Source organism: Rhinatrema bivittatum, chromosome 8 (assembly GCF_901001135.1).
Source record: "Rhinatrema bivittatum chromosome 8, aRhiBiv1.1, whole genome shotgun sequence".
In the NCBI taxonomy this organism is placed as follows: Eukaryota; Metazoa; Chordata; class Amphibia; order Gymnophiona; family Rhinatrematidae; genus Rhinatrema; species Rhinatrema bivittatum.
Genome location: NC_042622.1, coordinates 161,198,487 through 161,305,743, shown reverse-complemented (window position 1 = coordinate 161,305,743; position 107,257 = coordinate 161,198,487). Strand labels below are relative to the sequence as shown.

General features: G+C 46.5%; 1 protein-coding gene across 2 annotated transcripts; it reads left to right on the top strand.

The window, feature by feature from the left end:
- The first annotated feature begins 28,857 nt into the window (after window positions 1–28,857).
- Window positions 28,858–102,879, top strand: SLC43A2 (solute carrier family 43 member 2). Of its 2 annotated transcripts, none has more exons than XM_029611678.1 (14): window positions 28,858–28,986; window positions 33,238–33,418; window positions 37,159–37,363; window positions 37,459–37,514; window positions 37,674–37,750; window positions 44,176–44,268; window positions 45,529–45,662; window positions 46,472–46,674; window positions 52,171–52,317; window positions 80,148–80,286; window positions 98,455–98,584; window positions 98,674–98,747; window positions 99,536–99,659; window positions 100,222–102,879. In XM_029611678.1, the coding sequence occupies exons 2-14, from the start codon at window positions 33,259–33,261 to the stop codon at window positions 100,381–100,383; spliced, it is 1,704 nt and encodes a 567-aa protein (XP_029467538.1). In that variant the 5' UTR covers window positions 28,858–28,986; window positions 33,238–33,258; the 3' UTR covers window positions 100,384–102,879. The 2 variants fall into 2 exon arrangements, with proteins under 2 accessions (XP_029467538.1, XP_029467539.1); XM_029611679.1 differs by lacking the exon at window positions 28,858–28,986 and adding an exon at window positions 30,940–31,086.
- The last annotated feature ends 4,378 nt before the right edge of the window (window positions 102,880–107,257 follow it).

Sequence of the window (107,257 nt, the reverse complement as noted above, 5' to 3'; positions counted from 1 at the left end):
ATTTCATTATCTCTTTATTGGTTTCAACATATCAATACATAAAAATTTCAGTAACAGCAAACCAACAGAGCGAAACCAAAGCAGTTTTACAAGTTTACAATTTCATCCCCCCCAACCTAGATGTCTCGAGTCACTATCACTCACAGGTAGTAGAACTACCATACATGTCATTACAGGTAAGTTTGAGAGGTTAACCATGACAGGGTTGCACAGCCTGGTAGCTCAGTGTATTTGGATTTTCTGAAGGTATTTGACAAAGTCCCCCATGAGAAAAATAAAAAGTCACAGGATAGGAGGCAATGTCCTATCATGGATTACAAACTTGTTAAAAGATAGGAAACAGAGAGTAGCAATAAATGGTCAATTTTTTCAGTGGAAGCCTCAGTGGTCTGTACTGGGACCAGTGCTTTTTAATATATTTATAAATGATCTGGAAAAGCGAACGATGAGTGAGGTGATCAAATTTGCAGATGGCAATAAATCACAAGCAGATTGTGAAAAAATGCAGGAAGACCTTGTGAGGCTGAGCTTCCAAATGGCAGATGATATTTAATGTGGATAAGTGCAAGGTGTTGCATATAGGGAAAAATAACCCACACTGTAGTTACAATATGTTATGTTCCATATTAGGAGTTACCACCCAAAAAAAGGATCTGGGCATCATTATGAACAATACTTTGAAATCCTTGGCTCAGTGTGCTGCAGCAGTCAAAAAAGCAAACAGAATGTTGGGAATTATTAGGAAGGGAATAGTGAATAAAACAAAGAATGTCATAATGCTTCTGTATTACCCCATATTGAGACTGCACCTACAGTACAGTATTCAACTCTGGTTGCCGCATCTCAAAAAAGATATTAATGCATTGGAGAAAGTATAGAGAAGGATGATCAAAATGAAAGACTAAAGAGGTTAGGGCTGTTCAGCTTGAAGAAGAGAAGGCTGAGGGGATATGATAGAAGTCTATAAAATCCTGAGTGGAATTGAACAGGTAAATGTGAATTGGTTATTTACTCTTTCAAATAATACAAAATAGGGGACACTTCATGAAGTTAGTAAGCAGCACATTTAAAACAAATTAGAGAAAATTATTGTTCATTGAATGCACAATTAAGCTCTGGAATTCATTGCTAGAAGACGTGGTAAGGGTAGCTAGCATAGACATATTTAAAAAAGGTTTGGTGGCGACAGCGGCCTAGCTCCCTCCTCCACGCCACCGACCTGACCTCCGGCGATGGCCCGCAACAGCGACCCTCCTCTTTTCTGCCACCGCCAACCTGGGTCAGCAGCCATGGCAGGGGCAGGCAGGATGAGGCGGACGCCTCAGTGGCTTTCTGAGAGGGGCATTTTTTGCCGCCTCAAAATTCTGCCGCCTGAAGCGGCCGCCTCACCCTGCCTCATTATAGAACTGCCCCAATAGTTGCCATCTTGGTATGGCGAAGGGGCAGCTTCTCCTTGTCTTTTTCCTTCTCTTTAGTGGCTCGCACTGAGCGTGTCGACATTCCAATCTGGCACAACACAACCTGCGAGAAATAGCACACGTAGATGCCAAAGTGAGATCCAAAATAAAAAAAAAAAAAAGTAGGAGATACGAAAAATCAGGAGGCCCTCACGGAACTCACTTCACCAGTGACTTCTCAGATAGCCAGAATAACCAGAAGTCCCAGGCTCTTTTAGGTTAAAAACTGTAATCCATTTTTTGGTGATATTAGCAACTGACTTTTGCAATTCACTTTATCTAGGACTTCTGCAAAATTCCATGTGAGCACTGCAATGTATCCAGAATTCTGCAGTCAGAATTATTGAGTGAATTCCTATCCAACAGCACATCGTGCCCTGCTTAATAAAATATCATTGGTTACCTATTACCTGGAGGGTGAAGTTTAAGATATTGACTTTAGTTTACAAAGGAATTAAAGGCATTGCTCTGCTCAGCGTGAATGCTGCTTTAAAATTATATTGTCTTGGGCAAAATTTACGCTCAGCATCACAGATTCTCCTAGATATTCCTTCGTTTAAGCATGTTCATTTAGATGAATCAAGAGATCGTTTGCTTTATATAAAGGGATCAACCCTTTGGAATGCACTTCCGCAACAAGAAAAAGTGAAACAGGGTTAACAATTTTTAGGAAAATGTTGAAGGCATTCTTGTTCGAGCAGCCTTTCAGTGCCCACTTTCAAAGTCTGTTGTAAAGCAGGCCTTTTGGAAATTTCAGCAAGATTTTCTGAGAGCTGGTTGGAACAGCAGTTTTTATATTTTATATCTTAATGATTTACGTATCAGTCATTAGACCGTGTTATGATGACGGCCATGTTTATGATGAATAGTAGCGATACATACATTTTTCTAATAAATAAGCAAAATAAATAAATAAAATGAGGCAGAGACAAAGTTTCAGGCAAAGGCTAAATGGAAAAAAAAATCTTTTTAGCAGGAACTTAAATGTTTTAGAGCAGATGGTCAGATGCAATCAGGCAGATTATGTGTTCCAGAAACCTGGAGTGGCTATCGAGAATGCTCTCGCGTGTCTCTGTCAGACATGCCCAACGTATAGAGGGAACATCCAGTAACCTCCATGGATTGACCATAATGCGGAAGATGGATTATTCGAGTGAAGCTTGTCATTAGCCCAAGGTAATGAATCAAATGAAATCAACTTGTGAACTAAAATGGCAATCTTCTGTTTTACACGATATGCACCGGGTAGCCAAGGAAGGCCTGCCAGTATTGGAGACGTGCTCCCGAATGTTACTCCCAGGGATTAGTCTAGCGGCGGCATTATGGAGGATTTGTAGAGACTTTAACATGAAATCTGGCAGGCAAATAAATAAAGAATTATAGTAATCCAATAAAGGTAGGATAAAAGCCTACACCACTGTGCGGAAATCTGATGGTTGTAAAAGTGGTTTAAGACTCTGTAGAACTCTTAATTGAAAAAACCCACTGCACACAATAGCCTTGATTTGTGGTTGAAAAGATAATTTAGAATCATTGAACACTCCCAAATTTTTCACACATTGAGCTATGAGGAGTAAAGTGTTGGCCACAGGAATTGAGAAAGGGTATGAAATAGTGGGTTTTCTAGTTAGCATAATTAATTTGGTTTTAGACACACTGAGTGCCAACGTGTTATGAAACATTCAGGCTTTAATAGTGTTGCAAATGGAAACTGATTCACAAGATTCGGCCCAAGATGAAGATAATTTAATAAAAAGCTGGATGTCGTCAGCATGCAGTCTATACCTATCACAAATGCCAGATAACAATTTGCAAATGGGTGCTAAATAAATATTGAATAACAAGGCTGACAATGCAGATCCTTGCAGCACTCCAGAGGTGACATCATGCAAATGTGAGCATTAGCAGGCCAATACAGTACAGTGCGCTCCGACAGACACGCGTTTTCCCTTACCCCTTATTCAGTAAGGGGCGGAAAACGCGCGTCCAATCCGCCGAGCCTAATAGCGCCCTCAACATGCAAGGGCGCTATTAGGCTCGGCGAGCAAAATTGAGCGTCGGCTGTCAAACCCGCTGACAGCCGCCGCTCCTGTCAAAAAGGAGGTGCTAGGGACGCGCTAGTATCCCTAGCGCCTCCTTTTGTCTGTTTTTACCGCCGAGCCTAATTTAAATACTGAATCGCGTGCACCGGCGAGTGGCAAATGCATGTTGATGGCCCTATTAGGTATGCCCGCGCGATTCACTAAGTAAAATGTGCAGCCAAGCTGCACATTTTACTTTAAGAAATTAGCGCCTACCCAAAGGTAGGCGCTAATTTCTTCGGGCACTGGAAAAGTGCACAGAAAAGCAGTAAAAACTTATTTTCTGTGCACCCTCCGACTTAATATCATGGCGATATTAAGTCGGAGGTCCCGAAAGTTTCGAAAAGTAATAAATAAATAAATAAATTTGAATTCGGCCTGCGGCTGTCGGGTCAAAAACCGGACGCTCAATTTTGTCGGCGTCCGGTTTCTGAGCCCGTGGCTGTCAGCGAGCTCGAGAACCGATGCCAGCAAAATTGAGCATCGGCTGTCAAACCCGCTGACAGCTCCGCCGCTCCTGTCAAAAAGGAGGTGCTAGGGACGCGCTAGTATCCCTAGCGCCTCCTTTTGTCTGTTTTTACCGCCGAGCCTAATTTAAATACTGAATCGCGTGCACCGGCGAGTGGCCGGTGCGCTCTCCCGCGGACTTTACTATATCGGCCTGTAAGTTTGTAAACAGACTTGCTGAGATCTTCCAGAAAGGTAAGATCTAAACCAATCGAGAACAGACCCAGAAATCCCTGCTTCCCTAAGTCGAAATTAAAAGACCTGGTGATCGATGGTATCGAAGGCTGCAGTAATATCGAGCAGCACCAAAACATATTCATGTCCACAGTCAAGACCTCTCTATCCAAGGTAGAGAGTAAAAGAAGCTCAGTACTGAGTGATTTCCGGAATCCAAACTGGAAGGAATCTAGCACTTGGTGCACTTCAATGAAGTCATTAAGCTATGATAGTGCCAAAACTTCTACTATCTTTGCCACAAAATTGAAAGTAGGGATAGGTCTGTAATTATAACCTCTAGAGGATCCAATCCAGGTATTTAAAGCAAAGGATGGACTGAGGCCTACTTTAGGCTGGTGGCATATATCCCTCCTCAAAAGAAAAATTAGCTAGAGGTGTGATAAAAGGTGCAGTAGAGTCTTTGGAAGACTGTAGTAAGTATGCACTGCAGATATTAAACTTGCAAAAGGAAGGGTTCAAGGAAGAAATGATCTTGGAAATCTCAGTGCTGGTTACCGGATCAAAATAAGACCATTTATCAGGGGTGTTCTCCAATGAGGTGGTAGCCTAAGAAGGCATTAATGAAAAAGCAGCAGAAATTTTGGCAATTTTGCTACTAAATGATCCAAAAAAGTATGACTGTCTAGATTCATAGCGCGCAGTGAGTTGTCAAAAGATGGATCATTAGTCAGCACTTGTACAGTTTTAAAAAGGATATGAGGATTATGATAAACTTTGCAAAGTGGGAGAGGGAGAGAGAGAGAGAGACTCCTCATAAGGCTCTCATCATATTAGTCAACTATTTATACCGCTGAAGGAGGGTCAACTAGTAACTCGAGGTGAGGTTTTGGTGGTGGTCTAGGGTTGGGGGGTAGTTTTACATGCACAGTCAAAGGTATGAATAGCACAGTACACATCAGTGAACATCTGATGTGATTTGGAATGAGGAAAGGGACACAAAGATGAGATTTTTACAATATTCTCTCACCCTAGCTTCACTGATGTGTACTGTGCTGTTCATACCTCTGACTGTGCATGTAAAACTGCCCCCCCCCCAACCTTCCTAGACCAGCAACCTCACCTCGAGTTACTAGTTGACCCTCTTACAGTGGTATAAATAATTGACTACTATGTGTGCCACCCCAGAGGTTTTCTCTCTCTCTACTTCACTCCACTCCACTCCTCCCCCCTCCCCTAACTCCCCTCCTGCCCGAAATGAGATTTGCAATAAATATCGCAAATCCCATTTTGGGTATATCGCACAGCATAACGTCAGGAAAAAAGGTGTAGATATTTCCAGCGTTAAAACACGCTATCGCACACAATACTAAACACCCCTTATTTTCATAGTCTCTTCTCTTTTGACGAAAATTTAAAAATTTGCATACGCATCTCACGATGTGATAAATAATGCCCTAACGTGATTTGAAAAATGACCCTGTTAGAGGGAAATATAGTCCACATCTTATTTTGTACAAAATAAAGGTATTATGCTCCTGGTATTAAAGCTGATAGGCTCTAACACCCAGATTTTAAAAGCCCTGCGTACATAAAATCTGGGCTTTATGCATGTGGCCGGGCCTTGTGCACACTGAGCGAATTTTCGAAGGAGCCCAGCCACGCGTGTTAAGGCTGGTATGCGCACAAGTGTTTTTGTCTTCACCACTTCCATTGGGAGACTATTCCACACATCCACTCCCCTCTCTGTAAAGAAATATTTCCTAATATTACTCCTGAGTCTATCCCCTTTCACTCTCATCTCATGACCCCTCATTCTAGAGCCTCCTTTCCATTGAAAAAGGCTCACGTCTAGTGCTTGGAAACCTTTGAGATATTTGAATATCTCTATCATATCTTCTCTATCTTACCTTTTCTCTAGGGTGTACATGTTTAAATCTTTAACTCTATCCCTATATGCTTTAGAATGAAGACCACTGATCAACTTAGTAGCCACCCTCTAAGAACATAAGCCTCAGGGATCTGTATTGGGACCCTTACTTTTCAATATATTTATAAATGATCTGGAAAGAAATACGACGAGTGAGATAATCAAATTTGCAGATGACACAAAATTGTTCAGAGTAGTTAAATCACAAGCAGATTGTGATAAATTGCAGGAAGACCTTGTGAGACTGGAAAATTGGGCATCCAAATGGCAGATTAAATTTAATGTGGATAAGTGCAAGGTGATGCATATAGGGAAAAATAACCCATGCTATAATTACACAATGTTGGGTTCCATATTAGGTGCTACAACCCAAAAAAGAGATCTAGGTGTCATAGTGGATAACACATTGAAATCGTCGGTTCAGTGTGCTGCGGCAGTCAAAAAAGCAAACAGAATGTTGGGAATTATTAGAAAGGGAATGGTGAATAAAACGGAAAATGTTATAATGCCTCTGTAACGCTCCATGGTGAGACCGCACCTTGAATACTGTGTACAATTCTGGTCGCCGCATCTCAAAAAAGATATAATTGCGATGGAGAAAGTACAGAGAAGGGCTACCAAAATGATAAGGGGAATGGAACAACTCCCCTATGAAGAAAGACTAAAGAGGTTAGGACTTTTCAGCTTGGAGAAGAGACGGCTGAGGGGGGATATGATAGAGATGTTTAAAATCATGAGAGGTCTAGAACGGATAGATGTGAATCGGTCATTTACTCTTTCGGGTAATAGACTAGGAAGCACTCCATGAAGTTAGCATGGGGCACATTTAAAACTAATCGGAGAAAGTTCTTTTTTACTCAACGCACAATTAAACTCTGCAATTTGTTGCCAGAGGATGTGGTTAGTGCAGTTACTATAGCTGTGTTTAAAAAAGGATTGGATAAGTTCTTGGAGGAGACATCCATTACCTGCTATTAAGTTCACTTAGAGAATAGCAACTGCCATTAGCAATGGTAACATGGAATAGACTTAGTTTTTGAGGACTTGCCAGGTTCTTATGGCCTGGATTGGCCACTTTTGGAAACAGGATGCTGGGCTTGATGGACCCTTGGTCTGACCCAGTATGGCATTTTCTTATGTTCTTATGTTCCTTATCAGCACAGCTATTGGTGAACATGTAACTCCAGTACTTAAATTAAATCACTGGCTCTTGTTACATAGGTGTGCAAAATATAAGCTTGCCACCACAATACATAACCTACTATTCAATGTGGCATCTCCCTGGGAAAATCCGCTTCTTAAAGTATATACCCCATCGTGGGCTCTTAGGTCCTCGAATTCTGGACTTCTCGATATTCCTTTCATAAAGACTGCCCTTGCCCACCTCTGTGAAACTAAAGAAAGGGCATTCTCGACTGCAGGCCTGGTTTTCTGGAATTCCTTGCCCATCTGCATACATAATATTTGTGAGCAGAGAGCTTTTAAGAGAGCCCTAAAAATGTGCTTGTTTAAGTATGAGTTTGACTCCCCAACATAAATTTTGACTAGATCTCTGTTACATACAGGCACTTACAACAATGAAAAGAGATTTGTGTTCTCTTTGGGGTGGATTTTAAGAGCCCTGCTCGCGTAAATCTGCCCGGATTTACGCGAGCAGGGCCCTGCGCGCCGGTGCGCCTATTTTACAAAGGCCTACCGGCGAGCGCAGAGCCCCGGGACTCACATAAGTCCCGGGGTTTTCCCAGGGGGCGTGTCGGGGGCGGGCCCGATCCGCGCAGCGTTTTCGGGGCGGGATGTAGTGTTTTGGGGGCGGGTCCGGGGGCGTGGTTACGGCCCGGGGCGGTCCGGGGGCGTGGCCGCGCCCTCCGGACCTGCCCCCAGGTCGCGTCCCGGCGCGCTAGCGGCCCGCTGGCGCGCGGGGATTTACGGCTCCCTCCGGGAGGCGGAAATCCCCCGACAAAGGTAAGGGGGGGGGTTTAGGGAGGGGAAGGGAGGGGAAGGCAAAAGAAAGTTCCCTCCGAGGGAATGGAGATAGGCTGCGCGGCTCGGCGCGCGCCGGCTATACGGAATCGGTAGCCTTGCGCGCGCCGATCCAGGATTTTAGCAGATACGCGCGTATCTACTAAAATCCAGCGTACTTTTGTTTGCGCCTGATGCGCCAACAAAAGTACGCCAAATCGCGCTTTTTGAAAATCTACCCCTTTGTCTCTATATTTTTATGTTGTTATTTTTATAATTTTATATCTTGATGTATTAGAGTGTTTTAATTATGTGAATTGTACCCCACTCTGATCTATGGACGGGTGGGTAATAAATACATTAAATAAATAGTTTTCATCTTTTTCCTCTCTCTCTCACCCTTAGCCATCTTTTTGTCGTTATCCTCCTGGCTCTGTTCCACCTCTTGAAATGATGGGTATGGCAAAACCCCACCAGCTTTGATCATTTTCCCATGTGGCAAATGGGGCCTGAAGGATCCTGCTACCAGGGCCGGTGCACGAATATTTGGCATCCTAGGCAAACCATCAGTCATTCAACCCCACTCTCCAACTACTGGCAGCAGCGCCAGCCCAGTGCTCTCTCCTACTGATGGCAATGGCTCCAGCATAGTGTGCCCTTCTTTGCTGGTATTGGTTCTGGTACAGCACCCCTCTGGAGCTCATGCTGGCAGGATTTTGCTGTCCACAAAATCTTGGCGTTCTAGGCAACGACCTAGTTTGTCTAATGGAAGCCCCAGCCCTGCTTTCTACCTCTGCTCTACAGGGAATCCTCTTCAGCTGATGGGATCTGAAGAATCTTGCCCACCATGTGACTTCTCCTCTTCGGCTGGACAAAGTATGCTCTAGTGCCCACTAGTGTACAGTGGACCGCATTGCAGTTAATGCCTGCGTGGTTCCAACTGGTTATGGCCGCAGCTGTGCTATGGTGAATGGGAACAGAGTGAAACAGGAACTTGAATTCAAGTCAGAGCTAAAATTAAATATGTGGTCAGAGCATAACTGTTGGCATATATCAAAGAAAGATTGTTAGTGTGCTGCCTCAGCTGCTGAAGATTGGAAAAATGGAAACAAATTAAATATTTTGTTGTTGTTTTTTAAATACGAAAACTGTGTTTTGTCACCTACCTTCACCAGTAGGGCAGATCGTATCCTAGAAGCCTTTTCTGCTACATTCATAAAGATCTGCAAAGTACTCCGCTTTCAAGAAAGTTAGATGAAAACAAGAATTGCACACTTGCAAGTAGCTGCAGATAGAAAGTAACTAGATACATCTGCATTTTGTCACATTATATTCTCAGAGGCTCAAGAGCTAAAAGGAGAGATTGTTGCAATTTTTTGCATCTCTAGCACTTGCTAAATTCTTGAAAACTTCTCAGTGGCAATTTCTTTGAAATCTTGCTTTATGGCTAATTTACCTTTAGAAATGTTTTATTTTGTTTTAACTTGATTATGTATGTTTTTATCTCTCTTGTACTGTGTGATGTGTGCGGACAACAAATGTTTTAAAATAAAACATAAATATTTTCTCAACCTGGAAGCTAAAAAGCCTCACGGAAGGGGCCAAAGTCAAGGGTTCTTGAATAATGTTAGCAAGAAAGTGAAGATATTCTCTTTTCTATTGGCATATTAACTATTCTGTAATGTTTTATAGGTGCTGGACAAGATTCATCACTCAGACATGGGCCATCACGTACCGCCAGAGCTCTGCAACTCTTACTTCCTCAGAGATCTTCTCTGGAATAAAAGAGGGGAACACAGAGCTGTCCTGTATGCATTGTGATCTGCACTGTTAAGCTTCCTGCTGTACTTCCTGCTGGGTGAAAGAGGGTAGACCTGTATCCTAGCCATAAGAGAGGGGGCTGAGTTTCTCAGCTGGTTCTATACTTCCTCTAAATGTTCTTATTGCTTTTTTAAATTGTTTCTTGTGTATTTTACAAAACATCATACAAGACTTGCCTCCACTTGTGAAATCTGGGTAAACTCACTGAGAATAAGGGGTGCAACAGCAACTTTCTATTTGAGTTTGGCTTGCTGGAGCAGGGTACCTCCGCACATACAGTCTACATGCAGGCTTCTTTCTTCGGGATGTTTGTGACTGTGGTCAGTGAGGCACAGAGACGCACACAGGATCGTGCCTTACCATAGGGCAGGACATGGGATGCACCTCCCTGAAATCAGCGGTGGGCACAATTGCACATGTCATGCAAAGCTCCTTGTGACAGCACAAAGGCTCCCGCAGAGGATTGTGCAATATCTGTAATCAGCAGGTTTCTGTTTATCCAGCTAACATATGCTATTTGTTCGGATATAGTCTGGTAATTGGATGCACTTACACAGATAAACTCTAGTTATTTTGACAAGTATTTCCAGCTATTATTCAGAGAAATTCTGGCGGTTATAATTAGCTAACTAGAATTTGTCTGGACAAACAGCAGCTGTTAGCCAAATAAGTATATCTGCTTAATTTAGCTGACTTAACTTTCCTTCATCTGAATTATCTGGCTGCATTGCTGGCTGGCTAACTACTTAGCCGGATAACTTGGACTTTTGAAACTCTGGGGTTTGCTTGGCTAAGTGCTGAGTTAGGCAGACAAGTCCCTTTCAACGTTTCCAAAACTCTACTTAAGTCAGAACTGCTGGGCCTTAGAGCTCTTGCTGTGCAAGGCATATCTGATGCAAATTCTAATCTGCTCTCCCCAGAGTCTCCCCATGGGGCATCTTTCCTCTTCCCAGGGAGGTCCATATTTATTAAGCTGGAGAGTGGACATGTTATCTGGCTAACTTTTGCCAGATAACTCATCATGGATATTCAGCAGGACATTCTCCTGCAAATTGTTACCTGGGTCATTTCTAAACCTAACCAGCTATCTTTGAATATAACTGTTAGGCTTAAAGATATCTCAGTACTACATGTACCAAGATAACTTTTACTGTATTCAAATTACAACCAGTTACATAGCAAAAAAAAAAAAATCCATTCAAGCCAGCAGATCTGATCCCTCACCTCTGTACATTTATATTTTACATTTATTAATCGTTTATCACAAAAGGCCTAGGTGATGGATAAAGTAACATACATAAAATCACTGCCCCCAAACCTCTCAAGGGAAGAAAAATACATTGCAGGCCATATTGGCACATGGAACCATTCCCCTCTCCCTTCTCCAATTCACAGAAATCATGCAGGCTCCAGGCCTCTCTTAGCCATTACCCTCCTGTCTCCCACTGCAACCCCAACCTGAACCTCCCCCAAAGTTTCTCGGCCTCCAGGAGTGTGGTACATTTCTTTGACAGGGAAGGATGAGAATGTCCTGGGGCTTGTGAGGGATTCTGGGTAGGGCTGGACTCAGGTTTGGGTTTGGGTTGCAGGTGGGAGAGGAGTGTAGGGGTTAGGAGGGGATGCTGGGAGGCTCCTAGGGCTGACATGGTTTGCAATATATTTTCCTTCACTTAGGGGACATGTGAGTGCGTGCGTGTGTGAGGGGAGGGGGAGTTGGGCATTATGCCCCAAATCATAATATCAAATTTAGTGATTTTGCGGGGTAGGGGATAGAGTCCGTTGGTCTGGATGGATTTATCTTTATTTTATGCTGCTTAACTGGCTATATGTTGAATATAGTTGGTTAAGATGAAAGTTATCCGGGTGCTTGTATCTGGATAACTTTAAGACTGCTCTCGGGCCCATCCAGGTAACTTAGCCAGCTAACTCAGATAAAATGCATCAGGTTAGGGAAATGTTTACTTGATATCCTTGATCTAAGATATGCTAGATTAGTCAAGGCCAATGAAAGGATGTTTGCTACAATAGCTTCTTCTTTTTGGATTCGGTTACCAGAAGTGCTTAGAAAAGACCTTTAGAAAGCAGCCGAAACCAGTCCTGTGTGAGCAAGCATTTGGTCTGACCTAAATTTTTTTCTGTCTCACTGAAGCTTTTTTGGTTCAGTGTTGTACGATTTGTCTGATACAGATTATGTATGTTTCCAGTTCCGTTTTTATTTTTCAGCTGTAGGTTAATGTTTTGTCTGCCTTTTATTGTGAGTGTGTTAGCTGGTTTGGACTTTGGATAAATGTGGCACATAAAGTATTTTAAAATAAGTAAATAATAGAGGGACCAGAAATGTATTTATTTAAATAATGTATGTGCCGCATACCCGGTAGAATTTACATCAACAGTGGTTTACATATTCAGCATAATAATAACATCCAACATAAAGCCAGTTACCAACAATACAAAATTGCATATTTGGACCAACTAGCCCAATCACCCCTACTAAGAAGATAGCACTCTGCCGACTGCCACCCCACCCCCTGCAAGAACCCAGGACCTAATCCCAAGCTTCCACTGCATCAAAAACCAAGCTAAGCAACCCCCTCCTCTCAGATCTGAAGAAGAAACCAATGAGCCTTCAATAATTTACATTTCATTTCTAATCAGCACTGGCAGAGGGGCTGCTGCAGTGAAGGCATCCATCCATCCACATGAGAAATCCAGGTGTGCTCCAGAGCTGCTCTAAGATCTCGTCCCTCAGGGTCTGTCCTCAAATGTTACCCAAGCAAACCCCTTTAAACACAGAATGTGAGTCCTCTGGAGGCAGTACCGAAACGTCACCCGCTTTGAAGTGGCTGACCAGTTACGAAAGGCCGAATAGAAATGAATATGGACCTCGGGGTCTTCAGGCAGAGTTTGTGTTACTGTGTTGATGCGTGTGCGCAGAAAGCAGATTAGGAATCCGCAGGCAATTCTCTGTCCGCATTCCTCTTCCAGAAATCAAAGGAGCCAGGGACCAGCAGGAAAAGGGGAGTGAGGAGGTGGATGCTGTTCTTCGTTCCGCTAAGCAGGAATGAGGAGCGGTGAACGGGCAGTGGGTCACTGGTCCCTCAGCACTAGCCACCTTCTCATCGTTCTTGCAAAGTCTTACTGAGGCCTGGAGGCTGGGTGGCTTGGGGCTCCCCAATCAGAAAAGCTGAGGTTCATAGTAATACAGGAACAATAGCAAAACCCAAAAATGGCCCATCAATCTGCCCAGCAAGGTATTTTGGGTTGTAACTGCTGCTCTGGGCTCGTAATCCCTGTACAGTAAAGTTAACTCGGTGACCCTAGTGCTTCACAGCAATCCTTTGGCACAAGGGATCCTACGTGTTTATGCCACACCCTTTTGAATTGTGTCACTGCATCAGTCTTCGCCCCCTCCTCAGGGAGGGCATTCCAGGTACCTACCATCCTTTCTGTGAAAAAACCCCCCCAAAAACCAAACATTTCACCATGATGTTCTTATCATCCTGGAGCTTCATATCATGAGTCCTAATTCTACAGCTTCCTCACCACTGGAAAAGCTTTTTTTCTTGGGCATTTTTAAAACCATTCAGGTGTTGAAAAGTCCATATCTCCTGCCTCTCTCTCCTCCATGGGATACATGTTCAGGACCTGCAGTCTCATCTCATATGGCTTTCGATGCAGACCCTCCACCATTTCAAATCTCACTTCTTTTACTGACCCTCTTTGTTATCTTGGGCAAGTCTCGTCATCCTGCATTGCCCCAAGTACAAATGAGGCAAGTCTATTTACTAAGCTATGAATGTTACGTTTGTAAACCGTTGTGATCTTTACATGGAACGACGGTATATAAAATAAATAAATAAATAAATAAATAAATAAGCAGAGTACTGCCTGTCAAACATCGGGACATGATCATGTGACTTTTTATTAGCTCTGTTTTGCCCTCTCAGACTCAGCTTTTAAACGCTAATTAGCACATTGGTTTCCCCTGATGTGTCACTGTTATGGTTTGCTCTGAAATGCTGGATGTGATAATAACTGGATGTACACAGAACCCTTAAAAAAATGTAAAAAGAAAAATTGCCGTGCTTTTGTTACATCCGGTCCACATATTTATACTGAACTGCTCTGCTCTTTACATCTGTACATTGCTAAATTTGGGATTGTTGGTCCCTCCTGATGCAGTTGTTGTAAATTTATCAGAAACCTGCAATATCTTTGATACATCTGTGCAATTACAAATAAGTATTTCTTAAAGATAAAGACATTGGACAATCTGAGATTTCACTGCCCCATCGTTTTGTTGTTTTTGAGTCACTAAGCTAACATTCTTAACTTCACTTCCCTCATAATGGCAGTCCTGTGCCAAATTACGTCTCCTTCCACAGTTAAAGCATGTGGAAGAGACTGCAGCTGGGGGCCTGGGAACAGAAGACAAGCTGTCTGCCTCTGAGGGTCATTGCTCTTGTCCTCCATTTTCAGTGGTCCGCCAGGGAGGCTGTGCAGGCTGTCTTTCTAGCCTCTATACCATGTCAGGCATTAATTGTGCCTGATGGAAAGCATCCATCACTTCTAGTGCTTTTTTCAATGTGAGTCCTGGGTGTCAGCAGACCCAATTCCACATAGACTGATCAAGCCCATCTAGGAATTCTTCTGGAAGCACTTGTTTGGCTACCTCGAGGCCAGTCTTTGCCTCCAGCTGCAGCCACTTCCAGCCGGCATCTTTCAGATGATGAAACATGTTTTGGATGGTTTCCCCAAGCTGTAGGATGCCCTGCTGGAACTGCTACCAGTATACCCAGCTCTTTCTAGGATGGCAGTCTTGACTTCCGCATAGGTGGTCCTACCATCTGGGTTGGTTGCTTGAAAGGTTGCTTGGCTTTTGCCTGTAAGCAAACTTGCCAGGTATGTGTTCCAGTTGGCTTCTGGCCTACCTGACAGGTGGGTGGTCCTTTCAACGTTTTTCAGGAAGAACTCCAAGTCATCCCCCTGCTTTTGTCTTAAACAGGATGTGAGGTAATGGAGTCACCTGGGTTGTAGCAGCTTGCATGGCTTGAGCAATTTGCACCACAATCCCCTGTTGCTGGGTGAACTGATCATGTAAAGTTTGCACAACTTTCTGTACATGTTCTGGCAGAGGGCCAGCAGCAAGTGTTGTGGTCTTGGTCGCAAGTCTCGCGACCGAGCCCTTACCTTCACCGCTGGGGCTCCGACTGCAGGGTCCGGGGCTCGGGCTCTCTCCCTCTGTCCCAGAACACCGATGGTGGGGTCCGCTGCTGTTTGGGCCTGCTCTGTCTGCCTTGCGGCGGCGTCTCCACAAGGGAGACACCGCCGAGCCTCAGAACTTGGCCCCTCCCCTCCTAGGCATGCGAGTGTGCAAGGAGGAGCAATTTAAAGGGCTTTTCCCACCAGACCGTGGGCCGCCCCCTGGAGTGACGTCAGACGCCGGTAAGTTTTTAAGGCCGGCGTCTGACTGATTCAAATTGCCTTGCAAAGAGGTTCCCTGCTGGGTGTTAGTTGTAACGTTCTGACTTTTCCTTGCTTGGATCTTCTGCTGGTTCCCGTTCCTGGTTTCGTTCTGTTCCAGTCCCAGATCTTCAGCTTCAGTTCCAGTCCTGATCTTCAGCTTCAGTTCCGGATCTTCTACTTCAGTTCCTGGTCTTGCTTCAGTTCTAGTTCCTATCTTCAGTTCCAGTTCCGGATCTTCTGCTTCCGTTCCATTCCTTCCTCGACTTGCTTCTCTGGTTTCTGACTCCTGCCTGCCTCTGACTCTCCGTGTCTGCCGCCTGCCTCGACCTTGGTCTGTCTTATCCACCTTTCTCTGCCTTCGCCTAAGTCCCAGCGGTCCGGGTCCTCATGGGCTCCTCCCGGGGGGATCTCGGGCTTCCAGGGTGAAGACATCTCCTTCTCTTCAGTCCTCTCCGTCACCTAAGTCCCAGCGACTTGGGGCCTCATGGGCTCCTCCTGGGGGGTCCTTGGGCTTCCAGGGTAAAGACTTCAGCTCTACGTCCAGTTTGTCACCGCCTCCCGGCCTACCTCTTCACAGCGGAGTACTCTTCCTCTTCTACCACCTCACTCTGCTAGGCCGGCCCAAGGGTCCACCGCTATGCTCGCAACAGTTTGCAAGGTCATGGACTCGGCGGACTTATCTGGCCTCCAGGCTATCCCCGGAATGGCTCAACACTTGCAGCAGCAGCAACATTGCCTGGATGTACTTGCGGCTACTGTGGAATGTTTGGCGAATTGATTGGATGCCACGCCTCCAGAACCTCCTCTGGTTTCTCTACCCGCTTCAGTGGTGAGTGTCAGTATGCCTACTCAGCTGCCTGCACCTTCTCGCTACTCCGGGGAGGCCAAGACTTGCCGTGGTTTCTTGAACCAATGTTACATCAGGTTCTCCCATCTACCCAATCAGTTTCCCACCGATTCCGTGAAGGTAGCATACATCCTGTCCCTGCTTGATGGAAAGGCGTTGACTTGGGCTTCACCCATGTGGGAACGAAATGATCCTTTGCTGAACAGCCTGCCACAGTTCGTGACCAGTTTTAAACAGGCCTTTGATGAACCCGCACGCTTATCTACAGCCACCTCGGAGCTGCTGCAACTAAGACAAGGGCCCGCTCTTTAGCAGATTATGCTATTGAGTTCCGTACCCTCGCCCTTGAAGTTGGGTGGCGGGAGGATAGTCTTCGAGGTGTGTTTCTAGAAGGCCTGTCGGTGCATATTAAGCATGAATTGGCAGCCCACGACATCCCGGATGACATCAATGGACTCATAGACTTGGCTGGGCAAATAGATCACCACTTGCAACAGAAAGCTAAGGAGGGTTGTTCAATTCGGCGCGCCGTGCCGCTAGCACCTGTGTTCTCTAGACCTATGACCCCGGCATCTAGCCAAGGAACAGCGTGCTCAGAGGGGTCCGTGGAGGAGACCATGCAGTTGGGGTGCACCCCACTGTCTGCGGAGGAGAGACGGCGATGCCGAACCTTGGGCTTATGTCTCTATTGCGGCACTAAGGGCCACATTTTAGCCCAATGTAAGGAGCGCCCGGAAAACGCCAGAGCCTAGGATGTCTTGGGGAGCTGCTCCTAGGCTGTGTCAACTCTGCTCCTCAATGTATGTTACCTATTACTTTAGAATACCCTGGAGGTTCTTTTGAGACTCTCGCCTTCATTGCCTCTGGGGCAGGTGGGAACTTTATTCTGGCAGACCTTGTTCAACAGCTACGAAATCCCATCCTCCCACGAGAGCCTCCTTTATGTATTACCTCCATCCGAGGAACACTTCTCCCAGGAAGTATCTCCGCCTCCACGGTTCCTCTCACTCTACGCACCGGAGTCCTGCATTCGGAAGAGATTTCTTTGTTGATCTTGGAGAAAGCTGTTCATCCCGTGGTACTGGGATTACCATGGTTACAGCAGCATTCTCCAGTCATCCACTGGGACACTTTACAGATTGCAGAGTGGAGTCCCTCTTGTTTTACCAATTGCCTCAAGGTCCCATGCGCACCTTGCATATCCCTTTCACATACTTCCATTGCACCTCCGGCGCCCTACGTGGACTTTGCGGATGTATTTTCCAAGAAAAAGGCGGAGATTCTACCACAACATCATCCATTTGACTGTGCCATCAAACTATTACCTGGAACACGCCACCTCATGAGAGGGTGTATCCTTTATCCCTGCCTCAGACACGAGCCATGTCAGAGTACATTGCTGAAAACCTAGCCAGAGGATTCATCAGACCCTCCAAGTCGCCTGCAGGGGCGGGTTTCTTCTTTGTGGGGTAAAAGGATGGATCTCTGAGGCCGTGCATTGACTATAGAGGCCTTAATGCAATCACTAAGCAGAATCGCTACCCCCTTCCATTGATTCCTGAACTCCTAGACAGGTTGCTGGGAGCCAGGATCTTCACCAAGTTAGATTTGTGGGGTGCTTATAACTTGGTCCGGATTCGTCTTGGTGATGAGTGGAAGACTGCCTTTAACACCAGGGATGGGCATTATGAATACCTCGTCATGCCGTTTGGATTGTGCAACGCTCCAGCAGTCTTCCAGCATCTAATGAATGAAGTTCTTTGTGATCTGTTACATTCGTCAGTCATCATATATTTGGATGACGTATTAATTTACTCCCAGGATCTGGAGTCGCATTGCCAGCATGTAAGACAAGTTTTGCAGATCCTCAGAGACAACCATTTGTATGCAAAACTGGAGAAATGCATGTTTGAGCAAGAGACTCTTCCCTTTCTGGGTTATATTGTGTCAGCAACTGGATTTCAGATGGATCCCGAGAAAGTGGCAGCTATTAGATAGAGATTGGCTTTGCCCTAGAGGGTTAAAAGCCTTGCAGCGTTTTCTCAGCTTTGCGAACTTTTACAGACACTTCATTCCGCACTACTCTCTCATAGTGGTGCCACTCACTGCACTCATGAGAAAAGGGGCCGATGCTGTGGAATGGCCAGAGGCGGCCTGTCTGGCCTTCGAAGATCTCAAGAAGGCCTTCTTACTGGATATCTGCCTATGTCACCCAGATCCCCTTCGCCCATTTATAGTGGAGGTGGACGCTTCCAACATAGCTGTAGGGGCCGTACTTAGCCAAAGCACCAGTTCAGGAGGACTATTACCATGCTCATACTTCTCTAAGAAATTCTCTGCAGCTGAATGTAATTACAGCATTGGAGATAAAGAACTCCTAGCAATCAAGCTGGCTTTTGAAGAATGGAGACAATGGCTGGAGGGGGCGGCGCACCCTATCACTGTCTACACAGACCACAAGAACTTGGAGTTCTTATGTCAAGCACAACGCCTGAACCCCACTGTCTGCGGAGGATCCACGGCCTCCCGCAAGATATAGTATCTGATCGGGGACCCCAGTTCACTGCCCCCTACTGGAGGGCATTGTGTAAAAAGTTTGATGTACAACTTAATTTGTCCACGGCCTTTCATCCCCAAAGTAATGGGCAGACAGAACGCACCAATCATTCCCTGAAGACGTTTCTCCGCACATTCACCAATGAAAAACAAGATAATTGGGTGAGACTGCTCCCATGGGCTGAATTCTCCTACAATAATCATACCCATTCGGTTACGGGGAGGTCACCCTTTCTTACAGTATCCGGCAAGCAACTCAAGCCACCACTGCCTTTGCCCATGCATAGTTTCTCTCCAGCTGTTCAACTCTCTGCACAACAGCTGCATGATCTCTGGGTCTCTATCCAAAATAAGCTCTCCAGAGCAGCCAGCACAGCCAAGAAGTGGGCAGACCGACACCGCCAGCCGGCCCCGGTCTTTCTTCCCAGCGATCGAGTCTGGCTCAGTACCAAGAATATTCATCTTCGGGTTCCATCTTGAAGATTAGCTCCAAAATACTGTGGTCCATTTCGTGTGGCAGGGAGAGTGGTCTTGGTGTCTTACCGTCTACGTCTTCCATCCTCCATGCGCATTCATAATGTGTTCCACATCTCTTTGCTAAACCTCTTACTCTCTCCAGGTATCATCACAAAGTTCCAGAATCTATGGACACGCCTGTCCAAGCTGATCCCATCTATCAGGTCCGGGAAGTTCTTGATGCCATTTTCACCATCGGCGATGGGAGTACCTGTTGGCTTGGGAGGGGTGTGATCCCGAGGAGAACACGTGGGAGCCAGCTCGCCATATCTTGGATAAGTCTCTGCTTCATCAATTTCATCTCAGTCACCCCGGTAAACCTGGTCCTTCTAGGAGGGGGCATAAAAGGGGGGTACTGTTGCGGTCTCGGTCGCAAGTCTCGCGAATGAGCCCTTACCTTCACCACCGGGGCTCCGACTGCGGGGTCCGGGGCTCGGGCTTTCTCCCTCTGTCCCAGCACACCAACGGCAGGGTCTGCTGCTGTTTGGGCCTGCTCTGTCTGCCTCGCGGCGGCGTCTCCATGAGGGAGACGCCGCCGAGCCTTGGAACTTGGCCCCTCCCCTCCTAGGTGCACGTGCACGCAAGGAGGGGAAATTTAAAGGGCTTTTCCCGCCAGACCGCGGGCCGCCCCCTGGAGTGACGTCAGACGCCGGTAAGTATTTAGGGCCGGCGTCTGACTGATTCAAATTGCCTTGCAAAGAGGTTCCCTGCTAGGTGTTAGTTGCAGCGTTCTGACTTTTCCTTGCTTGGATTTCTGCTGGTTCCCGTTCCTGGTTTTGTTCAGTTCCAGTCCCGGATCTTCAGCTTCTGTTCTAGTCCTGGATCTTCAGCTTCAGTTCCGAATCTTCTATTTCAGTTCCTGGTCTTGCTTCAGTTCTAGTTCCTATCTTCAGTTCCAGTTCCTGGTCTCGCTTCAGTTCCAGCTCCGGATCTTCTGCTTCCGTTCCATTCCTTCCTCGACTTGCTTCTCTGGTTCCTGACTCCTGCCTGCCTCTGACTCGCCGTGTCTGCCGCCTGCCTCGACCTTGGTCTGTCTTATCCACCTTCCTCTGCCTTCGTCTAAGTCCCAGCGGTCCGGGTCCTCACAGGCTCCTCCCGGGGGGATCTTGGACTTCCAGGGTGAAGATGTCTCCTCTTCAGTCTTTTCCGTCACCTAAGTCCCAGTGGCTCGGAACCTCACGAGCTCCTCCCGGGGGGTCCTCGGGCTTCCAGGGTGAAGACTTCAGCTCTACGTCCAGTTTGTCACCGCCTCCTGGCCTACCTCTTCGCAGCAGAGTACTCTTCCTCTTCTACTACCTCACTCCGCTAGGCCGTCCCAAGGGTCCACCGCTACGCTCGCAACAGCAAGCTTATGCAAGCCGCAAGCATGGTGATTATCCAGGAAAGGAGAGTTACAGAAAAACAAAAAAAACCTTTTCTGGCCTGTTCAGTCCTTACTAACTGGTTGTTGCTCTAGCTACTTCAGATGGGGCTAACCCTCTTGGCATGATATAACAAAGTCCCATGCTATCCCTGCTGTCAGGCCCCAGAAATTGATTTTTTCTCTGTTTCTGTGTTATCCATTTAAAACAGGGATCCCATTTCTGTCACCATATGTAGTTGCTCAGGAGCGGCCACAAGTTGGGAAACAGCCTTGAGTACAAATAATGTTGTGATTGGTGGTCCGCAGTCCCGTCCCCCAGATCACCACTCTTACCTCCAGCCCTGACCTGGGTGCGGGCTCCTCCAATGCCACGGCAGGCCTTCCTACAGCCCACTTGGCTGTCCTCCGCAGCTGACTGAGCCCCGATGCACACCGATGCCACTGACTCCAGCAGGGGTTGTCCCTAGACAAACGCGTGCCCGATCAGCCCCAATTCAAAGGGTCCATGGAGGGAAATTTTTCACAGCACTCCGTGATGATGTCTGGAGCACAGGCCTATTTAAGTCTCTTCTACAGCACCTTCATTGCCTCTGCAATAGGTCAACTCCTCCTGGAGAAGTGCATTGTCTGCATTCCTGTTCCTGCATCCTGGTTCCTGTCTCTACTGTGGTGTTCCTGTGTCCGGTCTTCCATTCCCTGGCAGTCTGGTTTTCTGGAGCTTCTCGTCTATGGTCATTCTTCCTCTCATCTGCCTTCAGCATCTCCTTGTGTTCCTGTGATCCCTAATCTTCTTCCTCTTTGACATTGATTGGATTGATTGGATTGATCTTCTGGCTTTGATCCTGGACTGGACCCTGACACTGCTTGAGCTCGGCCTGCCACTGACCATAGCCTGTACCTCTTCTTCGAATGAACTCCGCCTGCCACTGATCATAGCCTGGAAGCTATCACTGCTACAAACAATTGTGAGTTACCATCGCTCTCTCAAAGCTTTCCTGGAACCAGGTACTCGCTGCTCAAGAGCCTAAACCTTTCCAGCTCCTGAGCTTCCTTGAGACCTTATGTGAGTTTTGTCATCTAGTTCTGTTCATGAACTCTGCCTACTCACTTTCTACAGTTTCTCAACAGCTCAGTCATCCTGGATGACTGAGGGACTACAGCCCTGCCGGGCATATCAGCTCACTACTGCCACCTATGGTGGTTTCAAAAACTGTTTAATAAAAAAACTAATGTGTGTCTGTCTCCATACTCAAGACTAGCTGGTGGTCCCTCTCGGGGTATCCTCCCGGGGGCGTGATCATCTGCCACCGGCCCAGGGATCCACCCACTACTATATCAGATTCATTACAGATTGCTACTCCTTAGCAAGACGATATCTGAGACACAGATTGCTAGCTCCTCCCTCCTTCAGGAGCCCACAACCCCGATTCTAACAAGGTTGCTAACTCTGCAGTCCAAATAACAACAGATATAACAGATTGCTAACTCTAGTGGATCCGGCTTAAATATGAGATGCTGCTAACTCCAGTGGATCCAGCTTAAAAATATGGGATGTTGTTAACTCCAGTGAATTCAGCTTATACCTTGGGATGTTGTTGACTCCATGGATCTGGCACATCTCTCTGCCTTGCAGGCTATACCGGGCCTGGCCCAATGCATCTCAGAGCAGTAAGAAACTTTGGAGACACTTACTGCAGCATTTCATCTGCTACACACACAGAGGATACAAGGGATAGCTTCCAACCAAGAAGGTCAGTCACCGGAGGTAACTTTGAAGAATGCTGTACCACTGGCGGCTCCTATCCGCTTTTCCGGAGAAATCCAGAAGACCCGGGACTTTCTCAACCAGTGCTGCATGTACTTCACCTTACAGCCAACTTTATTTCCCACGGATCTCTCTAAGACCACCTACATCCTGTCATACTTGGATGGGAGAGCCCTGTCATGGGCATCTACCTTGTGGGAACGCAAGGACCCTATTTTGCAGGACATAGAAGGATTTATGGACTTGTTTAAATCCGTCTTTGATGACCCTGCTTGTATTTCTGTTGCCGGTTTTGCTTTGTTGGACTTGAAGCAAGGCAACAGATCACTGGCTGAATTCGCCATAGAATTCAAAACTCTTGCAGCGGAACTTCGCTGGGACTCCAAATGTCTCAAGACTCTCTTCTGCAGAGGCCTGGATACCCATTTAAAGGACGAGCTGGCTGCTCCCCAGACTGGAAAAAATCGGATTACATGGCCTAACATTAAATTGGTTTAGTTCATATCTAAAAAACAGGTTTTTCCAAGTTCAGATCAACAACACATTATCAGAAAAAATTAATCTCAAAACAGGAGTTCCACAAGGATCAGCCCTATCTGTGACCCTTTTTAACATATACATGCTGCCATTATGCCACTTACTTGCAGGACTAGGAATTATACACTACATTTACGCCGACGACATTCAACTAATTCTACCCATAGAGGACACTTTAGAAAAAACATTAAACCTAGCCAACATGTACCTAAGCATCATAAAACAACTACTGACACAAATGGAACTTGTAATAAATATTGATAAAACAGAATTTCTACACTTAGAATGAAAAAATTCTGAAATCAGTCAAACCTCAATAATACTCAAAGACAACCAGAAAATTGAACTAGCTGGAAAAGTACGTAACCTGGGAATAATTATAGACCCTGAAATCAATCTGAAACAACACATATCACTAAAAGTAAAGGAAGGTTATGCAAAGCTCATGGTACTCAGAAAACTTAAACCACTACTAACTCAAAATGACTTCCGAACAATACTACAGGCACTAATTTTCTCCAGCATGACTACTGCAATGCCCTTATGCTAGGACTACCTAATACGACATTAAGACCACTGCAAATACTTCAGAACACAGCAGCTAGAATACTAACCGGAAAAAGAAGGAGGGACCATATAACTGAAACCCTAGCAGAGTTACATTGGCTACCAATTGAACACAGAATTAAATACAAAACCCTATGTATCATTCACAAACTAATTTATGATGAGAAATCAGATTGGTTAAACACAGCATTACGGGTACACACTCCACACAGGAACCTCCGATCAGCAAATAAAGCACTCCGAACCATTCCATCAGTTAAAACAGCAAGACTGACCCAAGTGAGAGAAAGAGCCCTATCACCAGCAGGACCCATAATCTGGAACACAATGCCTCCAGAGATCAGACTACAAAGTGATCTCAAGGCATTCAAGAAAAGTTTAAAAACATGGCTTTTTAAACAAGCATTTTACAAAGAGATGAGAGAATAGAGAGAAATTATTCAGGAAGCCAGAAAGGCACCGACACACAGTACTTAGGACTTTACAGTAGATTAGTATATGAACTCTACACAATAAGCATAACTATAATACTATGTGTGATAAAACTACCTGTGTACGTATCTTGGTACAATTGGTCTTGAACTACTTCGCTAAATGACTATGTCTAATGATTTATTGTAACCGAACCTTTGACAGCACCTGTTAGAATGTACTATAGTACACTTTCACCTACATTAATTATGTGCCTACATGTAAACCGTTGCGATGGTATTTAACTTAGCAACGGTATAGAAAAGTTTTTTAAATAAATAAACACCTGACTCGCTGGACAAATTAATAGCCTTGGCCACTTGGATTGATCACCGGCTCCGAGACAAGGTTAAGGAACTCCGGCCTAAGGTGTTACCAGGGTTGAAACAGGCTAGTACTACCACTGTACCTCGGATGGTTCCAGTAACTTCTGCTCCTGATAAAGGTGAACCGATGCAACTTGGTCGTGGACACTTGACTTCCAAGGAGAGAATATTTCGGAAGAAATGTGGCTTGTGCATGTACTGTGGTCAGCCCGGCCATGATGTCACTACATGCCCCAGTCGTCCAGGAAACGTACGGGCCTAAGTCCCGCGGGAGGACTGTTCTTGGGCCATACTGCGTTTTCTCCTTCGCCTTCTCTTCCAGTTTCCGTGATCTGCGAACCAGCTACGGTTCAGACCCCCCTGAGATGACGTCATCTGCTTCCAATATTTAAAGGTCTCTGTTATCGCTAACAAACTGAGTTAGCAAGGATAAGGATTCGCTTTGGCTATCCAAGCTACTCTGCCTCCTCGGACTTCCAGAGGTACCCGCTCCTCGGGGGCCTCGCTCTCTTTCTTTATTTCAGATTACAGATAGGAACCGGTACTCGCTCCTCGAGGGCCCATGTTCCTGGACACTCTGAAGATTCTCTTCTGCCTGGAAGCTATCGCTGCTACAAACAATTGTGAGTTACCATCGCTCTCTCAGAGCTTTCCCTGGAACCAGGTACTCGTTCCTCAAGGGCCTAAGCCTTTCCAGCTCCTGAGCTTCCTTGAGACCTTATGTGAGTTTTATCATCTAGTTCTGTTCATGAACTCTGCCTACTCTGCCTATTCACTTTCTACAGTTTATCAACAGCTCAGTCATCCTGGATCGCTGTTCCAGTACCTGAGGGACTACAGCCCTGCCGGGCATATCAGCTCACTACTGCCACCTCCGGTGGTTTAAAAAACTGTTTAATAAAAGAACTAATGTGTGTCTGTCTCCATACTCAAGCCTAGCCGGTGGTCCCTCTCAGGATATCCTCCCAGGGGCGTGGTCATCTGCCACCGGCCCTGGGATCCACCCACTACTGTATCAGATTCATTACAGATTGATACTCCTTAGCAAGACGATATCTGATACATTAATAGATTGCTAGCTCCTCCCTCCTTCAGGAGCCCGCAACCCCGATTCTAACAAGGTTGCTAAGTCCGCAGTCCAAATAACAGCAGATATAACACCTACAGCGCCCACCAACACAGGCGAACCCAATGGGCTGGTCATGGACCACCCTGTCCCACTGCAAGCCCTACACAACCTGGAGAGGCTGGTCACGGACCTCGCGGAGAGTGGGACAAGCGCAGGAAGGGAATCCAGCCGAGACGAAACTCCAATGATGAGAACAGGAACCGACGAGACGGATTTACCACAACAAGGTGTCATCTGGAGAACCAAAGGAGATAGAGGATCAAGAGGGCTCGAAACAAGCAAGGGAGGAATGGAACCTCAGAACATCAGGAAATGTAATATCAGGAAGTCTGGAACATCAGGAAGCCTGGACTAGGAACCTCGGAACATGAAGACATGGAACATCAGGAAGCCACGAAGACTCAGGAAGCCAACAAAGACTCAGGCAAGACAGGACATGGAGCTCCAACGAACAACAAGGAACGAAGACCTGACAGAACGCTGGAAGACGAGACTTCCAGCAGCAGGGAACTCCGATGCAAGGCAAGCAGGACTGTTGGAGAATCCCTTTTATAGGGCTAGCGGCAAGACTCCCAGGAAGACGTCATCAGGTGGGCCCTGGGCATGTCCGGCCGTGGGCCCTTTAAATCTAATAAGGAGGCATGACCACGCGCCTAGAGAGGCAGGCAGAAGCAGGGAGAGCCTGATAGCGGCATCCCTGTCGCAAGGGAGAGCTCAGGGGCGCCCCCAAGCCGGTAGCAAGGTCGGGGTAGGTGTTGGCGATTCCCAGCTGCTGAAGGCAGTCTGACTATGGCGCTTCTGCTGTGAAGGTAGAGTTAAGTGCAGACCCAGGCCGGTAGGCAGGCCCCAGCAGTGGCGGCTCCTATGCCATGGAAGACAAGCTGGTTCGTGGCTCCCTGCCGCAAGTGTAGGCCCCAAATGTGGCGGACCGGGCCACAGGAGAAGACACAGCAGCAGGCCCTGACTGCCATGGAACACAGCTTTGATGTCGGCGGCCTCCGGCCGCATCGGGAAGGCAGCACAAGGTAAGCGGCCTGCTCGCGGGGAAAACTCCGCGGGCAGGAATCGCAACAGTTCTTGTAGGGTGATCTAATGACTCCCTGTAATGCCCGGAGACTGGATGTTCTTGTAGAGTGATCTAATGACTCCCTGTAATGCCCGGGGACTGGATGCTCTTGTAGGGAATTGATTCCCAGTAATGTCCAGGGATGCTCTTGTAGGGTGATCTGCTGACCATCTATAATACCCAGGGTACTGGATGCTTTTGTAGGGTGACCTGCTGACCACTTGTAATGCCAGAGTGCTGGATGCTTTTGTAGGGTATCCTGCTGACCGCCTGTTACACCCATGGATTGGGATGCTGTTCTTAAAGAGTGGTCTGCTGACTGATTGTAACACCAGGGTATTAGATGTTCTTGGACATTGTAGAGTGATCTGCTGACTACTTATAAGAACATAAGAACATAAGAAAATGCCATACTGGGTCAGACCAAGGGTCCATCAAGCCCAGCATCCTGTTTCCAACAGTGGACAATCCAGGCCATAAGAACCTGGCAATTACCCAAAAACTAAGTCTATTCCATGTTACCATTGCTAATGGCAGTGCCTATTCTCTAAGTGAACTTAATAGCAGGTAATGGACTTCTCCTCCAAGAACTTATCCAATCCTTTTTTAAACACAGCTATACTAACTGCACTAACCACTTCCTCTGGCAACAAATTCCAGAGTTTAATTGTGCATTGAGGAAAAAAGAACTTTCTCCGATTAGTTTTAAATGTGCCCCATGCTAACTTCATGGAGTGCCCCCTAGTCTTTCTACTATCCGAAAGAGTAAATAACCGATTCACATCTACCCGTTCTAGACCTCTCATGATTTTAAACACCTCTATCATATCCCCCCTCAGTCGTCTCTTCTCCAAGCTGAAAAGTCCTAACCTCTTTAGTCTTTCCTCATAGGGGAGCTGTTCCATTCCCCTTATCATTTTGGTAGCCCTTCTCTGTACCTTCTCCATCGCAATTATGTCTTTTTTGAGATGCGGTGACCAGAATTGTACACAGTATTCAAGGTGCGGTCTCACCATGGAGCGATACAGAGGCATTATGACATTTTCTGTTTTATTCACCATTCCCTTTCTAATAATTCCCAACATTCTGTTTGCTTTTTTGACTGCCGCAGCACACCGTACCGACGATTTCAATGTGTTATCCACTATGACACCTAGATCTCTTTCTTGGGTTGTAGGTACTTATAATACCCTGGACTGAATGTTCTTGGAAGTTGTAGGGCGATCTGCTGACTGAGTATAATGACCTGAGACTCGATGTTCTTGGAAGTTTTGGGGGTGATCTGTTGACTGCATGTAATGTCAGGGGCTGAATGTTCTTGAAAGTTGTAGGGTGATCTGCAGACTGCCTATAATGCCCATGCTCTTATAGGGTGATCTGCTGACCATCTGTAATGCCCAGGGACTGAATGATCTTGAAGGTTGCTCCACTGACTGCCTGTATTGCCTGGCGACTGGATGTTCTTGGATCTTGTAGGGTGATCTGGTGACTGCCTGTAATGCCTAGGGATAGGATGTTCTTGGATATTGTAGAACATAGAAACATGAAGGCAGAAAAAGACTGTCTGGCCCATCCAGTCTTTCCACCCATCCAATTAATTTAGCATTATAATTCTTATCATTTCCTTGGAGATCCCTTGTATTTATCCCATGCTGACTGTCTCTAATGCCCGGGGACTGGATGTAAGGTGATCCACTGATCGCCCACAATGCCTGGGGACTGGAGACAGGGTGATCTGCTGATCACCTGAAATGCCCAAGGATGAGATGTAGGATGATCCACTGACTGCTGCAATGGCTGGGGACTGGATGATCTTGGATGTTATGGTAGAGTGATCCGCTGACTGCCTGTAAGGCCTGGGCACATAGAATGATCTACTGTCTGCCTCTAATGCCTCTGGGGATTGGATATAGGGTGTTTCGGTGACCGCCTATAACATCATGGGACTGGATATGGAATAATCTGCTGATTGCCTGTAATGCCTGGAGGCTGGAGGTAGGGTGATTCGCCGACTGCCTTGTAATGCTCGGGACCTGGATAGAGAATGATCTGACTGAATGCCTGTAATGCCCGGGGTCTAGAGGTAGGGTGATCCGCTGACTGCCTGTAATGCCGGGGCCTGGATATAGAATAATCCGCTGACTGCCTGTAATGCCCCCGGGGACTGGATATAGGGTGGTTCGCTGACCGCCTGTAACTCCCGGGGCCGCGGTCTGGAAATGTTTTCAGAGATTTGTTTTTATCTCGGACGGTGCTGTCGGGCGCGCGCACCACTATCCGGCGCTGATTGGCTGAACGGGGCTGGATACAGCCAGCGACCAATGGCAGCACTCTGGTGTTTATCTGCCGGAGTTGGGAATAAAAGGCCGGAATAAAGAGCGGAGAGAGCAAATACTGAAGCCGGGACCGGAGCCGAGCGCACTGTTGCTGCAGCGTTAATTTGTCCCGGTGAGAGCGGGACGCTGCGGGCTTCCGCTGCGGGCAAGCGCCTCCACACCGGGCAGAGGGAGCTGCAGTGTTCGGGCCGGGGAGAGGGGGTTCCCAGGGGGAGAGGGGGCTCCCGGAGGCTGCAGTGATCGGGCCGGGGAGCGGGGGCTCCCAGGGGCTGCAGTGATGGGGAGGAAAGAGAGCTTCTGGGGCCTGCAGTGATTGGGGGGAGAGGGGACTCCTAGGATCTGGAGTGATTGGGGAGGGGGTTCCCGGGAGCTCTAGTGATCGGGGGGCTCCAGGAATCTCTAAATATGAGGGGAGAGGGGGCTCCTGCGGATACAGTGGGGTGGGGGGAGGCAGAGTGCCCCAGAGGGCTGCAGTGATGGGGGAGAGGGGTCTCCCGTGAGCTGTAGTGATGGGGGAGGGGGAGGATTGGGGGATCCCCAGGCCTGCAGTGATTGATGGGGGTAGGAAAGGGGGCTTTCGGGGCCTGCACTGATTGGGGGGGGGGGACGACTTCTGAAGGCTACAATTGATTGGGGAGGTGAGTTGGAGAGAGGTCTGGCAGGGGCTGCAGTGATTAGGGGTGGAGGATAAGAGAGGGGGCTCTCGGCAGCCAAAGTAAAATGAGTATGAATCGGAATGCGACTTTTTGAGGGCTGCAGTGTTTGGGAGGCGGTGTAGGAAAGGTGGTCCCGAGGGCTGTAGTGATGGGGATTTTCTTAGGGTTGTAGTAAATGTGGAATGAAAGGGAAGAAGAGGGGGGTTCTAGAGGGCTGAATTGAGGATTCCTGCCTGGTTGGGGTGGGATATTGGAATGGGTGCTGGGTCCTGCATTGTTGGAATGGGTCTTGGTTCCTTCCTGGTTGGGGTGGGATGTTGGAATGGGTGCTGGGTCCTGACTGGTCTAGGTGGAATTGGTGCTGCAACTGATTGGAAAAGGTGGGAGGAATGTGTGCTGGTTCTGCCTGGTTTGGGGGGAGGATGTTATAGGTGCTGGGTCCTGGCTAGATGGGGGTGGGATGTTGAAATGAGTCTTGGTTCCTTCCTATTCGGGCTGGGATATTGGAACGGGTGCTCTGTCCTCCTTGGTTGGGTACTGGGTCCTGCCTGGTTGGGTGCTGGGTCCTGTCTGGACAGGGAGAGATGGTGGTTTGTTGGCATGGATGCTGAGTGCCTACCTTCATGGGATGAGAAGTTAGGTCGAGGGCTGGGTCCTGCCTGGTTGGGGTGGGATATTGGAATGGGTGCCTAGTTGGGGTGAGCTGCTGGAGTGGCAGCTTGGTGAAGGTGGTATGTTGGAATCCAGTCTGACTGGATGGGGTAGGAGGAATGCGTGCCTGGTTTGGGGGATGTTAAAATGGGTGCTGGGACACCTGGTTGGGATGAGATGTAGGAATTAGTGCTTTCTTCTGCCTGGACTGGGAGGGATGTTGGAATGAGTGCTCTGCCCTCCTTTGTTTGAGGTGGTAGGTTGGGTGCTGGGTCCTGACTGGTTGGGGTGGGATATTGGAATGGATCTTAGTTACTTCCTGATCTGGGTGGGATATTGGACTGAGTGCGCTGTTTTCCTTGGTTGAGGATGGGATATTGGAATGGCTGGTTGGGGGTGGGATGTTGGAATGTGTCTTGGTTACTTCCCGATCTGTGTGGGATCTTGGAATGGGTGCTCTGTCCTTGGTTGGGGTAGGATGTTAGAATGGGTGCTGGGTCTTATGGGGCTGGGGGTTCCGTGCACTTGCAGCTTTCTTCTGCTTTTTTCTCCCGGAAGTCCAGCTTAGAGTGCGCTGAAGTAGGAGAAGCGCCGGCCCGGTCAAATTGTGCCGGGGAGAAAGGGGGGAGGTGGGCATGTGACGCAGAATTCGAGCTTGCGCAAGCTCACACTGTTGAGGTCTCGCGCCGGCTGGTTCAAACCGGCTTCCAGTGACGCTTCCGGAGTTCGCGTGCTGCAGCTCCTAGCGACCAACCTATTGGCCAATGGTATGCGAAGATCTGTTATCTTATCAGCCAATCGGAGCCAAGAGGGCAGGGCCTGGAGGCGCAATGTGCTCTCACTAGTGGCTGGGGGAGTTTACCGGCAGGAGGAGGTGCGTGGGGATTGCGAATTGCAGGGAAAAGGTGAGCCGAGGAGCCTGCGCGAGAGAGGGCAGTGGGAGTCCCGCGGGTGTGCCTAGGGATCACTGTAATGGGATTTTACTTGGTATTCATGAGAAAGTGTTCAACTTCTTCAAATGGTACAAAATATGGCAACCAAGCTGGTTTTTTTTCTTGTCCTAGAATGAACTAGTGTGCAACTCCTTTTAAAACAGTTACATTGGTTACCAATTTTAAAATCTTGGTTTTGATGTTTAAAATTAAACAAGTCACTGAGCCAGGATACCTTAAACAGCTGATTAAACCCTATCAGGCCAATGCAATATTGCTGCACGTTAAATGGGCACTCCTGATTGAGCGCCTGACCACTTAATGCGCGCCGAGCCCCTTCTCCCGGGTGCCCGATTTAGTATTTAAATCGATTCCTGCGGGCGTAAAGGAAAGTTTTGCATCACTAGCACCTGCTTGGCAGCGGGCGCCCAGGAAAGGTGGCTGGCAGCAGGTTAGGAACACTGAGGCTCAATTTTACAACATCTGTTTTCCTTACCCGTGCACAGCCATGGGTTATGAAAAATGAACGCTGGTTAACTGAGTGCCCCTTTTTCTACTCTGCCTGCATGTTTGGGGTTTTTTTTTTTTGTTTTGTTTTTTTATAGGGTTCTCCTTTTTTGGTTCCTCTGACTTAATATTGCCATGCTATTAAGTCAGAGGAACTACAGAAAAGCCATGTTTTCAGCTTTTCTGTAAACTTTTTGGGCTCCTGAAGAACTAACTCCTGTTCCGAGTAAAAATGAGTGTCAAGACACTTTTTTTTTTTTTTGCATCAGGGGAAATAGCTAATAGCTTTATCAACTTGAATTTACATGTGATGAGCACTATTAGCTATGCACGTTTTGGACATGCTAACTCGTGTTTTGCATTGGGGGATTATGGATGCGTGTTGCATCTAGCACATGGTATTGCATCGGTCTGTATGTGCCCAATAGAAATTTGCATTGGGGGCATGGAGCTTTGTTTTCGATACCTACAGATACAGGCTGATACAGTACAGTGCGCTCCGGCACTGTATTGTATTGCTAGCTTTACCCCTTATTCAGTAAGGGGTAATAGCGCATCAAAAACGCGTGTCCACCCCCCCCCCCCCCCCCCCGAACCTAATAGCACCCGCAACATGCAAATTAATTTATTTTATTTATTTATTATTTTTATATACCGACATTAGATCTGAGATGTCACATCGGTTTACATTCAGGTACTGTAGGTATTTCTCTATCCCCACAGGGCTTACAATCTAAGTTTTGTACCTGAGGCAATGGAGGGTAAAGTGACTTGCCCAAGGTCACAAGGAGTGACAGCGGGACTTGATGCATGTTGATGGCCCTATTAGGTATTCCCGTGTGATACAGTGATACATTTTACTTTAAGAAATTAGCGCCTACTCAAAGGTAGGCGTTAATTTCTGCCGGCGCCGGGGAAGTGCACAGAAAAGCAGTAAAAACTGCTTTTCTGTGCACCCTCCGACTTAATATCATGGCGATATTAAGTCGCAGGTTCGCGGGTTGAAAACCGGATGCTCAATTTTGCCGGCGTCTGGTTTCCGAACCCGTGGCTGTCAACGGGCTCGAGAACTGACGCCGGCAAAATTGAGCATTGGCTGTCAAACCCGCTGACAGCCGCCTCTTTTTGCCGCGGACCCTAATTTAAATAAATTACTTTACTGTATCGCGCGCACAGGAGAGTGTCCTGTGCACATCTCCCGCGATTTTTACTGTATCGGCCCATTGGTGAGGTATGCAGAGTTGGTTGTAGAAAGGGAATGTTCTCTGTAAGGGGATCTTGAGCTGTGGAATTTGGTCCCTCTGGACATTTGGACTGAGTTGAATTAGTTGACATTTAAGTAAAGGCTAAAAGTCTGGTTGTTCCCTGAAAGTGGGGGCTAAAATTGTTGGATATGGCTGTTCATCACTTCTAAGATAAATGGTATGTTTTTATTGTACTTTATAATGTTTACTTGATTTGTTGTTCACCATTCTGATCAACTTTTGCTGAGTGAACAGTATATCAAGGATGGAAATAAATAGAGCAGGGCAGGTGGAGCTCACTGGTGTCCATGCTTTGAACATCGTCCTCCTTTGAACTCATCTTTTTCTTTTCTCTTTTTTTCTCTTACTCCAGGTTGCAGAGACTGCCCCCAACATGGCTCCCACGCTTGCCACAGCGCACCGGCGCCGCTGGTGGATGGCTTGCACCGCAGTTATTGAGAACCTGCTCTTCTCTGCTGTGCTGCTGGGTTGGGGATCCCTCCTCATCATGCTGAAATCAGAGGGGTTTTACTCCTATCTGTGCCATGGTCCAGGTGAGGCCAGGTCTCATCAGAAGGCGGGCACTCATTGCTCTTCACAGGGGTCTGATAAACTCTGGAGCTGCCTTTTATTTCTGCCCTTGGCTAGAGGGAATCTGTGCTTACGACTCCAGGGCTGGGATTCTTGTTTAGGAGCATAGGGTGACAGTGCAATCTCTGTCTTCCTTTCATCCCATTGCTGAGCACCCTTCTAACTCTGATCCTTCAGCATCACAAATCAATCAAGTTAATTTGCATATGTTGGTTAGTATAAAAACTAATTTTAAATTAATGGCATTTAATGAATATTCATGGAAAATAACCTAAAATTCAAACCTTTTAAGAACCGGAGTTGCATACTCCTAGCATTAGGAAGTGATTCTTGCAGTGCCCCAGATTCCTAATTGTGTTCCTCTTTGACCTTCCCCATCACTCTATTGCTTTTACTCATTGCTGCTTCCAGTTTCAGGGTACCTTAGGATGTCCGTATGCAACTTTTGTAGCCTCTTCACTCAATCTTGTAGCCTGAAGATTTTTTCCTGTTTGGATTGTTACCTGTCAGACCTGTCTTTCAGGCTGTATCTGATGCGCATTCATCGTGACTATTTACGTACATTACAATTATGAATTTATTGAGCCATTGGATGAGGCCTCAGAGCTGGTTTCATGTAGTCGCATACTGCAATGCTCTATGGGGCTGATGTACTAAAATCTGAGTTAAGTTGTAGTGTGGATTTTACATAACCCACTCGTTAAAAACAGGGGTCTTTGTGGGATGCAAATCAAGCAGGAGTTAAAAAAAAAACCAAACAAAAAACAAGCATATTAAATGAAAAAAGTGTGCTAAAAACATGAATTAATCTGAAAATGCACAGTAATGCAGAAAAGTACTTTAAGACCGGAGTAAGGAGGTAAGTGCTTGAAGTTGGAAGTAGTGTGACCAAAATGATCTTGCATGGAAGACTGGCATGAGGCATCCTGATTTGAGCACAATTTTGCATGCAAGGCCAATTGGGCAAGACATGCCAAGTGAAATTAAAGGGTAAGATCTTCATGGAGGCCGTCTGCATTTGGTGCTGTGCATCTCTAGTACCTGTGGTTGCCTATTCTAGAGAGCTTACCCTTTGCTTTCACTTGGGCATCCCTTGCCCAAACGACTTTACATGCAAGATTGTTCCCAAGTTGGGATGCACAAGTGCCAGTCTTGCCTGGAAGGCCATTTTGGTTAACCTCCTTTCAACTTCAAGCACTTACTTCCTTACTCTTGCTTTAAAGCACTTAACGTACAGTGTGGATTTTTCAGGTTAACTCTTTCACCTGAGGTGGAGTAAAACTTAACTTGCATCTCTGCTGGCCATTATATTGTATTGTTTCTGCCACGCTGAGCACAGCACTAGAATAACTTTGGCCATCAAAAATATGAGCTTACTCCACTTCATACCAAAGGAGGAGTTACATTTCTGGTGTAAATTCTCTTGGGTTTGCATCTACAACTGTACAAAACATAAGCTCTCTGGGGGCAGGAATCTTCAGCCGAATAGTTGCCTTTTAGTGCTGTGCATCCTGACTTTGGCATACTGTTCAGCTGTAGGTGCCCCTCCCAGAGACTTTAAACTTTGATTTTACTTGCCTTTCATTGCCATAAAAGCCTTGGATGCAAGAATTTGCTCTCTGGAGTGGGCACTTAAGTGTAAGCTCCAAAATCAGGATGCACAGCGCTGGTGTACTGTAAGCCGCAAGAACTTACACCATAAATTAAACTCCTGAGACCGAGGTGGAATATACTCACATTTCTGGTGGCCAAAATTATTCCATTGCTATGCCCAGTCTGGTAGAAGCAGCTAGACACTATCACACTGGGCACGGCACTAGTATATCATGGCCACCAGAAATGTGAGTTAAGTTTTACTCCTGTTCTGATGCAGGAGTTAAATTTCCAGTGTTAAGAAAATGTATTTTAAGCTGTCTTCCCTTTAACGTACCTCCATGCGTTGCTTGGTAATAGCTAAGGTCTCTTACATACGATTTGCATTCAGACGTGCTAATCGTAGCTCTGGTTGCATACCAGAGTTAACTTGCTCCAGAAAAATGCATACTAAAACCATAGTAAAAACCTGTGCTGACATTAGCAGACCTTGTTACATCGGCCTCTGTGTGAGATGTTTGGATGCAACATTGCAAACAATTACTCAGTAAGCATGGTTTGTGATAATTTGATCTTGGTGCTGGCTCAGCTTGTCCCCATTCCTTATTGCTGACCTTGCTGAGTGGACTGGGGGCATAGATTAGTATTTCAGGAAACTTTGGCCTTTGATTACTGCCAGACACTGCTGGAGATATGGAAGAATATCTGGGAGTCAGCAGGATACGTTGGTAGTTCCTGTATTCTGTTCCTAGAAACACCCTTTGTCCCTATTTGTAATCTTATGAAGAAAGCTCACCTCAGCAGTCCTGCCGCTATATCTTATACAGCAAGTAAATCTTTGACTAAGTGTCAAGGTGGCTCACTTCTAGGTATTGTCTCAGGTTGAAGAGCCTTGAGTTTCTGTCAGAAGACTTCTTCATTTAAAGGAAACAAAGATACAATTTCTGGAAATCTTGTTAATGTACAGGAAAATTGGGAGTGCTTCTCTGGCTCAGACAGCCATATCTAGGCTGCATCTTTGCAGCTTATTCCAAATTATTTGTAAATGCTTTTCCAGGCCACTAATAGCTTCACTTCCTTCTGCACCCTTTCTAGCTACAACTGATGAGTATGGTGTTTTATACCACCTTCCTTGGTCAGTCCAGACAAGGAGAATAGGGTACAACTTTTTGCAAGGGAATGAATAAGCTAGACAGAGCTTCTCTCCAGTGGCACTTCTCTGCTGCCACAGCTCCTACCTACCCTGTCTCCTTAGAAGAATTCAGAACCTTGCTCCAGATACTGACCCTCTATTAAATCAGGATTTATTTTTGAATTACAGATTAGTCCCAAAACTGGATCATTCTACTGCTGCAACCATTTGGCAGCCTGTATCCACTGGCTCTAGTCTTTACATTGCTGGGAAACACAGTTACACATTTAACTACAGATATAGTAACATTGTCCCAGAGGCAACTGAGTGTCTTACTGAACAAAATAGTGTTTAAGCTCCCTATAAAATAGAAACATGACTGCAGAAAAAGACTATGATCTTCCAGTCTGCCCATCCATACAATTAAAAAAATGTTCCCAGTTAATATATTTTGGAGTCGTATGATGCACTGAAGTAATCAAATGCCCGTATATATTCTTTGACATATGCTGTGACATATTTTGAATTAACATAGAGATAACAAGATGCTGTGAGGCTAATATGCTTCTCCATTCTCTGTTTGTTGGATTATATATTTCCAGATTGTGTGGGTATATACACAGTAAAAGGTTGAGTGGATAGTTCTTTTGCACCTTTGTATTATTTTTCTGTTCTGTATTTAATTTAAAGACAAGTGTCCTGTATATGTACCTTTTTAAAATGTAAACATTGAAGGCGGGAAGTGACCTTGTAGTGTATGTGGTATAGTCTCTCGTGCAGGCATACATCCATACATAATGACATTAATATTACAAGGGACCTGTTACAAATACAAAATGCATAATCACTTTAAAAATTGGTGGTGAAAAGATGTGTGCAGGTGGTAGTGTGAACTGTGCCTGCTTCACAGGGATGGGGGTGCTTGAGTTGTCGACATCTTACTTTTTATCTTCCAATTTCCTTATTTCCTCTATTTAGAAAACGTCACAAACAGCTCTAGTGCTGGCAATGAAACACAAAAAGAATTGGTGCTGAAGCTAAATGGCTGGCTCATCTGTACAGAACAGGATGAGATGCTGAACCTGGCTTTTACCGTTGGCTCTTTTCTGCTCAGCGCAATCACCCTGCCCCTGGGGATCATCATGGATAAATATGGGCCCCGCAAGCTGCGGCTGCTTGGCAGGTCAGGGTCTTCTTTTTTTCATCCCGACCCTCCCTCTCTCTCCTCAGCAGTGCAGGAGGATCTGTGTCCCTCTAATGCGTCCAATTCTCTTTCAGTGCCTGCTTTGCTGTGTCCTGTCTAATGATAGCACACGGAGCAAGTAATCCTGACTGTAAGTACCAGACATAATGAATTCATGCAATCCTTGTTGAGGTTGAAGGGAATTTTTCCTCTTTGTAATGAAAAACATGAATAGTAAAACGGGGATATTATCAGCCTCTGTCACTTTGTAGTAACCAAGGGCTGCACTTGTGCTTCTCTCCCATTCTAGCACTCTCTGTGCTGATCTTTGTTGCTCTGGCGCTGAACGGCTTTGGTGGCATGTGCATGACATTCACTTCACTGACGGTGAGTAGAAACGGTCCTTCACCCCCCCCCCCCCCCCCCTCTCTCTCTCTCTCTCTCTCTCTCTCTCTCTCTCTCTCTCTCTCTCTCTCTCATATGCCTGTTTTTTTTGTCAGCTTTTATCTGTTTGTCTTCTGTTCCTCACTCTCTTCCTGGGGGGAGGGGAGGCAGTAAACAGCTTCCAGGATCTTGATGCTTCCTGATCAGTTGGGAAGCAAACGGGCTACAGATAAGATGCCAGTTTTCTGCCTTCCTCTGATAGTTGGGTATGGACAAAGGATAAATTCAGCAGCAGTGCTTGGGAAATTCTCTGCAGTTTTCAGGCTTCTGTGGTGTATTTGTATGTGCAAAAAGTCAAATTGTTATCCTATTATATCACTTAAAAAATATTAATTTACCTGGAACTTCCCAATCTGCCCCTGGAGCCAAATCCTTGCAATGAGATGAGGCTGGCCCATTCTTCGGAGGCCATTGTGGGGGGCAGACTGTCCCTGTTTACAAGGAATGGGTCAAGCTGACGTCAGACCAGTGGGTCCTCACAGTGATAAGACACGGTTACGCATTTGATCTTGTACGCCGCCCTCGGGACATGTGTCTGACACCGTGCGCAATCAAGGAAAACCGTCAGTCAGTGCACGACACGTTGCGGTGTCTTCTAACCCTGGGAGCCATTGCCTCCGTTCCATCGGGAGAACAGTGAAAAGGCCAATATTTCATCTATTTCGTTGTGCCCAAAAAAGAGGGGACGTTCTGGCCCTTCTGGATTTAAAGAGTAGCCTACATCAACCACCAGGGGGGAACCAAGAGCCAGCAAGTGTCACAGGAGATCTCCTTATGGAGTGGGCGAAAATACATCTACAGATGATCTCGGCCTCCCACACTGCAGGAAGAGACAATATCAAGCAGACTTTCTAAGCATGGAGAGGCTGGATCCAGGAGAATGGACATTGTTGGCCAAAGCCTTACAGCTGGTGGTAGATTGCTGGTGCCTCCCGTCCATCAACCTGCTGGCCACATCTCACAATGCAAAGGTTCCCTGATTCTTTAGTCCCAGTAGAAATCTGTGGTCCCTGAGAATCGACACTCTCGTTCAGACCTGGACGGAGGAGGACTTGATATATGCTTTCTCTCCATGGCCCGTGCCGGGCAGGGTCATTCACAGAATAGAGCACCACAGGGGATTAGTCTTACTAGAAGCTCTAGATTGGCCTAGGTGTCCTTAGTATGCAGACATGAGGAGACTCCAGGTAGAGACATCCCTGTGCCTCCCTCCGCACAGGGACTTACTTCAGCAGGGACCGGTCCTTCACGAGGATCCAGTTTCATTCTGATTTACGGTTTGCCCCTTGAGAGAGCTTGTCTGAAGCGTGAATATTCGGCGGCAGTAATTGCCACCTTACTCCGTGTGAGGAAGTTCTCTATGTCCTTAGTGTATGTATGGGTACGGAGAGTATTTGAGGCCTGGTGCGAGGAACATGGTGGTTCCCCTCAGACGTTCAAAATCCCACTAATTCTGGAAGTTTTACAGGAAGGCTTGAGTAAAGGGTTGACCCTTAACTCCTTGAAGGTCCAGATAGTAGCTCTCTCCTGTTCGGGGCGAGGTGAATGGAATCTGCCTGTCGGCGCATTTGGACATGGCCCATTTTCTGAAAGGAGTAAAGCACCTCTGGCTACCCCTATGGTGGCAGTTCCCTTGTGGAATCTTAATCTAGATTTGGAGTTTTTGGCAGGGTCCTCTTCTCGGCCGCTGCACAGTCTTTCCTTGCGCTTGTTAACCCTGAAAATGGTGATCCTGGTGGCTAGATGCTCGGCTCATTTAATCTCTGACTTGCAGGCACTGTGTTGAACCCTTCCTCCTGATGACTCCAGGAGCATTTGTACCGTTCCATCTTTCTTGCCCGAGGTAATCTCGGAGTTTCATTTGAATCAGTTCATTTTGTTGCCATCCCTAATAGGCACAAGGACACTGAAGAATACAGCTTCTTCCGCCATTTAAACATCAGTAGGCTTTTGGTGCGGTATCTGGAAGTTTCAGAACCAGTCGGCAAGACGGACCACTTGTTTGTTCTTCACGGTGGAAGGAGGCAGAGCAAACTAGATTCATGGGCTACCATAACTCGCTGGATCAAGGAAGTGGTCACTAGAGCCTGTGTGGAGGCAGGAAAGCCATTACCCTTTCAGGTTAAAGCTCATTCCACTAGGGCTCAGGCAGTCTCCTGAAGGAAGCTAAACTACTGTCTCCCCATAGAACATTCAGGATCAAAAGGACGCGGTCTTTGCAAGGGCGGTGTTGACCGGACCGCGGGCAGCCTCCTGCCCTGATCTGGAGCAGGTTTTGAACATCCCATTGGTCCTGAGTCCATCTGGCTACACGCTAGGAAATGGAGAAATTACTTACCTGATAATTTTGTTTTCCTTAGTGTAGACAGATGGACTCAGCTTCCAGCCCACGGTTGCCCAAGAACGGTACCAAGGAATCTCCCATGATATGAATATCAATTCCAAGAGATTACGGGTAAACCATCGCCCGATCCCTAGATCAGGGCATCTATAATCTTGCTGGGATTCAGCGTTTGTTTGTTTGGTTGAGTACAGTTAGTTATCCGTTTTTAGTCAAGTTGGTTTTAATCAAATGTTAATTTTATTTCAATAGTATGTTCAGAATGGCTTTTGAAGAGAATACTGAAGGGCTGAGGTCACTGCAGGGATGTATCTAAGGTGATGACAGTTTTTTGAAATCTTACTCCGTCTCCTTCTGCTAGCAGAGGAGCACATAACCCATTGGTCCTGAGTCCATCTGTCTACACTAAGGAAAACAAAATTATCAGGTAAGTAATTTCATGTAAATGCTTTTGAAAATTAGGCCCTTTGTGTCTGACATTGCTTTCTTTTGTGATTTATTTTTTTTTTGTTTTTCCAGTGGAAATGATTGTTGTGTAATATACAACAGTAAATGCAAAGGAAAAGTTTAATTGTCTCTTCAATTCAAGATAGAATTAAAGCAAAAAGCTCAAACATATGTCAGAAATAATGAGACTATCTTGAAGGATCTAGGGAAAGAAAAACCGCTGCTCTTGTTTAAATCCGAGAAATGGTCGGTCAGACCTTGCAGGAAGGCGAGAAGAAATGGAAGAGAAAAGAAACTAGTAAAAGGAAAGCTAAAAAGAAGGGGCTAGGACAAGAGCAAGGTGCATGATGTGAGCAGAACCGAACCAAGAAGGGGAAGCATCCTCGTCACGCCTTGCTGCCACTCAGTTCCATTTACTTTCAGCACTCAGCTCTGCTTTTTGCCCTGTACATCTTTGATATATACGATCTGTTCCCTGTACATATCCAGATCAGTCCAGATGCCTGGTTTTGCCTCCCTTCCAGCAGATGGAAACAAAGTTTCACAGACGCCGCCTCTTAACCCGGTGTGCCACCTGCAGTTCCCTAGTATTTCTTTGTCTTCAGCAGATGGAGGTGGTGCAAAACCTGCAGCTCTGTACCGGAGTTTAAAAAAAAAAAAAAAAAAAGATAAATTAGATAGAGGATGTTTAGCTTCAAAAAGAGAAGGTGTTTATCCTCCCAGAAGGTTGGCAGGTCCTGGTGGGACCATCCCTCCTTGTTGATGGGCAGGACGAGCTGGAGTTGGGGACCCCGATTTTGCTCGCTGAATCACCCAGCGGTGATAGCTAGTGGTCCAGTTCCCTCACTTACAGGAGGATTGAAGGAAGCCCTTCATGCAGGAAAGTGTGGGTTGTTTTGTTTTTTTTTTTAAATTTTATTATAAAGTTTAAAAAAAAAAAGAGAGAAACCTGAACGAAAAACGTTATACAACAGGGGCTTTTTTTTTCTTTCGGCTCTCCCTGTCTGTTGTGGCAGAGGAAGGTAAGCCGTTTAGGGGGCTCCAGTCTTTGCGGCTCTCCCCCTCCCTTCTCTGGACGTGTGCCAGGTAGTCTGGGTCGGGGTGGTACCAAGAGTCGAATGGTTTCTCAGGAAGCAGAGATGCTGCACCGCCCAGAACATCGGGCCTTCATAGCAGCTTCTCACATAAGAGTCCGACAATGTGTAAGCGGATTTTCTCAGCTGGCAACAATTGGATCCCAGAGAATAGGAGCTATCGGAGGAAGCAATGGGCCTCATTCCTTGCAGATAAGGCATTCTTCATATGGATCTGATGGCGACTCAGCGGAATGCCAAGGCACCGTGGTTCTTCAGTCACAGAAGAGAGCATGGAGTGGAAGGGGTCGATGCCCTGGTTCTTCCTTGGCCATACAATATTCTGGTTTACCTGTTTCCACCATGGCCTCTGGTGGGCAAGGTTGTGAGACGAATAGAGATCGTGGCCTCTGAGACCTTGGTTTGCAGATGTGGTCAATCAAGCAGTGGATGGCCCGTTTAAGACTGGGCCATCTATCAAATCTGCTGTGTCAGGGCCCCATATTTTCAGTTCAAGCAGATTGCTTTTGTCTAGTTGCTTGGCTTTTGAAAAGAGGCAATTAAGGAAAAAAGGATATCCTGAGGATATTATTTCTACTCTGTTGCAGGCTTGAAAGACTTCTACTTCCTTGGCGTATGTTCGGGTTTGGAGGATTTTTGAGTCTTGGTGTACAGAGCAGGGGGTTGATCCTCTGCGAGTGTCGGTGGTGCAGATTCTGGCTTTTTTTGCAGAGAGGTGTAATGAAAGGTTTGTCCTTTGAAGATGTCGGCCTTGGGCTGTTTGTGAGGCAAGATTCATGGAACCCTAGCTGCACATCTGGATGTGGTATGTTTCCTCCGCGGGGCATAGCACTTGCGCCCCCCCCCCCCCCCCCCGGTTCATAAGGTAAGTCCTTCTTGGAGCCTTAACTTGGTCCTCAAGGGCATGTGTGCGGCACCATTTGAGCCTTTTTAAAAGGGCCACCATAAAAGATCTCACTTTTGAAAGTGGTTTTCTTGGTGGCGATTTCTTCAGCCAGAAGGGTGTCCTGTCATGTAGGGAACCCTTTTTATGGATTTCAGATTCTGGAGTCTCTCTGAGGACGGTTCCATCTTTTCTGCTGAAGGTGATTTTGGCGTTCCACTTAAGTCAGTGGAGCTTCCGGCTTTTACGAACTTGGAGGATGGTGCACCTCGGGCGAAAGAATTGAGATGTCTGGATGTCAGAAGGGCTTTGTTGCGGTATCTAGAGATCACTAACAGATTCAGATCACTTTTTTGTGCTACGGAGTGGTGCGAAAAAGGGTCAGAAGGCATCAAAAGCCATAATTGCGTGTTGGTTGAAGGAGGCTATTGGTTCCACATACATCTGTCACGGTTGTCCTAACCCAAAGGGGTTAAGGGGTCATTCTACCCAGTCCTAGGCGGCCGCCTAGGCAGTATGTCAGCTAGTGTCACCGCAAGAGATTTGCAGGGCAGCTACTTGGAAGTCTTTACATACCTTTTGCCAGACACTATCGATTGGACGTCCAGTCCTTGGACATCGGCAATTTCAGTGAAAATGTACTTCAAGCGGGACTCTCGCAGTCCCACCCTGGTTAGGGAAGCTTTGGTACATCCCAGGAGTCTGGACTGATCCAGGTACGTACAGGGAAAGGAAAATTGCTTCTTACCTGCTAATTTTCGCTCCTGTAGTACCACAGATCAGTCCAGAGTCCCACCCGATGGGGGACAGGAGATTTGGACAGTCCGCTCGATCTGTTTACTGTAATAATTCTGAAGAATGGCACAGGTTTCTCATTAGGCCTTAATTAAAGTTCCAAAATTATAAATTTTCCTCTGCTCGTTTGGGGGATACTATAGTGTTGGTTTATTAGAATTTTATTTTGACTGTTTTCTGCGTGGGTACTGAGTAATACTGAGGAACTGCAGGTGGCACACTGGGTTAAGAGACAGTGTCTGCAAAACTGGGCTGATCTGTGGTACTACAGGAACGAAAATTAGCAGGTAAGAATCAATTTTCCTATTGCTACTTGTTTATCTCCAGTATATGGAGGAGCAATTATACTTTTTCTTGCCTTTTTTGCTGTGTACTATACAACCACTTTTCCACTTGCTTGTGTTACTTGTCATTGTTTTATTTCTTATTTTCTCTCCGTGTTTTTATTTTGTTTTGCTCATGAAAACTGTTCCATTTTCTTAAATGGCAATGTCTCAGTTGCTCTGCTCTTTGCCAAAGGCTTAAATGCAAGTGCTTCCTCCAGTATAAGAGCATTTTTAGTTGTTGTACAATCTGAAAGCAATGCTTCTAAAAAGTACTCTGTAAACTACAGAACATGTGCTGCCATAATGCTCGAGCTGTAGGCTCTGAACTGGGACGGGTTTTGCTCATGGCAATACTTTGCTACAAGGAATAACTTAGAGTGCTGTGGCCCATAATGAGTTATTTATTATTAAAATATGCATCTGTATAAAACACTATGTACCCTGCTACATTTATTTAGTAATTCTTTTTCTCTTCTCTTTAGCTGCCCAGCATGTTTGGTGACCTTCGCTCCACATTTATAGCACTAATGATTGGCTCCTATGCCTCTTCTGCTGTCACTTTTCCTGGTATTAAGGTGAGAGGTTTGAGCTGTGCATTTTTCAGTTTTGTGCACCTAGGTTGTGTTTTATTTTCTGAGATGTTCTTCTGCTCTTCAAAATTAGAGCACTGCTTTTATTATTATTATTTTTTTTCATAAAGTTTGAACCAGTGGGTCATGGACTGACTATAAAAAGTACTACTCTCCCCCCACCCCCCACCCCTCTTGTTCTGCTTGAATTTGGAAAAGGCAAGTAGTTCTGGATACAGGAGTTTTGGGGAAGGGTGGCAGAAGTGACTTCTGCCCTGATTGTGGTCTGAATACAGGAGTGCTGGGGGGGGGGGGGGTTGGCAGAAGCATCTTCAGTTCTGATTGGCACATCTGATGTGGGTAGGAGGCATCTTTGTTCCTAGTTAGGACCTTCAGGCAGAGAGGAAGAGGTGACGAGTCATAGGAGGAGGAAAGCATGAGAGGGGGAGGGAGAAGAGTGAATGAGGGGGAGTAAATGGAGAAAGATCTTGCAAGGGGAGGCAGTGAAGGAGAAGAGGATTGTTTGGATGGGGGTGGGTGGGAGGAATAAACAGTGAGGGACTGCACCAAGGTGGGGTGGAAGGTGCATCCATACTCCATTTACCCAAAAGCCCCACCCACAATCACAGCATTATTAGAGGGGAGGTAGAAAGCAGGAGTATCTGGTGAGTGCATTTCTCTCCTGACAAGGAAGTCCTAAAGGAATTTTAGAATCCCTGCATATGAATTTTAAATCCAATTTTCAGCTTCTTTTAAATATTAGTACAAGAGTTATGTCATAGAAAATTTGTGTTTGCTGACTCTGTCTGGTAGCTTTTTGCTTTTAACCTTATTTTTGAGAACAATTTGTTTTTCATGTTCAGTAAGCTGGTAAGCGGATATCTGGGGGAGAGGGAGAATTCGGTCTACTGGCCCAGAAGGTTTTGGGGTTTTTTTAATATATAGCTAGCTTTATTGTGAACATATATGCATGTCCCAGATAGCAGCCTGAACCCAGATAACTTTAGGACTGCTCTCATGTAGTCCTAAAGTTAGGCTGAATAATTTAGCCAGATAACGCCAAATATCTGGCTAACTTTCCTGTGCCCCAGAAAGCCTCCAGACTGCCCCCCAACATATCTGGCTAGTGACTCAGGTGGAGGTAGGGGTTCAAACAGGTGAGAATTTCTCCTGCTAAATGCCAATTGTGTTCCTTCCCTTCCTTGTGCTCTCTCTGCTCTGGGCATCTGGTACCAGTGCTGAGAATTGTGCTCTGCTCTTTGGCAGGTGATCTATGACTTTGGGGTCCCTTTTATAACCATCCTGATTGTCTGGGCTGCCTGCGCAGGGCTTGTTTTCTTCAACTGCTTTTTCAACTGGCCCCTGGAGCCCTTTCCAGGGCCTGAGGACATGGACTACACGTAAGTAGTGGCTTGGCTTGGCTCGCTTCTCCTCTTGGAGCAAGTAATTTTTTGTTTTTTGCAGGGACCTTTTGTTCATTTTTTAACCATACCGTGATGACCATCGAACACCCCCCCCCCCCCACCCTTCTTCCCCTGCCCTGATTGTGTGGTGAGTGCTCAAAAATGATAAAGGGGATGGAACAGCTTCCCTATGAGGAAAGGCTGAAGAGGTTAGGGCTGTTCAGCTTGGAGACGAGACTGCTGAGGGGGGATATGAGGTCTTTAAGATCATGAGATGTTTTGAACGAGTAGATGTGAATCTGTTATTTACACTTTCAGATAATAGGACTAGGGGGCATTCCATGAAGTTAGCAAGTAGCACATTTAAGACTAATCGGAGAAAATTCTTTTTCACTCAATGCACAATTAAGCTCTGGAATTTGTTGGCAGAGGATGTGATTAGTGCAGTTAGTGTAGCTGGGTTCAAAAAAGGTTTGGATAAGTTCTTGGAGGAGAAGTCCATGAACTGCTGTTCATCAAGTTTATTAGGGAATAGCCACTGCTATTAATTGCATCAGTAGCATGGGATCTTTTTGGTGTTTGGGTAATTGCTAGGTTCTTGTAGTTTGGTTTGGCCTCTGGAAACAGGATGCTGGGCTTGATGGACCCTTGGTCTGACCCAACATGGCAATTTCTTATGTTCTCCTTACCTTGCCCAGGCATGCTGACTGCTCATCCTCCCCCCCGCCTGTATAATGCATACACCCCTCATCCCATCTCCCTACGGTTACTGCTCAGCTTCAGGATTGCTTCTGTTCTCTCCACAGAGTGAAGATTAAGTTCAGCTGGTTGGGGTTTGATCATAAAATTACAGGGAAGCAGTTCTACAAACAAGTGACTACTGTGGGGCGCCGTTTGAGTGTGGGCAGTTCCATGAAGAACCCCAAAGAGCTGGCAGCACTGCAGGAGGGCAACAAATTGTGTCTATCTACCGTGGATTTGGAAGTGAAGTGTCAGCCAGACAGTGCAGGTATCTACCCCAATACTGCTGATTTGAAACACTGGTTCAGGGAACATGGGGGGGGGGGGAGTAGGAGGGAGCTTGCTGGATTGGTGCAGTGAAGTGCTTGTTCCCTGTACGTACCCGGATCAGTCCAGACTCCTGGGTTTTGCCTCCCCTCCAGCAGATGGAGACAGAGAGAAGTTTTAACGGACTCCGTCCTATATCCCTGAGGTGCCACCTAGAGTCTGTCAGTATTTTTCTGTCTCCAGCAGATGGAGGTGCAAAACCTTTAGTCTGGGTTTAGTGTTAGGTTTTTAGTTTTGTTAGTATTCGTTCCTTAGGAAATTTTAAAATAAATAAATAGAGACGATATCTCTTTAAGCCTCCCAGGGGGTTGTTAGGTCCTGGTGGGACCACATTCCTAGTAACAGAGGCTCTGGAGCAGAGGATTAGGAGCCCTGTAACTGCCCACAGCTGAGGGTGATACCGGGGAGCCTGGTTCACTCACCCTCTGAAGATCTGCACACAGGACAAAACAACTCTTGAGGTGATTTATTTAATTTCTGAGCAGGCCTAGCAGTCTCTTTTGGCCCTCCTTCCTTCCGACGCAGTTTTCGCCATCCTTTTCAGTTCCTAAGAGCTCCCAGGGGTTTGTCTTGGTCACGCTGGTTCTTTTTTTTGGGCCACGATCCTAATTTAGCTCGGGGATCATGTCGCACGGTGCGGCCTGTGGGCCAGAGTTTGTACCTGGTGCTTGTTGAGAGGGGAAGGCTCTTCGAGGAAGCCAATTCCGGCGAAATTGCATCGCAGTAGCTCTAGGGCACGCAGGGACCCTGGGAGGGCAAATTGCTGCGGCAGCCTCAGGACCCTTCTCAGCGCAGGTACTGAAGCCTTACCGCGAATGTTCAGGGAGTAGGAGAAGGCGGCCCTGGGGGAGGGGAACTCTAAGCCACCTCTTTCGCCGTGTCCTGCTGCCCCTGGGGGGGCGACTTGCAGACAGCGCAGATCTCTTCCTCAGATGAGGAACTGGGGAAGAACTCAGATGAGTCTTCTTCCTCATTTTCTGATTTTGTTTTGTTGCTGCATAAAGCCTTCAAAGCGCGAAAAGCAGCAAAGAGCCAGGGTACTAAGGTACCCCGTGAGGTCTCGCCGTCGCTGGGGGCTGGGACAGGAGTTTCATCACTCCAGTGGCATAGAAGCCCCCAAGGCCAAACGCCCTCTCCGGTCCTTTTTTTTTCTGTCAGGTGGACAGTTCAGATACGGATGGGTGGATGTAGGAGAGTCTCCTCCGCAAGCCCCTGGTGAGGGACCGGATGTGGATCAGGATCACCAGCTCCAGCCGGCCAAGCCAGTAGATGCGCCTTAGAAGGTTTTTGGCTTTCTCTAAAAGGAAAAAAAAGAAAAAGTGAGGGTTTTTTTTCTGGTCGGCCGGTCCAGCGTTCTTTCCAGCTCCTGTCTGCCTGCCTTACCGCCGCATTTCGGCTCGGGTGAAGGCCCCTGCGGCCCGGTCTGTTTTTGGCGCACTTACCTCAACTCATCGGAGCTAAATTAGGCCGAGGCTATGCCTCATGATATGGCCTGCTCCACGTGCGGCAGTGCGCGCACCTGCCTCTCTAGAGCCGGCATCTGTGCAGATTGTGTCTTGGGAGGTGAAGGGACCTCTGAGGTCCGCTGAGGGGAATCCCTGTGGCAGCAGCAGTTCTTTGCGGCGCCCGGAGCCTGAGAGGCTTACAGCTGAGCCGCAGCCGCCTGATCTGTTCCTGCTTAGTGCTATTTTGAAAACGTTCAGGGATGCAGAGAGCCGCGATGGAGGCACGGAGTTCCCCGCCACCTCTCTCCCTGTGACCGGGGCCCTCAAGGGGGGGTGGGGGGGCAGGTCGCAGGAGGATCAGGCTGATACTTCGGATGGTGATCCTGAGGGGGCCTTAGATGGGTCTTCGTCGTTCTCAATCTTGGTGAAGTTTTTTCACAAGATGTTCAAGGCACGGAGAGCGTCCAAACTCAAGAGGGGCAAGGTCTCTGAGGTTCCCTCCTCCTGTAAGTGTTCCAAGTCTCTGCCGGTGGGGGGGGCATACTAAGTCTAAGCGCCCTCTCGGATCGTGGCAGGTCCGGATGATTCGTCTTCGTCAGATCTATCTGATGGAGGAGACCATTCCCTGCAAGACCTTCAGGGGTAGACACAGGCCAGGATGGTCAGCCCCTGGTGCCCAAGCAGGGAGGCGCTTCTGCGGTGGACAGTGACGATCCCAAGGAGGTACGCTTGTTCCGGAGAGATGAATTGGGTCCGCTTATCCCGAATATTCTGGAAGCGCTCTAATTGAAGTCCTGCAGGAGAATTTGCATATGGGAGCGGTGGATCCCATGATATTAGGTCTAAGAGGTCCGGCTCGCTCTTTTCCTTTTCATATGTCAGTCATTGACCTCTTGTTCTGGGAGTGGGACACTCCGGATCTAGGTTTGAAAGTCAGCTGCGCGATGGATAAGTTGTACCCGCTACCGGAGGATGCGCTGGAGCTGCTCAGGGTACCCAAGGTGGATGCGGCAGTCTCTGCAGTCACTACAAAGACCACCATCCCAGGCACGAGAGTGGCCCTAAAAGATTTGCAGGACCGAAAGTTGGAGGTACAGATGAAAAAAATATTTGAGACCTGTGCCCTGGGAGTGCGGGCGGCCCTGTGCAGCAATTTTGCTCTGTGTGCGAGCCTGCGTTGGGTGCAGCATTTACAATCTGTGGCATCCCTTTCGGAAGCAGACCTGGCTCACGCTGGTCATTTGGAGCGACGGTGGCTTACTGTGCGGACGCACTGTATAATCTCCTGCACACATTGGGAAGAACAATGGTCTCCACTGTTTCAGCCAGCAGGCTCCTTTGGCTCAGAAATTGGTCGGCAGATGTCTCCTCAAAAGCTCAGCTGAGTTCATTGCCTTTCAAGGGAAAGCTGCTTTTCGGCCAACAGTTGGAGGACATGATTAAGTCTCTGGGAGAGAATAAGGTCCACAGGCCCAGGAGCAGAAGCTCTTTTCCTCAGAGGTCCAGATTCCAGGGGAATCGTCGTTTTCAGGCCTCATGGTCTTCTGGATCCTCTTCTCGTCGGGCTCACAGCCGTGACTGATTCGGCACAGTCCAGTCTTCTTTGGTGACTGTGTCCAGACAATTTATGACAGGGTGTGTATTTGGAAATTCCCTCCTGGATAGTGGTAACCACCGATGCCAGCCTCTCCGGGTGGGGAACGATTTGTCTAACAGCAGTGCAAGGTCAGTGGATGAGGTCAGTTGGAGACCAGAGCGACCCGCTCGGTTGGCGCTACAGGCCTTCCTTCCCTTAGAAGGGAGATCAGTGCAGATTCTCTCCGACAAAGCGATGTCGGTGGTTTACCTCTATCAGGGCGGAACTTGGAGTCTTCCGGTGGTGACGGAGGCTCAACTTTTAATCAGCTGGGTGGAAAAGCACCTGTACAGGATAGCAACCTCTCACATTGCTGGAGAAGACAATGTGCAGGCCGATTTTTCTCAACCGCCACCAGTTGGATCCAGGAGAGTGAGAACTCTCTGAGGCTTTCAGTCTCCTGTGCAACTGATGGTCCAGGCCCGTGATGGACCTGTTGGCGACGTATTGCAATGCCAAAGCTTTGTTGTCAGAAGATGTGGCTAGTGCAGTTAGTATAGCTGTGTTTTAAAAAGGATTGGATAAGTTCTTGGAGGAGAAGTCCATTACCTGCTATTAATTAAGTTGACTTACATAATAACCACCGCTATTGCTAGCAACGGTAACATGGGTACTTGCCAGGTTCTTATGGCCTGGATTGGCCACTGTTGGAAATGGGATGCTGGACTTGATGGACCCTTGGTCTGACCTAGTATGGCATGTTCTTATGTCCTCAATTTTTCAGTTGTCGAAGAGAGCCAGGAGCGGAAGGTGTAGATGCTCTGGTGCTTCCCTGGCCAAAGGACATTCTGTTGTACGTCTTTCCGCCATGACAGTTGGTTGGCAAGGTTCTACAGGCAGGTGTAGTAAAAGGTCTAGCCTTCAATTCCCTACGAGTTCAGGTGGCAGGCCTTGCTAGTTTTCGGGGAAAGGTACAGGGCCTCGCTCTAGCATCTCATCCGGATGTGGTTCGTTTTCTGCGTGGCGTTAAACATCTTCGTTCTCCGATTCGGAACCTCTGTCCTTCGTGGAAGCTCAACCTGATTCTCCATGCCCTTTTGTAATGCGCCTTTCGAGCTGCTGATGCGGGCGACCTTGAAAGATCTGACATTGAAGGTCATTTTCCTCGTGGCTATTGTATCGGCGTGGCATGTTTCAGAGCTACAGGCCTTATCTTGTCGGGAGCCCTTCTTAATGATTTCTAACGAAGGAGTTTCTTTACGAACAGTTCCCTCCTTTCTTCCGAAAGTAGTGTCCTCTTTTCATTTGAATCAGATGGTGAAGCTCCCGTCCTTGGCGGGCCTAGATCTTTCTACTTCCGAGTCTAGGGAGTTAAGACGGTTGGACGTTAGACGCGTGCTGATACGTTATTTGGAGGTCACGAACGGTTTCCGTCTTTCGGACCATCTGTTTGTCCTATGGAGTGGTCCCAGGAACGGTCAGAAAGCTTCATGGGTCGCCATTGCACGCTGGCTGAAGGAAGCTATTGCTTCGGCATACCTAGTTTAGGGCCGTCCGATTCCGGTTGGTCTCAGGGCTCATTCTTCTCGATCGCAGGCGACTTCATGGGCGGAATGTCAGCAGGTGTCACCGCAGAGCAGCTACGTGGAAATCTCAGCACACGTTTGCTAGGCATTAGTCTAGATATACGGACCCCAGAGCCCAGTTCCTTCGGGGCCAGTGTTCTCAGAGTGGGACTCTCTCAGTCCCACCCTGGTTAGGGAAGCTTTGGTACATCCCAGGAGTCTGGACTGATCCGGGTACGTACAGGGAAAGGAAAATTGGTCCTTACCTGCTAATTTTCATTCCTGTAGTACCACGGATCAGTCCAGAGTCCCACTCATGGGGAAATGGAGTCCGCTCGGCCAGTTGATATTCATATTCTGCAGGTTTATTCAATGCATTTTGATATTGTGCACCCACCTTCAAAGGGTAGGAGAATGGGCATGTTTTCGTTCATTACCAGTTTTCATTCCCTCTGCTCTGCGAGGGGGGAGGGGAAATTTTGGGTGTACTAGCTTACACTGTGCCCAAGCAGAGAAAAGTAATACAGACAGACTCTAAGTGGCACCTCAGGGGTATAGGACGGAGTCCATTAAAACTTCTCTGTCTCCATCTGCTGGAGCGGAGGCAAAACCCAGGAGTCTGGACTGATCCGAGGTACTACAGGAACGAAAATTAGCAGGTAAGGACCAATTTTCCTATAGTGACCCCACATCATTACTACCTTACAACCATTCAGTGGGTTCTTTCATATAAGATGATGGTTTGGGGGCTGCTTTTGAGGGATTGGGTGAATAGAATGATTTGAGGGAGGAGGGTATATGCCTGTTTGCTGTTTGAAGATAACTGATGTAGCTTCTCCCCTTCTCCCCAGCTTCTCCCTCTTTCATGCAGAGTGTGTTCAGCCCCATTTTACTGCTCAGCCTCATAACAATGTGTGTGACACAGCTGCGGCTCATCTTCTACATGGGAGCTATGAACAACATCCTAGAGTTCCTGGTGGATGGGGACTTGGAGACAGGTATTACACTGACAGCACCTGCCTTCTCTTCTGCTCTCTCTGTTCTTAAAGCCTTGGAGGCTGATAGATTAGCACACTGATCCCCAAAGCATTCCTCAGAGAACACCCCCCTAGCCAGTTGGGTTTTCAGGATAGCCACAATGAATATGTATATGAAAGATTTGCATGCACCTACTTCCATTACATTCAGATAAATTATATGCATATTCACCATGGCTGGCTATCTTGTAAATCTGGCTAAGGGGGTCAATAGATTTTTGGGAACATCTGCTATTAACTGATGCCATGATGAGGGAGAAGGCAGCATTTGAGTTGATCAGCCACATTCATTCAGCAGTAACTTAGTGTACCAAATTTGTTGCTTCATTATTTCATATAATAATGAAGCTGCTAATACTTTTTGCACAAAATGGCATGACCTTAAAGCAGAGAAGTAAAGAACAATTGCACTGGCTATATCTTTCTAATTTTAAAGACCATTGTTCGGCTATTATGTTTTATACAGTCCAGTAGGGATCTGTGGTATCTGCTCTGATTTTGGGATATTTATTTATTTATTTATTTAGAGTTTTTTCTATACCGGCATTCGTGATTAGAAACCACATCATGCCGGTTTACATATAACAAGGGGGTGTGAACAAAAAACGGAACATAAACAAGTGCAAAGAGATCTTAAAGTTACATTACAACAAGGATCATATAACTGGGGAGAGAATTAGAGTAAGATAACCGAGCAGTTAGGATTAATTATTTACATTATATTGTGAAGTCTCTTATAAGATGTTGCTGTCCTTCAATTGGGATCTGGGAAGGCTTGCTTAAATAGCCAAGTCTTAAGCCTTTTTCTGAAAATAGGTAGGCATGGTTCTTGTCTCAGATCCGGAGGAATAGAATTCCATAGTGAAGGTCCGGCTGTGGAAAAGGCTCGGTCTCTGAAAGTTAGGTGGTGAGTGGTTTTGGTTTGGGGAACGAGGAGTGATCCTCTGTAGGCTTCTCTGATGGGTCTGGTGGATGTGTGTCGTCTGAGTGGTATTTGTAGATCGAGCGTTGCTTGGTGATGGATAGCCTTGTAGATGATAGTGATGGATTTGTGGATAATTCTAAAGTGTATTGGCAACCAGTGCAAGTTCTTGAGTGGGAGAAATGTGATCTCTTCTCCTGGTGTTAGTCAGAATTCTCGCAGCTGAGTTCTGGAGCATCTGAAGGGGTTTAATGGAAGTGGAAGGGAGACCTAGTAAGATAGAATTGCAGTAGTCTATCTTAGAAAAGATAACTGCTTGAAGGACCGTTCTGAAGTCTCGCACGTGAAGGAGCGGTTTGATTCTTTTAAGTACCTGAAGTTTATAGAATCCGTCTTTAATAGTTTGTTTAATGAAGGATTTTAAGTTAAGACGGTTGTCGATAATTATTCCTAAGTCCCTTGTTTGGGTGGTAAGTGGGTTGGTTGGAGGACACGGAGATGGATTGCTATTTTCTGGTGAGATGATAAGAAGTTCCGTCTTAGCCGTATTTAATATCAGGTTTAAACGCGTGAGGAGGAGATTGATTGATTTCTTTAAGGCAGAGTTCCCAAAATTCAAGAGTTTTGGTGATGGTTTCTTTAATGGGGATCAAGATCTGCACATCGTCTGCGTATAGGAAGTGAGTTAGTTTCAAGTGGGTTAGCAGTTGACAAAGCGGAAGAAGGTAAATATTAGAGTGTAGGGGAGAGGGAGGAGCCCTGGGGAACACCTAAAGATGAAGAATAGCGGGAAGATTCCTTATTATGGATCTTGACCTTATAGCCTCTGTTGCTGAGGAATGTATTGAACCATGATAGTGCAGTTCCTGAAATTCCTATGTTCGACAGTTGATTGAGTAGGATGGAGTGGTTAACGGTATCAAATGCGGCCGAAAGGTCTAAAAGAATAAGTAGAATGGATTGGCCTTTGTCTAGCCCCATGATGATATGGTCTGTCAGGGATATGAGTAGAGTTTCCGTGCTTAAAGCTTTACGGAATCCATATTGTGAGGGGTAAAGTATTTTGTGATCTTCAATGTAGTTGGAGAGTTGAGTGTTGACCAGCTTTTCCATTATCTTGGCAATAAATGGAAGATTGGAAATTGGGCAAAAGTTGTTGGGGTCTAGATTAGGTTTCTTTAAGAGTGGTTTTAGAGAAGCTAGTTTAAGGTCTTCTGGAAATAGTCCCTGGGATAAAGAGCAGTTGATATCTGCCAGAGTTTTGGAGATGGTTTCCGGTATTAGAAGGAGGAGTTTGTAGGTATTTGGTCGAAGGGGTGGGAGGAAGGTTTCATTTTCTTAAGTAACAGAAGGATTTCAGAGGCTGTGATGGGTTCAAATGATTCAAAGGAGGTTCCTTTGTTTAGTATCTGCACAGTATTAGTGCGAGAATTGTTACTGGGGGTCAGTTGCTTTAGCAGGTTAGATATTTTGTCTTGGAAGAAAATTGCCAATTCCTCGGCTTTGGATGTCTCATGTGTCCTGGTTTTTGTGCACAGGATGGAAAATCACTGAGATGGGTCCATGTTTTCTCTTTATTAGGTTCCTACCTGCTAGCACAGCTACTCGCTGGATCCTAAGCATTGCACTTCTCCATCAAATCTAAGTCCCAAGCTGGGAACGGAGATGCAAAACTGCTGATCTTAGCTACATTTAGCTGTCCAAGGACATCGTGCACTTACATTTGTTCCTCTTATTTATTTTTTTTCATTTTATTTGAAGTTTTTTTTCATTTATTTTATCTGAAACTACAATGAATGAATACGAATGAATGAATGAATGAAATAAACAACCATACAAATGAGAAAAAACAAACCAAAATGGGACCTCCACCCAAGCTAAAATTCAGCAGCTCCAAAAAAAAATAAATTCAAGGCCTCTTACCCCACTGTTGGCCTCTAGAGCCTAATTTTTAAAACCATTTACATGTATAAAGCCCCTGTACGTACCCGGATCAGTCCAGACTCCTGAGTTTTGCCTCCCCTCCAGCAGTTGGAGACAGAGGTTTTTGACTAAAATTGCCACTTAAGTTGAGGTGCCACCTGCAGTCCATCCGTATTTCTCTGTCTCCAGCAGATGGTGGAGGTACAAAGTCCTGCAGTCTGAAAGAAAGCTATTTAAAAAAAATAAAGAGTCAGATTTAAGATGAAGACTCTGCGGCCTCCCAGGGGGTAGTCAGGTCCTGGTGGGACCATCCCCCCCCCCTGCTACCGAGGCATCTGAGCAGGGGGTCTGAGACCTTGGAGCTCATTCCTTGCAGCCATCCGGGTTGATACCGGGGAGCCCAGTTCACTCACCCTGCAGGGGAGAATTAGGAGCCTGTTGCCAAAGATTGCTGATTAAAAAAAAAAGAGTACATTGTCAGCTGAGCCGCACTGAGTAGAGCCATGTGGGGTATTCCTAAGGTAGGCTTTGCACCCCGACTTCGCCGTTGCACTCTTCAGGCAGTTTTTTTTTCTACTTCCGGCACTCTTCTCCCCCGAGTCCTGCAATCTCTCCTCGGCTGCCATGCTGCATGGTGCGGCCTGCAGCACCGTGTGCGCATTTCACACACCGGCCTCTGTGTGGAGTGTCTCCCCAGGGGGGAGCGTATCTCCGGATCAGTGGCACGGGGGAAGCAGTCGGCACGCCACAAGCCTGAGAGGCTCTCCTCTGTGCTGCACCCCTCGAAGAATCCGTTCCCGCTGAAGCACGGGAGCAGGGGCCATTTTAGCAGCATTCGTGCAGCCTGCGGAGGAGGAAGGGGATTTTCCTCCTTCATTGTCGCTGAGGCCTCGGGGGGGGGGGGGGAGCCGAAATGCGGCAGTTGAGGACCTTTCTTCTGCAGAGGAGCTTGGGGAGGGCTGAGATTAATCTTCCTCTGATTCGTGTTTCCCTGTACGTACCAGGATCAGTCCAGGACACCTGGGTTGTGACTCCGCACCAGTAGATGGAGACAGACTAAAACTTGTGGGCGGAGCCATATATGCCCCTGTGCCAGTCACAGCCCCTCAGTCTTACTCTGTCTCCAGTAGATGGTGCAGGTCCAGTCACAGCCCTGCCTGACCTGATTTTGGTGGTTAGTCAGTTTTGGTTTTTAGGGGCTGATTTTGTTAGGCCTGATTGTTTTTGCGAGGTATTCGTGGCAAATTGGGTTTTGTTATTAATTTTAGTCCCGGGTGCCCTGCCTCCCGGGGGGGTTGAGAGGTCCTGAGGGGACTACCCTCCCCCGGTTGAGGCCGCTGCCAGGGTTGAGGACCCGGCTGAGCTAGTGGCAGCGTCAGGGGTGACACCGGGGAGCCCGGTTCACTCACCCTTGCAGGAAAAGGGCTCCAGAACCAAGGACAGCTGCTACCTGGAAGTCGTTACATACCTTCATTACACATTGCCGATCGGATGTTCGGGCTACTGATTGCGGGGGTTTTGGAGAGAGGGTACTCCGAGCGGGACTCTCTGCTTCCCACCCTCGGTAATTTAGCTCTGGTACATCCCAGGTGTCCTGGACTGATCCTGGTACGTACAGGGAAAGGAAAATTAGTTTCTTACCTGATAATTTTCGTTCCTGTAGTACCAAGGATCAGTCCAGGATCCCGCCCGCAGTGCTGCGCTGTTGTAACGGAGAGTCCGCTCATTGTTGTCTTCAGTACACTGACCCCTTGTTCTTCGCTCTCTCGGTTTGGAGAGTCTGGTTCCTGTGGGGGTGTTGGAGTTATTTTCGTTTACCTGACGAGTTTGTATGGTTAGCTATGTTGTATTATGGCTTTTCTACTTTGACATTCGTATGACTGAGGGGCTGTGACTGGCACAGGGGCATATATGGCTCCGCCCACAAGTTTTAGTCTGTCTCCATCTACTGGTGCGGAGTCACAACCCAGGTGTCCTGGACTGATCCTTGGTACTACAGGAACGAAAATTATCAGGTAAGAAACTAATTTTCCTTTGTGCTTCTGTTGCACAAGGTTTTAAATACCAGAAAATCAGTCAGATGCTGTGACAGGAAGGGGGATCCCTCCCGTGCTGCCAAGGGTTTCAAGGGCCCAGACCAAATCCATGAGGCCCCTGATACTGTTGGGGCCTCATGGATTTGGTCGCCCCTTGATGTCTCGGTCATCTCTGCCTGCTTTGTCCCAAGGTAACGCACAGACTTCGGGCCCTTCTGGGGCAATTACCATAGGAGTTGACCAGGATCCCGATGGAGGGGGCCAGGATCCCAGACAGGCACAGGCCGATTTTTTTCCCCCCCTCCCCCTCCCAGTGGTAGACTGTGATGACACCAGAATGGTGTGTTTGTTTTGAAGACAGGGGCTGGCCCCTCTGATTCCAGCAGTTCAGGAGGAATTGGGCATTGAAGCCCCCCCAGACAACGAGACCTTGGGTGCCGTGGCTCCAGTGATGTTGGGCCTCAGGAGCCCAACTAAGACCTTTTCACATGTCAGCTACTGCCCTGCTCTTCTGGGAGTAGGACTGAAGGTTAGCAGGGCCATGGACAAACTTTATCCGCTTCCAGAGGAGGCGCTTGACCTTGACAGAATTCCGAAGGTGGATGCTGCTGTATCCGCTGTTACCAAGAAGATGACCATTCCTATGACAGGGGCTGCGGCGCTCAAGGATCTTCAGGATAGAAAGCTGGAAGTTCACCTCAAGAAGATTTTTGAGGTCTCTGCCCTTGGGGCTCGGGCCGCTATATGCAGCAGTTTTGTGTTACGAGCAGGCCTTCACTGGGTACAGCAGCACCAAATGGATAAGTCCATATCTGATGTGGAGTCCCTCCAGGCTGAGCAGCTGGAGGCTGTGGTCGCCTACAGTGCTGATGCATTATATGACCTATTAAGGACTTCGGCAAGAACCATGATTTTTACTGTTTCAACTCGCAGACTCCTCTGGTTGAGGAATTGGGCGGCAGATATTTCCTCCAAGGCGCAGCTGGGTTCTTTGCCCTTTAAGGGCAAGATGCTGTTTGGTAAGGATTTGGAGGACATGATCAAATCATTGGGGGAGAATAAAGTTCACAGATTTGTCTGAGGACAAGCCAAAAGCGAGATCTGCTGTTCCCCCTTCAGTCACGATCTCATGGAAATCGCAGGTTTCGGGCATCCATGTCTTCTGGTTCTTCTTCCAGACAACCATCAAGCAGGCAGCCTTCATGGGGTCACCCTTTTCATGGCCACCAGCAGAGATGACTCCACCCAGGGCCTGGGTGGTGCAAAATCTTCCCAATGAGGCAAGGCCGGTCCACTCCTCTGTTCCGATAATAGGGGGCCGGCTGGCTCTTTTTTACGAGGAGTGAGCCAAGATTACCTCTGACTAGTGGGTTTTGGACGTGATAAGTGAAGGCTATGCTTTAAAGTTTGCTCAACCTCTCAGGAACCGGTTTCTAGCCTTCCCATGCTCTTATCAGCAAAAGGAATTAGCGGTCAGTCGCGTCAGAATCGGGGGCCATTGTGCCGGTGCCTCCTGTGGAAGAAAGAACAGGCAGATATTCTATCTACTTCGTAGTGCCGAAGAAGGAAGGCGCCTTCTGGCCCTTTCTTGATTTTGAAGAAAGTGAACAAAGCGCTTCAGTTGCCTCAATTTCGCATGGAGATCTTGAGGTCTGTAATTGCAGCGGTCCACAAGGGGGAGTACCTAGCCTCCCTGGACTTGACGGAGGCTTACCTGCACATTGGAATTCGGCCCAAGACCAAAGATTCCTCCGGTTCATGATCCTCGGCAGATTTCCAGTTCTATGCCCTGACTTTCAGCCTCGCAATGGCACCCAGGACCTTTACCAAGGTTATGATAGTGTTGGCCGCTGCCCTTTGGAAAAGGGGGTTCTAGTGCACCCTTACCTGGACGACTGGCTGATTCAGGTGAAGTCTGAGTCCCTCTGTTGGGAGGTGGTGGATTGGGTCCTTTACCTTCTGCGCTCCCGGAGGTGGATAGTGAACTTGGCCAAGAGTCTCCTGGTTCCCTCAGGCCCTGGAGTTTTTGGGAACCCACTTCGACACAAGGTTGGGCAAGGTTTTCCTCACCGAGGAACAGATTCTCAAATTACAAGCTCAGATTCGTTCCCTCTTATCCATGTGCATGACCAGGGTCTGGGATTACCTGCAAGTTCTCAGGTCAATGGCTTGACTCACAGTGGAGCTTACAACTTTCCAAAATTTGAACACAACACCGTATGTGAGGGAACTGCAGCTTTTGAATGTGAAAAGGGCTCTGTTACGTTACCTCACCTCAAAATCACCAATAGCTTCTGGGTGTCTGACCATTTTTGAGCTATGGAGTAAGGCTAAGAAGGGACAGTAAGCCTCAAAATCCACAGTTGTGCGGTGGTTGAAGGAGCTATAAGCTCGGCTTACATCTACATCTGTAAGGGGCGTCCTGTCCCAGTGGGATCGAGGGCTCACTCTACTCAGTCACAGGAGGCTTCTTGGGCTGAGTGCCAGTAGGTGTCACCACAGGAGATTTGTTGTGCAGCCACTTGGAAGTTGTTGCACACTTTTGCCAAACATTATCGTTTGGACGTCCAGGCTCCAGAGGCCATGGATTTTGGTGAGTGTTCTTTGCGCAGGACTGTTGCAGTCCCACACAAGTTAGAGAAGCTTGGGTACATCCCAGGAGTCTAGACTGATCCGGGTATGAACAGGAAAGGAAAATGTGGTTCTTACCTGCTAATTTTCATTCCTGGAATACAACGGATCAGTCCAGAGGCCCACCCTAGTTGTTAAGGAGAGTCAACTTGTACTTTTGTATGTATGCTGCAGATTTGCTTAGGATTTCACAATTGTTATCCTGTTCCTATGGTTGGAAAGGATTTTTCCATTGCGGGGTTCTGCTTTCTCATTGTAGGAGTTTGTTTAATTATATTAGGGTTTTTAATGATATGTATCTTGTTTGGGTACAGGTTAATACTGAGGTACTATAAGTGGCTTGAGGTTATATGGCAGTGTCAGTAAAAAACTGTCTCCATTTGCTGGAAGGGAGACAAAACCTAGGAGTTTGGGCTGATCCAGGTATAAACAGGAAGTCTTGTTTAGGTTTTGGTTTTTTTTAAAAGGAGGAGGAGGAGAGACCGCAGAAGAGGAGAGCAAAAACAGGGAAGGAAGGGGAAGATGGGTAATTCCAGCAACTGCATCTGGGAAGAACTCTGCTCCAATAACTGGAAGCCCCTGCTTAACTGGCTGTGTTCAACCGAGAAGTGGTATATAAAAAAAACTTTCACCTCAGGAGCTGCCATTCAAATTTCTATCTTCTTCACTCTGCCTAATCAGGCCCAATCTTACAGCACAAGAGAGTAGCAATTACTGCATCTGAATAACCCTTATTCCTTAGGCAACCCCTTTCAAAAGCCAGGCCACTAGACAAAAGCTATCTGCCCCTTCCAAATATACGGGACCTTGACGGAGGAGATTTGTCAGGAGCAGAAACTGTAAGGGGCTGTCCTTCGCTAGGTTTACCAGGTCCGGGAACCATGGCTACCTTGACCATTCCGGTGTGATGAGGATTATGTCCCCTTGGTGAGCCTCTACCCATTGCAACACTTTGCCAATTATGGGCCATGGTGGAAACATATACAACAGGACATCTGACAGCTATGAAAGGACCAGAGCGTCCACCCCTTCTGCCCCTGTCTCTTGATGACGACTGAAGAACCTCAGGGCCTTGGCATTGCGAAAAGTTGCCATCAAGTCCATGCAGGGCTGGATCTACTTGCTGCATACAAGGTGAAAAGATTTCTCAGACAACTCCCATTTGCTGGGATCCAGCTGGTGACAGCTGAGAAAGTCTGCTTGAACGTAGTCTGAGCCTGCAATATGAGAAGCTGCTATCCTCTCCAGATGTAGTTCCGCAAAGCTGATCAACTTCCGGGCCTCCAGAGCTACAGCTCGGCTCTTGGTGCCTCCCTGGTGATTTATGTATGCCAAGGCTGTCGTGTTGTCTAACAGGATCCTGACTGATCTCCCCTTCACCAGGGGAAGGAGGGCCTGGAGAGCCAGGCGCATGGCTCTGGTCTCCAACCGGTTAATGGCCCACAAAGACTCCGTCCTCGACCAATGGCCCTGGACCGATCTGTTCTGACAGACTGCCCCCCAACCGGAGAGGCTGGCATCCATGATTACTACTGTCCAAGAAGGGACTTCCAGGTCTACTCCTCAGCGAAGCTTGTCCATGTCGAGCCACCAGGAAAGACTGGAACATGCAAATTCCGTAAGTGGAAGCGTAGCTGAAACTGCTCGGAAAGCAGATCCCAACAGGAAAGTAAGGATGATTGAAGAGGCCTCATATGAGCAAAGACCCATGGGACCAACTCCAGTTGGTCCCATGGGTCCAAATGCCGATACAACCTTCGGGAGAAAGGAGGGCACCATACGCAATGAGATACAAGAGTCCAAGATCTTCAAAAAGGGATCTCTATACGTCAGTGCTTGAAGCTCAAATTCTTCAGGCTGAACAAATCGCAACTAGAAAAACTACTTTCAGAGTGGAATCCTTTATAGTTGCCCTCCTTAAAGGCTCACACGATGCCGTACACGTCCCTCTTAGGACCAAGTTAAGACTCCGGGAAAGACATGTTTTCTGCATTGGAGAAAGAAAGTGCTTTACCTCTCGGAGAAATCTCACCACATCCAGACGAGCAGCCAAGGACACCCCATGTACCTTGCCTCGAAGACAGCCCAAAGCTGCCATCTGTACCTTGAGGGAGTTCAAGGCCAAACCTTTCACCAACCCTCTCTGCAAAAAGGTTAAAATATGTGCCACCGATGAGTGAGTAGATTTCACTCCTTAATCTGTACACCAGGACTCAAAAACCCTCCAGATCCTCATGTAAGCCAAGGAAGTGGATGGCCGCCTAGCCTGCAGCAAGGGGGAAATGACATCGTCTGAATATCTCTGTCTCCCTCAAACGTTTCCTTTCAAAAGCCAAGTCACGAGACAACAGCAATCTGCTTGATCCAAAAATATTGGACCCTGTTAGATGCACAAGCCACAACAGTCCGTCTACCACCAGATTGGTCAGGTCCGCAAACCATGGCCACTGTGGCCACTCCAGCGCCATCAGAATCACCTTCCCGGATGATTTTCTGTCCGTCATAGCACCTTGCCTACCAGTGGCTGGAGGGGAAACATGTAAAGAATCCTTCAGGGCCAAAAGAGAACCAGGGCATTGAGTCTCTCCCATCCATCATTTCTGACAGGTCATCCATTTCTAATATGCGTCATGTTAACCATCTATTTCCCTGTCATCAGCTGTTTTTGAATTAGTATTAGCCAAACATAAAATATACAGTCTGAGATCTTCCTGGACAGCACAGTCAGATACTGGGGGTGACTATCTCCCTTTTCACAGAAAACCTTATTGGAGCAGTAAGAGGATTTGTAACAAAGTACCGTCCCTTCCCAACATACTCTTGAAAAATCAGTTTATCTTTTGCTTATTGGTGGTGTCTGCACTTTCTAGAAGACAAGCCTTAGATTCTACATCAGATATGTGTGACTCTGAAGAGAAATTAATTACCCAACCCACACACTTATTTGTGTGTTATCTCGGACTGTAGCAGAGCTTGGTATTTATAGGGCCTGATTTCATGATTTCCAGCCAGCAAGAGATTCATTTGGCCTTCTGTTTACTTCTTGAAAATATCCTGAATTGCAAAACAAGCTGAAGCAGAAATGCACTGCAAGTCTGATCCAGTTTAAACTTGCTCAGTCTGCAGTGTGATTAAGCTCCTGAAGATCCCAGGGTCTGTGGAGGAGAGGGCAGGAGGGCAGCGTGTGTAAAAAGATAGATGTCATTAGGAAGGAGCATTTGGTCCACCCTGTCTGCCCTGTTTTACCTCCTTCCTGTGCTATCCCAGATTTTACTGGATCTGTGATTCTCTCTGGGGAATGTTTGATATATTTGGGCACTTCTATCCCATGTACATTTTAACCAGATTTGAAAGGGAAACTATCTGCATTTCCCTATTGAAAATAAACTTTACACAAAATTAACTGCTGCAAAATATGTACTAAAAGTGGTTGACAATCTTAAGCCTGATTGTCCGTTTTCAGCTTCATTAACTAATTTAATTTTACTATATGAAACTCCCCAAGTCTCTCTTGTCCTGTATGTTTTTGTCTTGATTAGATTGTAAGCTCTATAGAGAAGGGACTGTCTCTTCTGTGTTTGTACAGTGCTGTGTACATCGAGAAGCACTATAGAAATGTTAAGTAGTAGTAGTGGTAACAATAAGAGAGTGGTGATAAAACACTCCTTCTACATGCCTGTCATCAAATTAACAGTATGTGCGCTATTATGAGGCTATTCCTGCAGATTTTCCTAACTTGTGGTGGAAGGCAGAAATAGTGATTAATTGCCCAAGCTCTCTTCCCTGTGAACATGCCCCTTCTGTAGAAAGTTGTTAGTTTCTTAGAAGGGCCAACCTAGCTGCCCAGTAATATAACTGCAGGTTAAGTAGTGCCATAACACCTTTATACTTAGGAAGCCATAAAGTGCTGAGCTTTAACCCCATCAATATATTAACCAATGTGTAAACATTCTGCCTGGCACTAGGCAAGGTGCTAGCACATATGCATTTGAAAGTGGAATATACATGCACTGTTCCTTCCTTCACCCCCCCCCCCCTCTCTAAATGTGCCTATGGGAATATTTTAACCTAGCTAACAGGGGGGGGGGGGGGCAGACTTTTAGCCAGTCTGAAGACAATTTACAGGTAGGCCAACTTGCAAGGCTGAATTGCTCTGGAAATTACCCACTTAGAAGGCAAAACCTGCAAGCGCCTTTTCCCTTTGAAAGGATGCTGGTTTGAACAGAAACAGAGCAGGTGCAAAGTGTATGCTGAAATGTACGTGCAGTCATTTCAAAATGAAATCGCTCCACACACTTTTCCTCTCATGAACCTACCCCCTCTGGGGGGAGGGGTGGAATTTTCAGCAGGCCACTTTGTGTGTGTAAACACAGAATGTATCCATATAAACATTTTTTTAAAGTTACCTTCTTGAAGGTCTATATTTAGCTGACCATTTTGACTGGTTAAGTTAGTGGATATTCAGTCTGAATCTGTGCTAGCTGAATGATATCTGGTAATTACTCAGATATTAACTGTCCAGCCAGTGCAAGAATATAAGCGGTGCCCTGGAAACATCCTCAGCGTTGCCCCTTTTTTTTTTTTTAATTATTTTTTTTTTGCCTAGGTAAATTTTTATCTGAACAAACCATTTGCAATATGGCCCTCTTCCATTTCATCCTGCTACCTCAGTCCAGTCCAAACAAGTGGGTTATGTACCCCCTACCAGCAGATGGAGACAGAGTGCTCTTGTTTCTCCAGTAACATCATGCAACTCGGTACAGGTGCTGCAGCACAGTGAGAACTCTTATTTTCCTAGCGTGTAGCCAGATGGACTCAGGACCAAAGTTATATGCTCCCCTGCTAGCAGATGGAGATAGTCAGGTTTCAAAGCTGACGTCACCTTAGATATACCCTTGCAGTGACCTCAGCCATTTAGTATCTCTCCGTCTCCTAGCAGATGTGGATTGTGCCTTCTCTATCGGGAATACAGTACTCTTTAGAAGAGGAAATTTTACCTTTTAAATTGGAGAAAGATCAAGCCCTGCTCCCATGCGGTAATACCTAATGGTCCCTCCCCCAGTTGAGAATTCCTGAGGCGATTTCCGAGATCTCTGAGGTGTGCCTTGGTCTGGTAGCCGGTTCCCGGCGTGGACTTTGCTGCTGAAGCAGCTGAAAGGCAGTGGGTGCAGGAAGCAGACCGTGGCGGTGACTGCCTAAACCCCCCCCCCCCCCTCCCACAGCAGGAGACTGTCTCTGTACTCAGCCGGTAAGCGCTGAGCTCAGGTAAGTAGAGAAGAACTCCTCTGATTCAGGGTCGTGGAAGGGCTTCGGTAAGTCTTTCCTCCGGTCTCCTTACTGGGTGTGCCATACCGACGGTGTTCTTGATTCTGTTAGGGCAAGGGAAGGGGGGTTTCCGAGCGGGATGAGTGGGGGCCCCCCACTTGATGGGCTAGGCCTCATTTCAGGGTCGGTGAGCACTCCATGTGCAGGCTGCGGCAGCGCCATCTTGTGCGCAGTTTGGTGCGGCGTCATTTTCCCCCGTTGATTGTCAGTACGCGTCCTTTGTGCACCTGACTCGTGCATATGTATGCTCATACCTGAGCTCATAACTGCGCACAAACGCTCATGCACAACAGAATACATATGTTCGAGGGCTTTTATGCGTATGCACATCGGGGCGGATCTGTGCGTGTTCAAATCCAAACGTTAGCCAGCTGAACACACAAGACAACTATGGCTCCAGCAGCAAAGAAGCGACATTCTCTTTGTGCTGCCTGCCATATTAGGGCTGCAGAGTCTGACCTAAAATCTTTCCTATATCAGCACTATGAGGAAGCCCAGGGAGGACTAGACCCTCAGAACATCTCCAAGTCCAGCCCCTCCCAGTCGGAGGATGGGTCAGCACGACCTTATCCATACCGGCAGCATTCCCGCTCCCACGGAGGGTAAAAGAATTAGGTCTCCCAGCGGGTTGAGCAGCCCTCAGTGGGCTAGGCCCCGCATTAAGCACACCTTGTGCTCAGCCGCATTGGCGCCATCTTGCACACGTTTCTGCATGTCATATGCCCTACATAGACTGCTGGTACATGCAGTACTTCTGCTGTGCGCATAACGACAGCGCATACTTACGCACACAATTCAGAGAGCACTTGCGTTGAGCGCGTGACATCAGCGCGTACTTACACACACAACTGTGACAGTGCTTGCGTGTGAAGTCAGCGCATTCTTATGCACACAAATGAACGCTGTGCGCGCTACATCAGCCCATACTTATGCTCACAACTCCAAAGGCGCTGGGCGTGCTATGTCAGCACATACTTAAGCGCACAATATCATAAATGCATACAGGAAAAGCTGAGCGCACGACCCGAGCACGTACCTCGCCGCGCCCCATCTAGGTGCTCTAAATTTGTGCGCAGTTAACTTTTTTGAGCATGAGCCGATTGGAACGTCCCTGCTTCAGGAAGTTGGTTAGATCGTGAACATGGACAAGAGCTGCCTCAAGCCCTTCCAGTCCTTAGAGTATCTGGGAGTCCAGTTCGACACAAGCAGGACAAAGTCCTCCTCTCACCTTCGAGGATGAGGAAGCTGATGGGCCAAGTGCGTCGGTTGACGAACTCAGTGCACCCCAGGGTGTGAAGCTGTCTTCAGGTCTTTGGCCTGATGGCATCAATCCTGGAGGTAATACCGTGGGCAAAGGCTCACATGCAGCCACTCCAACACTTCCTGCTGTCACGTTGGAACCCACCCTCTCAAGACTTCTTGATTCGCTTCCACCTTCTGATAGAAGTATGTTCTCGGCTCTAGTGGTGGCCACAGCAAATTCATCTAAGCAAGGGTGTAAGCCTGGCCCCACCAAACTGGCTGCTACTCACGACTGACACGAGCCTCCGAGGGTGGGGAGCTCACGGTCAGGAACTGACAACCCAGCGGCGACAGACCAAGGAAGAAGCACGCTGGTGCATAAACCGCCTGGAAGCCAGAGCTGTCAGATTAGCGTGCCTACAATTTTTAGCCACAGACTCCAGGACCAGGCAGTCCTCTTGATGCAGGTCAGTGCAACAATGGTAGCCTACATCAACTGCCAGGGAAGAACCAAAAGACACCAAGTGTCTCTGGGAATAGACCCCCTTATGGAATGGGCGGAGTTAAATCTACAAGGGATCTCAGCCACAAACATCGTGGGAAAAAGACACCATCAGAGCAGATCTTCTCAGCAGGGAGAGTCTCTGCGTCCAGGAGAATTGGCATTTGTTGACCAGAGCCTTCCAGTTCCCGGTAGATCACTGGGGCTTCCCATCCATCGACCTACTGGCCACATCTCACAATGCTAAGGTCCCCCGATTCTTTAGTTGCAGAAGAGATCAGTGCTCCCAAGGGATCGACGCCCTTGTCCAAGCCTACTCAGAGGAGGACAGACTACGCCTCCCTCCGTGGCCTCTGCTGGGCAAGGTCATTTGCAAGATCAAACACTGCAGAGCATTAGTCCTTCTGGTGGCCACAGATTGGCCCAGACACCCATGGTATGCAGACATGAGGAGGCTTCTGGTGGAGAGCCCCCTATGCCTCCCTCCACACAGGGACTTTCTCTAATATGGTCCGATCCTTCACAAGGACCCAACTCTGTTTTGCCTTACGGTCTGGCCCTTGCAAGGGCTCACCTGACAAAGCGTGGATATTCGACAGCAGTAATTGCCAACTTGCTCCGCGTGCGGAAGTTCTCAACATCCTTGGTGTACGTGCAGATCTGGAGAATATTTGAGGCCTGATTCAAGGAGCGTGGGGTGCCCCCTTGCACAACTAAGATCTCCATGATTCTGGAATTTTTCAGGCTGGCCAGAACAAAGGGTTGCCCCTCAACTCCTTGAAGGTCCAGGTGGCAGCACTCTCCTGTTTCAGAGCTGAGGTGAATGGAGCCCGCCTATCGACACATCCAGACTTGGCCCAATTCCAAAAAGGGGTTAAACATCTCTGACCACCCTTAAAGTGGCCGGTCTCCCCTATGGATCCTCAATCTAGTATTGGACCCTTTAGCAGGGCCTTCCTTTTGGCTGCTGCACAGTCTGTCTCTGCGCCTGTTAACGATGAAGACTGTATTCTTGGTGACGATATGCTCAGCTTGTCGCATCTCTGAGCTACAGGCACTGTCATGTCTGGAACCGTTCCTCCGGTTGAATCCAGGAATGTTACCGCTTCACACCATTCGTTCCTTCTTGCCAAAAGTAGTCTCAGAGTTTCACCTGAACCAGTCCATCCCCTTACCGTCCCTAGATAGACACAAGGACACAAAAGACTACCGCCTCCTACGCCACTTTAATGTCTGTAGGCTTTTAGTACAGTATCCGGAACATTCAGAACTGGTGCGCAAGATGGACTGCTTGCTTGTTCTTTATGGTGGAAAGAAATAAGGCGAAGCAGCTTCGTGAGCTACCATAGCTCGTTGGATCAAGGAAGTGATCACGGGAGCAAGGAAGGCTTTACCCTTTCAGGTTAAAGCTCATTCCACCAGGGCCCAGGCAGTATCCTTGGCTGAAGCTAAGCTACTGTCACCCGTCAACATCTGCCAAGCAGTGACGGGGTCCTCCTTACACACCTTCTCCAGGTTCTATGGCCTGGACCTACAGGCTCGAGAGGTCGCAGCCTTTGCAAGGGCAGTGCTATCTGGACCACAGGCAGCCTTCCGCCCTGTTCGGGAATAGCTTTTGACCATCCCATTGGTCCTGAGTCCATCTAACTACCCACTAGGAAATGGAGAAATTTACTTACCTGATAATTTCGTTTTCCTTAGTATAGACAGATGGACTCAGCATCCTGCTCACGGCTGTCCATGAATGGTGTCAAGGAATCACCCTTAAGGTAATCACGATTCAAAAAGATTATGGCTAAGCCCTAGATAATCATAATGGCATAATTCCTAGATCAGGGCATCTATAATATTGCTGGGATTCAGCGCTTATGTTTGAGTAAACCTATGGTTACCAGTTTTTAATCAAGTTATTAAGTGGTATTCAAGTTTTTCAATACTATGTCCACAAGGGCTTTTGAAGAGAATTCTGAATGGCTGAGGTCACTGCAGGGGTATATCTAGGGTGATGTCAGCTTTGAAACCTGACTCTTTCAACATCTGCTAGCAGGGGAACACATAACACATTGGTCCTGAGTCCATCTCTCTACACTAAGGAAAACTAAATTATCAGGTAACTAATTTCTCCAATACTCGCAGGTGCTGCAGCAGGATTTTGAAAGATAGATCTGTTGTCGTTTTGGGCCAGGCTGTTGGAGTACCAGTAGAGCAAGCCTGTTAACAGGGGTTCTGGTCCCAGGGGGGACTTGGTCGAGTCCAGGATTTGTGACACAGGAAAAAAAAAAAAAGGTAGAAAGACAGGATCCTGATTGAGAGATTCCTCTTCCTCTCCCCCCACCTCACCAGCCTGACTTTAAAAAAAAAAAAAAAAAAAAAAAAAAAAAAAAAAAAGGCTCTGTTTTTTTGCAACAATACTGAGTTTCCATTCAGTCAGTTGCTGCTGGATAAGAGCTCCCTTGCTAGCAGGCTCCCAGTGTTCCTGGGGTAAGTACTGCTCCGCGGGTGTTTTTGTTTGTTTCTTCAGTACTTTGATTAATTGCATCTTGTTAAAATAAGCAAATCAAAGTGATGTATTATAATAAGTCATGAGACTACCATTAAACAAATTACTGTAAAATCAATGTAAGGATGATAAAATTAGAGTTAAAATCAATTGGTTAAAAGCTGGGCTTCGGTCTCCTTGGAGCTGAGTTTGGTGGGTCAGCGCCTGCCACAATAGAGAAGCACAGTTGTGGCTGTAGATGCGGGGCCTGCAGCGGTAAGAGAGCTGAATCTGTTTCAGGGCCTCTGTTTGGCTTGTAAGAGGGCTGGTGAGATACCGAGGCAATGTTCTTCAATCCCTGGGGGGGCATCTCTCACTCCACTGGCCTGGGGGGGGTCTCCTAGTGCCAATCGCCATAAGAATCTACCTTGGAAGAGACCTCTGTCGTGATTTTGGCAGGAACGTTTTGGGCCCTGATCCTATCTGCAAGCTGGCTATTTAGTCATCCTTAGTTCTTTGTCAAGCACGGTCATCTCAACATTTTCCTCTGAGGAGGATGCAGTTTAAAGAACTGGAGCTCTCAACGCGGCCTGCCTTCCTCCCTCTTTATTTAGTGGAGATTTGGGTACTTCCCACCTGTTTGGACTGAACTGGTGTAGCAGGATTCATGGAAAGAAAATTAACACGTAAAAATTTCTTTTTTGTGTCCCATTCGTGTTTGAATTCTTCTGCTTTGGCTCTTAGCACAGGCTTGATGTGCCTGTTGGAAAATCCAGACCTGTTTGTTAGCCGTGTTTGAGAGAAATTACTCTGAAGTCAGGGTGCAAGGAAGCCTTAAAGCATCTGCAGATACTGCTTTGCCTGGTTGGTGCTGCTCCCTTCTTGTTTTTTTTTTTTCTTTGTTAGGGGAATTGCTATGTCTTAGTGGCACTGACACATTGTACTATAGTTGTGCAATTTGTGAAGACTCTGCTGGTGATCTCATTAGACATTTTTACTTCCTTGTCTCTGTGCAGAGCCAGCAGAAGCTCATGTGATGTGAGGCACGAGATGGGAGATCAGTGAGTGAATCAACAAAGCAGGACTTAGTCTCACAGGACAGAGGTCATACAAGGTTTCCCTGTGATGGGAGAACTAGCTTTAGCTCTTTCTTTATTAAACTACTTAGATATATTGAAAGAAAAATATCAGTTGAATTATTGGGGCACATAGCAGCAGTGCATATTTTGTAACCAGCTATTGCTACCTTGGCTTACAGATATCTCTGGGAAGGATCATTTTATAACTCCCTGCATACCAAGGATTTCAAAGAACATAAGTGCCATGCTAGTTCAGACCAAAGCCCATCGTGCCCAGTATCCTGTTTGACAGTGGTCAGTTCAGGTTCGCAAGTACCCAGCAGATGTCTACTAGTTGATCTATTTCTTGTATCTTACTTCCAGGGATAAGTGCTGGCTTTCCCAAGTCTACCTGGCTAATAACTGTTTATGGATTTTTTTTTCTTCAAGAACTTGTCAAATCCCATTTTGAATCCCACTGAGTTAGTTGCATTGACCACGTCCTCCAGCAGCAGATTTCATGTCTTGATTGTGTGCTGAGTGAAAAAATACTTCCTACAATTTGTTTTAAATCTGCTGGTTGCTCGTTTCATGGTGTGTTCCCTAGTCCTAGTGTTGCACAAACTTATGTGCATAAGTTGCTTTGAAAATCCTTTAATTGGCTGGGTACAGATGGAATTGTCCCCGCACCAAGTTACACTTGTTCCTAGCAAGACAGGGGCCGATGCAATATATCTGTACGGAAAACGGGTGCTCAGCTATCTCTCCTGGGTGCATGATCGAATATATAAATGATGGGTTGTGCTACGAAGAGGTGCTAGGAACAAATGTGCGCCCCTAGCACCTCCTTGGCAGCAGGCGCCCAGGAGAGGTGGCTGTCAGAGGGTTAGGAAAATGGACACTCAATGTTTCAAGTGTCTGTTTTCCTAACCTGTGCACAGCCACGTTAATTGAGGAGGATCCTTTTTCCTAACCTGACTGCTGGCACGCTTTGTTTAAAAAAAAAAAAAAAAAAATTCTTGTCCTTTTTGTTCCTCCAATTTCATATTGCCACAATATTAAGTCAAAGTACAAAAAGCAGTATTTTCTGCTTTTTTTTTTTATTTATGCATTTTCAAAATACAAAATAATTTAATAAAGAATACAGATAATTGTAATATTGCTAGTAGGAATAATTATTTGAAAACATAATATCTATCTGATAATCTATCTAATCTATCTAATATCTATCTGACAATACCAACCAATCACTACAATGTTTTACTTCTTGTTAAACTTTTTATCTCTCCTCTAACTCTAATCCCAGTTAGAATAACCCCTGTTCTATTGTAACTTTTTCTTCTATGCACTTGTTATACTTTTGTAATGTATACTCTTACGTTTTAGCTATGTACGTTATAATGTATTGCTCACCCCTTGTTTTATGTAAACCGACATGATACGAACTTCCGTGAATGCCGGTATAGAAAAACACAAATAAATAAATAAAAATAAAATATTACAAAATGTAGTAATAATCCAGGAAGGAGTATGAAACTAAGCGGTTACCTAACAGAGGTAAACAAAAGAGGACAAAATTCCCCCTTCTACAACAATTGAAAAGAGATTATACAACTGGTTAAATTCTACTTTGCCTCTATATCCAAATTTACAGTTTCTCTGGGTTGGGAATCTAGAAAATTCTGCAACTGTGATAATTCAAAAAATAAATATTTCTAGTTTTGCCACAATATTTCGCATTTATATGGAAATCTTAATGTCATTTTTCCCCCCTTCATTTCTACTTCTGATCATAATGAAAGGAAATTCTTTCTCTCTTCCTGCGTTGTCCTGGAAAAGTCTGGATAAATCCATACTTTATCCCCATGGAATAGAGCCAGTTGATTCCGCATAAAGAGACGAAAAACAGCATCACTATCCAAAGGAAAGGATACATGTAGTATTGATCTAGTTGATAAAATGGTATCTGAAGTGGCTTCAGTTATTCCCGTCAGATTCAATGAATTCTCCTCTAGTTTGCTGTCTGGTATAATATTGCCCCTTGCAGGAACATAGTAAATTTTTGAGATGGTTGGCAATGCCTGATGTGGCATTTTTAGAATTAAATATTCCCTGAACATATCATGTGGAGTTATTAATTGGTGTTTAGGGAAATTTAATTTTCTCAAATTCAGATACTTTAGAGAGTTCTCTATGGTTTCTAGCTTTTTATCATATAGTATCTCGGCTCTTGTAAACCTTTGTTGGCAATTTTCCATATTTATCGTTCTCTTATCCAACTTTTCCATTTTTCATCAGACTTGGAAAGGGCAGCCTCAAATCCATTATTGCCACCTCTAGAGCTTTTACAGCTTCCAAAAAGAGTCCATTGTAACTTCAGTTGGTTTGTTGGCAAATATATCAGAGCAGCATACCGGCCCAGATTCCAATTCTCCCGCTGTAAACTGGATTCATTCTCTCTTCCCCCTCTGTATCATTTTGTAACTTAAGAAAATCTAATGGCATTATTTGGAGTGGAGGAGGAGTACTCGGGGCTTAGGGATATTTCAGCCTGAAGGACTGGGATCTCCTCTATACCAGATCCTTCAGCGGCCATCTCCTCTGGTTTAGTACCAGGTGGGGGGAGAGAAAAAAAGCAGGAATCTGAGGTTGGGAAGGTCCAGTTAAAGGAGAAGATGTAACCATCTCCCTAACATTTGCCTTCCTTTTTGTGGGAGGCATCTTTTTGTGAAATTTATTACCACTCAATAAAACCACAGAAAGCTCTTCTCTCTCTCCTTCTCACTAAAGCAATATTACTACTTTCTGGATGGGGGCAGAGGTAAAGAGCTGTAATAATTGTAAAAGGAAAATGTATTTCCCGTCGATAGCAGGCTGATTTAGCCAAGCTGTATGGGAGTGTGTTGCGACCTTCGTAGGCGGAGCTTCCCTCAGTGAGTCAGAGTTTGAACTCTGTGCATCTGTGCGGTGTGTTCCCGCACGAATCAGCATTATCTACGTTTTTCGATGACCTAGAAACCTTGCAAGGAAATAATATTCCATCACAAGATTCTCCACCACCATCTTCTCCTCAGGAGACACCCCCCCCCCCCCCCTGTAGATGACCAGGTTCCTGTAAGGCCTATTCCGGACCCACCTTACAATCCGGAATCGCCAATCACATCGGCCTAGTCACCCAGTTCCTCAACAGGCCTACCCTCAGACCTGCTGGACACCCTGCCAGAGCCCTACTCCCCACCGGAGGATCTTACATAATCGAAATTTATTGAAAAAGTAAGGGCACTCCTCAATGTGGAAACTGGGAAAGTGTCAGACCCCCGCTCTGAAACACTTGGAATTTTAAAGATATTTGACATGCCTCATGACTGCTTTACCTCCACATACGGTTTTAGAGAATGTTTTTCAAAAAATGTGGAAAACACAGCTATCCACCACTTCCACCTCTAGGAAAACTGTTTTGAAATTCCACATGAGGAACTTGCCCATATACAACTCAGCACAGCTTCCTCAACTCAATAGTTGTGGAATCTGCAATGTCTAAAGCAAAGCGACCCAAACTTCACGCTAACACGCCGCTGGGTAAAGACGACAGGTATTTGGATGAAAATCTTATCATTCAGCAATGTTGTCTTCTAAAATTAGTACTCATCAATTTTATATTACACAATATCTCTTTGAATCCTTACAAAAATTACGGCCTCTCTGCCTTGCAGACGACAACTCTTTGCCACAATCCTTTACTGATATGGCAGAAGGCTACGGCATTTATTGCGTTCCATCTATGAGAATTTTGAAACCTCTGCAAGGAACTCCTCAGCAATAATTGCAGCTCGTTGCATAGCTTGGCTGCGCGCAAGTGCTATACGGGACAATGTCCATGAAAAGTTGGCTGATTATTCCCTGCAAAGCTCAGAACCTTTTCGGTGACCAATTCGCAGAGACTGTTTCTAAGATAAAGGAACAAAACTTAGCGGTACTGTCTCTCACATCACCTACAGAGTACAACTCTTCCTCCAAAAGGCACAACCCAACTTATCGACGAACATCATACCCAAGAGGTCAATTTCGCCCTTATCCTCTTTCCAACCACAACCATTCACGAAACCGAGGTTATCTTCTGCGCAGTCTTTGATTCCTCGCAACGTTCCCATCAGCAGCAACCAGCCAGGCAAGGCTCAACACCCCAGCAAAAACAGCCCCCAGCTTTTTGAAGTCTGTCAAGCCACCATCACCGCTACACATTGGAGGATGCCTGCAGGACTATCAAAACAGTTGGGAGTCCGTCACTTCGGATAGATGGATACTACAAATGAGGGAAGGTTACCAATTAAACTTCATTACCCCCCCCCCCCCCCCCCACCTCATACGTCACCTCTTCAGGGATTTGAACACCAGATACCATCCTTAAAAACAGAAGTCTCAACTTCTACTAAACGGGTCAATACAGCTATTGCCTCAGAAAGATCAAGGATTCTACTCCCCATACTTCCTCGTTCCCAAGAAATCAGGTGGTTTTCGACCCATTCTAGATCTTCGGGACCTCAACAAACACATCTAGAAAGAGAGAAATTCAAAATGTTCTCTCTCAAAAAAAAAACCCAAAAAAACCAAAACATTCTTCCTCTTCTGCAACAGAACGATTGGATGTGTTCCATCGACCTGAAGGATGCATACTCTCACATTCTCATGCACCAACCCTCCTGGCGTTTCCTGTGTTTTCGAGTTCAGAACACTCACTACCAATACAAGGTACTGCCTTTTGGCCTTTCCTCAGCGCCCAGAGTGTTCACTGTGTCTCGCGGTAGTGGTGGCCCATCTCAGGCAACAATCAATCCAAATCTTTTTCCTTACCTGGATGATTGGCTGATAGTAGCCTCAAACCCGATCACACTCAAAGCTCACACGACTACGTTACAATGTCTCCACAACCTGGGATTCATTATAAATTACGAAAAAACACATCTCCAGCCCACTCAATTACTGCAATTCATTGGAGCAGTAATACACACCATACACAACAGAGCTTACCTGCCCCAGGACAGGTCGCGTACCCTTTTGAGCCTAGCACAACGCATGCACAGTCAAGCACGTTCCTCGGCACGACATTTCCTACAACTGCTAGGCCACATGGCAGCAGCCATTCATGTGGTCCCTCACACAAGGCTTCACATGCAACAACTACAATGGGGCCTCAAGAGCTAGTGGTGCCAGTACAAACAACCTTTATCAACACTGGTTTGAATTACCTCAATGAAGCAGGATTCGATGGTGGCTCTCCCGATCCAATCTCTCTATGGGAGCCCCTTTCATGAATGCCTCCTTATCAGATGATACTCACCACGGACGCCTCCAGGAAGGGTTGGGGAGCACATCTGACCAATTTGAAAACTCGGGGTTTAAGGTCCCCCGAGGGGGTCAAAACTCCACATAAATCTACTCAAACTTCGGGCGATCTGGAATACACTCCAAACCTTCTCCGCTCACGTGGCAGGGAAGCGACTCATGGTTTACACGGACAACCAAGTCTCCATGTTCTACATAAACAAGGTGGGTCCGGTTTGTGGACTCTGTCGGGAAGCCCTTCGCATTCTTCATTGGACAGAAACGATTAACATATCTTTGCAGGCTACCTACTTACCAGGCCTAGACAATGCCACAGCGGATCGCTTTAGCAGAATCTTTCATCCAAACGAATGGATGCTCAATCGGCAAGTGGCGACGGCTCTCTTCTACAAATGGGGCTATCCAAACATAGACCTCTTTGCAACAGAGGACAATTGGCAAGATCTTCGCTTTTGCTCCATTTATCCCAGCAAACTTCGATACACTCCAGATGCTTTTCTCATTCCATGGACGGAGGGCCTACTAATACACATACCCTCCCATTCCTCTTATCTCAAGGACAATTCAGAAGTGTTTTCAGGATGTAGCAGATATGATTCTAATAGCTCCAGCATGGCCAAGACAGCCATGGCATGCCTATCTCCTCTGTCTATCCATAGCCTCCCCGATGCCTCTGTGATCCGACCCAGATCTCCTAACGCAGGAAGGATGTGCTCTACTCCATCCGGTGCATCATTCCCTTCACCCAACGGCATGGAGATTGAAAAGCAAATATTAAATCATCTCACACTTCCAAGCCATATAGAGGAAGTACTTAATTATAAGGGGAAGTGGTACAGTTATTCACAGTGGTGCCACCACCAAAAACCTAACCCCTTCTCCTCAGAGGCGACTGACATTCTTCACTACCTACATCACCTCTACCAGTCGGGTCTGGCTACATCTGTTCGTGTCAACATCAGTACTATTGCTGCTTTCCATCTCATGAACAAAGGGGTTCCAATTTCACAACACCCTCTAATCTCAAGATACATGCGTGGATTGGTCCACTTGAGACCACCAATCCGTTGGGACTTGAATGTTATTTTAGAGCAATTAATGTTATCACCGTTTGAACCCCTGGACACTTCCCATATAAAATACTGACCTGGAAAACAGTCTTCCTAGTGGTGATTACGTCAGCATGCAGAGTTAGCGAACTTCAAGCATTAGTTCACTACCCTCCATACCTTGAATTCTTCCATTACAAAGTAACTCTTCGCCCTCATCCAACCTTCTTACCCAAAGTGGTATCAGCGTTCCATCTAAATCAGACAATCACCCTACCAATCTTCAAACCAAAACCACATCAATTAAACAGGGACCGTCAGTTGCACTCACTGGACTGCAAGCGGGCTCTAGCTTATTATAAACAGACTCTAAGACTAGACCTTCTCAACTTTTCCTTTCCTTCAATCCTAATATGCCAGAACAACCAGTTTCGAAAAGAACAATAGCCAACTGGTTGTCACAATCATCCAGTTTTGTTACACCAAACGTTCCTTAACACTAGATACAAAGCCTAAAGCGCACCAGATTAGAGGCCACAGCTGCATCTGTGGCCCACCTCAGAAAGGTACCACTAATGGACATTTGCAAAGCAGCGACGTGGTCTTCTTTACACACCTTCACGTTGCATTACAGTTTACAACAATCTGCTTCGGATGCTGCACTGGGTTCAGCAGTCTTGTCAAACCTCTAACACTGATAAGTCTGTCTACAGTCATACTGATGGATGTCCTGAACTTTCCAACAAACACTAGCAGGACACCATCAATAGCTTGGGACTCCCATACAGCATGATGGGGGGGGGGGGGGGGAAGCAAGTTAGCTTACCGTAAACGGTGTTGCCGTAGATAGATGATTTAGCCATGCGTTCTCGCCCTCCTCCCTAGACAGTCAAAAAAAATAAAACAAAAGAAGAAAAAGGGACTTAACGACTTCATTCTATCTTGGCTACAAACTGAGGGAGAGATGGCTGATTCGCGTGGGAACACACAGCGCAGAGTTCAAGCTCTGTGACTCACTGAGGGAAGCTCCACCTACAAAGGTCGCGACGCACTCCCATACAGCATGGCTAAATCATCTGCTATCTACGGAAACACCGTTTACGGTAAGCAAACTTGCTTTTTCTCACTTTCCGAATAGGTATAGTCCTTTTCCAAACTCTTAATGATAAACTCCAAGCAAAGCCACGCGATTTTCTGCTTTTCTGTAAACTTTTTGGGCTGCTCAGAAATGCGCGCACTGGGCGCACAATTATTATTTTTTTAATTGCTAATTAGCTAATAGCCTCCTCAACATACATTTGCATATGATGAGTACTATTAGCTTCATGGGGGTGGACGTGCTAATCCTCTTATAGAATAAGGGGTTGTGGACATGTGTCCAAAACCCGCGTTCAACCACGGGTTGAACAGTGCACTTGGCTGAGTGCACTGTATTGCATCTGCCCCATAATTTGTGCATGGTAACTTGCGCGCATGCTTCTGAAAGTACAAATATGCATGCAAGTCATTTGTCTGCCCTCTGGAACGTCTACTCCCAGTTTTTCTAATAAGTGCACGTAAAACTAGGTTACACTTGGGCTGTTTGATAACAGCCATTTATTCGCATAAAACTGTTTTTTTATGTGGTTTTCAAAATTAGGCCCAACTTGTTTTTGCTGTTTATGCTGCTTCCAATAATTTCTGCTCCTTATCGAGATGCTTGTCTTGCTGTGATGTGCATGGGTAATGTTCCCCTGAGAAACATCTGTTGCAAAATGTCTGCCCTTTTGTGGGTTTTTTTTTTTTTTTCCTGATGGTTAACATCAGAGTAGTGCTTTTTTTTTTCTTGGGGAATCTCATTTGTTGATATCTATGGCCAGGGTGACATCAATTTACCCATCTTCAGCATGCCACACATTTTTCAGGGTACACAAGAGGTTCTCTAAGCCCTTGGAGCTTTATTGCCGAGGTACTCTGGATACAAAAAGCAAGTGACTTAGGAACCCCTTTCAAGAGAAATCCAAGAAAGTTTTAGGTTCCTCTTTAATTACTACTTTCAACTGGGATGACCTTTTGTATGAGGAATATCAGAAAATTAACTAAGTAATTAACCAAGTGCCACTCACTCCTATCCTTTTGGCTAAACTTTTTTTTTAAAGAAATTCACTAAATATGTTTTTGACTAGTAGTCTCTGTTCAGTGTGCAATAGGCAGGGCTGGATTTAAAATTTGGGCACCTATAGACAGTAGTGTTGCCTATCCTCATCCCAGAAATGATGAAAGAGTGTAAGGGAGACACTTCCAACCCCCTCCTTGAAATCATTGGGGGGGGGGGGAGAACAGTACCCCTGAGGTCACTGAATCATTGGAAGGTGCAAGTGAGTCATTCCCCTAAACCCCCACTCTCCCCGCTGCATCCAAAAATCATCAGAAGGAAGAGTAGCGACCGCACCAAATCATCCCACCCAGATTTTTCCTTGATCTCCTTGGCCTACCTGTCACATCCCTCTCATCTGATGTCTCAAAAGGAGTATAAATCAGTAAATTAAATTACCACCGAAGAGGAGGGGGCTGAAGCCATGCCCCATTCCATGGGCCGATGGCAACAGCAACTCCTTGAAGAGTATTTAAGATTGGGGTCTGTCAGCTGGCAAACAATTATAGGCCCTGAGGAGGCCTCACCACCTCTCCTGAAGGAGACTTCAAGGAATTACTGTTGTTGCCAGCAGCCCTGTGGAAGAGATCAGTGACTGCAGGCCCAAATGGAGGCATGGTAATGGGGGCAGTGGTGTTGCAGAACTTGACATCAGAGGTGCTTGTCTATACTTGAATCTAGGCCTGGCATTAGCTATTTTCCTAGCATGTAGCCAGATGGACTCAGGACCATTGGGTTATGCTCCCCTGCCAGCAGATGGAGACAGTCAGATTTCCAAGGTGATAAATCCTAGATACACCCCTGCAGTGACTTCAGCCCTTCAGTATTTCTCAGTCTCCAGTAGATGGTGGATATACCTCTCCCTGTGAGGATTGTTGTACTCTTTGGAAAGAGAAATTCTACATTTAAATTGGACAGTAATGTTAAGAATTAAATTTTTACAAGAAGATTGCAGGTGTATAGTGTAGCACATGTAGGACAGAGTAATGAGGCTAGTTAAGGACAGAAGGGCTGTCAAGGGCCAGGGCTGAATGAGATTGGAATCCTTTTGCGTTTCCCAGAGCAAATCACATTGTAGCTGTTTCAGTCTCTGTCTTGATTGATCTGTGCTTTAATCAGATGATATCCAACATCTGTTCCCCTACAGTCAGCCTCTATACCTCCATCTTTGGTGTGCTGCAACTTCTTTGCCTCCTGACGGCACCTGTAATCGGATATATCATGGACTGGAAGCTGAAAGAGTGTGATGACAGCAGTGATGAAGCAGAGGAGAAAGAAATTGCTCAGTACGTACTCTAAGCAATCTGTGAGCATGCTATGCAGTACTTGTACTTCAGCTTCACAGAATGCTGCCCTGTGCTGCAGGAGGCTGGGAGCCATGCTCTATCCACTTTTCCTATAGAAAGGCATAAACCTGCAACATCGGGCACATTACTCTTACTCTCTCATCTTTACTAGTCTTCTATTGTGGATTGAAAACTGAGTAGGATGGAGGATAATTTACCAAGGGATATGTGGGTAAAACTGTGCTTTACCTGCAAAAATGGCCTTTTTGAGAATTATGTCCAGCAAATATGCACACAAGTTTGCACATGCACCCTGGATGTGCATAAGTTACACACACGGAGAGGGGTTCAGCAGGTGGAATCTTGGGAAGGTTTGGATTTGCACTCATACTTTTTTTTTGTTTTCAGAAAAACTTCCTGTACAAATTAGGTGTAACTTGTGCTTGAAGAATTTTCAAAGTGAACTTATATGCATACGTTTTCTTTGAAAACTGGTGTAATTTACGCATGCTGTTAGTTACCCTCTCACTAGTGGAGTATCCCAAGGATCTGTGCTGTTCAACACATGCTTTCATGTTCTCTGCCTCGAACTTTGGAGAGCAAGGAAATACTTTTTAAATGTTCATAAATGATCTGTAAAAGAGAGCAATGAGTGAACTGATGAAATTTGCAGATCAATCAAAATTATTCAGGGTATTTAAAGCAGGAACAGACTGTGAGGAATTGCAGAAGGACCTTGCAAGACTTGGGGATTCGGCATCCAAATGGCAGGTGAAATTTTAAAGTGGGCAAGTGCAAACTGATGCACAAAGGGGAAAATGATCCTAACTAAGGGGTTGATTTTTGGATATTTTTCATGCAAAAAAACCTTTATGCATAGACTTGTGCTCTGTGTGCATAAAAATACACACATGCGTTTACATGTGTGTAAACGCATGTAGGGTGGAATTGGAACTTGCATGCTTACATTTTAATTTTAAAAATTTTATATGTAAGTCAACACACACAAGTTACGCCGTCCCGAAGAGAAAGTGTAACCTCATTTTCCTAGGGCAAGCAGGATGGGTAGTCCTCACATGTAGGTGACATCCTCACATGTAGGTGACATCTAGAAACTCTGACTGGCAGACTGAGCATACCCAGCTTGCTGCTGTCCACACGAGGTCCCCCTTCAATCTCTTCTTTTCTGTGGTGCAGTAGCCTCGCCGTTGTGGAGCTCCAACGCCTTCAAATTGTTTGAAACTTTTTCAAGCGTTTTTTTTCCTCACCTAGCCCCCTTCGTGTTTGGTTCCTTCCGTTCCAGTAGGTACCCTTGTTTTTTGGCTTTTTGTTGTCGTTCCTCACGGTCTATTCCAGACTGTTGCACCATGGTGCCAGTTAGCCATCGACCATGCATCGGCCTTTTTTTTTTTTTTTTTTGATGGCGGCGTCAGGTTTTTGACGGTGCCCATGGACCATGTCCATCACGGATCTGCACAAGGTCTGTATCCTCTGCCTGGGGGCCTCGCACGACGTCCGTGGGTGCTGTTTGTGTGACCAAATTACACTCAAAGGGCGTTGGGCGTGCCTCAATAAGATGGAGAAGCTCTTTGGGACTCCGAAATCGTCCACTCCTGCTTCGGTGTCCCCAACACCCAAGGATTGCTGGGAACAGTCTCCATCTCTTCCCCTGGTGATCCCACTATCCAGCACCCCTAAGGAGAGAGAGATCAATTCCCTCCCGCAGACCTCGGGGTCATCGTCATCCTCTGTGCCGAGGAAAGACAGGGCCGAGCGCTGGAAGTCCAGAAAGCATAGACACTGGTCACTGTCTTGACACAGTTCTGGTTCCGAAGTGGCATTGGCAGCTGTCGAGCCGCCATTGAAGGCCCCATCCTCTGGTAGCCTGAAGCGTTCCCCACCGACTACGGTGCAGGACGCCATGCCACCTCAAAACCCCGAGGGTGTGCTGGCGAAACCTCATCCCCCTCCATCTCCCTGGAGTTTGTTCGTTCTGCTTCACCAGGCTTTCCTGGCCAGGAAGCAGGCAGTGTTGAAGAGAGCAGCACGTCCAGGGGATCTGTCGGAATTTTAGCCCAATCGGGCATCCAGGGGGCCCTTGGATGTCCAGCAACGTTCAAGGGGCTAGCAGGGGCCGGGAGTCAATGATAGGTCGCCAGTCCCGCAGGGGGGAGCTCCAGATTCAGGGATGGGATCAGCATCCTGGGCTTAGTCACAATCTGGGCAATGGGACCCAGGACGACCCACATCCAGATGAGTTCTCATCTTTGGAAGGTGATGATCCCAGCCTACTGCGCTTGTTTAAGCGTGAGGAGCTACATCCACTTTCCCTCAGGTTTTGGATGTCCTGGGAGTCAAGGTCTCCCAGGAAGAGTCTGATAGTGAGGGCATTAACCCGGTCCTAGATGGGATTCGGAGGCCGATGGCGTCCTTCCCTTTGCTGAAGAAGATCCGCAAGCTGGTGATCCAGGAGTGGAACTCTCCAGATGCGGGCTTGAAGGTGGGCAGAGCAATGACAAAGATTTACCCCCTATTGCAGGACATTTTGGATCTCCTTAAGGTCCCGAAGGTAGACACGGCAATGTCTGCTGTGACAAAGACGACCACCATTCCCATGGTCGTGGCTGCCGTGTTGAAGGACACGCAGGACCGCAAGCTGGAGATCAGCTGAAATGGGTCTTTGAGGTCTCCGCTCTGAGTCTTCTGGTGGCGGTTTGTGCCACCCTCTGGCAGAGGGCATGTCTATGCTGGGTTCAGGAGGCCTCTTCTGCTTCTAGTGCTAGCGGTAATGGGCCCTTGCAGGCCTCGCATCTAGAAGCGGGCATTGTGTATGTGGCAGATATTTTGTATGATTTGGTGCATACCCTAGCACGTAGCATGGTATCATCTGCGGTAGCAGCTCCTCTGGTTGCAAAATTGGTCAGCGTATTTGTTGTCCAAGTCCCAGCTTTGTAACCTCCCCTTTTAAGGGCAACTTCTTTTTGGGGAGGATCTGGACCAATTGGTAAAGTTGCTGGGAGAGTCCAAGGGCAACAGGTTACTGGAGGATAGGAAGCCTTTTAGGAAGGTGTTTCCCCTTCAAACTCGTTTTCAGGATTCGCGCAGATTTCGGGCCGTAGACTTTCAACTCCTGTGCCCAAGCAAGACCGAGGTGGCCACTACCCTGGCAGAGAGACCGCTGGCCATGGTTTAGGGAGTAGGAAGACCTCCCAACGAGGCCAGGGGCATCCATTCTGACGTAGAAGCTGTTGGAGGCAGATAGTTGAACTTTTACACGGAGTGGGCAAGGATTACCTAGGACCAGTGAGTACTGGAGGTGATCAGGGAAGGTTTCGCTCTCGAGTTTTGCACCCGGTTCAGGAGGCCTCTTTGGAGTCGTGCGTTGTCTCGCACGGCAAGTGCAAGGAACTCTTTGAAGGGTGGTGCATTCAACGCTCCTTAGACCCTCTATCGACTATTCCCCAGGTTTTGGATTTCCTACAATAGGGTTTGGCATTCAATTCCCTTCGAATCCAGATGGCGGCTTTGGGTGCCTTATGGGGCAGGTTTCACGGTCACTTTCTGGCTGTTCACCCGGATATTACCCGGTTCCTTAAGGGGGGTCAAGCATTTACATCCTCCCCGCCATCCTTTGTGTCCGGACTGGAATTTGAACTTGGTGCTTTGTGGAGCCCAGTTTTGAGCTTTTACGCAGAGCGCCATTGGATTTGACCTTGAAGACTGGTTTGTATTTTTGTTTGTTTTTTTTCTAGTGGCCATTTGTTCTACTCAAAGAATTTCGGAGTTGCAGGCCTTGTCTTGCCGAGATCCTTTCCTTCGGATGTATGATGATAGTTTCCTTCCGAACGGTTCCTTCCTTTGTGCCCAAGGTGGTATCTGCCTTTCATGTCAATCAGGCGGTTGAACTGCCAGGGTTTCCGCAATGGTCCCGGATTCCCCTCAGGAGAGGGACCTTCATCTTTTAGATATCTGTCTGGCTCTCTTGTGCTATTTGGAGGTTACCAATGATTTCTGTCGCTTGGATCATCTGTTTGTCTTATTTGGAGGTTCTAAGAAAGGTGACAAAGCTTCTATGGCCACAATCTGTAGGTGGATCAGGGAGGCAATTTGCTCTGCCTACATCGCCCAAGGGCGTCAGGTGCCCTTGGGTCTGAGGGCTCATTCCACTAGGATGTAGGCTACCTCCTGGGCTGAGTGTCAGCTTCTTTCACCACAGGAAATCTGTAGGGCGGCAGTTTGGTCCTCCCTTCACACTTTTACCAAGCATTATCGTTTGGATGTTAGGGCGCAAGATGAGTCATCCTTCGGTGAGAGTGTACTTGCACACGGGTCTTTCGAGTTCCCGCCCAGTGTAGGGTGGCTTGGGTACATCCCACTGGTCTTGACTGATCTGGGTATGTTCAGGAAAGGAAACTTTGGTTCTTATCTGCTAATTTTCGTTCCTGTAATACCACAGATTAGTCCAGAGCCATCCCTTTTTCAGACTCCAAAAGACTGCCTTGAGATGTAATGATTTGCTGAAGAAAATTTCCTATTGCAGATGCTCTTGAAGGAACAGGTTCCGAGGTGGTCAAATAGTTTTGTTGACCAGTTATGGGAGAGTTGGTTGAAAGTTGTGTTTTGGGGTCCAACCCCCTTCTCCCGTTAAGGTTAGTTGCTTGAGCTTAGGTACAGGTCAATACTGAGGGACTGCAGGTGTTACACTCAGATATGTAGCAGTACCCAAAGTTTTTTGTTCTGACTCAATCTGCTGGGGGATGCATAACCCACTGTTCTGGACTGATCTGTGGTATTACAGGAAGGAAAATTAGCAGGTAAGAACCAATTTTCCTCTCCAGCCACCCGTGCTTGCCTACCTCAGACCAGTTCCAGGGGTCCCGGCCAACAGCCATGGGCCCTGAGGACCCAACCAGCCCCCCAGCAGGGCCCCATCTACAGGCTTTTGACTGGCTGTGAGGGGGTATGAGCCTGAGGCTGGCTCCCCTGGCAGTTGATCCCCCGGTCAGTGGCAGGCTCCTTTGCTTTGCCCACAGATGGGAGGCGATCACGTCGGACCGATTGGGCCCTCTCCATTGTCCGCCAGGGCTACCGCCTGAATTTCAGCACGCTCCATCATGGGGGTTCGTCCGCCCAGCAGGTTGTACTTCAATCAGAACTTTCCGCCCTTCTTGTAGCAGGCGAAGTAGAACCGGTTCCCCACGGACAGCAGGGCCACGGTTTCTACTCTAGGTACTTCCTCATTCTGAAAAGGAATGGCGGCCTGCACCCCATTCTCGACCTCAGGGCGCTAAACCGGTTTCTTGTAAGAGAAAAATTCAAAATGGTGTCTCTGGGCATGCTGATCCCGCTCCTCCAAAGAGGAAACTGGCTTTGCTCCCTCGACTTAAACAAGGCTTATGCCCATATTACAATTGTTCCCAACCACAGGAAGTACCTCTGCTTTCTGGTGGGGACGGCACATTTTCAGTATAAAGTGCTGCCCTTTGGGCTGGCATCAGCCCCATGCGTCTTCACCAAATGCTTGGCGGTGGTGGCTGCCTACTTCAGGCGTTGCTCGGTCCATGTCTTTCCTTACCTGGACGATTGGGTAATCCGGAGCGACTCCCGCTCCAGAGCCTTGCAAGCACGGAGAGGTTCCATCGCGCATCACTTCCAAAACCCACTGGTCGGAGGTGATGTGGGTCCACCTCCTAATAAAATTGAGACAGGTGACTGCCTGTCTCCAGAACTGGATAATGGACCCCCAAAATGTCATTGGGAGGTTCGAAGAGTTCCGGATCCAGAGATGTTGTTCTTGCCTGGCTTCTTTGCCCGAAAAGACTGGGACCTCTAACTACCCAAACCTGTGGTAAAGCAAAAACACAGAGAGCTCCAAAATCACACCTTGCTTGAAAAAATCAGGGATTGACTTCCTATCCTCCTGGTAACCGAGGAAATTTAGACTTCCCCGCCAACCCGCCATCTTCTCTAACTCCTCCCCAAATAAGAAGTGCCCCTTAAAAGGTAAGGCAAGGTTCGACTTTGAAATGGTATCAGCAGACCACTTTCACAGCCAAAGGAGTATTCATGCTGCAATCACCGAAGCCACCCCATGAACCACTGTATGTGCAAAATCATAGCCTGCATCTGCCCGGAAGGCAGCTCCCGGTTCCGGGTATGAGCCATTCTCTCCCAGAGCTTCCTGGGCCAACTGTAACCTGGACACTTACCGGAATGGTAGTCCACTTCATCACTGCTCAGACTAGGGCATCCACTTTGGGAAACTGGAGCTGCTCCCTAGCTTTAGGATCCATAGGATACAATCCTGCTAAAGAGCGATCTCCTTTAAATTACTCTCAGGTGCATGCCATTCCAAATCTTAACAGCTCCTGGACTGCCTCCTTACCTTACGGGAGCTCTTCCCCTGTCAGGAGGAGGGCTAGGGCAACAGCCTTCACCTCGCTCCTGTTCTGAACTTATTTCCAGAATTTTTCCAGACTCTCAACTGAGGGGAGGGAGCTAACTCCACCACCACAGGAGGTCCAAATGGCCTGTTCAGTCGTGGCAGGCTGCAGTCCACAAGCAAGGATGCATGTCCACCATCTGCTGGAGATAGAGAAATACTGGCTGGCTAATGTCTGTGGTGAGCTATATGAGGGTGACATCAGCGAGTCATTGTTTTCCATCCCTATCTGCCGGGTGGAGTGCACAACCCACTGGTGTAGAGTGGCTTGCCCAGGTGAAGAGGAAGGCTGGGTTCCACAGTAGGAGTTATTTCAAAGAAGGATCTTGGCATGGTTGTGGCCAAACACTGAAATCCTCAGCTCAGAGTGCAGTGACTGTCAGAAAATCAAATTAGAATGTTAAGAATGATTCGGAAAGGAATGGAGAATAAAATGAATATCTCAATGCCTCTATCAATTCATGGTGTAACCATCTTGAATATTGTGATCAATTCTGGCCACCTCGTCTAAACAAGATACAGCAAAACCTCAAACATACATAGAAGGGCAACAGTTCCCTTATGAAGAAAGGCTCAACAGGTTGGGGCTCCTTAGCTTGGGGAAAAGATGAGATAGAGGGGATATGATAGAGGTTTATAAAATTGTGTGGTGTGGAACAAGTAAATAGTTCTAAGACTAGGGGACACTCCATGAAATTAATTGATTTCAGAGTTAAAACAAATTTTAGAAAGTACTAGCTCACCAGGCTGAAGTCAGCACTTTGTTCCACTTCTCCCCAGCACAAGCCCTTCTTGCTGATCCATCCCACAGCTTTGCACAGAATGTGCACTCTTTTTGCTGCATACGTTCATTCTACAGCAGAGCGTGCACTCTTGTGGTCATAGCCAGAACTGCATACATAGGGATACCAGGAATTTGAAGGCTAAGTATACGATGCAGATAGGTGGGGTTTTTTTGTTTGTCTTTTTTTTTTCAGTTGATACACAAAGTGGAGATTACAGGTCGATACAGTAAAGTGTGCTCCGTCGGAGCGCACTGTCAGCCTGCTCTGGAAGCGTGTTTTCCCTTACCCCTTATTCAGTAAGGGGAGGAAAACACGCGGCCCACCCGCGGCACCTAATAGCGCCCTCAACATGCAAATGCATGTTGATGGCCCTATTAGGTATGCACGCGGGATACAGTAAGTAAAATGTGCAGCCAAGCCGCACATTTTACTCTAAGAAATTAGCGCCGACCCAAAGGTCGGCGCTAATTTCTTCCGGCGCCAGGAAAGTGCACAGAAAAGCAGTAAAAACTGCTTTTCTGTGCACCCTCCGACTTAATATCAAAGCGATATTAAGTCGGAGGTCCCCAAAAATAAAAAAAAGTAAAAAAAAAATAAATTTTGAATTCGGCCCGCAGCTGTCGGGCCGAAAACCGGACGCTCAATTTTGCCGGCGTCCGGTTTCCGAGCCCGTGGCTGTCAGCGGGCTCGAGAACCGACGCCGGCAAAATTGAGCGTCGGCTGTCAAACCCGCTGATAGCCGCCGCTCCTGACAAAAAGGAGGCACTAGGGACGCGCTAGTGTCCCTAGCGCCTCCTTTTCCCCGTTTTTCCCGCGTCGCCTAATTTAAATACTGAATCGCCCGCACCGGCGAAGGGCTGGTGCGCGCGCCGGGAGAGCGGGCGTTCGTCCGCTCTCCCGCGGTCTTACAGTATCGACCTGTATGTGCTCAAAGTTAACAGTGTAGCTGAGTTTAACAAAAGGTTTGAACATGTTCCTGGAGGACAGATCCATTAATGAGTATCTCCACTCTGTACTCCTGGGAATGAACAAAAGGTTATAGATCTACCCATTAGCAATAGCATTTGCCCAATACTTCCAATGCCCTGCCTGGCAACTGTGGGAGTCAGGATGTTGGGCTCAATGGACTGTTTTTCTGACCCAGCACAGCACTTTTGTTTTCATAGTTTTATAAACCAGCTTCCCAGTTTTAATAAAAGCTGCTTAAGGCAGTGAATAATAAGCAATAAAATAAGACATAGCTTACAATTATAAAACTAACATAAAACACAATACAGCCATTTAATCTTTTCACATAAAACAAAACACCAGAATATATCAGTTTAGTGTGACTAATATGCCTCCTGCATTTTATACTATCCTTCCCACAATTACTTAACCTCTCATTACCAAGGGTAATGCCAGGATTTTATCTTTGTAAGAAAGCCAAGTAGTCCCCCTCCAACCTTATGTTAGGTGGTATCTTAATCCATAGTTTTACCACTCTCTGTGGTGGCACTACCGTGAACCCTCACATTCCTCAAAACAAAAACAAAAAAAAAAAAATAATCCTTAACAACTCACTTTGTCTAGAATGTCTCCTGGGTTCATACCAGATCAGTTTATCACATGAGAAGAAATGGGCCTCAGTACTTAACCTGCTAAAAACAAGTGTTGGGATTTTAAAATAAATCCATTGCTCAACTGGAAGCCAGTGTAGAGTAATATAGTTAGACAATTCATTCATTATTGTTTTATGTTTACTTTGTAATCTGCCTAGCATGATATCCTCAATATAGGCAGAATATAGATAATTTAATTTTATTTATTTAAAATATCTCCCTTCATATAAAGTGTTGTCTTCATCTCACCTCCTTGAGCAAGGGCCTTGCTTAGAGACACCAGATCCACTTTGTTCAGTGATGCTCTGGTCTCCATGTATCTGCCAGCCCAGTTAATCTAGGAGGTGGGGGGGAGGGGTCCTTCCTGGAACCCATTGGAAGACAAATTTGTACTGGTGTCAGAGGAAGATATCTCTTCCCCAACTCCTGGTCAAAGGGCACAACAGCCAAAGGACTGGAATTAGTGAAGACTTAACAGCTGGTGACAAGGAGGCCCCTCCTTGACCTCTCCTGTCCAGAGTGTCAGATTTGTTGCCTAAAGGGGAGTCCCTCTTGCCTCCACAACTTAGGAGCTCCCATCAGATGTCCCAAGGACACAAGCTAGTCTTTGACCATCCTTTGCCACAGAGTCCAGTCAGTCTGAGGACATGCTCCAGGAATATTCCCCTTAGAGGTGATCAAGAACCCCAGCCCAATTGCCGTCATCTTTGGGGTCCTGTGCTGGTTTTCCTTAGAAGCATAGAAACATGAAGGCAGAAAAAAAGACTATGGCCCATCTAGTTGTCCCAGTTAATTTAGCTTTATAATTAATTTGCTCTGAGATCCTGTTATTTATCCCATGCCGCCTTGAATTCAGACACAATTCCTGTCACTACCACCTCTATTGGGAGGATGTTTCAATCATCTACCACCCTGTAAAGAAATATATCCTAAAATTACTCCTGAGTCTGTCCCCTTTCACCCTCATAAGAACATGCCATACTGGGTCAGACCAAGGGTTCATCAAGCCCAGCATTCTGTTTCCAACAGTGGCCAATCCAGGTCACAAGTACCTGGCAATTACCCAAACACCAAGAAGATCCCATGCTACTGATGCCAGTAATAGCCGTGGCTATTTTCTAAGTAAACTTTATTAATAGCAGGTAATGCACTTCTCCTCCAAGAACTTATCCAAACCTTTTTTAAATCCAGCTACACTGACCCGCATTCTAGAGCCTCTTTTTCCATTGAAAGAGGTTCACCTCCTGTGCATGGAAATCTTTTGAGATATTTAAATGTCTCTATCAAGCAATGCTAGACAGATGATTTGGTCTCTGGGGTTGATCTTCCTGTCCCCCGACTCCCCTCTCCCTCACATCAGAAGAAAGTGGGAAAAAATCAGCTCCATTTGTCAAAGCAAGTTCATGTCCACTCTGGATGCATTTCTGCTCAAATGGGGTGCAGATCTACTGTATGCTTTTCATCCTCTTCTGCTAGTGGCCAGGACCGTGCAGAAAGCGCTGGAAGTATCTGGCATGCTTGATCCACATTCACGTGACCCACGCAGGTTATGGTTTTGTATCTTGTCCTGTTAATCAGTCCTCTGGACCCTCTAGGATCCAGGCTGACTCTTAATTTAGGAGTAGGGGCATCTGCGCCATCCAAATCTTTCCTCTCACAACTTGATGACATGGATATTGACTGCTTACTAATCTCAACAGTGTCGTCATCCAAGGAGGTTTGAGACATTGTGATTTTCACAAGGAACCCTTTAACAAAAAGAGCTTACAGTTTTAAATGGAAAAGATTTTCATCTTGGTGTCTAGTGAGGACCTGTTTACCTGCAAGCCTATAGAGTTACTCCAGTTCTTGTTCATCTTCTCTTCTTTGGGTCTCAGTACGTCATCGATCAAAGTTCATCTCCAAGCTCTTGTGGCTTGGTATTGTTCAAGTGGATGGCAAACTATCTATACATCCTTTCAAAGTTCATGAAAGGCCTATGGCATATAAGACCTCACTGCCAAACCACCTAGCTAGCCAACTTTCTTGAAGTTTCTCACCTGGAAGGTGGTATTCCTAGTCACGATCGCTTCGGCTAGAAGAATCCATGATCTGCAGGCATTAATCCATTAGTCACTGTACATGCAGTTTTTCCACAACAAAGCAGTATCCTTACTCACCCCAAGTTTCTGCTAAAAGTAGTTTTCTTTCTGTCTAAATCAAACCATTGCATTGCCTATGGTTTTCTCAAGACCTTATGCACATGAAAGTCTTATATTCAGGGCCTGGACTTCTCTTAAGAGGACTTGACTACATCACCAGACTTCTCAACTTTTTAACTCCTTATCCCAACAGAATGGGAATAGCGGTTGCTGAGTGCACATTGTCCAACTGGCTAGTAGACTGCATTGTGCATTGCTATGCTCTGGCTGACCTCCAGATCTTGGACTCTGTCAAGGCTCATCAAGTGAGAGTCATGGCTACCTCAGTGGCTCATCTGTGAGTTGTGTCTTTTGAAGACATTTGCAAAGCTGCACCCTGGTCGGCAGTTCACATCTAACAAGAAGTGACAGTAAATTTAGACAAGCAGTTTGAAGCCTTTTCACTCGGTAGTCCACTCTCCATTGGGGGGGGGGGTTTCTGGGTTATTTCTTCAGTAAATGCTCTGCCATGCAACCCTCAGCTTGGGACTCCCCACATCACGGCTAATTCGACACTGCTTGTCAACAGAGAAAGCAAGTTTGCTTACTGTAAATCGGGTTCTCCATTGATAGCAGGATGAATTAGCCATGCTTTAATGCCTGTCCACCATGGAGAGTCGACTTATAGAGTTAAAGCTAAACTCTACTATCAACTAAGGGACTTGCGTGAGAACTCCCTTGTCTGCTCAGTAGAGCAAAAACTATATGAGCTAAGAGAGGCTCTGTTCAGCACCATCAGATAATGTCACGGTTAATTCATCCTACTGTCTGCAAAGAACCTGGTTTATGGTAAAACTCTTTATCCACACCCAAAAATGGATCAACCATAGATACCTCATTTAAAGCAATACCCCAAGAAACCATTTTACCCTCCAGTTCTGACACTGAAGTGCATATTTTAGTCTTTAAAAAAAAAAAAAAAAAGACATGCATTCATCACAGTCTGGGATGTCACCTCTTTCCCCTTGACTTGTTTACTTCTACAGGATGTGCTCCTCTTTACTCTTTAAAATATACTTGGGATCCTTCAGTTTTAGTTGTTTTGTTTTTGTTATATTGAACAGTGAGAAATTCCTGGGAAAAATATAACTGATTTACCAAGAAAAATGAGTCCTTTCTCAGCATTCAGACAGGATGCGATTACCAGTGTGTTATGCACCTCTACCAGCAGATGGAGATGGAGCAAAGCTGATGTCCCGGTATATATACCCCTGCTTTGATATCAGCCTGCCAGTATTCTCCATCTCCAGCATATGGTGGACTTTCATCTCCCTACTTGGGGATTCCTTGTTTATAAAAAAAAAAAAAAAAAAAGATATCTCATGATCTCTCCTCAGTTGAGTGCCTTGGTCCGGTAGCTAGTTTTCTGGCGTGGGCTTAACTTCAAGGTGAGAATTAGCTGAGAGGTTAGCAAGTGCAGGAAGCCAAGTGTAGTGGTGAAGACATTTGCCTTCTCCCCCCCGACAGCCAGAGACAGACTCTGTACTCGGCCGGGACAGACTGAGCTCAGGTAAGGTGATGTAACAAAAAAAAAAAAAAAACATAAGAGAGGTATAATTTTAGAGATTCCTTTCCCCCTCTTCTAATCTGGTCTCCGAATGTCAGCACTTTCATCCAATGTTCGTTCCCACCTCTGTGAGGGGTTTGAGGAGTCACGGCAGTTTTGGTGAGTTGAGCAGCCTTTTGGCTAGTCCCGCTCTCAAGCTTCTCCGAGATGCTGCATGGTAGGTTGCATTAGTGTTCGCATGCCTCCTTCTGCGCAAGTCTGCCACGAAACAGTGACTGACGTCGGTTTGCTTCTGCATGTCCAGGTTGGGCGTCTGTCTGGACTGCGCAGATTGGGCGTCCATAGTTCGAGCATTCATCAGATCCTAGTGCCTACGCTCTTCATCCATGAGAGAGTACACGCTTAGACATCCTATCTCAAATTTAGGCATCCCATACTTGGGCATCCTGTTTTTTTGGGTGTCCTGTCTGGGCTTGCCTTGTAAGGACGCACATTTAGACGCACAGTTGTCAGTTGTTTGTTTTTAAGTATGCTGCTAGTGGACGTCTTATCCATGGTGCTGGTAGCAAAAAATCCTCAGCGCCTTGTGATTTGCACTGCTTGCCATATTTGGGCTTCACAGCAGGATGTTGCCTCTAATCTTGTTAGCACTGCCTAGAGGCTCAGGGAGAGTTGTATCCCGCTGATTTGGCTGAGCCCATCCCATCCCAGTAGGATGCGGGAATGGGACCAGAGGGGGATCTGTCAGACGTTTTGCATGGTTTTGAGGCTCCCCTAACTAGAATTTCAGCAGGGGAGGATTTCTCAGTGGGCACCACTCCAGCCCCTGGTTTGGTATGGATCCTTCCACCCTTTTTCGAGGGTGGAAAATTTTCAAGGGCTACAGCCCTTTTTAACGTTGGCGGAGCGGGCCAAACCTGGAAGTTCAGGATCGCAGGCTGCGGAATCCCGCAAGTCTCTTGCCGCAGATAAGCGTCTGAGAACGCCTCAGCCTGCAGTGGGTTCGACTGATGGGGGACCCCGCTGGCTCTGATGAAGAGGGCGCTCCTTACTCCCTGGAGGATGGGGAAATCCCTCTGGGTTTGAAGTCATATAGATGGGTTGCTGGCTCTAATTTCCCAGACACTGATGATGCTGGGAGTACCGGATGTTGGTTCCATGTCTGAGCCAGAAAAGAATCCCATTTTAGTATTTTGATTGGCCTTGAATGGGGCACTCCGGAAGCTAATTTTAAAGGGAGACAAGCATTGGTAGGGCTGTACCCTCTTGATCCAACAGTGAGAGAGACCAGTTGCATTTTCCAAACGTGGATACACTGGTGTGTGCAGTCTTCAAGCACACAGTCTTTCCTATAGAAGAGGGAGTGGTATTGGAGGATGCACAGGATAGGAGAATTAAGGCTGTCCTTGCACAGGCCTTGAGGCGGTGGCAGTGAATTGTAGTTCCCTGTACGTACCCGGATCAGTCCAGACAGTGGGTTTGAGCCTCCTGTCCAGCAGATGGAGAGAAATACTGAAGGGATGCAGGGTGAGCACTGTCCTGATAGAGAATACCCTTTTAGTTTTTTCTCTATCTCCAGCAGATGGCAGACCATGCGGCTCCCCTCTAGTCAGCTAGATTGTTTGGGAAAGTCTATTTTCTCCCTCTTTCTGTCTTATTTGGATCAAGCAAGTACTTAATTTCTAGTTTCAGTTTAAAAAAAAAATCTCGCAGATAGGCTCTTGCTGCTCCCCGGTGACTTGTGCTTGTTTGCTTATATCTCAGAAAATCGATGAGACTGGTTTTGAATATCAGGGCAGTGATGGAACTGGCAGCCTCCTTTTTGGCAGATATGGGCTGCGCCTTGGTCCATCCCTCTGTCAGAGGGGTGGCTTTGGTGTTAGCAGCCAGGCATAAGCTGTGGCTGAGAATTGGTCAGCTGCCACAATTTCAGACTCTCTAATTTTATGAAATTTCCCTTAAAGGATCACTCTTATTGTGGGAGAAAGTTGGGAGTAGGTGACCAATAGGTGGGATAAGTCCCAGGTTCCTTTTTTGCCAGAGCATTAAAAGCAGGCGCCATGCTCTTTCAGGGCGAAGGGCCATGCTAGGAGTTTCAGACTCTTTCAACCCTACAGAAAAGCATCAACTTAGAGGACTCTGCCAGGCAGTGCTGACAAGATTAGAGGGAACATCCTGCTGTGAAGCCCAAATATAGCAACCCCCCTCTCATGAAGGTGTGTCGACCCACCTCCTAGAACTGGAGATAAAGGTTTGCTTGTCTCCTCCTATCTGAGGTGGGTCAAGATCACGTCAGACCAATGGGTTCTTTAGGTGATAAGGGACAGCCATGCTGTGGAGTTCTGCATTCCTCAGGATAACTTATTGGTACCTCCTTGCAACTCTCCAGGAAAGAGGTTGACAGTGAAGGTTACCTTGTCGAGGCCCCTGAGCTGGTGAGCCGTCATTCCACTGTTAAGTCATAAGAAAGTATGGGCCGCTGTTCCATTTATTTTATTGTATCCAAGAAAGAGGGTTCCTTTTGCCCCATCCTGGTCCTAAAGGGAGTCAATAGTCATTGTGAGTGGCTCGTTTACTCATGGAAACCTTACGCTTGGTGATAATGGCAGTACAATCGAAGGAGTTTCTTACATCTCTGGGTTTGTCAGAGGTGTTTCTACATATTCCCATTTGGCTGGAGCATCAATTGTTTCTGCAGTTCGCTGTTTTGGGGCAACATTATTGGTTTCAAGTGCTACCTTATGGTTTGGCCACCATGCCCACGACCTTTACCAAGGTCCTGGTGGTAGTAGTGACAGTGTCAAGACAGGATGGCAATCTGCTCCATCCGTACCTAGACATTTGGATAATTTGGGCCAAAAGCATGGAGAGAGTATTCAGGCCCTTGTGCAAGGTGGTTTCCTTGCTGCAATAACTAGGTTGGTTGGTAAACTTGGCCAAGGGAAAGTTGCAGCTGTCTCAGATGCTGGAATGTCTCAGAGTTTGTTTTGACACAAAGCAAGGCAGGGTATTCCTGCCAGAGGTCCACTTTCAGAAACTGATAGCGCAGGTGCAGCTATTGACAGAAGCAATTCATCCAGCGGTATGGTCTTATCTGCAAGTGTTCGGTTGATCATAGCCACCCTAGAAATGGCCCCATGGGGAAGGGCACATATATGTCCTCTTCAGCACGTTGGAATCCACAGTCTCAGGACAACTTCAGTTGCCAGTGAAGATTAGCATCCAAATGCAGTGGTGGTTGAAAATGGATCATCTGAGAAGACGTTTCCCTTCGAACTCTGGACTAACTGCAAGCCTCCAGGATTGGGAGGCTCACTGACAGGAGTTGATGGCACAGGGGTACTGGACTGCAGAGGAATCTCTGGAGTATCAATTGTCTGGAAGCATGTGCCATTTGGTTGGCATGCTTGTGGTTTGTTGACTGCTGGCAGGATTAAGCACTCCAAGTAATGTCAGACACTACGACGATAGTGGCTTACATCAATCACCAGGAAGGCACCAAGAGCCAGCAGGAGTGTTGCAAGAAATAGCCCAGGTCTTGGAATGGGCGGAAGTAAATCTTCAGGAATTCTCTGCCTCCCACATTGCAGGAAAAGACTATGTAAGAGCCAATCCCCCCTCCCTCTGACAGTCTGGATCCAGGAAAATGGGAATTATCATACTAAACTTTCCAGCTCATAGTGAGCCACTGGGGTCTACTGTTTATAGACTTGTGAGCGACACTGCACAATACGAAGGTTCATCCCCTTTTTTCAGTTGCAGGGGAGATCTGAAGTCCTTGGGCATCAATGTCTCAAAGGGAGAGGCTGGAAGACCAGCTTTGGTATGCTTTTTCCCCTGGCCCATGTTGGGCAGAGTGAATGGAAGATCGAAGGTGGCTCCAGATTGGCCCAGGAAGCTGTGGTATGCAGATCTGCATATTCCTGGAGGACTCTCCTTCCCGGTTACTGCTCCACAGGGACCTGCTATGTCAGGGACCTATTCTTCGTGTAGAGGTCTGTCTCAATTTTGTCTTTCAGTATGGTCCTTGAAAGGGCTCAGTTGCTGAAGCATGGATTTTCCACTACTGTGATTTCCATCTTGCTTTGAGATCAAAAGTTCTCCCCTTCTTTAGCTTACATTCGGGTTTGGAGAGTTTGGGGCTTGGTGTGAGGAACGAGGCATGCTTCCTCATTCATTTAAAATCCAACTCATTTTGGAATTCTTATAGGATGGGTCACTTAAAAGCTTTGCCCTTAAATTCTTGAAGGTGCAGGTGGCAGCCCTTACTTGTTTTCAAGGGTCAGGTGAATAGCGGACCTTTGTCGGCCCATCCGGATAAGCCCAGTTTTGTAGAGGGTGAGGCTTCTTTATCCTCCCTTGCGGTTGCCAGTGCTCTCATGGAGTGTTAATCTGGCTCTAGGATCTTGGCAAATTCCACTTTTTGGCCACTGTGTAGCCTCTACTTGAGGTTAAATTCTTGAAGACTGTTTCTCATGGTGAATTGTTCCATGCATTGGGTCCAATCTGCAGGCTCTTTCTTGCTGGGAACAGTTCCTGCGGGTGACTATGGGGGCAGTCCAGTTTCGGACTGTTCCATCCTTTTAGCTGGAAGTGGCCTCGGATTTTGATTTGAACCAGTCTATTTCTCTGCCAATGCTAGAAAGGGAGAGAGATATGGATGAATATCATATATTGCGGAGCTTGGAAGTCAAGAGGCAACTGATGCGATATTGGAGGTTATTAAAACCTCTCAGGAAGACTGACCACCTGGGTGTTCTCCACAGTGGAGGTAAACAGGGTGAGTCAGCATTGTAGGCTATGTTAAACCATTGGGTTAAGGAGGTTTATCACAGCCACGTATGTGGATGCTGAGTTGCCGTTGCATAAAGGGTTAGGGTTCATTCCACTAGAGCTCAGTTAGCATCATGGGCAGAGCTTTGATTGATGTCTCCTATCGAGATTTGCTGAGCTGCGACATGCTCCTCCTTACAAACGTTTTCAAGGTATTATCGCCTGGATGTGTAGGCCCGAGAGGACGCAGATTCTATGTGTACAGTGATGGTTGGACCGCGGGCAGCCTCCCACCCTGTTCAGTATCTTTGGTACATACCACTAGGTGTGGATTAACCTGTCTAAATGCTGAGAAATTACTACTTACCTAATAATTTCCTTTTCTCTAGTGAAGACAGGTTAATCCACCTTCCTGCCCTTGGCTGCCAGTTTATGGTTCTCTGGTTCTGCTGAGTTGTTGCATATCCGGGGATAACTCGTGTCAGTTTTAGTTCCTAGATTAGTGATGTTACCCTCTTTGAGCTCAGTGTTTCCTGTTGCCTAAGTACTTGAGTAGTTGTCTATTAAAAGTTATAATCAAATGGTGTTAGTTTATCCACACTTGGTTTTTGCAAAGAATACTGGCAGGCTGATGTCAGTGCAGTGGTATATATACCATGACATCAGCTTTGCTCAATCTCCATCTGCTGGTAGAGGTGCATAACTCACTGGTCGTGGATTAACCTGTCTTCACTAGAGAAAAGGAAATTATCCTTTTCCCCACCGATTTATCCTAGTTTTTTTGTTCTTGTAACACACGCTGATAAATTCCTGGGGAAACAAAAACTAAAAATGAAGGTCCTTAAATATATTGTATTAACCCTTCTTTCTTTATTCTCAGAGGCCACAAGAAAAAGAAGCGAGACCGCCAGATTCAGAAGGTCACAAATGCCATGAGAGCGTTTGCATTTACTAATGTGCTGCTGGTTGGCTTTGGAGTTACTTGTCTTGTTCCCAATCTGCCTTTGCAGGTAGGGGCTTTAAAGACAGAGATCACAATTTCTTGCTTGGATATCAGAATGGTTATAACCAGACTTTTTTTTTTTGCTCCTCTTTTTAGATCCTTTCCTTTATTTTGCACACTGTTGTCAGAGGATTCATCCATTCTGCAGTTGGAGGTTTATATGCAGCTGTGTAAGTCTTTGACTCTCCAGATCTCAAGCTCAGTGCAGTACAGCTGGTTCTGTTTTGGTTCTGCATTTGTAGGTCTTGTATTTATAATTTCTTAAAGATTTTTTTAGGGAAAATTAAGATTGCCAATTCTGCCATTATCTAGTAGGTGCAGAAAACAGAGACCTCAAATGTCTGGAACTCTGCCTATCATTATCTTTTATCCATTAAAAGTGGAAGGGCAAAAATAAAAGCTGTCACCATATAGTTTTATTCACCAAATTACAGCAGTTTCTTGAATAAAAAGATAATTCATAGTTTATACTTGTTAGTATAGTCAGGGTACCATGATATTAATTCACAGTATTTAAATTAATGGCTAACTTACATCAAGAGTGATCAGTGCTTTAGCCTGTCATGTTTTGCTTTTTAAGTTTTGTCAGCAAGTTAAACTAATCTGGACTTTCAATTGATGTCTTTTGTACAAGGTAAAGATTCTAGCACTGAAGACTGGCAAAAGCTCTTCCTAGGGGTGGAGAGAATAAATTCCTCTTAGTAGTGAGTGGAGGCCTTATAGGACCTGTGGCATATTTTGTAGACCTTTAACATCTGCCTCCTGTAGTAGAGAGTAGCTGGAGCTGGCCCTGTGGCTTGGCTGCAGCATTAAAGCTTTGGTTTCTATCTCCTGCCCTGAGAATGAGATTGGTGAATGAAAAGCAAATTTCTGTCATATCCTGATCTACTTTCTGTTTGTGCAGGAGCTGGAGCTGCGTGCACTCCTAGCTGAGGCTGTTTTTGTTTTTCTTGGACAGGTATCCTTCAACACAGTTTGGTAGTCTGACTGGATTGCAGTCTCTCGTCAGTGCTCTCTTCGCCCTTCTGCAGCAACCCTTGTTTCTGGCTATGATGGGACCTCTCAAGGGAGATGCATTCTGGGTAAGGAAGAGATGACAGGAAAAGACACATTGGCATAGCAAATACCAGTTTAAGGAAGAAGGCACCGTTTGGGAGACAGGGTTCTCACTTGGAAACTCTTAATATTTGGATATTATAATTCATGGCAGGAATTTTTGAGTCCAAGTTTTAATAATATTGTGACTCCTCCATAGGGATTGGTGCTTTATAATTAGTTATCTTCCCCCAGAATAGGGACTTGCAGTCTATGAACATAATGAATTTGCGGTGTTGGACCTGGGATATGTTGTGAAGATGCTATGTCTTTCAGCGGGGAGTGGCTTTGAGCGTGATAGGCTTATAGTTTGGCTTGGTATTACTCTACATTTATCTATAGAAGTACGTCCTGGCCTGAGTGCAATGGTAGGGAAATGGGAAGCCCAATATATGTCCCCCCGCTCTCAGCAAGCAGTATGTCAGAGCAGAGGACTAAGATACTATGCTACAGTGGGAGGCGTGCTCTGATCCTTTGTGGTACAGAGCAAGGGGTGCTTGGACTGCATGTCTGGGGAATCACGCTTACATGTTTTGGATTCTGTTTTAGGTAAACATTGGCCTACTGGGAGTTAGTATGTTTGGTTTCTGCCTCCCGCTCTATCTTATCTGCTACAAGAAGAGACTGGAACGGCAGAAGGAGCAGAAGCGTGAAGATGCCAACCTCTTCCTCAAAATCAATGGCTCCCCTAAGCAAGAAGCTTTTGTCTAGAACTTTTTCTCAATATCTTCCACCTCCTTTTGATATGGGTGCTAATCCTTGAGTTCAGACCTTCAGACCCATACGCTGACACTTGTTTACTCTTTGAGAATACAGAATTGCTATTTTCCTTCTTGGCAAAGAAGGGCCATTATCTATCTCCTTGCTCAGCGCTGTGGGAGGAGAACCGCTAACCTGTATGTATGGTTCGGTCTGTTGCTCTACTTTTACCTGGCATTTACCACTACATGCATATCTGTATGGCTTGGAGTCCAACAGAAAATAGATGGTAGTATGAGTTATTGTTAGTTTAGCCATTAGCCTTTGTAAATTTCTTTTGCTTCCTCTTATCAGTTATTGAGCTAAATGGCTACTCTTCCAATAGAGTGCTCACCCTGTGCCAATCTGCCTATTGCTTCAGTAACTTGGCCTCATGCACAACTATCCTACCATACAGGTAGAACTAAGCATTTCCCTTCTTAAAAGAATTGTTAACTATACTAGAAAGAGTGAACTCTGGCCCTGTTCTCCGAGAGGTTCCCAGAGCTGCAGGAGCTTTGGGGTCAGGTGCCAGCTGAAGACAAAATAATTGTGCGGCAGAAATGTTGGGATGAAAGACCCTGGCTGCTGATACTGCTGTATAAGCTGCAGGGACATGGATAAAGAGCTCCTTCTTTTTCTGCTGCAGCCTTGGTACTGCTATCCTTGTGAATGTTGAGCAGTGGTAGAGAAATAGCTCCATAATGAAAATGGAGTCCAGCCTTCTAAAAAAGAATCAAACCTGCTTAAAGGCCATGATCATATTTCTTTTTGGCCAGAGGCTACAGAATACTAGAAATCGCTTCATGTTGTGGAAGAGCCTGTGGTTTGCAAAGGGAAATATTTACTTGCACATGCTGCTTCTAGTTTGATTATAGTGTAGGCCTGGTCCATTTCCTGAGCCTCAATTCTGATCAGTTATTGTAATGTACTGTTTGAGCTGCTTTAAAACATCACTGTAAGGTGGAGATCTACTAGCAATGGTCATCTCAAGAAGAAATAGCCATGGCGCCTGGCCTTCAAGGGGTATATGCAACATGTTCTTCAAGTGCTAAGGCTTAGATAGTGACCAGCTAGGCTTATTGTGGAGCAATACTGCCCCCTACTGTCACCATTACCTAAATATATATGCTATTATGAGTCCAGAAATTACAAAATGTGCAATCAGTATATATTGACTATGGTATTTTAAAGCAATAGCTGTCCGTTTTTTATTTGTGTATGTTGTAGATTTATAACATCTATATTTTTATTTCTGTTCTTTGCATGATACCATTAGGAGCTTTTCCATCCCTAGGTATCTTCAGGAATGAATCTGGCTTTTGATACTGTTATGTTACTGCACATTTTAATTTAACTTATTTTTTCCCATTGTGAATTGTTTAGGGATGGGAGAAAGTATGGATGTTTCCATTACATGTTGACCCTCGATGCATTTGCACAGTTATGGGCTAGCAGTAGGCTCTGTGTGTAAGTTTATAGGCTTTACTTTCACCCTGCAGTCTTAATTAACAGAAGTATTTGTTTGATGCTTTTAGCTCTCTTTCCAAGTTTCTGTACTGTTTGCGTTTCCCTTAAGCTGTGGAAAAAAAATGGGGTGCCTCTAAAGATATATATGGGAGAAGAAGAAAAAAGGGGACTGAGTGATAGGAAAACACTAAATCACTATATGCTCACTGCAACTTTACAAGCAATAAAACACAGTGGCTGTGGTTTCTCTGCCAGAAGCAGGATGGGGATGAAAGCAATGCCAGCCATTGTTTCACAGTAACTTGTGCTGTATGCTAGCTTTTCACAGATTACCATGAATCTCTCCTCATTATGCTTTGCTGGCTCCAAAGCTGAACCCATCCCCCAACACAGTGCCAACAAGGGGTCACCCTGTCTTCTCTACAGCAGCAAGGGATTCTTATGGCTTGTCTTGGCCACAAGGAAAGCATTTTTACTGGTTTCTTTCTTCAAATAGTAGTAACATTTCTTTTAGTCCCAAACATTATATGTGGTATTCAGTGTTCAAAAATGTACCAATTTAATTTTTTTCCATTGTGTAGTATTAATTTTTAAGATGTTTTTTCTATAAGATTTAGTTTGAATGGTTATAGTATAAATTCTGGGTCAACCTGGTGGTTTATTGGCAGTGCTGTGCACTGTTATTCAGAAGGTCCTCAGTTGGCTCAGAGTCAGGTCTTCTGCTCCCCAGATCACCCAGCTGGGAGGAAGTCACGGTCTGGCTAGATTCAGGGTCCATGCTAGCAGAGTTCCAGGAGAACTTATCACTGCAATGACCAAATTATACAGGCTGTGGGTGGGCCGGCTGCACCTAAAATAGAGGAAAGATCCCCAGCTCCTTGTCAATGAAGACTTTTACCAGCAGAGCCAGCCCTGCTTCTGATCAAACTGGAAGGACAAAGGTGTAGGAGTTGCTGCCAGGTCAACAAATATAAATAAATATATTGATAATAAACTGTATTTGACTTCAGTTGTCTTCTTCTGTGTTTACAGTAAAGAGATGGTTGAGAGTCAGAGACTGGTGTGGAGACTTCATGTTAATTTACAAGTAAACGTTAATATAAAAATAGATTTTGGGTATGGGACCTCAGGCATCCTAGAAAAGTTTTCTTTTCAGTCATTTAAGAATTGATTCATCCAAATTTGGGAATTAAAAAAATTTATGGTAGTAGGGTATTAACAGAATTTGGTTAATAAGTTACTACACCTTATGTTACCCTTTTTTTTTTTTTTTTTTTTTTTGAGGGAGGAGTAGAGTGGGGAATGTTGTCAAATCTGCAGGTTTTGATGTAGACTCATGCATCCTAAACTAGCAGCTTCATTAGAATGTGCATGACCTGCTATCTCCCTTCTTCCATACTGCAGCTATTCTTCTAATTTCCCCAGCATGTTTATACCATAATATCCACACAACATGAGGGAGATGCAAAAGAAGTAATGGTCCAAACAAGGAATAAAGTTAATCTTTTCCCAAGTTGTCATTTATTATTTTTTCATTTTTTCTCCTTTACTCTAATTATGTTCACCAATATACCATCATTAAGTGTTTAAAACAATTACTAGTCCCTCCCGACGCAGTTTGGCGCGAAACACGGGTCCATGTTGGGAACCTGTTTGAGAACTGTAATTCAATATGTTGAGTTCTGGAGCAGCTGCTTTATTTTGAAAAAATAATAAATGACAACTTGGGAAAAGATTAACTTTATTCCTTGTTTGGACCATTACTTCTTTTGCATCTCCCTCATGTTATGTGGATAATTTTTTGGAGTGCAAATCTCTTCTCCTTGTTTTGTGTTGGATTATACCATAATGTCAACAGAAAGGGTAAGAAACTAAAACTGTACCCCTACTCCAAACCATATATGCGCTTTAATTTCATTAGGAATCAATGGGGAAACTGAAATATATTTAAAACATTTAGAATATCATCAGAGAATGTTGTACAGAGGTCAGGGACAGTGTGTACTAGGGAAAAACAAGGCAAACCTTACATAGTGTTTGCTTAGCAGTAGCTATGTTACAAGACTTGTCCGTCTCAGAGCTGTCTGCAGCCAGAGAGAGGTGTCTTTCTGCTAGCAGATAGTTTTTAATAAGAGCAAACTCAAAGAGCTCACACAAGATAAAACATCCAAGATAAACCAATCCTTCTGAAAAGAGTAATTTAAAGACTACCAAACACCATTACCACCCTTATAAACAATACAGGAAATCAAGGAATACCTCCAGCCAGTTCAACTGAGACAAACATGTGAAATGCTCAAATACAGCATAGTTGTTCTCACAGACAAGTAGGATGGTAGTCCTCACATATGGGTGACATCATCAGGATGGAGCCCAATCACGGAAAACTTCTGTCAGTTTCCAGAACTTTGACTGGCGCCTACTGGGCATGCCCAGCATGGCACTAACCCTGCAGCCAGCAGGGGTCCCCCTTCAGTCTTCTTTTTTCTGCGTAGCAGTAGCCTCGCGGTTTAGGAGCTCTGAAGAGATTCCTGACAGGAATTTTCCTCACGGAATTATCGAAAGTTAAATTGCCCCACAGGGGTCCCTCCTCTAACTTTTCTCTGGCCGCGGTACTCCGGTAAGTTTTTTGACCGTTTTCCGTCGAGTTTGCCGCTTGCGGCCTACTGGCCGTTGACCGTACCACGGCTCGATTTTTTTCTATGGCCATGGCATTGGGGTTCCGTCGGTGCTCGGACTGTACTCGCACCATGTCTATCACAGGCACCTATGGAGTCTGTGTAATGTGTTTAGGCCGTGAGCATGATGTCCTGACTTGCACCAAATGTGCCCTCATGACACCTAAAGGTCTCAAAGCCAGAATGGAAAAGATGGAACTCCTCTTCCGTGCTCAGACCCCAACGCCGTCCATCGCATCGACGTCATCGGAACCAGCACCGTCGACTTCGCGCCAGCATCGACCACCTTCCGGTGACCGACCGCCATTGATGTCTTCACGACCATTGACACCCGCTACTCCCCCTCAAGTTCGAGGGGATCGCAGGGAGAAACATCGACATCGTAAGACTCGGACCGTCGAGGGAGCGAAATCATCGACCTCGCCACAGTCTAAGAAGCCCCGTCCAGAAAAGGCACCGACCATTCCTGCAACTGGGTCATAGAGGCCACCCTCACCCGATAGGGGTTTGGGAGTCGCGATTCCGCCTGTAAAGGTGGTCCCTCCGACTGTGCCTCTGCCTCTCTCTTCTGTTCCGGAGCCGGGGCTGCTTGCTCCAGGTCTCCGAGAAGACCTGGACCGGCTGGTTCAAGAGGCCATCGACAAGGTGATGCAACGTCTCCAGGTTCCTCAGACACCGGCACCGATTGTGGAACCAGTCATCGACCCGATTCCGGCAGCGCTGGCACCGCTGCTATCCCGGATGGAAGCGCTGATGGCTGCCCTTCCACCGATTGATCCCGGGTCTCCAATGGCTCCAATGCCCTCCCCGTTGACAGCTTCATCGGGAGGAGAAACACCGTTCCACATTCCTCCATCGGGAGTTTTGCCTCAGCCATCGATGCCAATTCATCCATCGTGTTGATACGTCCATTTTGTGAAGGAAATGTCTGAGTTGGTTCCCTTTCAACTTCAGACTGAACAGGATGATGGGCAGCAGATGATGGAGTTACTCCAATTCCTGGATGCCCCCAAAGTGATCACCTCTATCCCCATTCATCAAGTTCTTCTTGATCTCAAAAAGAACTGGGAAAATCCTGGATCAATTGCTCCAGTACACAGAAAGGCTGACACTACTTACTTAGTGCAATCAGCCCCAGGTTTTCAAAAATCCCAGCTCAACCACCACTCAGTTGTGGTAGAGTCTGCTCAAAAGAGGGCAAAAAGGTCAAAACCTCACTCATCTACCCCACCTGCTAAGGAACAAAAGTTCCTAGACAAAATTGGTCGACAAGTGTTCCAAGGGGCCATGCTCATCTCCCGAATTGCTGCTTACCAGCTTTATATGACCCAATATAATAGAGTCATCTTCAAACAGATACAGGACTTTTTTGAGTCCCTGCCTGAACAATTCCAAGACCAGCTACAAACCCTTGTCAACAAAGGATTTGAGGTGGGAAAATATGAGATTCGAACATCTTATGATATATTCGACACCTCTACCAGAGTGTCTGCAGCTGCTATTTCGGCAAGACTGTGGGCCTGGCTCAAATCTTCTGACCTTCGCCCAGAAGTGCAAGACCGGCTGTCTAACCTACCATGTGTAGGGGATAATCTGTTTGGTGAACAGATCCAATGAATGGTGGCTGAATTAAAAGACCATGAGACCGTTATACAGCTCTCGTCGATGCCTTCCGCCTTCTCCTCAAGACAGCCCTTCAGGAAGGACTCTAAGAAGTTGTTCTACCGTCCAAGGAAGGCCTATCCACCACCAGCAAGGTTCCATACTACGAGACCTTATCAAAAGCCTCAGCCTCGCAAAGCCCGAAAGCAAAAACCACAAGCAGCTCCCCAGCCAGGACCTGCTTCAGGTTTTTGACTTCCGCTTGGAGAGCAGCAGCCAGATTCCTCTGCCAAGCATACCAGTGGGAGGTTGATTGTGCCACTTTCACAACATGTGGCAGTCAGTCATGACCGACCAATGGGTACTGGCAATCATTGCTCAGGGTTTCCATCTAAACGTTCTCGCCCTACCACCGGACTCCCCACCTCTGCAGATGTGGGGAATGTCTGACAACTCCATTCTTCTGGATCAAGAGGTCTCCCTCCTTCTCCAGTCAAGAGCAATAGAACCCGTTCCGCACTCACAGCAAGGCCTAGGGTTCTATTCCCAGTACTTTCTGATCCCCAAAAAATCGGGAGGAGTTCATCCAATTCTGGACCTACATGCTCTCAACAAGTACCTCCAGCGGGAAAAGTTCAAGATGGTAACCTTGGGATCGCTTCTACCTCTTCTACAAAGAGGAGACTGGCTCTGCTCTCTGGACCTCCAGGACGCATACACACACATTGCGATAACTCCAACTCATCGCAAGTACCTGAGGTTTTTAGTAGGCCCCAAGCACTATCAATACCAAGTATTCCCGTTCGGCCTAGCGTCTGCACCACGAGTCTTTACCAAATGTCTCGTAGTTGTCGCAGCTTTCCTCAGGAAAGAAGGTGTTCACGTCTACCCCTATCTGGGCGACTGGTTAATCAGGGCTCCAACCCAGCAAGCTGCTCGGTCGTCCCTTGATTTGACTCTACACACTCTAATTTCACTAGGATTTCTCGTCAATTACGGAAAATCCTTTTTAGTCCCATCTCAAACCTTGTCGTTCATTGGGGCAGACTTGGACACCTTGCAGGCAAAAGCCTTTCTACCGCAACAACGAGCGCTGA

Coding starts and splice junctions, on each gene's coding strand:
- SLC43A2 (XM_029611678.1), top strand. CDS start 33,259: ATGGCTCCCACGCTTGCCACAGCGCACCGGCGCCGCTGGTGGATGGCT. Junction 46,675..52,170: donor GTGTCAGCCAGACAGTGCAG/GTATCTACCCCA, acceptor CCTTCTCCCCAG/CTTCTCCCTCTTTCATGCAG. Junction 98,748..99,535: donor GGAGGTTTATATGCAGCTGT/GTAAGTCTTTGA, acceptor TTTCTTGGACAG/GTATCCTTCAACACAGTTTG.